This window comes from Ceratotherium simum, chromosome 30 (genome assembly GCF_057802395.1).
Source record: "Ceratotherium simum simum isolate JZ-2026a chromosome 30, ASM5780239v1, whole genome shotgun sequence".
Taxonomy (NCBI): Eukaryota; Metazoa; Chordata; class Mammalia; order Perissodactyla; family Rhinocerotidae; genus Ceratotherium; species Ceratotherium simum.
The window spans coordinates 796,392-902,200 of NC_141929.1; the positions used below are offsets into that span (position 1 = coordinate 796,392).

The 105,809-nt window shown below is 51.4% G+C and overlaps 4 protein-coding genes across 9 annotated transcripts; all 4 read right to left on the minus strand.

Moving 5' to 3' along the window:
• Positions 1-6,463: 6,463 nt before the first annotated feature.
• Positions 6,464-15,634, minus strand: TUBB3 (tubulin beta 3 class III). The gene is made up of 4 exons (XM_014792595.2): positions 15,529-15,634; positions 9,271-9,379; positions 8,669-8,779; positions 6,464-7,861 (listed from the first exon to the last, which is right to left on the minus strand). The coding sequence occupies exons 1-4, from the start codon at positions 15,583-15,585 to the stop codon at positions 6,786-6,788; spliced, it is 1,353 nt and encodes a 450-aa protein (XP_014648081.2). The 5' UTR covers positions 15,586-15,634; the 3' UTR covers positions 6,464-6,785.
• Positions 15,635-16,853: 1,219 nt separating this feature from the next.
• MC1R (melanocortin 1 receptor) lies at positions 16,854-24,164 on the minus strand. Its single transcript, XM_087419702.1, has one exon. It carries the CDS (start codon positions 19,837-19,839, stop codon positions 18,889-18,891), a length of 951 nt encoding a protein of 316 aa, XP_087275828.1. The 5' UTR covers positions 19,840-24,164; the 3' UTR covers positions 16,854-18,888.
• Positions 24,165-24,663: 499 nt separating this feature from the next.
• On the minus strand, positions 24,664-67,872 carry TCF25 (TCF25 ribosome quality control complex subunit). Of its 3 annotated transcripts, none has more exons than XM_087419699.1 (18): positions 67,598-67,872; positions 42,813-42,959; positions 41,945-42,019; positions 41,077-41,195; positions 40,420-40,485; positions 36,745-36,827; positions 35,434-35,564; positions 34,869-34,968; positions 33,974-34,067; positions 32,532-32,624; positions 32,302-32,407; positions 30,723-30,882; positions 28,988-29,075; positions 28,056-28,214; positions 27,838-27,928; positions 27,197-27,276; positions 25,301-25,373; positions 24,664-24,973 (listed from the first exon to the last, which is right to left on the minus strand). In XM_087419699.1, exons 1-18 carry the CDS (start codon positions 67,787-67,789, stop codon positions 24,815-24,817), a joined length of 2,016 nt encoding a protein of 671 aa, XP_087275825.1. In that variant the 5' UTR covers positions 67,790-67,872; the 3' UTR covers positions 24,664-24,814. The 3 variants fall into 3 exon arrangements, with proteins under 3 accessions (XP_087275825.1, XP_087275826.1, XP_087275827.1); XM_087419700.1 differs by having other exon boundaries at positions 24,832-24,973; positions 27,151-27,276; XM_087419701.1 differs by lacking the exon at positions 27,197-27,276 and having other exon boundaries at positions 24,832-24,973; positions 67,598-67,871.
• Positions 67,873-70,895: 3,023 nt separating this feature from the next.
• Positions 70,896-105,408, minus strand: SPIRE2 (spire type actin nucleation factor 2). Of its 4 annotated transcripts, XM_087419695.1 has the most exons (15): positions 105,123-105,408; positions 93,226-93,269; positions 88,134-88,490; positions 85,132-85,212; positions 84,859-85,023; positions 84,299-84,385; positions 83,966-84,068; positions 83,679-83,848; positions 82,822-83,011; positions 81,217-81,356; positions 78,548-78,682; positions 78,359-78,426; positions 73,628-73,655; positions 72,268-72,383; positions 70,896-71,952 (listed from the first exon to the last, which is right to left on the minus strand). In XM_087419695.1, exons 1-15 carry the CDS (start codon positions 105,391-105,393, stop codon positions 71,730-71,732), a joined length of 2,178 nt encoding a protein of 725 aa, XP_087275821.1. In that variant the 5' UTR covers positions 105,394-105,408; the 3' UTR covers positions 70,896-71,729. The 4 variants fall into 4 exon arrangements, with proteins under 4 accessions (XP_087275821.1, XP_087275822.1, XP_087275824.1 ...); XM_087419696.1 differs by lacking the exons at positions 72,268-72,383; positions 73,628-73,655; XM_087419698.1 differs by lacking the exons at positions 70,896-71,952; positions 73,628-73,655 and having other exon boundaries at positions 72,335-72,383.
• Between the last annotated feature and the right edge of the window lie 401 nt (positions 105,409-105,809).

Genomic DNA, 105,809 nt, shown 5'->3' on the forward strand with positions numbered 1-105,809 from the left:
ATAATCATTTGTGTACAAGTCTGTGTGGAGACACGCTTTTATTTCTCCTGGGTAAATACTTAGGAGTGGAATGGCCAGGTTATATGGTAGGTGTGTATTTAACTTTATAGGACTGTCAAACTTTTCTCATTGTCGTTGTGCCCTTGCACATTCCCATTGGTGTGAGCATTCCAGTCCCCCCGGGTCCTCACCAACATTTGATGTCATCAGTCAATCTCTCCGTGGAGGACTTTGAGCAGGGAAGTGGCATGATTTTTTTTTATTTTAAATTTTATTTTAGTGTGTTAAGAACATTTAACATGAGATCTACCCTCTTAACAGATTTTTTAAGTGGACAATACAACATTGTTAACCGTAAGCCCAGTTTTGTACAGCAGATCTCTAGAACTCACTCCTCTTGCATTACTAAAACTTTATACCCTTAGACTAGCAACTCTCCCCTCCCTCCATCCCTGGCAATCACTGTTCTGCTCTCTGCTTCTATGAGTTTGGCTATTTTAGGTATCTTATATGAGTGGAATCATGCACTATTTGTCTTCCTGGGTCTGACTTACTTCACTTAGCATAATGTCCTTAAGGTTCATCAATGTTGTTGCATATTGTGGGATTTTCTTCTTTTTTAAGGCTGAATAGTATTCCATTGTATGTATATGCCAAATTTTCTTTATCCATTCATCTGTCAATGAAGATTTAGTTTGTTTCCATATCTTGGCTATTGTGAATAATGCTGCAATGACCATGGCTGTGCTAATATCTCTTCGAGATCCCGATGTCAATTCTTTTGGATAAATACCCAGAAGTGGGATTACTGGATCATATGATAGCTCTTTTTTTAAATTTTTTGAGTAATCTCCGTAATGTTTTCCATGGTGGCTCACCATTTTGCATTCTCACCAATGGTGTGTAAGGGTTCTAATTTCTCCAAGTGCTTGCCAACACTTGTCTTTTGTCTTTTTGATAATAGCCATCCTAACAGACGTGAGGTGACATCTCATTGTGATTTTTTTTTTTTTTTTGGTGAGGAAGATCAGCCCTGAGCTAACATCCATGCCAATCCTCCTCTTTTTGCTGAGGAAGACCAGCCCTGAGCTAACATCTATTGCCAATCCTCCTCCTTTTTTCCCCCCTTTTCTCCCCAAAGCCCCAGTAGATAGCTGTATGTCATAGTTGCACATCCTTCTAGTTGCTGTATGTGGGACGCCGCCTCAGCATGGCTGGACAAGCGGTGCACTGGTGCGTGCCCAGGATCCGAACCCAGGCCGCCAGTAGCGGAGCGAGCGCACTTAACCGCTAAGCCACAGGGCAGGCCCCTCGTTGTGGTTTTGATTTGCATTTCCTGATGATTAGTGATGTTGAGCACATTTTCATGTACCCATTGGCCATCTGTATGTCTCCTTTGGAGAAATGTCTGTTCAAGTCCTTTGCCCATTCTGCAATCAAGTTGTTTTTTGCTATTGAGTTGTAGGAGTTTCTTATATATTTTGGAAATTAGCCTCTTATCTGATAGATGGTTTGCAGATATTTTCTTTCATTCCACAGGTAGACTTTCCACTCTGTTGATTACTTCCTTTGCTGTGCAAAAGCTTTTTAGTCTGATGAACACTTGTGTCACTTTTTGCTTTTGTTGCCTGTGCTTTTGGTGTCATATCCATGAAATCATTGCTAAGGCCAATGTCATGAGGCTTTCCTGCTGTATTTTCTTCTAGGAGTCTTATAGTTTCAGGTCTTATTTTAAGTGTTTAATCCATTTTGTGTTGATTTTTTGAGTATGGTGTAAGATAAGGGTCCAATTTTAATCTTTTGCATATGGATATCCAGTTTTCCCAGTACCATTAGTTGAAGGATGAAAATCACAGGATCCTCTCAATAGATGCAGAAAAAGTGTTTGATAAGATTCAACACCCCAGCATGTTAAAAACTCTCAATAAACTAGGAATAGGTGGAAATTAGCTCAACATAATAAAGGCAATACATGAAAAGCCCCTACCCCTCACCCCACCCCCCACAGTCAGGGCAGAGCTGGAAGCCAGGGACACTCCCCTCTGGGGCACGCTGCCCAGTTTCCAGTGTTTGCACAACCATGAGCAACTCCGGTGTTTCCTCTTTTTGTTAGTCTTTGTTCTCTGATTTTCCTATGACAACCATGCCGTCCTGGAAAACTGAAGTGTCCCCAGGGCCACTGGAAGGGTGTCAGATGTGTGACCAGTGCTGGAAAGTGGAGGAATTCTGGAGACAGGCTTTAAGGCTGACCTTACAAATGGTTTCTGCTGGATGAGAATCCAATCCTCCTCCAAACACCCCCAGAGAAGGAGATAGAAAAACACACAGAAGCATTCCATATTGGCTCCAGGGCCAGGAATCCCTGTACCCTGTCTGACCACTCATGTTTGGCCTCAGTGGGGCAGCAGCAGCCTTGTCATGTTGGAATCTTCTAATGCAGGGCCTCAAATGCTGCTGGCAGAGCCCTGCTGTGTGATGCTCACCACCCTTGGGGCCCTGTGACGAGCTTGCTGGCTGGTGAACTCTGAGAGCTTCAGTTTGCTCAGATGGAGAGTGGGTATGAATCAGATGCTTCTGAATGTGCTGCTGGGAGCAGTAAATGGCGTCGTCTCAGTTGAGAGCTAATCACAGACCAAGTGGGTGAACCTGTCAAGACGGCCTTTGTAAATGAGCACTGAGGATGCTCTCCTAGTCCACTTGGGCTGCTGTAACAAAGGGTCGTAGACTGCAGGACTTATAAACAACAGAAACTTATTTGTCACAGTTCTGGAGGCTGGAAGCGTGAGATCAGGGTGCCAGCCTGGTCAGGTGCTGGTGTGGGCCCTCTTCTGGGTCACAGACAGCCATCTTCTCCTTGTGTCCTCACGTGGTAGAGAGAGGGTGAGGGAGTTCTCTGGGGTCTCTTTCATAAGGGCACTAATCCCATGCATGAGTCTCCACCCTCATGCCCTAATCACCTCATCTCCTAACGCCATCACATTAGGGGTTAGGATTAATTTTGGGGAGAAACACAAACATTTAGTGCATGGTAGGTACATGTGGAGAAACCCTAATTGTGAAACTTGCAGCCTGTGAGGAGTGTTGTTTGCAGTCACACCAGCGGCAGTGGGTGTCGGCTCCTGCCCGAGTATGTGAGTCATGTGGTCACTCGACCCAGTGGAGCCCAGCGGTGAGCTCTGTGGGATTTCCACACTGACATCCCACATCTGCTTTCACTTGTAGTTCCCCGGGAAATGGAGTCCTGGTTGGCTTCCAAGTCCTAGTCTGAGGTGAACATCTTTCCCCTAGCCCACAGTGACTGACCACTTCAGTGCTGCCTGACTCCATGGTTCCTCCACAGCCCACGTGGCCCTGGCTCATCCTCTGTCTGGGAGGACCCCCACCCCACTCCACACTTCTGGTGGCAGTGACAGCTGCATCTGGTGGTCTCTAAAGCCTGGGCTTCATCGGCATCCAATTTGTGTCCACTCTCATTTGCTATTATCTAAGCAAGTAATTTTCAAAGAATTTTAGGAGCAGAAGTCTTTTCTTTCAAATGAACCTGTACGAAATTCCAACTCCTAAAATACAAGTGGGGACTTGTTCTTTGCAGCTGGGGAAAGTGTCTTAGAGAGGAGAATTGACCTGGCCACATGGAGAGGGGCAGAGTTGAAAGTCATCTCCACTCAACCCTCTCACCATCCCCCTTCTCAGGCTGCCACTGTCCCCAGGGGTGGTGGGAGCAGTGATGCTTCGGCCCTCAATCTCCTGCATTCAAACTGTGGCCCTCCCACTTGCAGCTGGGCATCCTTGGGCAGTTTCTCCTGTCTCCATGCCTCGGTTTCTTCATCTGTAAGCATCTTCCTCACAGAGTTGTTGTGAGGAGCAAAGGAGAGGATGGAGTGAGAAGGTCAAGACTGCCTGGCCCCCAGGACAGGCCCAGCTTCGTAGGATTACTGGATTTAGCTACTAGGAAATAATTGCTTGTATAAACATGCCCCCAAGTAGAATGTTATTGTTTATCTGAAATCCCACTTTAACTGGGCATCCTGTATTTGCTCTAGTGGCCCTACCCCTGGTGTGAGATCACCTCCTAGCCCCTGAGCACCTCTGCACACCAGCCAGGCAGAGGGCGCAGGGAGGGTTAGGGCTCCTCCCCCATCAGGACTGGGAGGGTGCCCAGGTCTGGATGCCCCATCCCTTCACCCAGGCTGAAATCGACAAGTGGACCTGAGGGCAAAACACCCGATGAGGTGGCTGGCCCAGAACGCCATCCGGGAGGGTCATGCACACTGGATGGCACCAGGCCAGAGTCCTTCTAGGAGGTTCTGCAAGACTGAGCAGCCATTGAGCTGGTTTCTCCCGCACCCTCATGCCTATGTCCCTGCAAAAAGACCCCCTCACTAATAATAACAGGTACCTATAAGAGCCAACACTTACAGCCCTTATTATGGGCCACATACTGTTCTAGCCACTTTCCACGTGTGTTCCTGTTTGCTGCGTAACAAAACACTGTGGAGCTCTGTGTCACACGGCAGCAGCCACTCCATGGTGCTCAGGGATGCTGTGGGCCAGGGATGCACGTAGGACCCGGGCTGGCTTGTCTCCGCTCCACAGTTTCCGTGATGGCGGGGCGAGGAGAACAGGAGAGAACTCAATTACTCCCCATAAGAAAGGGGAACTGGAGGCTCCGGGAGGAGCAGCTGAAGGAGGGGAGAGGGCAGGAGAAAGGAGTGAGGCCCCCCCACGGCAGAGGCGTCCCAGGGGCTGGAAGTGCCCGTTCTGTTCTTGCGCCCCACCCCCACCGCTACCAGCAGTCTATGCTGCACATTAGTGCTGGACTTGGGTTGTGGGTCTGGGGGGAGAAGGAATGACACCAGCTCCACAAAGGTAGGGTGGCCCAAGGAGGCCAGACTCCTCTGAGCGAAGTGACGAAGATGTAGTTCTCATGGGTGCAGGTGCTGAGGAGGAAAGTGTGATTTTTGGCCATTTTAAGCAAAGTGGAGAGGAACACAGCCTTGGGCCGGACACCTGGCTCTGCCACTTGCCAGCTGGCAAATACCCTCACTTCTCCGTTTCTTTGCCTGTGAGACATGGATAATAATGATGCACCTTGTAGCATCATTGTGGAGGTTAAATGAGGTCTATGCGTTGAGCCCCCAGGAGACGGCCTGGGAAGACAGTGGACCTGGGGCCCAGCATGAGCTTCTGTGGATGTCAGGAGCCGGGAGGACCTTTGTCAACACTAGGCAGGGGTCTCAACTCTTTTGGGTCAAGAAACCCTTTGAGAACGTGAGCTGTGGACACCCCTGACCCCCAACTGTGTGGAGGCCGGCAGCCCAATGAAGCCCCAGTGGATGTGGGGCAGGAGACTCTGCCGTCCAGCCTCCTTCACCACACAGTGGTGAGGACCCAGTGGCCGGGGCCCAAGGCGGGGCTCAAATGCCCACTTGCCATGTGGCCTGGACAGTCACACCTGTAGCTTGGCCGCCTGGTATGTGGGGTGGAGCAGGCACTCACAAGGTGGTGAGCAGCTGTGAAATGTTTAGAGCCAGCCTGGCAAAGAGCAGGCCCCCAGGAGCATCTGCTCATAGAAGGCGCTTCCCTGCTGCTCAGAGCCGGCCTGCATCAGGGCTGAGCCTGGGTTGGGGCCCTTTCGGTGCTTAGGTTCCCTAGCCCAGAGAGGGGCCAGCAGTCCCCTTGGTCTCCCACCTACACAGTATCCACATAGAAGGGTGCTGCCTGCAATGAAGACACTTTTATGTCCCTGGGGGAGCGAGACTTGAGGAGACCCCTGGCTTTGAGGAGCAGGGCATGGGGAGGCTGAGTGGACGGGGGTCTGGGCCCAGTCAGGCTCTGCGCACACTCACCGTGGACCCCTGGGCAGGCAGCGCCTCTCTGGGCTTCCACTTCTTTCCCTGTAGGAGATGGGTGCTAATGCAGCTGGACACCAGGCACTCTGTGGCCACAGGAAGTAGCCACCAGGGGGCGCATGGGGCCAGCACGTGGCTCCCCGTATGGACTGTGCCTGGGTGCTGTGGTCACTACTCTCTGACACTGACCAGCCCCTTCCCCAGGCCCAAGCTGCAAGCCTCCAACACACTTCATTTTTCCAGGGAGCACTAAGTTACCCCCTTCCTACTTCCCATTTGGGTCTCAGGCTGCCTGCCTCGAACATCCAGCACACAGATCAGAGAACAGCTCTGGAGCCGGTCACCCAGTAGGGGACGAGGGATTATTCCCAAGTCAGGTGAGAGCTCGCCTGGGGTTCTGGGACAAGGCTTCATCTGTGTGTGGCCCATTCCTTCTCCAGGCTCCACCTCCGGGAGCCCCTCACCCCACCTCCGGGAGCCTGTCTCGGCTCCCAGCCTGGGAGACAGCGACCCTTTGCCCTGCCCCCACTTGGGCCTCCCTGTCTGCCCTTCCTCACCTCTCTGGACCCAGCTTTTCAGAATATAAGGAAATCTCCAGCACCAAGCAAAGGTATCTGACAGCAATAAATTTATTAAGTATCCCCACAAAATATAAACACAAATAGTAAAAAAACAAAACAAACCGTAAAACATCAGGCCTGGAGTTGACAATAAAGCAGAGAGACAAATGAGAGACACAAAAACAGAGATGATGGGACGACAGAGCCAGGTGGACTCCCGTGGGGTGGGGATGCCGTGAACACCAGAGGACAACACTCGGGAGCCCAGGGTGATGTGACTGGACCTGGTGGGGGCAAGGCAGGGGGCGGTGTCAGTGGCTCCATGGCTCTGGGGGACAGACCTCTTGGCCCTGGCCACACCCCTCCAGCTGCTTCACTTGGGGCCCTGGGCCTCGGATTCCTCCTCATCGTCTTCGTACATCTCGCCCTCCTCCTCGGCCGTGGCGTCCTGGTACTGCTGGTACTCGGACACCAGGTCGTTCATGTTGCTCTCGGCCTCGGTGAACTCCATCTCGTCCATGCCCTCGCCCGTGTACCAGTGCAGGAAGGCCTTGCGCCGGAACATGGCCGTGAACTGCTCCGAGATGCGCTTGAACAGCTCCTGGATGGCCGTGCTGTTGCCGATGAAGGTGGAGGACATCTTGAGCCCGCGGGGTGGGATGTCGCACACGGCCACCTTCACATTGTTGGGGATCCACTCCACGAAGTAGCTGCTGTTCTTGCTCTGGATGGCCAGCATCTGCTCGTCCACCTCCTTCATGGACATGCGCCCGCGGAAGACAGTGGCCACGGTCAGGTAGCGGCCGTGGCGGGGGTCGCAGGCAGCCATCATGTTCTTGGCATCAAACATCTGTTGGGTGAGCTCGGGCACCGTCAGGGCCCGGTACTGCTGGCTGCCACGGGCGGTGAGTGGGGCGAAGCCGGGCATGAAGAAGTGCAGGCGGGGGAAGGGCACCATGTTCACGGCCAGCTTGCGGAGGTCAGCATTGAGCTGGCCAGGGAAGCGGAGGGAAGTGGTGACCCCGCTCATGGTGGCCGACACCAGGTGGTTGAGGTCCCCGTAGGTGGGCGTGGCCAGCTTGAGGGTGCGGAAGCAGATGTCGTAGAGGGCCTCGTTGTCAATGCAGTAGGTCTCGTCCGTGTTCTCCACCAGCTGGTGGATGGACAGCGTGGCGTTGTAGGGCTCGACCACTGTGTCCGACACCTTGGGTGAGGGTACCACGCTGAAGGTGTTCATGATGCGGTCGGGGTACTCCTCACGCACCTTGCTGATGAGCAGTGTGCCCATCCCGGATCCCGTGCCCCCGCCCAGTGAGTGGGTCAGCTGGAAGCCCTGCAGACAGTCGCAATTCTCACACTCCTTCCGCACCACGTCCAGGACCGAGTCCACCAGCTCGGCGCCCTCCGTGTAGTGGCCCTTGGCCCAGTTGTTGCCGGCCCCACTCTGACCTGTGTAGGGGGAGAGGATGGGGACAGAGATGAGGTCAGACCTCCAGCGCCCACCTGAACATCCCATCCCAGAGGACAACTGTGGAAGCCCTGTGCCTGTTTCTCCTCTATGAAATGGGCATGCCCACAGCTCACTCCCTCCACGGCTCTCCACACCAGCCACACTGCGTGTTGGGGACCCCGCTGCCCAGCACTCAGTGTTAAGGGCTCTGAACAGGAATTGAGAACCTGGAGTTACAGCTCCTTCTCTGCCTCCCAAGGGGGTCCTGGGGGAGTCTGTTGGCCCTCCCCTCGTGCCCACCCACCCTCTGGCCGGTTGTGCTGGAAGTGGAAACTACAACCCCCAGAATCCCTTGCAGCTTGCGGTCTGGATGTGGGTTGGTGCCCATCAGTTGGGTGCTGAGCTCTGGAAGGCAGAACTTGGGTGAGACCCTCTTCCTGTTGCTGTGCAAGCACCCAGGGCCCTGCCACCAGAGTCACAGGCAGAAGGACCACCGGACCTCTTGATTAGGTGTGTCTGTGCTGTGTCTCGTCCATTGGAGGCCCCGACTTCTGTCCCACCAGCTCTCTAATGATCCTGTAAGCTTAATTCTCTGTTTTACACATTGTTCTGCTTGAAATACACGAGTGGTTTCTGTTCCTTGTACAGAGCCCTTTCTCTGGGCCTCCACTGCCAACTGCAAGCAGGGGAGACCAGCCCCGCCCTGCGAGATCACAGGGAGGGGTGACTGTGCCCTTTTGTATCCGTTGACCTGGGTTTGCTTATGGTGGGGTCCACCATCCATGTGTAGGACAAGGGAAACTCACCAAAGATGAAGTTGTCAGGCCTGAAGAGGTGCCCGAAGGCCCCAGACCGGACGCTGTCCATGGTTCCGGGCTCCAGGTCCACCAGGATGGCCCGAGGCACATACTTGTGAGCTGAGGGCAGAGGGGTGGGTTATGTGGGTCACAGAGGCTCAGGGGCTCCTCTTGCCCTCCAAATCCTGTCCCATACTGCCAGCCGTGTGCTCTCACTCTAAGAGCTTGGACCCTGGGGTCAGAAAGGCTGGAACCATGAGTGAAATGGGGACCATGGTGGACACCATGGACAGCCAAGGTCAAATCCCATGTCCATGTGGGCAGGTTAATATTTTGCCAGTTTGCTAAGGACATCATTTTACACCAGTTGCTAAATAGCCCCTGCCCGAGCCTCCCAGGTAACCCCACTCTGGACCCTCCCATGGGCCTCCTGAGGGGCCTCCAGGACCCTGCCCAGCCCTGTCCATTCCCCTGGACTGTGCATGTGTCTCGTGGCCATCTGAATCTCACTGGGATTCCTGTCTTTATTCTGAGTCTCAGGTGACACCTGCAGCCTGGGCCCCAGCACCTCTGCCCGCCCCCCCAGGTGGAGCAGGGTGGGTGGGGCTCACAAGAGGCCTCATTGTAGTAGACGCTGATGCGCTCCAGCTGCAGGTCCGAGTCCCCCACATAGTTGCCACTGGGGTCTATGCCGTGCTCATCGCTGATGACCTCCCAGAACTGCAGGGGGAAAGAGGAGTCAGCAGGCGGCCATGACCCCCACCAGACCATTTCCCTCCCGTGGCCTCATAGCCCTGGGTGTAAAATTAGGGGCTTGGGCCCAAAGCCTGCACCAGCCTCTTTGAGTGACTTTGGAAAAAAGCTCCAAGCTCTGTCATCTGTCAGAAAATTGTCATAATAAATATGCACATCCACGGACCCCTCAGGGTGGTTCAGGGCTCAACTGGCACAGACCCAGGCCCCAGACCCAGCTCTGCCCTTGCTGACCGGGGGCCTTGGACAGTCCACTCCTCCATGAGGGGATTAGTAATAAACACCCTCTGGGGGTGGTTTTGATTATTCCCTCTTTTTAGACGAGGAAACTGAGGCACAGACAAGTTAAAGAGCTGCCCACAGTGACAGAGACAGGATGTCCAGTGACAGGGTCCAGCAGCATCCAGCACACCATCAGCCTCAGCCAATCGGAACCTCAGGGTCACCTAGCCTGTCCACGCAGATGCCCAGGCTCATACTCCCACTGTCTGCTGCCCCCTGCCCTGCTCCTCCGTGGCCAGGAGCCCCCAGCACTTCTCAAACTTTCCCCCATGACTGCCACTGGGCAGGACAGCCAGAACAGGGCCTGGACTCAGGAGCCGGACCATCCCTTCCCAGCTATGTGACCTTGGGCAGGTCCCAAAGATTCTTTGTGCCGCGTCTGCTCAATGGGCCTGATGACAACAGGTCATTGTGGGGATAAAGCAAGTTAATCTGTGCAAAACGTGTGAATGGGTGTGAAGGATGCTGAGTGTGGTGTGGAATTATTAGCATATACCCTGGGTGACAGGAAAGCTGCGCAGAGCCTGCCCTCGCCTCAGGGGCACTTCCAGACTGTTGTGGGGCACAGTTGGTCCACATAGGCAGGAGATCATTGATCACACACTGTGTGACTTCCCAGGGCCCCTCCTCTTTGCTCCTCAAAGTTGGGGTGACTTTCAGAAGATGAATGGGGGGCCGGCCCCATGGCTTAGCAGTTAAGTGCGTGCGCTCCGCTACTGGCGGCCCGGGTTTGGATCCCGGGCGCGCACCGACACACCGCTTCTCCAGCCATGCTGAGGCCACGTCCCACATGCAACAACTGGAAGGACGTGCAACTATGACATACAACTGTCTACCGGGGCTTTGGAGAGAAAAAGGAGGAGGATTGGCAATAGATGTTAGCTCAGAGCCGGTCTTCCTCAGCAAAAAGAGGAGGATTAGCATGGATGTTAGCTCAGGGCTGATCTTCCTCACACACAAAAAAAGAAGATGAATGGGTATGGAGGCCTCGAGAAATAATGGGCCTCTACATGTGAGTCCTGTGCTGGCAAAAAGACTGCTCAGTGAGAAAAGCATTTAGAAGAGAGTTTGCACATGCTTTTCTATATACAGACGTCTCTGACACTAAACTCTGCCCCAGGCATCTGTGCCTGGGAATGTGGTCCAGGGTTGAGGGAGAGACTTCTTTTCACTGTATACCTTTGGTTCTTTTGGAATTCTTTGTCACATACACATTTTATTTTATTTTGTTTTATTTTATTATTTTTGTGTGTGTGTGAGGAAGATCAGCCCTGAGCTAACATCCATGCTAATCCACCTCTTTTTTTGCTGAGGAAGACCGGCTCTGAGCTAACATCTATTGCCAGTCCTCCTCCTTTTTTCCTTTCCCAAAGCCCCAGTAGATAGTTGTATGTCATAGTTGCACATCCTTCTAGTTGCTGTATGTGGGACACAGCCTCAGCATGGCCGGAGAAGCGGTGTGTTGGTGTGCGCCCGGGATCCGAACCCAGGCCGCCAGCAGTGGAGCACGCACACTTAACCGCTAAGCCACGGGGCCGGCCCCACATACACATTTTAACTTCTCCCAAAAAATTAGTTAAAAATATTTTTTGAAAGATGAAAAGTATGGACGGTGTCATTATTATAAAATACACAGAAGAGTGTCGGCAGTTCATCCAGAGAGACTGTTATCAGAGGTCATCTCTCAGGGAGGGTGCAGGCTGGACTGCTTCCCTCTCTTGTGTATCTTTGTCTTTGCTAGGTTTTTTTTTTCTTTTTGCATTAATGTTTGTTTATTTTGTAATTAGAAAAAATAAACACACAGGAATGTCACTGAGGCATTTGGGGCTCCCTCTGCTTCCTCCACCCTGACGCTGTCTTGGTCCCCACAGCCTAGGACACCCCAAATCTCTGGCTTCAGAAACACCCACAGCCCCGTAGAGGAGGAATGAGCTCGAGACAGCAAGTGTGGGGCCAGGAGAGACTGAGTCAGTCACAGTGCCATCAACACATCTATGGAAAGTTCTTTGGAATGCATCTATGGAAAGTGTGGTCTTCCAGGAGGTGACGGACCAGAGTGGGTGCAGATCCTAGCCAGTGTGCACCAGTGACTCCACCTCTCCAACCTCAGTGTTCTCATCTGTAAAGTGGACACGATAAAGGTACCCACATCAAGTGGTTAGCACGAGGCCTGACACATAAAAGCATCAGCAAATTAGTTAAAAGGCCTTAAATGTTATTTAAATTTGTAAAGCCATATGCATGGATAACAAATAAAAATAAAAGATAACTTTTTGTTGTTGTTGAGGAAGATTGGCCCTGAGCTAACATCTGTGCCAGTCTTCCTCTAGTTTGTATGTGGGTCACTGCCACAGCATGGTTAATGAGAGGTGTAGGTCTGCACCAGGGATCCAGGCCCATGAACCCTGGGCCACCGAAGCAGAGCACATGAACTTAACCACTAGGCCACCGGGCTGGCCCCAAAAGATAACTTTCAAAAATCAATATACTTTGGAATACTGTGGCGCAGTAAAAGATCACCACTGATCTGAGCAGATCTTCAAGACATCTCCTGGAGGGGAAGGCACAGGGCGCCCACATACGTGCATAGAAAGCAGCTGAAAGAATGGAAAACAAAGCTCTCTGGCTGGGGGGTGGGGGGGGTGGGGCCCTGGGGGGGTGGGGCCCTAAGTGGTGAGGTGGTTAAATGAGCACTTTAGTCTTATCGGCAATGTTCCAATTTTTTAGAAAGAGAATATATTAATAATTGCTTTTGTAGTTAAAACTAATAAAAATTGCAATTTAAAGTAATAAATGTTATTAGTAAAATATATTATGTAACATTTAATAAATAATAAAATACACTTTTGCAAATTAAATAAATAATTATGATCGTCACTACAGATGAGGACCCTGCCAGATGGGGGGCCCCAGAGTTCAGCCCGCGTCTCCCATCTCGGAGCCCACGGTTTCGTCTAGCGTTTGTGGGGGCAGGTCAGGCCCTGCGCCCACGGTGCTGTCCGTGGTACTGACCCTTTGCCGGGCCGCGCTCAGGGCCAGGGAAGCGGCGGGCGGGCAGCGGGCAGGCACAGGTACCCAAGGCAAGTGGGGTGCGGAGGCCCCGGAAGGAGGGCTCTCCGACCCAGGGGCGTTAGGCCCCTCTAGGACCCCAGGCCTTCCCCGCTTGGCACGACGCCCACCTGACCCATTTAGGAGGCGCTGGGGGGGAAGGGGCGGTGCTAGGAAACCAGGAAACCTCCCTCCCATTGGCTGTGGGGCCAGCGCCCCGCCCTTCGAGGCCACGCCCAGCGGCCGAGCGAAGGGGGCGCAGACAAAGGCTCCAGGACGGCCCTGCCCCCTAGGGGAGGAGGATGGAGTCCCTGGACTCATCCGCCCCATTGTTGGAGATGGGCCGGAAGTCCCCGGTCCATCCCGATGTATCCATAAACTCCTTCCCTGTCCCTCCCAGGCAGGGGCCTCAATTTCCAGGAGCTGTTGAGTTTTCTCATCCTTGGGGGAAGAGTGATACCCGTCTCACTGCATCCCTGCGGGGTGCACCTGGCACAGAGCCCATACGGAGTGGTCGTTGTCATGAGTCGTTAATGCCGTCATGCTACCTCTCAGGAGAGCCCCGGATCGCCCTGACCTCCCTCCTTCCCCCCAGCCAGGCCCCTCCCCAGGGCGGCAGCCGCTGCTCATGCTGAGCCAGGCACCACGCCAGGACCCGTAGGCAGGAGAGCACCCCCTGCCCACCCCAGTCAGCTGAGCTGTGATGAGGAGGAGAAGTTTGCTCTCCTCCCACCAGGGAGCCCACAACCAGAATGGGAGCGGGGAACGAAGATGGCCAAGGAACTGCCCATCCACAGGGCCGATGCCGAGCTCCTGGGCAGCCAGATCCCCCACACCCCACACCCCACACCGGGCCTGGCCCCGGGGCCTTGAGCACTTTCTTCCAGTTTGGTCGCTGGAGACTTTCCAGGGCAGGGAGGCCCTAAGGAAACTGCCCAACCCTTCCATTGGTCATCGCAGAGGGCAGCTGTGGGAAAGGAAGAAACGATTCCCCTCCCCTCCGCAACCCACCTCTCTTTTGTTTGAATTGTTAAAAAGGATCAGATATTAATTTTAAAAACAAACGCAAATTAAGAAAATCAACTCAAAAGGAATAATAACTAATGAGCAAACCCAAGGGCCAGAGGGCTGAGAAGCAGGAAAAAAATCTCTGCGGAGGACACTGTCCAGCACTCAGGCCGCTGCCTCCGCCCTGTCGCCGCCCACCGAGCCGGGTGTGGAGCCGCCTTTGCCTGGTGTGTGCTAGGCCCAGCCATAGGAGGGGGCACAATCGGATCATCACTCCCCCAGGCCCAGGAGGGACTCAGGGGTGTGCCCCTCCGCACAGCGATCCCTGACCCTCCAAGGAGCAGATGTTCAGGGCAGGCCTGGCCCCTGTGACCACATTAATGAGCCCTGGGCCCCTCCCACCTGGCCAGGGCAGCTGTCAGCGACTGCCCCACGAGCCCTGATTTAATTTGAGACCATCGTCCCCCAGGCCTCCCCCTCCCCCAGCCCCCGACGTCGGGCGGGCACAGCTGTCTCCTCCGGTGATTAGGGAGTCTCCCCGCTACCGCCTCCCCCCATCCGAGGCGCCTCCACCCTACAGAGAAGATGCAATTTACATGTCAGCCACTTGGCTGCCCCAGTCCCGTTGTAATTAGCTTTTTGTTCTTGCCTGGTTTCCACGGCAACAGCCTCCAGAGGAAGCCTTTCCTCGGCCCCTTCCCCTCCAGGACCCGTCTCCTCCCACCGCCTCCTTCCGGGAACCAGCCCGACATCATCCCGCGCTGGGTCCCTGGCCTTGGTCCTGACAAAGCCACCCCTCCCTGCATTGTTCTGGGCAGCAGACCCCACCTAGCCTGAGCCCCGCGCTGGGCGACCGCAGAGACTGAGCGCCGGAGGGCAGCGCGGCTCGGATTCGCATTTATTTGTGACCTTGGGCAAAGGACAGCCACCCGGACTTGAGGACGTGACACTCGCCTCCTGGGTTCGGGTGGGGATTACGCCACCTCCCCTTCCTGCCTCAGTCCCAACATCTGTGAGTTGGGCTAACAATGGATGGGAGAGGCCGCGCGGCGGTGCAGCGAACCACCCCCGGAGCCCGGCTTTGTTGCCACGCCCAACCCCCAGACTCTGCCGTTCCAGGTGGGCACGGTCCAACCCCGCGGGGGGTTTGCCTAGGCGGGGCTGTGCTAAGGGAGGTTCCAGTCCTGGACCAAGGTCACCCTGAGTCCGGACCCAACTCCTCCCCCAACAAAGGAACAGGGTGGGGCCAGCAAGCCGAGGGTTGCTAGAACGAGGTTGGGGGCATGGGGATGGCTCTGCGGCATTGGAGGGCGTCCTTTTCCGGGGTTGGGGGAGGCGGGGCAGAGGGAATCATTATGGCTTTGACGGAGGAGCCCCACCCAAACCAGCCCACCCCTCCCATCTCGCTCAGGGCTGAGTTGCGACCCCAGAAAAGAGGGCCACACCCAGACAGCGCCCCCAGCTGCACCTGCTTCGGCCGGTGGAGGAGGGCGCAGCTGCGGAGGGAGCTAAGCCCTGACCTGCGCTGCGCTCCGCAGGCCCGAGGGAACACCGGCAGGGCAGAGGAAAGGCGGGGCGGGAGGGGCAGGGAGGGGACCCCGGCGTCCCGGCCGCCCGGCGCGGGGCCGGCTCGTTCCTTTGTTCTCGGCTTCTCAGCGGCGAGTGCGGCTCAGGGGGCACGGCGCCTCCCTGCTTCCCTCCCTCCGGGGCCGGCTCGGGGTGGGGACGCAGGGTGCGGGGCGCGGGGCCCGGCGCTTGGGGGCGGCGCGCGGCCTCACCTTGGCCCCGATCTGGTTGCCGCACTGGCCGGCCTGGATGTGCACGATCTCCCTCATGCTCGGTGCGGGTGGCGGGCGGCTGCGGGACTCGCGCGGACTGGCCGGGGCTCGCTGCGGAGGGTCGGCAGCCCCCGCCGCCCGCTCTTATAGGCGGGGCCCCGCCCGCCGCCGGCCTGGCGTCACCGCGCGCGGCCAATCGCTAGTCGCCGCCGCAGAATGCGCCACCGGCCCTGCAGCATCAGCACCGCGCATCGCCGCCCGGCCGCGCGATGCGGGGCTTCCTCCCGCCGCCACCGGGGTCTGAGGGCCCCGCGGGCGGAGTCCGGGGTCCCCGCGCACCCGAAAGGAGGGGCTGGCGGACTCCAGGGAGGACAATAGTAGTCCCCTTGGCCCTCCGACCACGCCCCGGCTGCCCTCTCGGGTCCCACACCACCTGCAGCCCCACCCCAAGGCTTTTCAAGGAGCGTCTTTCTTCCCCACACCGGTTTAGGGACCAACCCCATCTCCCAACCGGAAAGGCCAAGATGGACGCCTCCCAGCTCCCTGTCTGTGGCATGAAGGGACAGATAAGGTACTCTGAGCTCTGCTGGCTCCCTTAGGGGTGGGGGAGGCAGGAGAAGGCTGCAGCAGCCAGTGAGCCCCCAGAAGAAAGCAAGCATGAGGCAGGGCTCAGAAACATCTGAGTCAGAAGGGCTGTGGGCATAGGAGAGCAGCGGGCATTACTGTGGCAGCTCTGGTTTCACTGTCCTCTGCAGAGGGATGCCACCTGCCCCTCCTCCCCTAGGGGGCTGCCGTAAGACTCCACATGGACCTTGCATGTGGGGATGCTGGCAGCCACTACTCAATGCATATTGTATCAGGAATTGTCATAAGGACACAACGAGGCCGGGGATTGACTGGTGGGGGATGATGACCCGTGGTTTCTATCTGACTCACTCCCTGATGTCACCTGTACTCCTGGACTCTTGGTCCAGGTGAGGCCAATGCAATGCAGTGTCTGTGTGTGTGGGGCTATGTAGGGAGATGGCATGTGCCTAAGGTGGGGGTTCTAGGGTGAAAAACTGGGAAAGAGAGAAGGGAGTGAGTGAGATGGACATGCAGTACGGACATAGTGCCACACACACATACACCACTGGCTTAATAATCTCCTAGGGTCAGACGTTAAAGTGAAACCACCTTATAATGAGGTCCTTCTGATAATTCAGCAACAAAATCCTCCGGGAAGTGTCTCAGCCACAGTGTATGGACGTTCCACAAGCAGTCGGCTGAACAAGCCCGTGGGCGTGCCTGTGTCCAGTCTGTGTGCTCAGGAGCGTGGTGGCGTGGTGTGGCTGTGTATGTGCCCCTTTTCCCCCCGAAGCTCCCCAGTTCAGCAAGTCTAGAAGTGGGTCTTTTGTTCTCAAGAGATGCCCCTCCCCCACAATGTGTCCATGATGTGGCTTTCTGTGGTTGGCTTCTGGCCACCTGGGGCCCCTCCCTGTCCCCGTTCAGGGGGTCCTTGGTGAGCATTCGGCTCTTCTCTGGATCTGGCTGCACCTCCCTGTCTGAGCAAAGAAGCTTTGCAGCATCTTGTAGGCCAGGACCCATCACCCGCCCTGCCTCCCTGTGGGATGGCACCAGGCCAGGCCCCCTCCATCCCCAGAGGGCTCTGGTGCCGGGCTCAAGGCTGACTCACCGTCCTGTCTCCCAGCAAAGTCTGGCCCTGCCGGGAACCGGCTCCCAGCCCGGAGGCCAGCAGTCAGGGCTGGAGCTGCCAGTGTGCGTGGAGTGGGGACTGGCTGGAGCAGAGCTGGGGGGGACTGCTAGGGGACTACAGGGAGCTGCAGGCATTACTAGACCTGCCTTGGAGTCGGCTGATACAATCACTTTCACCTCCACTGAGCCTGTACCAAGAAAGAAGTCGACTGTGTGCTCAGTGACTGTGGAAGAAACCAGGTGGCTCCCCAGCGAGAGCCCAGGGCTCCCGGCACCCTCCCAGACAGCATGGTCCACCCCAGCTACCCACTCCCCCAGGACTTGGGTCTGGACACCCCCTGTGGCCCCTGGACAGCCTCACCCCATTCGGGGGGGTCTTGCCTCAAATACCTCCCAGGGCTGGCTGAGCACTGACCCCCTCCCAGGAGGGCAGTGCTGGGGGAGAGCAGACTCCAGCCCCCGGCACCCCTTGCACTGTAGACCCCTCAGGGCACCTCAAAGCAGACGCAGAGGCGGCGCATGCTCTGGCCAAGGTCACACAGGGGTCACAGGGGTCCTGCTTCTGCTGCAGCTAGGGCAGCCTGGACAGTGCCTGAGTCTTGCCACCATGGAGGTGACTGGGGCAGGGCAGCTGCTGCTCCTCACATAGTTGCTCTGGGCTGGGGTTTGTACCACAGAGAGAAAGCAAAGACTCATGGTCAGAGTAGGTGCCACTGAGGTCTCCAGGCTCTCTCCTGGGTGGTCCTCACCTACACAGGCCAGCCATGCTTTCTGGCTGGTTTGTGGGTCTTACTTCTCCCCCCTCATCACTCCCATCCCTGCTCTTGCCCTGCCCCTGCTCCTCCACCTTCAAGCTTCAAGCAACTTCTGGAAGGAGCTGAGGCAGATCAAGATGAGGCTGCACTAAGCACAGCATTTATTACCAGACTGCTTCCGGGCCCAGAGACCCTGGCTGCCGGTCAATGATTTGGACTGATGGCCTCTGCCTCAGCCTGAGCAGGCGTTGGCCAGCGCTGTCTGCTGGCCATGTGTGGTACAAACAGATGGGCTGAGCCCTACCTCTCCAGTTACCACTGAGTCAGAAGAGATGAGCACCCCCGCCTGCCCCCCACCCCCGCTGTGGTGCTGGCTAATACTGTCCCTCTGCCCTAGGCAGGAGCTCACTTCTTCCTGAAGCAGCCTTTCGAGGTGGGGTCTTGCTGGTCACACAGTCCCTTCTCCTGAGGCCTGCGTCGGGAGCCAGAGTTCTGATCGGCTCTTGTTGCCCTGCCAACACAGACACTTCACATCCCAGTGGGTGGGCAGGGGCATAAGTCCCTGAGCTGGCAGCAAAGGTGGGTGCTGGTGGGTTCTTGCCTGGCCTCTGGGTGGAGGTGAAGCTCTCCAGGAGTGGGCCAAGTGTCTGTCCAGGAGCCCGGGATCTGCCCCTGGTGCCCATGGCCCCACCGTCTCCCCAGCCTCCTCCATTCCCCACAATTGCTCCTGGAGATTCATGCTATTCCTCCCTCTGCCCCAGAGGCTCCACGCGTCCACACCTTCAGAGATCGTCTAGGCCACCCTCTTTGGCAAGTGACTGCCCCGGTCACACGGGAATCGAGCCCCACGATGTCACCACCCTCCTCTGCCCAGCCCTCTGGCCTTGGCCCGCAGGCTACCTTCCCCTCATCAGGAGCAGAGTAGCACCTCTTGGAGTGTCTTTCGAAGCTCCTGGCTGCGGAAGGCGTAGATGAGGGGGTCAACGATGGCATTGCAGATGATGAGGGTGAGGAAGAGGTTGAAGTTCTTGAAGACGCAGCCACAGGTGGGGTGTTGAGGGCAGAGGATGATGAGTGAGAGGTGCAGGAAGAAGGGGCCCCAGCAGAGGAAGAAAATGCCCAGCAGGATGGTGAGGGTGGCAGCGCCCTTGAGGCCAAAGCCCTGGTGCAGGGGGTGCTGCCTCTTGTGGAGCCGAGCGATTCCCTGGGCATGCTGGCACGCCCGGGTGAGCATGTGCACGTACAGCACTGCCATGAGCGCCAGCATGGCCACAAAGAAGCTGACAAGACAGAGCAGAACGGCTGTGTGGTTGTGGTAAGCGATGAAGAGGGTGCTGGAGAGGACACTAGCCACCCAGATGGCCGTGATGACATGCCACGCCCGGGGCAGTGTCACGATGCTGTGGTACCGCAGCGCATAGAAGATGGAGATGTAGCGGTCCACGGCGATGGCGCCCAGGAAGCAGAGGCTGGACACCATGGAGCCGCAGGTGAGCGCGTCAATGACATTGTCCAGCTGCTGCACCACCGAGGCCCGGGTGGCCAGGGTGCCGGCCTCCAGCAGCAGCAGGACAGCTGTCTCCAGCACGTTGCTCATGCTCACCAGCAGGTCGGACACGGCCAGGCAGCAGATGAAGCAGTACATGGGAGAGTGCAGGTTGCGGTTCTTGGCGATGGCGGCCACCACCAGCACATTCTCCACCAGGCTCACCAGCCCCAGGCTGAGGAAAAGCCCGTCAGGAATGGACACCTCCAGGCACCTGGGCCCCGTCTGGTTGGTGGCCAGCCTGAGGAGGGGGGTGGCTGCGGGGGTGGAGTTGAGGGAGCCCAGCAGCCTCCTCGGGGGGCCCTGCACAGACATAGTCCCTCTGGGAGCAGGAAGGGTCCTCACTCTGCAGGCGTCCTACTCAGCTCATGGTGCCACCCCCAGGGCCAACCTCAGGCTCACCCTCTCCGTGGCTGGACATAGGTTGGCCCAAGCATGGCCTAGCCAGAGAGCTCGGCCTCTCCACCAGTCTGGTCACTTCCCAGTGAGGACCCCAAGCTCTGTGGCACCACCCCTCTGGGCTCTGGCATCTCCCTCTGGGTCCTCAGCCCACCTCACCACCTCTTCCCTGGAGGTGCTGTTGCTCAGGTCACACATCTGTATGCTCTTGCTGCCTCCTGGTCTGTGGGGCCTCCTGCCTCCCCAGACCCGAAGTGGGCTGGGGTCCTGGAAAGAATGGAGCCTTTCTCCGCATCTTTAAAGTCTTCCGTGGAGTCCCTCCTCCTGAGGGCGGCCACATGATGCGCGTGTGCCTGGGAAGGCATCGTCAGAAAGTGCCCACGGCACCCCGCCTGCCGCCAGGTGGCGCAAATGGTACCCAGGGCTGTCCCGGCTCCCAGGGCCTCCAGACTCCTGGGCACAGCGGGACTCTCCCCTTCGTGCTCCCAGCTTCGCCTGTGCTCAGCCAACCAGCATTCCCAGCCAGGCCTCCACTCCAGGTGTCTGTGCCTGTGGGGCCACCTCTGGACCTGCCCCCAGACTTCTAAGCCTCCTCCAGGCCTGTGGCAAGCACAATGTCCTCCTTGAAGCCGCCCCTGATCCCCTAGCCTGCCTGAAGCTGCTCTGCCTCAGGAACAGTCACTGGCTGTTGACTGTCTGCCCTCAGCCCTCAGCCCTCACCCCCCATCCAATGTTAGATGCTCACTGAGGGCAACGCTGCCCCCAAAGACCCCCACCCCCTTCGCTGAGCACTGCCGGAGGGCACCCTGGCACAGCGGCTGAAGGAGACCTCGCTCACGCTCCTCCTGGGGGAGGGGCAGGGACAGAGCTGCAGTCCTTCCCTGACGGCCCCATGTCCTCTGCAGAAAGACACCACTGGCCAAGCCAGGAACCACTTCAAGGGCAGACCTCTGTCTCCAGCCACGTGGGGCACTGTGCGAGCCAAGCAGCGTGGGGAATGTCCCCGGGCACCAGGCTGGCCTCACTCCCAGCACTTTCTCACTTGAGACTGAGGACAAACCCTCCTTTGAAGGCGGAGGTGGGGGGAAGGAACTGTTCTTCCCATTGACAGGTGGGGAAAACGAGGCAGCAAGAAAGGCAAGTGGCTTGTTCAAAGTCAGACACAAGCCCTTGGTGGAGGCGGAGCTGGGAGTTCCGAAGGAGGTCTCAGTGTCTGGAAATCGTGTGTATCTGTGATCTGCCTGTTAAAATCTGGCCCACATCCACCTGACTACCAGATGGCCTCCGACGGGCAGTGCCCGCACGCCCACGTTACACGCACTTGCGTGAGTCATTCCTCGTGTCTGCACAACTTACAAAGCTCTTCCTCCCTTTGCCTGGTTTGTGCTTTTTATTGAAGTACGTCAGTACATAAGAGAGCACAGATTGTAAGTATGCAGGTTGGTGATGCCCCAACCTAAACACAGCCTGGAAAGCAGCGCCCAGATCAATCAGTGAATAAAACATGAATCGCACCAGAACCCCTCTTCCTGCCCCAGGGAGCCCACGACCGTCGGTTAATTTGCCTCTTTTGGAACTTCATACACGGGGGCTCAGCACTGAGATGTCCTTGCAGCTGCGTGTAGTGCGAACCCTCTCCTTCCCAGACTGTGCCGCAGCTGGTAACGGATGGACACACTGGGTGTTCGGGTGCTGTGTCTCCCCTTACCAACAGTGCTGCTGGGCATTCTCGTCCCGTATTTTGGTGGTGGGCATGTCCGCTGGGTGACACTAGGATTGGGAGGGGGTGGTCAGAGCCATATCTTCCGCTTTGGCAGATTCAACCAAACCACTTTCCAAACTGGTAGACCCGTCTGCCTGCTCCCGGCAGTGCACGAGCCCCCCACTCCCCACCTAGAGGAGGGTGGAAGGATGGCCTTGCCCAAGCTCCCCAGGAACCAGGCCCAGGATGGGCCCACAGAGCACACACTCCCTCCCAGCTTTTTGCCGCCCATGGACTTTGCCCCCTCACTTGCTCCTCCTGGTGGAGAGCCCCACAGGAAGCAGAGGGTCCCAGGCCATGATCATGGGGCAGAGCAGTGGCAGGCCCAGGTGGCTGCCCTGAAGCCCCAGCGTCCCTGCCACATGAGTCTGGACTCCCCCTGCAGCTGTCCACTGCCTGGGACCACCTTCCACCTCTGGGGCACTGACCAAGAGTCTGCTGGGTGAGCAGTGCCCTGCCCCCAGCTTCTGTGTCATCACATTTCAGGGATGTTAGTATTCCTAGCTCCATAAATGAAGCCTTTGAGACGGACATGCCTGACCCCAGCCCCCCTGCCCAGCCTGAGACTTCAAAGGGCGTGAGAACCGGGTAGCCTTTGGCAGGCGACCGCAGCCCTCTTCCTGGTGAGGCCTCACGACTCTTCATCCGGAGGTGCCTGCTGGGGACTCCATGGGAGTGAGACAGCAGACATGGCTGAGCTGGAAAAAGTCAACTTTGTGAGGAGTTATGGTTATGGGGAAAGGGTCTAAATGAAATCACAGATTCCATAGGCCAATTATGTCAACTCCATCTCCAGTACACCTGGGAGAAACTGAAGTGAGGAACAGCCAGGAGACAGGCGGTGGACACAATCGTCCCCTCAGAGCAGATGCCACCATGAGACCATGTGCTGGACCCACACGTGGGGAGGCTGAGACAGGAACCCACTTGGTCTTGTGCACTCGTGTCCCCAGCACCAAGAACAGTGCAGGCACACCGTAGGCCCACAATACATGAGCGTTCAATGCGTGAGCAAGCTCTGTGGGGGAGGTGGGGTGTGAAAAGCCTCTCACTGCAGAGCAGGCGGGGGGGGGGGGTGCCTACATCCAGCCATGGCCACACCAGGGAGGTGGGGGTGACTGCCTGACCAGAGGGCCCAGGCCAGCCCCTGCTTCCTTCACAGAGGTCTCCCAGAGCCAGCCAGAAGGCACACAGCCCCATGAGCAGCCATGCGAGGGTGCAGCCTGCCCCTCCTGGCTCTCGTCGAGTGGGATCTCAGGAAGGTCCAGCCCAAAGCTGGGTCACGCTGTCTTGCAAGGGCCGTCTAGCTTCCTTTGAACTCGGGGAGGGGGGTGGTTTGTGTGCCCACCTTGTGGTGTCTGCACTGAAGACCCTGAGGTGGGGCCTGACTCGGTGGGGAAGGGCACAACCCATTAGCCATCCTGCCCATGGGCAGCACGGGCCTGGAGGAGCTGGTTCACCCTTGCCTGGACACTGAGTGGCAAGCCAAGCCTTTACAGCCAGTGTTCCGCTGGGAGGGACCTGGTTGTACTCATCTCCACTAAAAACATGACCTGATGTGACCAGCATGGCTGAGCACTGACGATTTAATGACCTTTTGGGACAGCAGGGCCGGAGGTGAGCAGTTTCATCACAGGCTGGGCCCAGCCTCTTTCTGCTGCACTATCCCAAGGACACTGGCTCTTCATTTTAAAGTTCATTGACTCCTGCCTGGTTGGATGGCTGCTGCAGCTCCAGACATCACATCCCTACCTGGATGCACTTAAGGCTGGAAGACGCAAGATGCCACACTCTGCTCACTTACCTATTGTTTTCAGAGAACAAACCCCTTCCCAGAAGACCTCCAGCAGACTCCTGTTTTCCTGGCTGAAGCTGATCACAGGCCACCCCAGTGGGGGACAGTAGACCCAAGACAGGCTTGGATTATCTCAGTCATACTTGACCCCTGGAGCTGGGTGTGGATCCTCCCACCAATTTACTGTGGTGGCACGGAATGAGGTGTGGGTGAGAAAGACAGACAGACTTCACCGTGTCTGCAGGGGCACCCTTGCCATGGGTATTTGAAACACAGGGTCTGTTGATCCCCAAACACCGGAAGCCCCTCAGTTGAGATCTGCTGAAAGGATGACTTCACAGGTCTCCCCAGTAGGTGACTCCACATCAATGACCAGGACGCCGTTGGGGACTTCTGGGAGACAGGCCGATGGACCAGGACTCGGGTAGACATCAACAGATGACCGCTCTGGGGCCCAGATTCTACCCCAAAGCACATATACAGCGTCTCCTCCCAACCCATGTCTGCTGCCTCCCGGGGTGGAGGTCAGGGCCAGGAGGGTGCCTGCTGGACAGGACACCTCGGGCAGCTCACAACCTTGGTATCCTGGATCTTTCCAGAATCAAACAGGCTCCTGAGTCATAGGCAGCCCCGAGGGGTTCTGAGCTGTCAACCAAGTGTGCCAGGACCCACCCCAGCCGACGAGCCTTGCCCCCATGCTCCATTCACCCCCGGATCAAATGCCCCCTAATCTCTGCCATGTGCATCCCCCAGAACTGCCAGGACATCCTTTCCAAAGCCCACCTCTCCGGCCTCCCCTCTGCCTCGGCACTGCCCTGGAGTTTTCCACTGAAACAACTGTGTCAGACTGGACGGATTCTGTGTCTTTGGTGCCCAGCGTGAGGACCCGGTGTCAGCCCCTCCAGCCCTGGGCCAGCCTGTTCCAGGTTCCGACTGCAAGCACACCCCATGGCGTTCAGCAGAGATGTTGCACTAGAGACCTGTGGGACCCCTTCTCTAACCCTGTGCCCCAAATTCTGGAGGGAAGGGTGGCTGGAGGGAGGACTTGGCTAGGGCTTGGGCTCGGTGTGTGATTGTGGGTCACGTTCTCGTCTGGGAAACCTCGGGGAGCTGTGCAGATCTGGGACCTGCCTGCCTTGCACTGGGCACAGACCCCAGCCCCGGGAAAGGAGAGCTCACGTCGCACAGGACATAACCTATCATGTTTATGGGAGAAACAGAAGAGGCAGGCGGACAACACATCAGTATTTCTACTTCAGGGAACTGGCCAATTCAGACCAGAACAGAAATCAGGAACATAATTGTACAGCGTTGGGGCGGGCATCTGTGCCGACTCAGTCCCACTCCCCATCTCCCTCGGGGTTGTCCTCGCGAGGTGCCTCCAGGTCGTGGAAGTGGAAGTTGGCCATCATGTCTCGCACAGCCAGCATCAGCCTGTTCAAGCCCTGGTTATGGTTCAGACCCCCGGCCCCTCCATCCTCTGGCCTCTCCCCCTGCAGCAACGAGATGCATCTGAGCAAGGGCTGTCCTGGGCCCCGGGGCCCAGAGCTCCCACCCCACCTTGCCCAGGACCCTGTCAAGGAGAGGAAGCTCCTAAAAACCAAACACACGCGTCTAACAAGGCCAGGCCCAGAGTGGATCAAGCAGCCGTGCTGACTCGAGGGGCTTTAGCTCAAGTTGCAGCTACAGGCTCGGGCAGGCACGCCCCTGGGTGCCCCTGGGCTGCTGCAGTGCTGGCCCCAGTAGGCTCTGGACGTTCACACCAAAACGGACTTGCCTGAACCCATTCAACAGGGAGAGCCAAGATATGCTCAACATACCTCCATGGTGTAATTTGGCAATAACGACCTAAAGAAGAGGGCGATCGTGTTTCCGTGGCTGACAGGACTTAGCCTGAAAAAGAAAATCAAGAAAGGTCAGAAAATGAAGCTGAACCGATACTTCTGCGTCCCCTCCCCATCTTGGCAGGGTTCCAGGAAGGCAGCCCCAAGCAGCAGCTGGGGAGATGGGGAAGAGCTGAGCTGCGGCCCTGGGCTCCCACAGACAGGTGGGCAGCCAGGACTCTGATCAGCTTGGGGTGGGCTGTGGGCACCCAAAGGCAACTGAGGAGACTGCTCAGGCCTTAACAGAGTGGGGGCCTGGCCTTTCAGGTCCTGGCCCACCACAGCCAAGCTGAATATCTGCCACTGGGCAGGTGCCTTGCTTTTAAGAAAAGGTGTAGTTTCCAAGTGTTCTTCAGCACTTAGGAGTGGTGGGAAGATGAACTGGTCCTATACAGAGAGAAGATTCTAGGGCCTGTGAAGCGGAGCCCCTCCTCGTCACTAGACAGTCAAGGAGGCCTGGAAGCTGATGGCCTACAGAGCGCACAGCAGACAAAGCTCAGAGTCAGCAGTCCTGCAACCAGCCCTCAGCACCACAATGTCTAGCATGTCAGCTTTTTGTGAACCCACTGACAATAATAATTAATAATTTTCCTCTTAATCTATTGGAGAATTTAACTGGGAACTACTTCCCTGTGAACACGCAATCCAACTTCTATAATACAACTTAGTGAGAAAAAAATGCAGAAAAAGACAAACACTGTAAGATTTCACTTATATGTGGAATCTAAAAAACAAACGAACAAAACAGAAACAAACTCATAGATACAAAGGACAAACTGGTGGTCACCAGAGGGAGGGGGTGGGGGCTGGGGGGAAGAGGCAAAGGGGATTAAGAAGTACAAACTCCAGTTATAAAATAAATAAGTCACAGGGATGTAATGTACAGCACAGGGAATACAGTCAACAATGTAACAAATTTGCACAGTGACAGACGGTTACTAGACTTGTTGTGGTGATCATTTCATAACGCAAAGAAATGTTGAATCACTATGTCATACACCTGAAACTAATGTAATATTGTACGTCAACTACACTTCAATGAAAATGAATGAATAAATGCTTGAAAACGGGGGGTGGGGATGGGGAGGAAAGAACTTCATTCTACAAAATGTGTTCTCCTGATGTCTAGAAAGCACGTGCTCCCTTAAATGGGAAAGGGTCTGGGACTCTTCCAGATCTATGGCTTTGTGGTGATGTGTTCTAGGTAAGGCAGTTACTCAGCATTAAAGACCAGAAACAAAGGAAAAAAGAAGCCTTTTCATGATCTAACTATGAAAGCCATCCACACCTCCACTGGCAGCCTGCAGACTCAGGCTTTGCTGTGCTCCCACTGCCCTATTCTCTTGGCCAGCCACATGGGCATTCCTTCAGTTCTCTGACTGTACCTTGTGCTCTGTGCCTTGCACAGGGCCTTTGCACATGCTGATTCTTCTGCTGGAATGCCAGCAACCGTTCCACCCTCTTTATGTGGTTAAGGCACATTCTTCCGTCATGTTTCAGTGTAACCATCTCTTCTTCTCAGAGTCTTATCCACCACTCTTTCCCAGCAGTTTCTTACTGCAGTTTTCCTTTCTACGTTTACTTCTAGATTCTATAATCAATGTCTATTTTCCCCACTGCACTTTGCACTCCACAAGGGCAGAGGTGGTATCTTACATCTCCAACACCTGCTACAGAACCTGACAGAAATGCTCCTACCTTAGACAAATAAGTGAAAGAACACAGCCCCAGATCACACTGCTCTCTGAGGCCTGTGTCTGAGTCCCAGGGAGCCCCGGAGCACTGACCTCAGCGCCGTATAAGCAAAGGAGCAGAGCGGGGGCGGAGAGGTACCTCTCTGGTCTGACGTAGGAGTAGATGGTGTCCAAAGGAGGCAGAGGGTCAAAGCCCATCACAGACTGTGTGGTCACATCCTTCAGAAAGGGACACAGAACGGAGATGCCACAGAGCACTGCTGGTGAGCCTCTGCCCTCCTCCCAGCAGTCTCGAGCTGATTCCCATCTGGACTGGACCTTTCTGGAGTTGGTAAGTCTGACAGAAATGGTCCTTGGCTGCAAGGCTGTGTTCACTCTACTAAGACATGTTGGGTGAGGGGGTGGAACAGCCTTTCTTCCACCAGGACACTCACTCTGCCCACTCAGAGGGTTACGACACCCGTAGATAGAGTGGGCATGTGGTGGGGGCATGATAGAACCACGGATCGCCGCCCACACACCGTGACCTTCGCCAGAACGCCAGGCTCTCCCCTTCGGTGCTGCGGGGCCTGAGCTGCTGGTCACCGCTCGGAGCCTCTGTAAGTCCACAGACAGCATGGGCACGGCTCCGCCTCTCAACATGCCAAGTACTGAACCCAGGCTGCAAGGGGAAGAGCCTCTGCACATGACCCCAACCCCCCGGGGCGCTGAGTGGCTAGCAGGATGGCCGCGCATGTGACCAGCTCACACAAAGCTCCCACTTTCATCCCCTTTCCTTACCGGGGGCAGGGCCGCCACAGCTTCCTTGATCTCAGAGAGGACCACGTGGCGGTGGATATTTCTGGGTGCACGCTGGTAGAGCACCTTCCGCCTAGGGCCGGGGAAAACAAGGGACAGTGTGGAGAGGGAGCCCACCCTGGCCCTGCTCCCGTGTTGGGGACGGCGATCCCGAGCAGACGGCCTTGTTCTCTTCACAGGCCCCTGGCTCCCAGGCTCACCTGCTCTCACACGCTTCCACGGCAGGGTCCCCAGCGTCCACTGCCTGCAGAACCTCGCGGACGTTCTCCTCTAGCCAGCTCATGGTGGCGGGCTCCTTCCAGAGGAAGTGTGACCTCCCGAGGTACAGGCTCACCAGCTGTCTCAGGGCGGGAGGCTGGCTGTAGGAAAGCGCAGCGTGTCAGCAGACCCTCATGGGTCCCGGCCTCCATGCCCCCACTGGCACCCATGGGGTCGTCCAGGGCGCCCCCAGCAGCCTTGAGCGAGAGGAGGCTGCCGACCTGAAATGTGTGATCGGTGGGGTGGGGGCACAGAGGTGTTTGTTCCAGCTGTTGTATGTATTCTCTAGTGAGTACAAGTTCCTTAACGGAAACGTAAAATAGAAAAAGAACACACATATCTGTGCATGCACAGACAGCTGAGGACCCACCCTGGTCTACTGACAGGGTCTCAGGTGGCTGGCTCTCGCATCTTGTGTTTTTCTTTATTTTTTATGAGAAATCTGAAAAAGGCAGTACGTGCCAATACAGTTGTTTGGACCACAATGATGACTGTAGCAATAATAAACTTGCCTGCAGATCCTGGCACAGGGGCCCACGCCCCAGCCTACTACTCATCAGGAAGCCTTGTGCTTTAGGCTGCAGGCCGTGCACACACCCGCCAGCTCTGTGCCTACCAGGCGAGGCTGATGCCCCACACAGACTGGGATCTAGCCCTCCCACAGTGGGGGAACAGTCCCGCCACTGAGGTCTCACGCAGAAAGCACCTGCCAGGACCCTCCTAGCAGCAGGAGACAGCGGTGACGGCCAGCCTCCTGGACTTCAGGTCTGAGTGAAAGTGGCTCCCAGCCTCTGCCCCACAGGGCACCCCCACGGGGCACCCCCACGATGCACCTGTGGGCATTTGTCCCCTCAGGGCGTCTTCCAGTCTTTACCTTATCTCGGCGTCGGGTCCAAAGAAGCGGTGATTGGCGACGGCTGCATCAGGCCGCACACTGCAGTACTCGAGCAAGGGCATGAGGACTGCAGAAGAAGCAGAGGTCCCGACACACGGGGTGAGCCCGCGTCACTTCCACAATCACTGACAGGCTGACACCGAGGGAGGAGGCTAGACACCCAGGTGAGGCTGGGTCTGCCCACTCCAGCCCCTGAGGGCATCTGCCATCCTGGAGTGGTCCTTTGTGCTGCTGCCTCCCAGTGGCCCCCTCTGCATCAGAGGGAACTCCTCCAGGACACCCCCAAGCACATGCCCTGGACGTTCTAGTCATCAAGACCACACACCCCACCCACAGGCTGATATGAACCCGGCTCGTGGGGTGCAGGCAGAGTCTGTCCCAGCCCCCTGCTGCAGCTCCCTCTCTGAGCAGCTATGGCTTCCCCACACAGCTGTGTCTGCCAGGAGAACCCAGTCCTCCAAGTGACTTCCCAGGGATGGGCTACAGCTGTGGCAGCGCTCCCATGAGATGCGGCACAGGGCCCCCAGCGCTGTGCCCCTCATAGAGGCGGCTTCTTAGATAAAGCAGACGGACTCCTCTGGGTCAACAGGCAGGCCCCACTAGTGGGCACGGTTCTGCTGTGCAAGGAGTGCCCCCGACCCACACCCCAGAACCCTAGAACTAAGGAAGTGATGCTGAGTCCAGGACTAACACACCAGCTGTGTGCAGATACCTGAGGCAGGCAACACGCAGCTGCAAATAAGCCCTCCCCGCATAGACGGCCAGTGCCTGTCAGGGCCTCGTCTCATAACTTCCTGCACCTTCTGGGGGAAGGTCCTGAGACCTCCAGGCAGCCCTGTGTGTGCAGACGGAGATGGGCCAAGACATGCAAGTAGTGCTTGGGGTCCTCCAGGAACCCCAAGCAACACGGACCTTGGCCCCAAGCCAGGGGCTGCTCCCTTCTGTCTAGCACCCAGCACCATCTAACACTCCACTCCTTTAGGCTAATTCCACTGTCTTCCCATTCCAGGATGTCAATTCCCAGAGGAGAGAACTGTGGCTGCCTCCCCCTGCCCGGCTTGGCAGGCAGGGGCTCAGGAGGTGGCGGGAGTACTTTGCAGGCCCGAGCTGCTCCTCCACACGGCCTCTCCCCGGAACACAGCTGCCGTGAAGCTGCACATGGTGGCAGGACCCCAACTCCACCAGGACCCTGACGGGGGTGGTGGGCTCTGTTGTCAGGTCACAGACACCTTTGAGAACGTGCTTCAAGTCGCCAACTGTCACCCAGGAGATGAGTCCGCAGGCCTGTCTCCACATCGACACCCACCCGCAACTTTAAGGAGCCCCTCAGTGAGGCCCAGGACGATGCTGTCTCTAAGTTCTTCAAACCAATGAGAAACGGGATTTTAGTCAAGAATATAAAGACTAGTTTGCTGACTCGGGCCCTCCTGCCCCCGTTTCCTCTAACATCCAGCTGACTCACTGCCCTCTCCTCTAGAAAATGCCACATCTTCTTCAGACAGCAAGTTTTTCTCAAACAAATTGTCAACATCAAAAGACTTATCCTAAAATCCCAAGCTGCTTTGAGACATAAGTCTCACTTTCAGCTTTCAAACTGTAACTAGAGCACATTTAAAGGCCCTGTGGGAGAGTGCAACTTTCTGTAAGTGAAGGGCAAGTGCTGGGGCACGCGCACATGTGTGTGTGTTGGGGGAGGCTGGCGGGAGGCACCCACCTCCAGGGAACATGGTGAGCGCCTGTCGGATCAGGAGAGAGGCCTTTTCCCTCGCAGAGCTGAGCTCCTGCTCGGGAAGGTCTGCTTGCTGACTCAGCAGGAAATATGCCAACGGCACGGAGAAGGCAAAATTTGGGAGCTGGGACAGGTTCCGATGAGCCTACAAGGGGTGAAGAAACAAAGTCTGGGGCTTCAAGGTGGTAGAGAAAATGATGCAAAGTTCAGATGCTCTGATGTCACTTGATGAACCCCTGTGACGAGCACAGTGTCTTGTGGGCATCTCTGTATGTAGTTTAAAGACAGCTTAATCTTACATCCGTGGGGGTTTTCTCTGTGCATAAGAAACAAACAGCAAGACCTGAGGGTGGGGGGATCAGCCAAGTAGGACAAGTGAAGCTACAGCGGCGAGAGAGGACATGGGAGGCGGCGTAAGCGGAAACAGGCAGCGGCTGTGAAAGGTGTGGTGACAGACTGGGCCCCTGTTCTGATGGGCTCGGCTTTAGAAGCAGGCAGTCAGTGCTCTCTCAGTACAGAAAGTTTAGAAAGGATGAATCAGCACGGAGGAGCATGGCCTCAACTCCACCACCCAGTCACGTCTGCTAATGCTGCCCAAAGTTCTCGCCTTTCTCTACGTGTGCACACACACATGTACACGTAGACACAGGATGAATCACATTTTGCCTAGTAAAACAGATCCCGGTCTCCAGAGAGTTCTGTGCCTTTATAACCCACCACAAACATCCCTCTGCAGTCCTGTGGGGCTGTGGGGTTCCCTGCAGCTGCGCTTTTGTGAGCTCGGGAACTTCTGTAAACTAGACCCCAGAGGCGGGACTCCTCGGACAACTACGCCAAAAGATACAGAACTCAAAATGATTTACGCAGTTATTTTTCAATTATTCATGAACATGCACTGTGAAAAAATTCAAGCATAAAAATAAAGAAAATAAAAAGCTGTCATCTCCTTGTCCGCCACCTGTCCCCCCACGAGTGACCCCCGAGCAGGCTTTCTGTGTCCTCCGAGATGGCACCGTCCAACAGCAACACACTGTCAGTTTACAGTTTTAACAGCCACACTAGAAACAGGTGAAATGGATGCTAATACATTATATTTAACCAACTGTACCTAAAATAGCATCACTTCTACATGTAATCACTATCAAAGTCATCAACGAGACTGCTTATGTTCTTTCTCATGCCCAGTCTCTGCCCCAGTGAGCACCTGGAGCAGGGGGACAACGCGTCCAGGTGTCAGGCCCTGGCGGGGCACGGCTCTGGGACTCCACCCACACATTTATACATGAGCCCAACACGGCACACGTGTTCTCTGGCCTCATCGCCCTTCCCATGCAATAGTCTGTGCCAAGCCCTGCACGGCCCACCCCCACCTCACACGTCTTTGCACACAGGCTTGTGTGCATATGTACACAGGCGGGGAGGAAGACAAAAACGGTGGGCACTTGGGGTCTGCCCTGGACCCTCACCATGGTATCACAGAGCTGTCCCTGGAGCGCACAGGACTCTAGACTAATGAAGGCAGGGGAGACAGGGCCCCCATGTGACGGCACATGCTCACACCTACCTCCCACTCCTGGAAGAGGCGGACCAAGTACTCGTAGTTCCGTGCCCGTAAGGCCAGGTGGTCGATGAGCAGCAGCATGCACAAGGGGTCCTCGTCTGGCTCAAGGCTTCCAGAGGCAGCATGGAGAGCAGGGGAGGGCAGAGGGAGACAAAACCCAGAGTGGGCCGGGGCAGATGTCCGTGGGCCCCGGCCTCTGAGAGCGAGCCAGTGGCAGCGGCCGGGACACTTACCTCAGGATGAGCTTGCAGTACTCCAGCGCCGTGCGGGGGCAGCCGCGCTTCTCCAGGAAGCTCATCTGCTTGTAGAGGGCCAGATAGAAGCTCCTAGATCCAAGACAGTTCCTTGTGAATTAGAGCGACAGCAAGGTGGCAAAGCCACGCTGCCTGGGAGCTCCTCCAGCTTGGCGTCCACCTCTGCATGCTGGTCTCGCTGGCAGTGCCTGTGTGGCCTAATCACCGTGAATGTTCCTGTGTCTGCAGAGAAGGTGGTGCTCTGCTAGTTTGCCATTTCGTGTGTATCCATGTATAGAAAACCAAGTTTGTTAGCTGAAACCCTTACGTTCTTGTTTTTTGTTTACTAGTTATCCTTTAAGCAAAAGGAGTTAAAATCACGTACTATAACCACGATATCTCTTTATCTTCAAATTTCAACAGGTGCCAGCAGCACTGTTGCTGGATACATGAAGTCTTGTGACTTAAATCGTCCTGGTGGACCATTATTTTTATCAACAGCCAACTGCACTATTAATGCCTGGAAATAGTAATATTTTATAACCTGTCTCAAAGAACTAAGAATTTAATTAAAGAGACAAAACTAACACAAACAAAACCAGCAGAGAAAATCCAGACCCCGGACGGCCTCCAGGGCAGAGCAAATATCCCACAGTGGAGACGACCCAGGACGGCAGGAGACCACAGGAAGATGCGGAGAACAGCTGGGACAGAGGGCATGCCCACGCCACTAGGGCCCTGAAGACCAGGCCAAGGGTGAGAGGCCAGCGGGTGAGGTCAGTAGGGAGGCTGCTGCAGCCGTGCAGGCCTGAGCTCGTGGGGGCTGAGGCCAGGGCAGGGGCTTCAAGGTGGAAGAACATCTGCAAGAAGAGAGTGTCATACAGGGCCGGCCCCGTGGCTTAGCGGTTAAGTGCGCGCGCTCCGCTGCTGGCGGCCCGGGTTCGGAGCCCGGGCGCCCACCGACACACCGCTTCTCCGGCCATGCTGAGGCCGCGTCCCACATACAGCAACTAGAAGGATGTGCAGCTATGACATACAACTATCTACTGGGACTTTGGGGGAAAAAAAATAAATTAAAAAAAAACAAAAGAGAGAGTGTCATACATGTGTGCTTGCTCAGTGCAAGGGAAGAGGGTCAGGAAACACAATTACAGACCCCATCAAGCTGATGTGGCTTATCGGGTTCCCTTCTAACATGGATACGCTAACCCCAAGCCAGACTGATGCATCCGTCCATCCTTGAGCCCAGCACTCCTGCATTCAAGCTTTCAACACAGCAAGATGCCCTGGTCGGAGCTGCAGGTGGGACTCCAGTCCCACGCCACTTGCCGCCACTGCACCCACACTAGTACTCGTGTCACCTGTGATGGCTCTGACACACTTACAAGAGAAAGAGCAGTGAGCACTAATGTCTGTGAAACCCCTTGGGGCTGCCAGCTCACCTGTTCTCAGGTCTGCGGTAATCCAGTCGGCAGGTTCCACTGGTGAGGCTGAACAAGGGGTGGAAGGCACACTCCATGCTGTACAGCGCTCTCTCTGTGGGCCACAGACACCAGGGAAGGGCGTCACCCACTGCGAGGTGACTGCAGCCCCGTCCCCCATGGCTCGAAACAAGGAAAGCTCTGGAAGGAAGGAGGTTATATAACTAGGACTTTGGAAAGTGACAGGGCACGGACGTGACCTTGGGACCACTGATGCCACTCTGAGTTTACTTCAACCACAGAGGTATGACCTGGCAACACCCAGGTTTGTGCCAGAGGAATGCAAACACACGTCCACAGCAGTTAATTCACAAGAGCCAAAAAGTGGAATCAACCCTAGTGTCCCTCCATGCTGGCTGAGGAACAAAAACGTGGTCCATTCACACAGCCATAAAATGAATGAAGTGCTGACACACTTGTCACACAGGGGCCCTTGAAGACTTTACGGCAAATCAAAGCCAGATAGAGACCTGTCTACGATTCCATTTACAGGAAACGTCCAGAACAGGGGACTCCAGAGACAGGAGCAGACTGGTGGTTGCCAGGGGCTAGGGGTGGGGCGGTGACAGCTGACGGGTCAGGGTTTCTTTTGTAAGTGATGAAGGTGATCTAGAATCACTGGTGATGAGGCTGTACATCTCTAGCATATGCTAAAACCCAATGAACTGTACACTTTCAATGGGTCAATTTTATGGTATATGAATTATATCTCAATAAAGCTGTTATTTAAAAAGTCTCCTGGCAAACCCATCTGTATCCCCTGTTACCTTACACAGCGGCATCTATGACGTCAGCTTCTGAGATGCTCCTCAAGTGCAGGCAAGAGTGGGTTTTGCGTGCCTATGCAGGCTCTTACCTACAAGGTCTCGAGCCATCTCCTGATCCTCCTGAAACCGGCAGGCGTCACTGAGCTGCAGGAGTGAGTCGACGTGATAGGGGCTCGCCTGGAGCAGAACCTACGAGGCAAGGAAGAAAGCTGACGGGATGCGGGCAGGGCTCTCCCTGCGACAAGACCCAGGAGGGCACAGGTCCCTGGGCACGCCTTCAGGCACTGAAACCTCGGGCAGGGAGAATATCCCCAGAGCTAATATTCACAATACCCCCAGCTCAAACGGCGCTGACCTGATTTGAAGTGGGAGCTCGGGACACCGTGTGCCCAGCCGTCCCCACCTCAACTCTCCCCGACACTGGAAACAAGCCCCATTTCCCACACCAGAAGACAATGGGGAGCCCTCAGAAGCACCCTGCCCTGGACCACAGCCCCCGTGACCTGAGTGTACACCAGGGGTCAGAGGAGAGAAGAGGATAAACTGCTGTTGGCTGGAGTGACCACAGGTTGGGACCCAGGCCTGGGCAGCCTGGCTAGTTGAGAAGAGGATGTAGGCTGGGTGAGGCCCCCCCTCCCATGGGGACACACGCACCACAATGTTGTTGGGCTCCATGGACTCCACAGCAGCCAGGAACTTGTGCTGCGTCTGCTGGTACTCCTCGCTGTGCTCAAACGCAAAGGAGGAGAGGCCTTTCCTGGACTCCAGCAGCCGCATCGACAGACCTACGGGGAGTGCCTATCAGGCCCCTCGCTCGCAATGTTCTTGACAAGGAACCTCTGTGCGCCCTTAACTCGACTCACCACATCAGAGCCTTCGCTCCAGCCCTCCAGCTCTCCCAGGACACCCAGGGCTGACTGCCCATGGCTTGGTCCACACCAGCACTGCATCCTGTCTACTCTTTTCCTCTATAGATGTTTCTCCCCCCAGGGGTGTGGACAGAGCACTGTCACCCCAGGACAACAGAGACGAGGACATGCACAGCCCTTCCTGCTATCTTATCCAGGCAGACACAGGAGACAGCACAGGGGCTGTGGGCAAGCCTCTGAGGCGACAGTGATTTATAAGCCATGACCAGGCACCCTCTCTCTGCTCCTCATGCCTGACTTTGGGTACATGGAGTTGTTTTTTCTGATGAACCCGAAAACTTGCCTCCCTGCGGTACCCTCATGAAATAGATGAGTGTTCCAGGCGGCCCTGGCTCACACCCTCCTGACGGTCCCGCCGAGGCCGAGCCCTGCAGAACCACACGGCCAGTGAGCCCCCATCTCTGCCTGTGCTCAGGGGCTTCTGTTAGGAAGGTGGGTGAAGGAGAAACGGAACAAAAGACACCTACCAGGAACCAGGGCTCACCCTCTGTGTCCTCCCTGAGTACATGAGGCCCCTGCAGAACCCACAGGCACAGGGGCAGGCAGCGTCTGTGGGCTCATGGCTCCCTTCACGGTGGGTGTCCCTGCACCCACCCTCTGCCTCCCAAGACCCCTGGGACCCCAGATCCAAGGGCTCTCAGGTGCTCCTCCATTCCATGCAGCCAAGTGCCCTGACAGGGCATTAATCCACATCCCAAGCCTTTTTGCCCTGTTACTGTTTTTCTTTAAATTATGTGTATTTACTGGTTTGCAACAAAGTATAAAATATCACACTTTAAATATGAACTTGATTACATCCAACGGTCCAGTAACCACAGCATTAAAACACAGTCAGTTGGAAATATGCAGCTGGTGTTAGGGGTCTGTGTCCAGACCTGGTGTCTCCTGCCTCTGGCACCACGCCAGGACGCCCAATCACACACCTGCACACTGGCTTTGCACAGACAGAGAAGTGGCCAGGCCCAATGGGCACGGACCCCAACAGTGCCCGGCATCGGCCACCACACAAAGCCCTGCAGCCTCAGCAGCCCCTCACCTGGCTTGGTGTACCGGGGCCAGGTGCTCTTAGGGGTCGTCAGCCACGTACACTTGGGGTAGATGCGTTGTCTCTGCCGTGGCCTGGGGAGAATGGGACATGGACACAACTGACCTCTGCAGGGACTGTGGAAGCAAAACCCTGGGCAGGAAAGGGTGGGGGTTGAGCAGCGGTGCTTCCACAGGCGTGACAAGGACAGAATGCAGTGTTAACAATGGAAAGTAGCCGTTGACAGACGAAACTGGAAACTGTGATCTAAATAACCAAACAACCAGAGAAAGAGAAAAAAACCAGGAAAGTCACAGTCCAGCAAAACAGCAGGAAAGGTAAAAAGAAACAAAAGTTGAAAACCTAAAATAAAGACAAGAATGAGAGCAAACAAACTAGCTTCCCGTGGGGACCAGGCTGGACAAGCAACACTGGCTGAGCACAGAGGACAAAGGGCCGGCCTCTGTCTCGAGGCAGGTTCTCATCTCCCCCCCTCCCCCGAGGCCCCACCAAGGCAACAGGTTGTGAAAAGGGAAAAATGGTGACAGCGAAGAGAACTGGGGGAAGGGTGTCAGTACACTAACATCAACATGTTTCTGGAAGAAGGCAAGCCAGACAGAAGAGCAGGAGTGGGCAGGCAGGGAGGCCTAGCTCCCCGCAGACAGCGTTGCGGATGCCCCCCCCATCCCTGCCCCAGGCCTAGTGCTGGTCTCTGCTGCAGGAGCCAGGCTTGGCCCAAGGCTGTGGTCACAGGGAGGGGTCCTGCTCTATCAGTGATGCTTTGCTTCCTAAGCTGAGTGATGGGCATGTGGACGTGTATATGGTATTCTCTATACTTTTTTGATAACGTGAACTATTTCACTAAGGAAAAAAAATGAAGGCCGGCCCCATGGCTTAGCAGTTAAGTGCGCGCGCTCCACTACTGGCGGCCTGGGCTCGGATCCCGGGCGCCCACCGACGCACCGCTTCTCCCGCCATGCTGAGGCCGCATCCCACATACAGCAACTAGAAAGATGTGCAACTATGACATACAACTATCTACTGGGGCTTTAGGGAAAAAAAAGGAGGAGGATTGGCAATAGATGTTAGCTCAGAGCCAGTCTTCCCCAGCAAAAAGAGAAGGATTAGCACGGATGTTAGCCCAGAGCTAATCTTCCTCACAAAAAAAAAAGAAAAGAAAAAAAGAAAAAAAAATGAGGGCCGGCCCAGTGGCGCAGCGGTTATGTGCGCGCGCTCCGCTTTGGCAGCCTGGGGTTCGCGGGTTTGGATCCCAGGCGTGCACCAGCACACCGCTTGTTGAGCCATGCTGTGGCAGCATCCCATATAATGTAGAGGAAGATGGGCACAGATGTTAGCCCACGGCAAATCTTCCTCAGCAAAAAAACAGGAGGATTGGCATGGATGTTAGCTCAGGGCTGATCTTCCTCACAAAAAAAAAAGAAAAGAAAAAAAAAGGAGTAAGAATCTAGACTGTGTTAGGAACAGGATAAAAAAGCATGTTTCTTCTCCCAACAAGAAAGCCAGAACTGTAGGGGAAAAAATAAGGTACAAGAAAAGCATAGTCAAAATCTGAAGGAAAGTAAAATCGGGGGTGATTCTGGGTAATTGGTAGAGTGAAAAAGGAGAAGGAATTGGATGCCTGGAACCGTCCCTGTCTATGGCATACCCTGGCCCAGGCTTGCAGTGAGCTGTCCGTACAGAATAGGCTGGACCGAGGTGCCAGGGCTGCTGCTGGGGGAGCTGGGTGGGATTGGGGGAGCAGGCACTGAGGGCCAAGCAGACACCAGCAGAGCAGTGGAAACGGGACGGGGGAGGGAGAGCGAGCCAGGCCCCCAACACAGAGGATGTCAACAGAGAAGGTCCAGATGTGAGAACCCCAGAGAGAGCAGTGCGTGCGTGATCTGGAGATTCTGAGACAACAGAAGACGATGCAACGAAACAGGCTGAGTCTTAGTCTCTGAGGAGCAGAATGTGGAGGCAGGGGAATATGGAGGGAACCATGGCCACTCAAGGAAGCCCTTTAAGACTTAAATTTTTAAAGAAATACATAAGAAGTATAATAACACTATAAAGACAATAAATGTAATTACTGTTAACTAATTATTATTAATAACCATAATTTGCACAGAAATAAGAACAGGCTAAAATGTAAAGAAATGGCAAAACACAAAAATGAAAGCACAACAGGAGCAAACACCATTAGAAATAAAAGGGAAGTGAGCCAATAACATGCAACATCCACAGCCTTCCTCAAATCAGAGAAGAGTTAAATATCAGGACTACTTCCCGTCTACACAGCAAGATAGACGTGCAAACCTCCTATACCTCCTGTAGCTCAGACGAGGAAGAAACACCAAGACGGTGGGTAAACATAAGGTAGTGACACACCGCTAACTCAAATTGGGAACACCCGTTCCCGGGCAACGTCACAAGAAGTGCCCGCGCAGATGCAGGGGACTGCAGTCCACACATAGCTACACCTGTCCCTAGGAGAGTGCACTCCAGGCTGTGGAAAGCACTGCTTAGAACTCAGCTGTACAAAACCAGGGTGTGTGCGAGACCACACTCCACGGTCCCAGCATACAGGACGTTATTTGTGCAGAGAGGCCCGGGAGATGCAGGAAACTGTCTGTAATGTCATCCTTGGGTGGGGCAGGCAGGGGGTGCCAAATGAGACAGTTCTGAATTGCTTGAATTTTTTAATAAGCATTTAGTTCTATAATCAGAAAGAATATGTACTTGAAAAGACAAATCTTCTGCTGGTGTGAAAGCTCCCAGTTCTGGAAGTGGAACACCCACATTTCCCACAGAAAGTCCCAGAAACACACCCTCATGCTCTGAGCGTTTCTCATCGTGTGTACTGCATGATGCTGACCACTAAGAACTGTTAAATTAACAGAGATCGAACTTATCTCAGAACCTAAACTTCACGTTAGTTTTGCTGCTCCCTGAGAAGCAAAAATGAACCCGACTAAGATTTCAGGGCTAGAAACTCAAAATTTAAGGGCTTTCAGAATCTTTGTAAAACTATGACGTACATACTAGGGAAGGCAGTGTGAGGGACAGAGCCTGACATCCACAGACAAGGTTAATCACCAACTTCTCCCCGGACCGCCTTCCAGAACCCTCAGAATCAGGAATCCTAAGTGTTTCATTTTTCCTCTAGACTTTCACGATCCTCCCAGGGCTCTGAACTGCCTTGGAGAAGACCCCCTCCTCCCTCCTCTAACTGAGAACACCCCCTCCTCCCTCCTCTGAGAACACCTCCTCCTCCCTCCTCTAACTGAGAACACCCCCTCCTCCTCCCTCCTCTAACTGAGAACATCCCTTCCTCCCTCCTCTGAGAACACCCCCACCTCCCTCCTCCAACTGAGAACACCACCCCCCCCGAGAACACCTCCTCCTCCCTCCCCTGAGAACACCCCTCCTCCCTCCCCTGAGAACACCCCCTCCTCCCTCCTCTGAGAACACCCCCTCCTCCCTTCTCTGAGAACACCCCTCTCCTCCTCTGAGAACACGCCCCTTCTCCTCTGAGAACATGTCCCTCCTCCTCTGAGAACACCCCCTCCTCCCTCCTCTGAGAACACACCCCCTCCCCTCCTCTGAGAACACCCCCTCCTCCCTCCTCTAACTGAGAACACCCCCTCCCTCCCTCCTTCAACTGAGAACAGCCAGAGTTGACCTTACCTCTGTTCCCCCAGGACAGCTCGAGCACCAAAATACCTTTTCAGTTCTGTGTCTGGATTCAAGTGTCTGGAGAAGTGAAAGTTTTACAAAGAAAAGTGAAATTGAGTTCTTTTCCAATGATTCTGGGAATTTTAGAAAGTGACATAAAAATCCAGCAGAGAGAATAGCTATTTTGACCTGAAAGACAACTTGCAGGCCTGCTTTCTTTAAAACCACCCCAACCCAAGGCTGAGGCTGACCGAAACTCTTCAGGCCAAGTCAGAGCAGCCTAAGACCCAGAGACTAGATCAAGATGTCTTCACTGGCTTAGAAAAAAGATGGCTTTTTTTTTTTTAATGCTGGCAACAATCTCTGTGGTAGGGACAGGGTTTCAATAAGCATGTACAAGAATAAGAGATGGATAATTTATCCTAGGATGACATCTTTAACACAGGCAAGAAAGAATGTTCCCAGATATGTAAAGCTCAGCTTAAGGCCCTAGAAGTAGGGAGGGATTTCCCTGTCCTTGCTCTTCTTTTCTATTTCCTAAATGTTTGATGATAAACTCCTATCACTTTTAAATAAAGAAAGTGAATCTTCTTTGTCTTAATAACATTCTTCCACGCTACAGCATCTCTGTGGTAACAGCCAGGAGGGGACAGAGGGGACAGAGGGTACCTGTGCTCCACATATAGGACGTGCTTCTTTGAGCTCAGGGGAGGTGGGCCTGGGCGGTTTAAGCCACTGCTGTCCTCAATCCTCTCTAAGATACGGTCAATATCTTCCAGCCCGTTTTCCTAAAAGCCCCAAAACAACATATTAATCATCACACTGACTTTATTTTAAACGTTCTAACAATCAATAACAAAATGATCTATTTTTACAAAGAACCAGTATTATGTTTACTTCCTGAAAGGCAATATAATCCAAACAATGTGTACTGCACATACAGTTAGGAAAAAGGAGAGATGCTTCATAGAGGAAGCCCAGAACAGACAGGACCACAGAGCCAGAAGGGCCCTGAAAATAAGGGAACCATAAGCCCATGTTTCTCGTCTCACAGCTGTGCTCACCTCCTCGGGTAACTGAGCTGGGCCTTGCGATTCTGACTGAACAGCAACAGAGCTACAACCTCTCTTCAGGACAAGAGGACACACAGAGGATCAGAGGCAATAATGGAAACAGGTTTCCTGATGACAGGCTGCACCTGGGGGGTATTTACACCTCACCATCAAATTAGTCCATGAGCACTAAAAAAAGGTCAGCACACAGGGGCAGCAGAAGGAGGAGGGACTCTGCTGTCCAAAGAGCATCATTTCCGACGGCTGCCGGGAAACGGAAAGGAAAGAGGGGGCTCTAACCCTCCAGGAAGAAGGGAACAAACACAGATACAAAACTTGGTTAAGTAATTTTCCCTTTTTGTTCTCTCTGCCCTCTGAGTTAGTTATACTCCTAATGGGAAGGAATCAAGAAATCAAATAAAAATGATCTGCCTTCGAGAAACAGCCAGAAGAGAACTGAGAGGAAATCAGCCACACACACATACCGAAGTTTCTCCCGTAGCATTTTTCTTATTTTTCTGTTTCTTTTTCTTCTTTCGGAGTTTGCCACTTACGTTAGACTAACAAAAGAAGCACACTTTAATCAACGGGAAGAGATAATACACTTTGAGGAGAGCGACAAGCTGCAGGGGTACACGAGGCCGTGGCCTGGCACACCCCCTTCCCTTTCTGAATGTCCTGTGAACTCATCCTCTTCCCTCCAACAACAAACCCCCACCACCGGCCTCCTCCACTCTGCTCCTGCCCCATCCTTCTCAGGTCTGCCATCCATGTGGCCTCTCTCAAATCCCTTCCTGTCACCCTCAGGGCTCCCATGACCTCGTGATGGCTCACGGGGTGCTGAACCACCCACCCACCTGCCCTCTGCTTTCATCTTCCACCCTATCAACCACTCTCCCTGCCTGCCAGGAGGCTCGCAATAAGGACTTGTTGAATAAATGAGTCCTGAGGGGCCCTCTCCTGCGCCGTGGTGCACTGCAGCCACGCCCAAACACCAACATGACCCACATGTTTTCTCGAGGATCGTCCACCCAGGGCCTCAGTCCAAACGACCTGAGGTCAGACACACAGTCATGAAGAACATACATCCTACTAAACTGGAGCAGACTCTCCTAAAACTCAGGAGGCAGGTCTCATGTCAGGGAAACGTGTCTAGGGGACCCTGTATATGGCTCCCTTGATGGCCACCATTAGTCTTGAGAATTTCATGCAAATCCAATCAGGGCTTCCAAAAAAAACTTGGGGGCAACTAGGTAATTAACAAAATGGAACCCAGAAAATGACAGCAGAGAGTGTGTGTGACTGGGCCCCTCCTCGTCACCACACGCCCCATGCCTGCTCGGGGAGCGATACCCTGTCAGCCGCTTCTCCATCTCTCTTGGTCTCTGCACTTCCACTCGGGGACCTCCTTTTGTTCCTTGACACCACAGCCTCCGTGAGCAGACAGTCGGACCTCTCCCCATTTACCACAGGTCCCTCCTCAAGGTCCTCGATGTTTATCTGGAAGAACAGACGGAAGAGCACACCCATGTTCCGTGCGCATCCTAGTCACCAACTAACTGGTGACAGTGAGATACGTGTTAGAATGGAGAGCAGAACGGAGGTGGCAGGTGGGCACGTTCAAGGTCACTCTGAGGTCGCACAGGGAAGCAACACAAAGGTCTGTTACACCCAGCAGTGCCACAGTGCATACCTTGTGAACAAGCTCTGGTTCAGGGTGACTTCAGTCAAGGTACCCCAGAGAATGATGGGGCACTGTGTGGCTATACGGTGTCTCTGTCTTCAAGCTGACATAATGAAGAATCCCCAAACATTATAACTTATCCCCCTTTACTGAGCACCACCCTAGGGCAAAGATTTATAAGTACATATGTTCAGCCAGTGCATTAATGTTCCTTCTTCCTACTGTGGGCTCCAGCTTGGCTCATCTACAGTAGCAGACAGGACAAGAACCTGGAGAAAGAGGAGGCACCTAAGGACCGACCTATCTACAAACTTGTTCCTGATAATAAAAGTAACACATGATAATAAAAAATAATAACCCACAAAATGAAATCTTATATAGTAGTGAAAAAGAATGAACCACACTCACACACACAAAACAGATGAATCTTAGGAACACAATGCTAAAGGGAAAAAGCCCCAGAAGACTCACACACTAAACTCACACTAAACCCTCACAGACTTGTACATTCTCACGCACACACTAAACACGCTCACACACTAAAAACACAGACTCACACAGGCTAACACTCTGGAGGAGAGATGGGGGCAGGGGGTAGGGAGGAGTAGAGGTGGGTACCAGTTACTGGAAAAGTTCTGGCCCTCCAGCTAGTAAATGAATAAACAAATAAAAGATGCCAACATGGAACAATAACAACTGTGCTTCATAAACGAGATTTGATGGACCCAATCTGAGGCCCAAAAATAAATAAATAAAACTACATGTTTGGACGTCAGCATCACGGCAGAGTCAGTTGTTCCCTTTGTCTCTCCCTCTAAGTTACAGCTAAATAGACATTCATTAACCAGCAGAAGACTCCCTGCACAGTACAAAAGGACATCTGAGAGATCCAGGCAGCCACACATCTGAAGGTGGAGGTACTGGATCCCTGGGAGGCAGTGGAACTAAGTGAGTGCACCCCTCCCCATCCCCAGCGGCAGTGATCTAGGTCATGGGTCCTCATACCGCAGCCAGTGTGACTGTAAGAGGAGGCAGGGGCAGCCTAGCCTGTGTGAATGCTTTCAGAGTTGTAGCCCGCCCCACAGGAGCACCCACTGAGCTGCAGTGGCCCTGCCCATGGGAACGCTCCCCACCAAGTGGCATGGCTCAGCCCCCATGAAGGAGCCCCCACTAAGTGCAGCAGCTCAGCCGAGCTGCCCTCGAGTGCAGAGCCAGCCCGTGCGTGAAAGAAAGCGCCCCTCCCCTCCTGCCTAGCACACCAGCTCAGCCGGTTCCCACACCAGAGTGACCCACCAGTGGAGCACAGATCCCCACCTGCACATGCAAGTATGACCTGCCAAGCAGCTGCAGCCAGCGTGCAATTGCAGAGAAGTCCTACTGGCACAACTTCCAACAGATGGGGCAGGATGAGAAAACACCGCTCCTGCCCCAGACTCCAGCAGTGGCAGGTGGAATCTGCAACCTGATACTACCACTATGTGCCAGCAAAGGATAAGTTCATCAAACACCATGAAGAACTACATTAACACTCCAGAACAGAAGGAAAATGACAAGTCTCCAGAATCCAGTCCTGAACTCACAGAAATCTACAATCTAAATGACAGAGAATTCAAAACAGTTATCATCAAGAAACTCAACAAGCTACAAGAAAATACAGAAAGACAGTTCAATGAGCTCAGGAATAAAATTAATGAGAAGGAATACTTCACCAAAGAGATTGAAACTCTAAAAAAAAAAACCAAACAAATTCTGGATATGAAGAACACAATTAATGAGATAACAAAACAATCTAAAATCCATAAAAAATAGAGCAGACATTATGGAGAAGAGAATTAGTGATTTAGAAGATAGAAATATAGAAATGCTTCAGGCGGAAGGGAGAAAACTAAGATTTTAAAAAAATAAAGAAATTCTTCGAGAAATATCTGACTCAATTAGGGAAAGCACCACAAGGATTATAGGTTTTCCAGAGGGAGTAGAGAGGGAGAAAGGAGCAGAGAGCTTGTTCAAAGAAATAATAGCTGAGTACTTCCCAAACCTGGAAAAGGAGCTGGAATTACAAGTACATGAAGCCAACAGAATGCCTAATTACATGAATGCAAAAAGACCTTCTCCAAGGCATATAATATTAAAACTGGCAAAAGTCATGACAAAGAAAAAATATTAAGGACAGCAAGAAGAAAATTACCTACAAAGGAAGCTCTATCAGGCTTTCAGTGGATTTCTCAGCAGAAACCTTACAAGTTAGGAGAAAATGAAATGATATATTTAAAACACTGAAAGACAAAAACTTTCAGCCAAGAATAGTCTATCCAGCGAAACCATCCTTCAGATACGATGGAGAAATAAAAGCTTTCCCAGATAAACAAAAGCTGACGGAGTTCATTGCCACTAGGCCTGCCTTACAAGAAATGTTGAAAGAAGCCCTCCCATCTGAAACTAAAAAGCAAAGGTTTACAACACCTGGAGCAAGGAGATAAATAGACAGACTCAGAAAATTGCAGCTCTATATCAGAACAGGTCAGTAAACACTTAATTACAACATAAAAGACAAAGGGAAGGAAAGCATCAAAAATAACTATAAACACTTCAATTTAGTCGCAAACTCACAACACAGAAAAGAACAATTTGTGACAGCAATAACTCAGAAGGGGAAGAGGAACAGGATGGGACCTGCTTAGGCTAATGGAGATAAGAGGCCATCAGAAAATGGACTATCTCATCTATGAGATCTTTCATATAAGCCTCATGGTAACCACCAAACAAAAAAATCAGAGCAGAGTCATAAATCATAAATAAAGAGAAAACTGAGAAAGCATCACAGAAAACAACCAAACTGAAATGGCAGTCACAAATACAAGGGAAAATAAACAATGGAAATACAGAACAACCGGAAAACAAGAGATAAAATGACAATGTTAAGCCCTCATTTATCAATAATCACTCTAAATGTAAGTGGATTGAATTCTCCAAACAAAAGACACAGAGTAGGTAGATGGATTAAAAAACAAGACCCAACAGTATGCTGCCTCCAGGAAACACATCTCAGCTCTAAAGACAAACACAGGCTCAGAGTGAAGGGATGGAAGACAATACTCCAAGCAAACAGCAAACAAAAGAAAGCAGGTGTTGCCATACTTATATCAGACAAAGCAGACTTCAACATAAGGCAATGAGACACAAAGAGGGGCAGAGTATAATGATAAAAGGTACATTCCACCAAGAGGACATAACACTTATGAATATATATGCACCTAACACAGGAACACCAAAAAATATAAAGCAACTATTAACAGACCTAAAGGGAGGAACTGACAGCAACACCATAATAGCAGGGGACCTCAACACCCGACTTCCATCAATGGATAGATCATCCAGACAGAAAATCAACAAGGAAACGTTGGCCATAAATGAAATACTAGACCAGATGTACTTAATAGATATATATAGAACATTGCATCCAAAAACAGCAGAATACACATTCTTCTCAAGTACACATCAAACATTCTCAAAGACTGACCGTATGCTGGGAACAAGGCAAGCCTCGATAAACTTAAGAAAATTGAAATCATAGCAAACATCTTTTCTGACTACGATGCTATGAAACTAGAAATCAACTACAAGAAAAAACCTGGGAAAGTCACAAATATGTGGAGACTAAACAACATGCTACTGGACAACCATTGGAACAATGAAGACATCAAAGGAGAAATCAAAAACTACCTGGAGATAAATGGAAATGAAAACACAACATACCATTATGGGATGCAGCAAAAGTGGTGCTAAGAAGGAAATTTATAGCAATAGCACCTCAACAAAGAAAAATCTCAAATAAGTAACCTTAAACTACACCTAACAAAATTAGAAAAAGAAGAACAAAGAAAGCCCAAAGTCAGCAGAAGGAGGAAAATAATAAAAATTAGAGCAGAAATAAATGAAATAGAGACTTAAAAAACAATAGAAAACATCAACGAAACTAAGAGCTGGTTCTTTGAGAAGATAAACAAAATTGACAAACCCTTAGCCAGACTCACTAAGGAAAAAAGTGAGAAGGCTCAAATAAATAAAATTAAAAAGAAAAGAAAAGGGCCGGCCCGCTGGCGCAAGAGGTTAAGTGCGCGCGCTCCGCTGCAGCAGCCTGGGGTTCGCCGGTTCGGATCCCGGGCACACACTGACGCACTGCTTGGCAAGCCATGCTGTGGCGGCGTCCCATATAAAGTGGAGGAAGATGGGCATGGATGTTAGCCCAGGGCCGGTCTTCCTCAGCAAAAAAAGAGGAGGATTGGCAGATGTTAGCACAGGGCTGATCTTCCTCACACACACACACACACACACACACACACACACACAATAAATAAATAAATAAATAAGAGAAATTACGATGGATATCACAGAAATACAAAGGATTGTAAGAGAATACTATACCACAAATTGGACAACCAAGAAGTAACGGATAAATTCTTAGATTCATATGACCTCCCAAAACTCAATCAAGAAGAAATAGAGAATATGAATAGATCAATCACAAGAAAAGAGATTGAAACAGTAATCAAAACCTCCCCCAAAACAAAAGTCCAGGAACAGACAGCTTCTCTGGAGAATTCTACCAAACATTCAAAGAAGATTTAACACCTATCCTTCTCAAACTATTCCAAAAAGCTGAAGAAGACAGAACGCTTCCTAATTCATTCTATGAGGCCAACATCACCCTAATAGCAAAACCAGACAAGGACAATACAAAGGAAGAAAACTACAGGCCAATATCGCTGATGAACATTTCCTTCAACAAAATATTGGCAAATTGAATACAACAATACATTCAAAGGATCATACATCATGATCAAGTGGGATTTATACCAGGGACACAGGGATGGTTCAGCATCCACAAACCAATCAATGTGATGCACCACATTAACAGAATGAGGACTAAAAACCATATGATCAACTCAATAGATGCAGAGAAAGCATCTGACAAGATCCAACATCCATTTATGATAAAAACTCTCAACAAAATGGGTATAGAAGGAAAGTACCTCAACATAATAAAGGCCATATATGACAAACCCACAGCCAACAGCATACTTAACGGTGAAAAACTGAAAGCCATCCCTCTGAGAACAGGAACAAGACAAGGGTGCCCACTCTCCTCACTCCTATCCAACATAGTACTGGAGGGTTTGGCCACAGCAATTACGCAAGAAAAAGAAATAAAAGGTATCCAAACTGGAAAAGAAGAAGTAAAACTCTTGCTGTTGGCAGACAACATGATTCTATATATAGAAAACCCTAAAGAATCCATCAGAATGCTATTAGAAATAATCAACAACTACAGCAAAGTTGCAGGGTACAAAATCAACTCACAAAAACCAGTAGCATTTCTATGCACTAACAATGAACTAGCAGAAAAAGAAGTCAAGAATACAATCCCATTTTCAATCACAACAAAAAGAATAATATATCTAGGAATAAATTTAACCAAGGAGGTGAAAGGCCTAAACACTGAAAACTATAAGACGTTATTTAAAGAAATTGAATAAGACATAAAGAAATGGAAACATATTCCACGCTCATGGATTGAAAGAATCAACACAGTTAAAACGTCCATATTACTTAAAACAATCTACAGATTCAATGCAATCCCAACCAGAATCCCAATGACATTTTTTTCACGGAAATAGAAGAAATAACCCTAAAATTTATACAAACAACAAAAGACCCCCAAAAGCCAAAGCAATCCCGAGAAGAAAGAAGAAAGCTGGAAGTGTCACAATCCCTGACTTCAAAGTATACTACAGGAGAGGAAGTCAAGATGGCGGCATAGGCAGACTCTGAACTCACCTCCTCCCGCAGACACAGCCGATTTACAACTACTCGTGGAAAAATTACCCCTGAGACAGAACTGAAAACTGGATAAGAGGAACTCCTGCAACAAAGGACAATCCTAACTGAGGTAGAAGAGGCAGAAACTCCCTTCTGGAGAGGAAAAACGCCGCCTTCACAAGCCGCCAGCTTCACGGCCCCCGGGGAGCATCCCACAGGTACGCAGCCCTCCCTGGAGGCGTGGGGCCCTGAGCCGGGGAGCGCCCCCACTGTGGGCATTTTGTGGACCCAGCACAATCGAGACGAGTGGCATAATATCTGACTTTGCCTGCTACTAAAACATTGGGGAGTACCCCCAGAAAAGCTGGTTCACAAAGAAATTAAAACCGCCTCTTAAAGGGCTCACGCGCAAACTCATCCGTTTCAGAAAGCAACCTAAAATCACCAAAAAGAAAGGTGCACAGTGCTTTGGGGAAAAGAGACACCTAATAGGCCCTGAGTGCATCTCGGTGAGAGGTGAGACCTCTCCAGGGACTGGGACAGTGGCTGCGGCCACGGTTGTGGCCTGGTGTGGGTGTGCTGACACAGATGCCATTGCAGTTCTCCCTGGGGCCTGCTAGCCCAGGGTCTGCCCCACCCACTAGAGCACCGATTGAATCCAGCTCAGCCAGGGCAGGCAGCCCACCCTAGAGACTGGCCCCACCCAACAACAAGCCCTCAGGCAACTTGTGGGCCTGCATAGATTGGTGACTGGATTCTCTGCAGCCTGGCAACTGAGCCAACTTCAGTGGGGCAGGGCGTGCACAAGGAGCGGGTGAAGAGTGTGGGGCGGTGGTGGAGTGTGTGGGGCTCCCGCCATGGAGAGACTGGGTCCACTTCGGGAGGTCGGGGCACGCACACGGGGCAGGATTGTGTTGACTGTGTGTGTGGACCTGTGGGCGCCAGAGCTTGTCAACTGCAGAAGACTTGTGCTTCTCAAAGACCCACATAGGGGGTTTGCCCCACCTTCCAAAGCCTGAAACAATTGGGTGCTCCCATGCCCGAGGCCAGCCCCACCCAGCTGCAATCCTCAGAGAGCTGACAAGAGACCTAAAGGCTAGAGGCTTAGAGCAATTGTAAGGCCCTGAGCCTAACAACCTGCCACGCTGGGGGCCTACTCACTTAAAAGAAATACTGCAACACAAATGTGGTATTAGAACTTGCAGCCAACTGTGCTGGGGCTCCACACACCTGATAAAGAGACTGAAGGGCCCACAACAACTACAAGCAGCTGAGCATTACAACAGCTGGCCAGGAGCATAACTCGGCCTCCCTGGGCGCCTACAGGGAGAGCAAACAGGCCACAACAGAAGGACACATGTAGCCCACATAGGGGTCACCCCTGGAACATTGAAAACTGAGGGAAGCACACTGAAGGCCTCCTAAGCCATCACTTACATAAGCTCACCTATCCAAGTGCAGGAGACGTCACTGACCTACCTAATACATAGACACAAGCACAGGGAAAGAGGCAAAATGAGGAGGCAAAGGAATACATTCCAAGCAAGAGAACAGGACAAAACCCCAGACAAAGAACTAAGTGAAACAGAAATGAGCAACCTACCTGACAGAGAGTTCAAACAAAGAGTGTTAAGGATGCTCACTGATGTGGGGAGAAGAATAGATGAACTCAGTGAGAATGTCAACAAAGAAATGGAAGATATAAAAAAGAACCAATCAGAAATGAAGAATACAATACTGGAAATGAAAAACTCACTAGAAGGACTCAAAAGCAGAGTAGAGGATACAGAAGAACGGATCTGCGAGCTGGACAAAAGACTAGAAGAAATTACCCAAGCTGAACAGGTAAAAGAGAAAAGAATTAAAAAGAGTGAGGACAGTCTAAGGGACCTCTGGGACAACATCAAGCGCACTAACATCCGTGTTACAGGTGTCCCGGAAGGAGAAGAGTGAGACAAAGAGGCAGAGAATCTATTTCAAGAAATAATAGATGAAAACTTCCCTAACCTAAGGAAGGAAACAGACATGCAAATACAGGAAGCACAGAGAGCCCCAAACAAGATAAACCCAAAGAGGCCCACACCAAGACACATCATAATCAAAATGTCCAGAATTAAAGATAAAGAGAGAATCCTAAAAGCCGCAAGAGAAAGTCAAGTTACATACAAAGGAAACCTCATAAGGCTACCAGCTGACTTCTCAGCAGAAACCTTACAGGCTAGAAGAGAGTGGCACAATATATTTAAAGTGCTAAAAGGAAAAAACTTACAGCCAAGAATACTCTACCCAGCAAGGTTATCATTCAAAATGGAAGGAGAGATCAAAAATTTCCCAGACAAGCAAAAATTAAAGGAGTTTGTCACCAAGAAACCAGTGCTACAAGAAATGTTAAAGGGACTGATTTAAGGGGAAAAGAGAAGATCACAAATAGGAAAAATTATCTATTTCCATGATAAAAGGGTAATGGATACAAATGCACAAAAAAGAGATTAGATATGATATCAAAAACATAAAAGGAGGGAGGAGGGGAGTTAAAGAGTAGAGCTTTCAGACAGAGGTCAAACTAAAGAGACCATCAATTCTGTATAGAAGAAAAAAGGAACAGAGAAGGGCTAATAAAACACTGAGGAAAAAAAAAAGTTAAAAAATGGCAGTAAGTACATACTTATCAATAGCTACTATAAACGTCAATGGACTAAATGCTCCAATTAAAAGGCACAGGGTGGCTGATTGGATAAAAAAACAAGACCCATATATATGCTTCATACAAGAGACACACTTCAGACCTAAAGACACTCACAAACTGAAAGTGAAGGGATGGAAAAGATACTCCATGCAAATGGCAATGAAAAGAAAGCTGGGGTAGCAGTACTCATATCAGACAAAATAGACTTTAAAACAAAAACTGTAAAAAGAGACAAAGAAGGGCATTACATAACGATCAAGGGAACAATCCAACAAGAGGATATAACACTTGTAAATATCTATGCACCCAATGTAGGTGCACCTAAATATATAAAGCAATTATTAACAGACATATAAACAGAAATAGACAGTAACACAATAATAGTAGGGGACCTGAACACTCCACTTACACCAACGGATAGATCATGCAAACAGAAAATCAACAAGGAAACATTGGCCTTAAATGATACACTAGAAAAGATGGACCTAGTAGATATATACAGAGCGTTCCATCCAAAAAACCGAAGAATACACGTTCTTTTCAAATGCACATGGAACATTCTCCAGGACTGATCACATATTAGGCCACAAAACAAGTCTCCATAAATTTAAGAAGACTGAAATAACATAGTTTCTGACCACAACGGTATGAAACTAGAAATCAACTATAGGAAGAAAATCAGAAAAGCTACAAATACGTGCAGATTAAACAAAATGCTACTGAACAACGACTGGGTCAACAAAGAAATCAAAGAAGAAATAAAAAAATACCTGGAGACAAATGAAAATGAAAATATGACATGCCAGAATTTATGGGATACAGCAAAAGCGGTTCTAAGAGGGAAGTTTATAGCAATACAGGCCTATCTCAACAAACAAGAAAAATCTCAAATAAACAATCTAACAATGCACCTAAAGGAACTGGAAAAAGAAGAAGAAACAAAGCCCAAAATCAGTAGAAGAAGGGAAATGATAAAAATCAGAGCAGAAATAAATGAAATGGAGACCAAAAAAAAAAAATAGAAAAAATTAATAAAACCAAAGCTGGTTCTTTGAAAAGATAAACAAAATTGACAAACCTTTAGCTAGACTCACCAAGAAAAAAAGAGAGAAGGCACAAATAAGTAAAATCAGAAATGAAAGAGGAGGACCGGCCCCGTGGCTTAGCGGTTAAGTGCGCGCGCTCCACTGCTAGTGGCCCAGGTTCGGATCCTGGGCGCACACCGACGCACCGCTTCTCCGGCCATGCTGGGCCCGCGTTCCACATACAGCAACTAGAAAGCTGTGCAACTATGACATACAACTATCTACTGGGGCTTTGGGGGAAAAAATAAACAAATAAAATTAAAAAAAATAAAAAAGAAATGAAAGAGGAGAAATTACAACAGACACCTCAGAAATACAAAAGATTATAAGAGAATACTATGAAAAGCTATATGCCAACCAATTCGACCATCTGGAAGAAATGGATAAATCCTTAGAATCATACAACCTTCCAATACTGGATCAAGAAGAAGTAGAGAATTTGAATAGACCAATCACCAGTAAGGAGATCGAAACAGTAATCAAAAACCTCCCCAAAAATAAAAGTCCAGGACCAGACGGCTTCCCTGGTGACTTCTGCCAAACATTCAAAGAAGACTTAATATCTATCCTTCTCAAACTCTACCAAAAAATTGAGGAGCGGGGGAAGCTCCGTAACTCAATCTGTGCAGCCAACCTTACCCTGATACCAAAACCAGACAAGGACAACACAAAAAAGAAAATTATAGGCCAATATCACTGATGAACATCGATGCAAAAATCCTCAACAAAATACTAGCAAATCGCATACAACAATACGTTAAAAAGATTATACACCATGATCAAGTTGGATTTATTCCAGGTATGCAGGGATGGTTTAACATTCGCAAATCAATTAACATGATAACACCACATTAACAAAATGAAGAATAAAAATCACATGATCATCTCAATAGATGCAGAGAAAGCATCTGACAAGATACAGCATCCATTTATGATAAAAACTCTGAATAAAATGGGTATAGAAGGAAAGTACCTCAACACAATAAAGACCATATATGAGAAACCCACAGCTAATATCATCCTCAATGGTGAAAAACTGAAAGCTATCCCTCTAAGAACAGGAACCAGACAAGGATGCCAACTGTCATCACTCCTATTTAACATAGTACTGGAAGTCCTAGCCAGAGCAATCAGGCAAGAGAAAGAAATAAAAGGGATCCAAATTGGAAAGGAAGAAGTGAAACTGTCACTATTTGCAGATGACATGATTTTATATATAGAAAACCCTAACGAATCCACCAGAAAACTTTTAGAAGTAATAAACAAATATGGTAAAGTTGCAGGATACAAAATCAACATACAAAAATCAGTTGCATTTCTATACACTAACAACGAAGTAGCAGAAAGAGAAATTAAGAATACCATCCCATTTACAATTGCAACAAAAAGAATAAAATACCTAGGAATAAACTTAACCAAAGAAGTGAAAGAGCTGTACACGGAAAACTATAAAACATTGCTGAAAGAAATTGAAGAAGACACAAAGAAATGGAAAGATATTCTGTGCTCTTGGATTGGAAGAATTAACATAGTTAAGATGTCCATACTTCCTAAAGCCATCTATAGATTCAATGCAATCCCTATCAAAGTTCCAACAACATTTTTCACAGAAATAGAACAAAGAATCCTAAAATTTATATGGAACAACAAAAGATCCCAAATAGCTAAAGGAATCCTGAGAAAAAAGAACAAAGCTGGAGGTATCACACTCCCTGATTTCAAAATATACTACAAAGCTATAGTAACCAAAACAGCATGGTACTGGCACAAAAACAGACACACAGATCAATGGAATAGAATTGAAAGCCCAGAAATAAACCCAGACATCTATGGACAGCTAATCTTTGACAAAGGAGCCAAGAACATACAATGGAGAAAAGAAAGTCTCTTCAACAAATGGTGTTGGGAAAACTGGACAGTCACATGCAAAAAAAAATGAAAGTAGACCCTTACCTTACACCATACACAACAATTAACTCCAAGTGGATTAAAGACTTGAATGTATGACCTGAAACTATGAAACTTCTAGAAGAAAACATAGGCAGTACACTCTTCGACATCGGTCTTAGCAACATATTTTCAAGCACCATGTCTGACCGGGCAAGAGAAACAATAGAAAAAATAAACAAATGGGACTACATCAAACTAAAAAGCTTCTGCACAGCAAAGGAAACCACCAACAAAATGAAAAGACAACCTAACAATTGGGAGAAGATATTTGCAAACCATACAACTGATAAGGGCTTAATCTCCAAAATATATGAAGAACTCATGCATCTCAACAACAAAAAAACTAACAACCCAATCAAAAAATGGGCAAAAGACCTGAACAGACAAGACCTGAACAGACATTTCTCCAAAGGAGATATATAGATGGCCAACAGGCACATGAAAAGATGTTCAACATCATTAACTATCAGGGAAATGCAAATCAAAACTACAATGAGATATCACCTCACGCCCGTCAGAATGGCTATAATTAACAAGACAGGAAACAACATGTGTTGGAGAGGATGTAGAGAGAAGGGAACTCTCATACACTGCTGGTGGGAGTGCAAACTGGTGCAGCCACTATGGAAAACAGTATGGAGATTCCTCAAAAAATCAAGGATAGAACTACCATATGATCCAGCTATTCCACTGCTGGGTATTTATCCAAAGAACTTGAAAACACCAATGCATAAAGATACATGCACCCCTGTGTTCACTGCAGCGTTATTCACAATAGCCAAGACTTGGAAGCAACCTAAGTGCCCATCAAGGGATGAATGGATAAAGAAGATGTGGTATATATACACAATGGAATACTACTCAGCCATAAGAAACGACGAAATCCAGCCATTTGTGACAACATGGATGGACATTGAGGGTATTATGCAAAGTGAAATAAGTCAGAGGGAGAAGGTCAAATACCGTATGATTTCCTTCATTAAGTAGTAGATAATAACAACAATAAACAAACACATAAGGACAGAGATTGGATTGGTGGTTACCAGAGGGGAAGGGGGGAGGGAGGAGGGCGAAAGGGATAATTCGGCACATGTGTGTGGTGATGGGTTGTAATTAGTATTCGGGTGGTGAACATGATGTAATCTATGCAGAAATAGAAGTATAATGATGTACACCTGAAATTTATACAATGTCATAAACCAATGTTACTGCAATAAACAAAAAATTAAAAAATATATATACTACAAAGCTATAGTAATCAGAACAGCATGGTACTGGCGCAAAAACAGACACACAGATCAATGGAACAGAACTGAAAGCCCAGAAATAAAACCACACATCTGTGGACAGCTAAGCTTTGACAAAGGAGCCAAGAACATACAATGGAGAAAGGAAAGTCTTCAATAAACAGTGCTGGGAAAACTGGACAGCCACATGCAAAAGAACGGAAGTAGACCATTATCTTGCACCATACACAAAAATTAACTCAAAATGGATTAAAGACTTGAACGTAAGTCCTGAAACCATAAAACTCCTAGAAGAAAATATAGGCAGTACATTCTTTGACATCGGTCTTCGCAACATCTTTTCGAATACCAAATCTACTCAGGCAAGGGAAACAAAAGAAAAAATAAACAAATAGGACTACACCAGACTAAAAAGCTTCTGCAAGGCAAAGGAAGTCATGAACAAAACGAAAAGACAACCCACCAGCTGAGAGAAAATATTTGCAAATCATAAACCCGACAAGGAGTTAATCTCCAAAATATATAAAAGAAGTGTACAACTCAACAACAAAAAGACAAACAACCCAATCAAAAGATGGGCAGAGGATAAGAATAGATATTTTTCCAAAGAAGATACGCAGGTGGCCAACAGGCACATGAAAAGATGTTCAACGTCGCTAATTATTAGGGAAACGCATCTCAAAACTACAATGAGGTATGACCTCACTCCTGTCAGAATGGCTATAATTAACAAGATGAGAAACAATAAGTATTGGAGAGGATGTGGAGAAAAGGGAACCCTCATACACTGCTGGTGGGAACGCAAACTGGTGCAGCCACTATGGAAAACAATATGGACATATCTCAAAAAATTAAAAACAGAAATACCACACAATCCAGCAATCCCACTACTGGGTATTTTTTCCAAAGAACTGAAAATCAACAATACAAAGAGATCTATGCACCCCTATGTTCACTGCATCATTATTCACAACAGCCAAGACGCGGAAGCAACTCAAGCGCCCATCAACTGATAACCGGATAAACAAGATGTAGCAAATATATATGCAATGGAATACTACTTAGTCATAAAAAAAGAGAAAATCGTCCCACTTGCAACAACATAGATGGATCTTTTTTTTTCTTTTTTTGGTGAGGAAGATCAGCCCTGAGCCAACATCCATGCCAATCTTCCTCTTTTTGCTGAGGCAGATTGGCCCTGAGCTAACATCTATTGCCAATCCTCCTCCTTCTTTTTCCCTTTTTCTCCCCAAAGCCCCAGTAGATAGTTGTACGTTGTAGTTGCACATCCTGCTAGTTGCTGTATGTGGGACGCCGCCTCAGGATGGCCAGACAAACGGTGCGTCAATGTGTGCCCAGGAACCGAAGCCAGGCTGCCAGTAGTGGAGCGCACGCACTCAACCGCTAAGCCACGGGGCTGGCCCCATGGATGGATCTTGAGGGTATTATGTTAAGCAAAATAAGCCAGACACAGAAAGACAAACATCATATGATCTCACTCATATGTGGAAGATAAACAAACATATGGAATAAAGAGAACAGATTAGTGGTTACCAGAGGGGAGGGGGGTTGGGTGGTGGGCGAAAGGGGTAAAGGGTCATATATGTATGGTGACAGATAAAAACTAGACTATTGGTGGTGAGCACGATGCAGTCTATACAGAAACTAATACATAATAACGTACACCTGAAATCACAAAATGTTATAAACCAATATGACCTCAATAACGACAACAAAAAACTACATGTTCAGGGCCGGCCCCGTGGTGTAGCGGTTGAGTGCCCGCGCTCCGCTGCTGCTGGCCCGGGTTCGGATCCCGGGCGCACACTGACGCACCGCTTGTCAGGCCATGCTGTGGCGGCGTCCCATATAAAGTGGAGGAAGATGGGCATGGACGTTAGCCCAGGGCCGGTCTTCCTCAGCAGAAAGAGGAGGATTGGCATGGATGTTAGTTCAGGGCTGACCTTCCTCACACACACACACAAAAAAACTACGTGTTCAATTTAGAACATATGAAAAATATAAAGCTCAAAAAATAAATATAACATCTACTCTAATCCCCACAACCTTGAAATAATTTTAAAAGTAAAATTGGGATCATGCTGTACTTGGTGATTTTTCATTAACTGTCCCCACTGGGCCTGTGGTCTCAGCCGGAGAGTATCAAAGAAGAGACCAGGAACAAGTTTTTGTATTCTTTGATTTTGTTTCTTCATCAGTGGAGATTTCCATGTGGCAAAGATAAAACTCAGGAGTATATTATGCTTGTCTGTCTAGCAAATCCTACATCTTGTGTGTGTGTGTGTGTGTGTGTGAGGAAGACTGGTCCTGAGCTAACACCTGTTGCCAACCCTCTTTTACTTCATATGGGACGCCGCCACAGCATGGCTTGACAAGCGGTGCGTAGGTCTGCGGCAGGGATCCAAACCTGCCAACCCCGGGCCACTGAAGCGGAGCACACGAACTTAACTGCTACACCACCAGGCCGGCCCCTCCATACATACAAAGAGCATCTGATTTGCAGATGCTGGAATTCTACCAACACAGAGTCTGTCCCAACACCACTAATTACATCACAGTGGTTCCTATCACGGATGCCTTCTTCTGCGTGGCAGCACTGGTGAAGCCAGGGGCCCAGATGTGGTCTGGTGGTTTAGATATTGGAGCAAAGCAAGAAAATGGAACAGGCCTCCTGGGTACACTTCCTCTAGACTATGGGGGGTCATGGAGGAACTGGCACCAACAGCTTCTCCAGCATTCGACCAAATGGTGCTACCAGTGCTTCACAGTGCAGCTGGGGGCTGGTTTACCTTTATTAGGTCACGCTGACTTCCTTAAAAAAATATATCTTATTTTGCCTCTTTTGGAAACTTTGAGAAATTCAAATTGATAACAAGCTCTATGCCAAGCTCAATTTCAACGGAAAGAAAAGTTCTGACTCTATGCACACTTGTGGAGATTCTGATGACATAGCCCGTTTTGTTTCTTTAGTGGAGAGTTTTGCTGATGGTGCATGATTCATTGCTATCTATATTGGCATGCCCCAGCATGGAAAGATTTGGTCCACTATCCTGAGATAAATCTTAGATGCTATCCAAAAGCTGTTACCTTCATCAGTTTCAAGGTCTCAAACGGGTAACAATTTTAAAAGGTTCTTGTCTACTACACATATGCTCTCAAGAATTCTCTAGGACAAGGCTTGATGAACATTTTTCTGAACACTCCACAGGAGTTTTATATTTTTGGGAAGGAGGGGAAGGAGGAAGCTGAATTTTTTTTAAAAAACTGAGGTATAATTTACATATCTTGAAATGAATGTATAGTACAAGAGTTTGGCAATTGCATACATGTAACCCACACTCTTATCAAGATATAAAACACTCCGATTACCACAGAAATACATGCCACATACCATTCCTCAGTGAGGCCTCCCGCTGACCCTGGCACACACTAAAATTTTTTTCACCCTAGATGATTTTTGCCTATCCTAGAACTTCAGGCAAACAGAATCACAGGGTACGTCTTCTTTTGTGTCTAGCTACACTCACACACTGTAATGTTTCTGGGGTTCATCTCGTTGTTGCCTGTTAATGGTTAGTTCCTTGTTACTAGTTACTAGTATTCCTTTGTATGGATACACCACGCCAGATGAAGTCATTTAGTTGTTCCCTGTTTGGGGCTATTATGAATAAAGCTGCTGTGAACATTTATGTAGAAGTCTTTTGGGTAAGTATACAGAAGTGGAATTATTGGGTTATAAGGTATATATTTCCAAAGTGGCTGTATGACTTCACACTCTCTGCTCACTCCACACTCGCATTATTTGGTATTGTCAGTATTTCTAATTTTGGTCATTCTAGTGGGTGTACAGTAGTATTGTATTACAATTTTAACTGACATTTACCGTTTGACTAATAATGTTGAGTACTTTTTTGTGTGTGTATTGGCCATTCCTCCGTGAAATGCCTATTCAAACCTTCGGCACATTTTAAAATCGGGCTGACATTACTGACTTGTAAGAGTTGTTCACGTACTCCAGATACAAGACCTTTGTCATGTAGGTTTTGTGATCTCTTTCTTCCAGTCTGTGGCTTGTCTATTCATTTTCTTAACTACATCTTTTTGTGTGTGTGTATGAGGAAGATCGGCCTAAGCTAACATCTGCCAATCCTCCTCTTTTTGCCGAGGAAGACTGGCCCTGGGCTAACATCCGTGCCCATCTTCCTCCACTTTATATGGGACGCCACCACAGCATGGCTCAACAAGCAGTGCATCGGTGCGCGTGTCAGCGCGCGTCGGTGCGCGCCCAGGATCAGAACTGGGGAACCCCGGGCTGCCGCAGCATAGCGCGAGCACTTAACCGCTGGCGCCACCAGGACGGCCCGCTAACTACATCTTTTGATGAGCAGAGAAGTTTTAAATTTTGACAAAGTCCACTTTATCGAACCTTTTTTACGATTAGTTAGTGCTTTCTGGACCCATCCTAAGAAATCTTGGCCTACCCCACGGTCACAAAGATATTCTCCCACATTTTCTTCTAAAGGCATTAATAGTTTCAATGTGTGGATCTATGGTTCATCTTGAATACATTATTCTGTGTGTGTGGGTTAATGGGGGGAAGTTCATTTTTTCCACACAGACATCCTGTTATTCCTGCATCATTTGTTACAGAGATATCTTCCCCACTGAACTGCCTTTGAAAAGAAATTCAATTGACTATAAGCATCAATCCATTTCTGAATTATCAATTCTCCTGTGTTGATCTATTTGTATACATTTATGCCAATACCACACTATGTCTTTCTGTTTTATAGGGTTTACAATGAGCATCTTTTATGAAATATTGCATCAGTTCACATAAAACAGCAAAACCCTACAACAGCATATTTCCACATTCCTCTTCCTCCTCAGTACCACTGTTGTCACATATTTTACTTCTATATATTACAAACCCAACAATAAACTCTTTTTTGCTTTAAACAGCCAACTATCTTTTAAAGAAATTTAAAAACTAGGGTCATTGTTTATTTACCCTAATATTTACCATTTCCAGCACTCTGCATTCCTTCACATACATCCACATTTCTATCTGGCATTATTTTCCTTCAGAATAAAAAATTTCCTTTAATATTTCTTTTATTGTAGGGCTTCTGTCCTACACAATGAATTTTCTCAGCTTTCGTCTATATAAAAATATCTTTATTTCACGTTCACTTTTGGAAAATACTTCACTGGGTACAGAACCTCAGGTTAAGTTTTTCTTCCAGCGCTTTAAAGATGCTCCACTGTCTTCTGCCTTGCTTTGTATCTGATGACAAATCAGCGATTATTCTTACCGTTTCCCTGTAGATAACATGACTCTTTTTCTTCACCACTGGTTTTCAGCAATTTATGATTCACCTTGCTGTGGTTTTCTTTATGTTTATCCTGCTGGGGGTTTGTTAAACTTTTTGGACCTGTGGGGTTTTTTTTATGTCAAATTTGGGGATTTTTCTACCATTTCATCAATTACTTCTTCTGCCCAATGTCTCTCTTCTTGTATTCTGCTACAACAATTACAGACACATCAGACTGCCTCATACTGTCCTACAGAGTACGGAGACTCTATTTTTTCCCAGCATTCTTTCCCATTTCTGGATAGTTTCTTTGCTCTAACTTCAAGATCACTGATCTTTTCTTCTCTAGTGTCTAATCTGCTATTAAGAAAATCAAGTGCATTATTCATTTCAGATATTCTATTTTCCATTTCTAGAATTTGCCCTAGACAATCAAGTGCATTATTCATTTCAGATATTATATTTTTCATTTCTAGAATTTGCCCTGTTTATAGTTTCTACTTCTCTATTGAGATTCTCTGTTTTCCCTCATTATGTTCATGATTTTCTTTAAATCCTAAATACATTTACGTGCTATCTTAGGCTTGCATCTAATTTAGCATCTGTCATTTCCAGGTGGTTATGAGTCACATTCTCTTGCTCCTCTGCACGCGTGGTGGTTTCCCCTAGTGTGCTCCATGTCGTGATGCTACACTGCTGAATGACTGGATTGTTGTCCTTTTCCTTAAGAGAGTGCTGACATTTGTTTAGCCAGGCAGTTAATTTACTTATATGTTAGGACAATCCCTTCAAAACTTATTTTTAAGTTTTTTTTTTTTTTTTTTTGCTGAGGAAGATTCCCCTGAGCTAACATCTGTTGCCAAGCCTCTTTTTTTTTTTAATGATTTTATTTATTTTCTTCCCCCCAAAGCCCCAGTAGATAGTTGTATGTCATAGCTGCACATCCTTCTAGTTTCTGTATGTGGGACGCGGCCTCAGCACGGCCGGAGAAGCAGCGCGTCGGTACACGCCCGGGATCCGAACCCGGGCCGCCAGCAGCAGAGCGCGAGCACTTAACCGCTAAGCCACGGGGCCGGATCTAGCCTCCTCTTTTTTTGGTGAGGAAGATTGGCCCTAAGCTAACATCTGTGCCAATCTTCCTCTATTTTGTATGTGGGTCACTGCCACAGCATGGCTGATGAGCAGTGTAGCTCCACACCGGGATCTAAACCTGTGAACCCAGTCCATCGAGGCAGAGCGCACCGAACTTAACCACTAGACCACATGGCCGGCACCAATTTTTAAGCTCTCTTAAGACAGGTCTAGAGCATTCTTCATTGCAGGGTTACTTTCGCCCTTCTCCTAAGGAGCGGCCTTTCTGAAGCCTCTACTGGACACTCAGGCTCTTCAGTGAGGTCCCTCCATTATGGCTGGTCAGAAGTGAACGTCTCTCAGACCCTGTGAGCTCTAGTCCTAGTTAATCTCATAGGTCTTAGGAGCTGTCCTTTCCCCTGTGGTGGTTCTTTGCTCAACATAGCTTAGTACGGCGCTCAAAACTCAAAGCAGACTTCTGGAACTCCTTCTCTCCAGCACCCTGGCCCATGAACTCCGGCCCCTCAGTGGACCCAAGGTCGAATCTGTCTCCTCAGTTCAGTGCCACGACCACGTTCTCTTGAGCTCTCCTCCCAGTGCTGCTCTCTGAAAAGTGCCTCCAGGCAGAAAGGCTGGTCAGTGGGCTCCTGCTGTTCCTCTTCTCTCAGGATCACAGACCTGCAGTGCTTCTTGTCTAATATCTGAAAACAGTTACTTCATATCTTTTGCCCAGTTTTATAGTCGTTCACGGCAAGAAGGCTATTCTAGTACTAATTATTCTACCATGGCTGGAAGTAGAAATCTTACTTTTGTTTTTATTCATTCACTGCTTGGTTTATTTAGAGATTGTTTTTGGCTCTATAAAAATAAGCCTTTCAATTTAGGGGCCCATGGGCATCACTAAAGGTGCTGCTGGAAAAAAAGGAAAAAAAAGGAGTTCTTTGTCTCTTTAAAAGAGGGAAGCCGTTAACACTTTACATTACTGGAGGAAGTGCTTCTACAGTCTGCAGTCAAGAATGACAAAACCTCATCTATTTGTCTGTCAGTAGAAACTGGCAGAAGTCTGGAAACACAGCAGACATTTCTTTTTTCACTGTTCATTTAACTTCACAACTGGAATATGGATTCATAATTCTTTCCTTGCTCAAAGTAGCATTAATGATGCCAACTTTGCTGAAGATAGTCTCACAGACTCGAGGACAAAAGATATGATGTAAGGTGATTTTAACCTGAAGAATCTTAGAAAATTATGGTAATCCTTGACCAAATTTGCCCTTGACCAGCGAAAAAAGCTATAGTTCCAATACCATCTATTATTAAATGCTTCCGTGAATGTGAATCTGGGGTTTTTGCTCTTGCTATCACTAAAATAAAGGATCAAAATCAATTGGATATTAAAGATATAGACGACACCTGTGTTGGCAAGTCAAAGATCACTGAACAATTTCAAGTCCTTATTTCAGCCAAACAATAGCAGCTTGATCACTGAAACTTATTTTGGAAGAAGTCTGTTTCTTATTTAATTGCATAATTTGGATTTATTTTGTTTTTGAGGAAGATTGGCCCTGAGGTAGCATCTGTTGCCAATCTTCTTTTTTTTTCCTCCCCAAAGCCCCAGTACAGAGTTGTAGGTCCTTCTAGCTCTTCTATGTGGGATGCCGCCTCAGCATGGCTTGACGAGTGGTGAGTAGGTCCACACTCAGGATCCGAACCGGCAAACCCCAGGCTGCCAAAGCAGAACGCTCAAACTTAACCGCTGCACCACCGGCCAGTCCCTAGATTTATTTCAATTACTTTCAGGGAATGGCCACATATGGTATGTGAAAACAGAGAGACAGACATAATTCTTTGTAAAAGATGGATCTTCCTTACTTAGAGGGAAAACTTTTCAATGCTATAGAACAAATTCTGACAGTTTTTAAAAGTCTGCTTATGTGATTTTTATCAAGTTGTCAAAGTGATCCTTGGCCCAAAAAATACTAGGACGTTCTATTCCGCAACATCACTTTTAATGGCTGCACAGTATGTTAAGCTGCAAAACTCAAACTAGACACTTAGAACAGATGCATTTATTATATGTAAATTATACTTCAATAAAGTTGATTTTGAAAACCACTCTGAATGAAGTAGGAAAGATGATTTCTAATCTAAGGCCAAAGAAATTCACCCAAGAGCCAGCAACAAGGACAGTCAAAGCCATAAAGTAACAAAGGAGGGTGTCTTCCTGCTCTGCTTCCCTCTCCCCAGGAGAGCATCACTGGCCCCTAGAAATGTTTCTAAGTAAACCACTTAGGGTGACGTGTCCCTACTTAAGTTCTGCTGCACCCTTCTCTTGCTTTTCAACACTGTTAATATCTACATTCGCTGGGTGCTGTGCACGTGCCCAGCATGGGCTAAAGGCTGCACATGTTAGTTCTTTCATTCCTCATGACAACCCCGTGAGGTAAATAAGATCATCCTCAAGAAACAGGGAAAACGAAGCTTACATTAGGTATCTCCTCCAAGTGTTCACAGCTATGAAGAAGTGGAGCCAGGATTCAAACCCAGGTCGTTCTGACCCCAAAGCTTGTGTGCATACACTCGGGCTGGAGACAGTAACTGCTGGTCTTCTTAGAGGAAACGCTGACTCATGCAGCCACTTTTCTGCCTACCTACTGGGTGTCAGACTCAGTGAGAACATGTTAGGGAACAGCAAAGTCTCTGTTCTCACAAAACTTACACTCCAGTAGTGGGAGACAAGCAACACAAAATAAAAAGAACACACAGGTAATTCGTATGGTATATTTTGTGATAATTGCCAGGGAAAAAGCAGAAAGACCAGAAGAAAGGGGATGGGAGTACAGGAGTGACTGTAGTCTTAAATCAAGTGAGAAGGGTAGGCAAGACTGAGAAGGCGACGTGTGAGCAAAGCCTGAGGGAGGAGAAGGAGGGAGCCACGTGACATCTGAAGACAAGACGTTCCAGACAGAGGGGACAGCACAGGGAGGCCAGTGTGGCTGAAGCAGGGGGAGCAAGATCAGAAAGACATGAGGTGGGTGAGCTCACGGGGCCGACTGGTGAGCCTGGGGCCACTGGGGGTTGTGAGGCAATCAGAGCTGAGATCAGATGTGTGCCTAATGGGACCACTGTGGCCGCTGCATTCAGACAGACTGCGCAGGAACAGGAGCAGAAGTGGGACAGGGTAGGAGGATGGCGATGATCCAGGCCAGAGGCAATGGTCACGCTTAAGGGGCTGTACCTGGAGCCACCACAGGCCTTCCCAATAGTGTGCATGTAGCGTGTGAGAGAAAGAAAATCAGGGATGCCTTCCGGGCTGCTGACCTTGGCAACAGGAAGAATGGAGACGCCTTCAGCAGAGACAAGGAAGGCTGAGGGAGGCAGAAGGACAGTTAACGTTTGGACACACTGAGTTTGAGACGTCTATGAGACACCTAAGAGGAGACAGATGCTGAGTTGGAGGTACAAATCCAGAGAGCAGGGAGGATGTCTGAGCTGGCAATATCAATATCCCGTCGGAGAGCAGAGGGGACACACTGGTAAAGCCCTGAGCACTACAGCCCTTGGGGCCCTCTGAACTGACTGACGTCACAGGGAGGTCCACAGCAGCATCCTTTTTCTCCACTCACATATGTAATCACCTGCCATTTTTTTCATTTCTCTCAAACACCCTGCCCCCCTGTCCATTTATCCTCCTTTCTTCTTCAGCAGGAACCTGAAGTTTGCCTCAGAGACAAATATCATGGCATAGCTAAGAGTACAAGTTTTAAGTCAGAAAGCCTAGATTTACATTGCAGGTGTCACTTACTACCTCATTTGTACAATGGGGACAATAGGACCTCCTTCTCAGACTGTGAGAACCACATGACACAGCAGCAGTACCTAGAACATGTAAATGTCCTCGAAACAACAGTTTCCTGCTGTTAAAGACTAAACCTGGAAGGTATGGGAAGAGGGAGAAAGCACCACCCAATAAAAAGTCCGTGAAAATGGCTGACTTCAGCACAAACTGATTTCAGCCTGTTAACAAGGAAGACGGGAAAGAAGACTGGGGTGTTTTGAGAGAGGCAAGAAAAATAACTGGCAAATCTAAGGACAAACCACGTGATGGAAGAATTGGGGAGACAAGACTGGCTATGGGTCAGTAATTGTGGGAGTTGGGTGATGGGCACATCCCCCACAATACTCTATTTTTGTATATGTTTGACATTTTCCTTAAAAAAAGTTAAAAAGAAAGAAATAACAAGAAACAGAACAGAGGAAAGGGAGTTACTTTCCATCTGAGAATCAGAAGAGACAGCAGAGAGTATGGAAAATTCCAAGGAACGTCACTGACACCTCCACCAGAGACCACAGGTGAGGCCGGCTGTCTCTTACCTCACCAGGGAAAGTCAACAGTCTCTACACAAACTCCCAAGCTGGCGGCCCTCACTCCCCACCGTCTTATGACGGGCTGCTTCACCTGTCAACTTCATATAAAGCTGGGAGCAACTGTGAGACCAAGAGAAGGCTTACAAAGGGTCGCTGCTTTCTCCACGATCTTCAGACCTACTGCTATTCATTCGACCATTCGGCACAGAGGCACTGAGTCCCTACTATGCGTTGGGTACATGGTGCTGGGGACACAAGGTGAGCAAAACAGACAGGTTACCTGCCTGCACAGGGAGGTCAGAGAGGCGAGAATAAGACGAGGCACGCACATGCAAAATTGCAGATGGAGTCCCCAGTGGGCATTCATTCCTTCAATTCGCATCTACCGTGTTATGTCTCTGTACCACACACCTGGTTGAGGGGACACTAAGTTCTGGCTCGTGAGGAGTAAACGAGAATGTGTGCCAAGGCCTCGCAACGCTCTGAAATCAAGGGAAACGACCCTCAGACGCTGGGAGTGAAGCTCCGCCCACCGCGCTGCGGTCGCGCCCCCTCGACGTCACGACCACGCCCACTCCGCTGCAGCCCGGACCCCTCACCCCGCCCCGCCCACTGTGCCCTCCTCGAAGGCACGCCCCCCCATCCCGCCCCTGGACGTACGGCCCCGCCCCCCACACCGCAGCCCGAACCCAACGTAACCCCACCCACTGCCTCGCTCTGCCCCATGACTTCATGCCACCGCCCACTCCGCGCGCCCCGCCCTCCCCGGGGCACCCCAGACCCGTGTCGCCCCGCCCCATGACGTAACGGCCCCGCCCCGGGCAGGCCCGCCTCGCACACCGCCCCCCCATCCCCCCGCCGCCCCCCACCCCAGGCAGCCCCACTTCTCACCAGCTCGAACCGGTTGTTGACTCGGACGCCCTCCTTTCCCGAGCCCCGGGGGCGCCGGCCACCTGGCCCCCGCTTTGGGCCTTCTTCTTCCGCATCATCATCATCACCGAGGACAAACTGCAGGGCGCCGGGCCCGAGGGGCTCCTGGCCGCGCTGTTCCCCCCGCAGCCTCCGGAGGGCCCGGCGCGACATAGAGCCCAACGGCCCCTGACGTCTGGAGAGAGGAGCAGAGAAGAGAGCGATCGGCGCGCCTGCGCACTTACGGCGCGCTGGCGCGAGGCTGGCGTGTCGCGTCTGCGCGCTGCGGCTCTCCGGAACTTCCTCTCCGTCACCGCTAGCATCGGAGAAGGTGCTGGCAGGTCCGGGAGAGTTCTCGCGCGAGTTGGGTGCCCTCGCGCGGCGGGTGTCTGCGGGTCTTCGGGAGGCGTGCTGGCCGCAGAGGACCGGCTGGGATGGGGCGGGAAGTGCGCGGGCTCCGAGCCACCCACACTGGGTCCTAGACCCTGTTCTCCAAGTGCGCGCCGGCGGGGCGGGAGGGACACACAGGTGGGGCCGGGTGAGGAGGGTTGCGCGCAGGTGGGTGCGCTGCCGCGAGGCGTCCCCGGTGGCAGTGAGCAGGTGACCGCTGAGACTTGGAGGACCCCAGTGCCCGCTCTGCACGCCCTGCCTGGACTCCTCTCAGCCTGCCTCCGCGGATGCAGGCGGCACAGTTCCTCCTTATTATAAGTGAGCGCACCCAAACCGAGGAGCTTCCCAGAGCTGCGGATTTCTGGAGGACCCCCTCCCCGGGATAGACTGGAACTGAATCTTAAGGGCCGTCCTGTGGGTTTGCTTTTTATTGTCATTAATGCGCCCCAGGTGATTCTCCTGTGCATCTAGTATGGGAATCCGTGGTCTAAGGTGGAGGCTCGCCACCCTTATTTACTGTGCGTCATAACCTCCTGGGGAGATGTTTGCAATCAACATCAAGGACTCACTCCTAGAAGTTCCGGGTTGGGTCCGGCATTGATATTTTTTAAAACCTCTCCAGGGGCGGGGTGCCTCAGGGGTTAGAGCATGCCCTCTGCTGAGGCAGCCTGGGGTTCTCAGGTTCAGATCCCTGGCACGCACTGATGCACTGCTTGTCAAGCCATGCTGTGGTGGCATCCCATATAAAGTAGAGGAAGATGGGCACAGATGTTAGCTCAAGGCCCGTCTTCCTCAGCAAAAAGAGGAGGATTGGCATCGGATGTTAGCTCAGGGTTAATCTTCCTCACACACACACACACAAAAAGTCAAAAAAAAAAAAAAAAACCTCTCTAGGGGATTAAAATGTGCAGGCAGCATTGAGAACCCCTGCACTGCAGAGGTCCGAATGCAAGAGCAAGATGATCTGGTGTAATGTGAAGTTCCCTCCCACGGTGACAAAAGAGGAGAGGGCAGCCTTGAGTGTGGGAATGGCTCTCACTGTGGAGGCAGGCCAGGTACTCTACTGGGAGTACTATGGGTGATCCCCTTTACAGGTCAAGAAACTGGAACTCAGAGAATACGTAACTGCACTCTGGTCTGTGGTTCTAGAGTTCAGATGAGGAAGGCCACTGGTAAGGACCCAGAGGAGATTGCAGGGACAGGGTGGCTCATAACCTTTGGGATCCCTCTCCTCTGACCTCCACCCCACCTCCTCTCCCCCATAAGTCTGTGTTCCTTACTTAGGTTGGGAGTTGAGTCTCCAGAGAGAGAAAGAGAGAGTGTCTATGTGTGTGCATGGCTGGTCTGTCAGCCTGTACTGGTCACTAGGATCTTTAAGTACTTCACACTGGCTGGCACATACCGGCTGCCTCAGGCCCCCAATATGTCCCACCTGCTCCAGCCACCGCCCCCCCCCCAGAGTCCCCTAGAACACCCCTTCCGCAATCCAGCTACTAAAGGGTTTTGCTCAGCATAGGCAGGACCTTGAGGACACCACAGTCCTGTCCATTCTGATTGTTCAGGGGCAGGCTAGTTGTTAGATTTTGTGTCACCCCTGGTCAAGTGGTGTGACTAATTTATGCAGGCTTCTTGTCTCACCTGTAAATGGAAACTTGGGGAGAATCAGCCTGGAGCTGCTTCCTGCTTTGCACTCTGCAAGACAGCAGCCGTGTGACACAGTGAGGGATGTGGTGGCATCAGGCACATCAGGCACTTACTCCACAGTTCTGGAGTAAGTGACCTCCATGTGTTAAGAGCTAAATCAGGTGAGGTGGAGGCAGGCTTCGTTCAGTGGGCTGACCCTACAGCTTTCTGTACCTGGGGTCAGTGGGCGGCAAGGCCAGCAGCAAGAAGGAAGCACCAGTAACGCCCCCTCTTGACTTCACCTTCAAGCTTGTATGGGCCCCTTTCGGCTCAGCCCAGCTGTCTCAGGATGGGCTTTCATGTCCAAGTGCTCCTGTGTGGATTAGAACCCTGGTCTCCCTCTACTGGGAGTGTGGGCCTGCACATTTCCCCACCTGTGGAATTAGGAGACTGATGACAATGGTGCTCACCTCCCAGGAGTATCTGCTCCAAGAGAGGACTGCACTGATGCTAGCCTTCTCACTGCCAGCCACATGCCCAGGCGGTTCCTTCCCCTCTCTGCCTGTTATCTCATTTTAAATGGGAATAATAAAACTCCCTACTCATGACATGCTCAGAACAAGTGCTGGAAGCTGCTTGTTTTTACTGGCTGCTCTAAATTTGTGTAATTGAATGTCCTGGACCCCAGCTGAAGAAAGTATCCTCTCCCTCGGGGCCTCCTCCAGGCCTGTGTCTGTGTGGCAGGCTTTAGAGCCTGGCGTCTGATAGGCCTGGGTTGAGATCCCAGGCAAGCTGTGTATCTTTGGCTGAATTCCTTCGCCTCTTTGACCCTCACTTTCCTCATCTGTAAGGTGGGATGACAGCAGAAGCCACCTCCCAGGTGCATGTGGACAGGCAGAGCATGTAGGTGCTCCTCTAACCATTCTCCTGAAGAGTAGGCTGGAGCTACCCGCCCCGCCAACCCTGAGGGAATCATCTGCCCAGAGAACAGGAATAGAGATCTGGGGGATGAGGCCAAAGGGTCCCCCAGGCAGCAGGCTGAGCTGCTGTCCCACATTGCAGCCCTGCTGGCCGTAGGACCAAGATGGCCAGATTATGAAGTGGGGCATCAAGGAAGAGAGTCGCCTCAGTGCCCCTGTCTTGCGATGGGCATCCTGACTATGCACTGGAGGGCAGGTGGCTCCTCAGAGCCCAGCTTCTGCCCTTGGAGAATGCGCCCACTGCTGCGGCTGCTAGTTCTCAGTCCACACCTGAGACGGGAGACTATGAGACCATCTTTATTAGGCCAAGAGTGGCCGTGAGTACAGATTTACAGAGCTCCTCCCTGTAGCAGGACCACCAGCATTGCTAGGGCCCTCAGGCCAGCACCACCCCTGGACCTCTGAGTGTGTGAGGATGGCAGCACCAGCTGTGTGGCAGATGGCTGGGGCATGGATGCCCGGCAGGGGTCAGGCAGCGAGCTCTGCCTCCAACCTTCCAAATGGAAGGGTAGGATGCCTGGGACGCCCGCCAGGAGAATCTCAGCCTACTCCGAAGCTTCCCAGGGGCCTCTGCAGCCCATGTCCCTGCTAAGAGAGCGCAGATGCAGGCAGGTACTCCAGTCCACCTGGGGACCAGGCCACCCTGGCCCAGCCTGGATGTCCACCCAGGGAGGGGAAGCTGCTGTGTTCCCATCCCTGGGATGGGGAAGAGAACAACACAGGGCAGGGGTCTTCCCCACAGCCTCAACATCTGAAATCCTGTGCTCTACCTCCAACCTGCCCTCCTTCCTATCTGACTGAGAAAACCCATTCCATTCCCTGCCCCGCCCAAGGAATCCTGAGAGGAAACAGCCTCCCCCGGAGAGGGTCCTGGAGTGAGCCTGGCCCCAAAGGAACTCTGGGGTCAGAAACATATATATAAATATATAGGCTGTGGGTATATATATTATATAAATGTATCTACTATGTATATATGTACATGCACACTTAGGAGGGCAGGCTGGCGGCTGTGCCCCGGGATGGGAGTTTCTCAGCCTGGTCCAGGACTAGCCTGGCTCCTCCCTGGAGGCCTGCCCTCCTTGAAAAGCCTCCAGCAGGGGGCCCAGGGTGGCCAAGGGCTCTCACTTAAAGTCGAGAGTCCAGGTGCTAGGGACGTAGAGGGACTGGGTCTGCCGGACTCGGCGAGGCGTGGTGTTGAGAGCGTCCACACTCTTGCGGCTGGAGCGTACCACATCTGCCACGAAGCTGGTGCAGTCGCTGCAAACGTCCTTCAAGATGCAGCCATGCGTATAGATGTGTGGGAACTCCTCCTCCACGCTCCGCCACTGAGGCCCCTGCAGGGATCTGGGGTGGGAGAGGGCTGTCAGGGAGGTCCCCCCATCAGGCAAACAGTTTTGGAATGAACATGCTGGGCGAAGTTCATCCCGGCAAAAGCTCCTCCTTGAGAGGAACCTGAGTCCTGGGCGCTGACCAGCTGGATCATTTCCATCTCACACTACTCAGCCCCCAGGGCCCTCCAAGATACCTGTGTCTCAGAACAACTGCCTCGCATCTCCGTTTCCTCCTGGTGTCCCAGCAAACCCCACCCCCATCCCAGCTCCAAGTTCCTGCCAGTGCCTGACTACCATAGCGACATCAGCAAAGCGCAAGGGAACGCACTGGAAGACGTCTCTCCTCTGCGTTGGCGTGGTTTTGGCAGTTGACACCCTCTGAGGACTCTCAAAGCCCAGCGTGTAAACGGGGATGTGTGCAAACTTCTTAGAAGGCATCTTCATCTACAACACACGGAGATGTGGACAAAGGCATCCCTCAGAGACAGTTCAGGCACACTCGCCACCCCTCTGAACGGCCACCTGCTCTGGTCTGGCGTGGCAGCAGGGGGATGCCTTGTGGTTAGTGCCATGGAGTCGATTCTGACTCCTAGTGCCCCTGTGGAGAGCAGAGCAGAACCTTGCCCGGTCTTTGTGTGCTGTCCTGTCACCTTCTGGTGCTCTATCAGACAATGCTCCATTGCTATTCATAGGGTTTTCATGGCCAATTTTTTTGGAAGTGGGTGGCCGGGTCCTCCTTCCTAAGGGGTGAGTCTAGAGGTCACCATTTGCCCTAGAGGTCACTCCACACACTGCCTTATGTCTGAAGCATGTGCCTCCTGGCTCATTGCACACCCCACTGCATCTTCTGCTCATCTACACAGGCACTTCTCAGAGCAGGAACTGAGCCTTTTTGGACCATACAGAATCTAGCATCATGCCCCGTGTGCAGTAAATACTTAACACTGATGAGATGGGAGTTCTTCCACGACCAAGTGGCATGGTTTGAAAGCAGTGGTGGTAAAAATCCCTCTTAAGCAGATTCTTGTTTCTGGGCTGAGCCGTAATGGGGTGACATACTTCTAAATGTGACAGTTTTTTTAATCTCTGTACACACCTGCATGTACACACACCCCAAACTGCTCAAGAGCCTCTCCAAAAACACTCAAGGAAGCTGTAGTGTCAGAAGTTAGGACTTGCAGAGGGGAAGTGAAGGGTTTCTTGGCACCGGCCGACTAACATGGAATGTTTAAAAAAAAAAAAGGCCACCCACAAGGGTCTTTAAAAACTGCACAAAATGGGCCGGCCCCGTGGCGTAGTGGTTAAGTGCGTGTGCTCCGCTGCTGGCGGCCCGGGTTTGGATCCCGGGCGCGCACCGATGCACTGCTTCTCTGGCCATGCTGAGGCCGTGTCCCACATACAGCAACTAGAAGGATGTGCAGCCAAGACATACAACTATCTACTGGGGCTTTGGGGGAAAAAAATAAAATAAATTAAAAAAATAAATAAATAAAAACTGCACAGTCTTGGAAAGTGTAGGAATGGATTTTGCCCTGAGGAAGGAGATGGAAGAGGTGGCTCTGCAGGTGGGATCATCTAACAGGAGACAGCACAGCCTCTGTACCCCTTGCCCCACCCCCAGAGAAGCCAAGTCAGGCTGCAGGACACCTCAGACACTGAGGCCTGCTCAGACTCCACAGGATCCTCACCTTCACGCTGCAGGACATGCAGACAGCTCTGGAAGGGAGAGAAGAGGGGCAGGAGCATCAGCTCTGAGGACACCCATGAGGAAAGAGCTGCTTCCCAGCCCCCACGTCCCACCAGCACACTGCCAGGCCCAGCTGTCCTCGCCGTCTGCTTACCCTCTGGGAGTTCAGTGTGTTTCTTTCATTTTACTCCCAAATTTTGCTTTTCTTTTTATTTAGCTCTACACACAAAATACTGCTGCCTCTCACAGCTCTTTCTTCGGAATACCTGGTCCCGGTTTTCTCACACCCTCCACACTTGGGTGCCTGACCCGTCTCACCACAGAGGCTCCATCTGAGCCAGAGGAGCCTTGACTGAGATGCTCAGTTTTAAGCAGAGATTAACAGTTTTTTATTCCCCATACCTGACTGCAAAAGTAAATACCTTCTTGTTTTAAAAATTCAAACGTTAGAGAGAACTGTAATTTAGACAGAGGAGTCCTCTCCTGTAAAGCACATCCTCTGAGTTGGGGCCTGTTAGCAATGCAGTTTCCATTCTCTACATCTGTCTAAGCACATATTGACAAAAATATACATTAAAAATAAAAATAAATGAAGTAGGGTATTATGCATACTATTCTATAAGGATACATCAGGGACTCTTCTCCACATTAGGACAAATTGTCCAAATTCATTTTTTGTCTTTGTGTGTGTGTGAGAGGAAGATTAGCCCTGAGCTAACATCTGTCACCAATTCTCCTCTTTTTGCTGAGGAAGACTGGCTCTGGGCTAACATCCATGCCCATCTTCCTCCACTTTATATGGGACGCTGCCACAGCATGGCTTGACAAGCAGTGTGTCGGTGCACGCCCAGGATCCAAACCCCGGACTGCTGCAGTAGAGCGTACGCACTTAACCGCTATGCACCGGGCCAGCCCCCAAATTCATTTTTTAAAACAAGGGACCATAATCTCTTGCATGGATGTCCCATAATTAATTTTCCATCAACAAACCTCTGGGTTAATTTAATTTTATTTCACTGTGGTGTGGGAACATATTTTGTATAACTTGAATTCTTTTACATTTTTGAGACTTGTTTTATGACCCATAATATAGTCTATTTTGGTAAATGTTCCGTGTGTACTTGAGAAGAATGTAGATTCTGCTGTTGTTGGGGGTAGTGTTAAATATCAATTAGATCAAGATGGTTGATAGTGTTGTTCAAATCTTCTATATTCTTAGTTTTTTCTGTCTACAAGTTTTATCAATTGTTGAGAGAAGGGTACTGAAATCTCTAGTTATAATTGTGGATTTAAAGGTTTTTCCTTGCAGTTCTATCAGTTTTTTTGTTCCATGTATTCTGAATCTCTGTTGTTAGGTGTAGAAAATGTTTAGGATTATTGTTTCCTTCCTTTATCATTATGAAATGAACTCCTTTATCTCTGGTAATATTCTTTGCTCTACAATCTATTTTGTATGATATTAATATATCAACCCTAGCTTTCTTTAGACTGGTGTTGGCATTATATATATTTCTCCATCCTTCTTTTTTTTTTTTTTTTTTTAAAGATTTTATTTATTTTATTTTTCCCCCAAAAGCCCCAGTGGATAGTTGTGTGTTGTAGCTGCACATCCTTCTAGTTGCTGTATGTGGGACTCGGTCTCAGGATGAACGGAGAAGTGGTGCCTCGATGCGCACCCGGGATCCGAACCCGGGCCACCAGCATCGCAGCGCGTGCACTTAACCACCAAGCCACAGGGCCGGCCCCATCCTTCTCCTTCTAACCAATTTGTGTCTTTTTATTTAAAGTACATGTCTTGGGCCAGCCCCGGTAGCCTAGTGGTTAAGTTCAGTGCGCTCTGCTTTGGCAACCCAGGTTCGGTCCCCAGGCACAGACCTACACCACTTGTCTGTCAGTGGCCATGCTGTGGCAGTGACCCACACAAAAAGAGGAAGACTGGCAGCGGATGTTAGCTCAGGGCAAACCTTCCTCAGCAAAATAAATAAATAAATAAAGTACATGTCTTGTAGGCAGCAGTCTGTCTTGCTTTCTTTACTCAATCTGGGAAACTCTGCCTTTTAATTGGGTTGTTTGGACCATTTACTGTTAATGCAATTACTGATATTGTTGGGTGTAAGTCTGTCATCTTGCTATTTGTTTTGTTTTGTCCTATTTGTTATTTGTTCCCTTTTCCTTTTTGTGCCTCCTGTATTAATCAAGTATTTTTTATGATTCCATTTTATCTTCTTTGTTGACTTATAAGCTATTCCTCTGTTTTGTTATTTTAGCGGTTGCTTTCAGTCTTATAGTATATGTCTTTAACTTATCACAGTTTACCTTCAAGTAATATTTTACCACTTCATCTACAGTATAAGAAACTTAAAATAGCATATTTCCAATTTCCCCCCATTCCCTGGCCTTAATGCTATTGTTATGATACTTTTTACTTATAGATATGTTATAAACCCCACAATACATTGTTATTTATGTTTTTTTGGCATGCCTGGTAATCTGTGATTGGATGCCAGACACTGAATTTTACCTTGTTGGGTCCTGGATATTGGTTTACCTTTTAAAAAGTTTTAAGAAAATAATCTTATATATTTGTCTTAGTAGTTGCTACTTCTGGTGTTCTTCATTCCTTTGTATAGATTCAGATTTCCATCTGGGGGGCCGGCCCAGTGGCGTAGCAGTTAAGTGTGTGTGCTCTGCTGTGGCGGAATCCCATATAAAGTGGAGGAAGATGGGCATGGATGTTAGCCCAGGGCCAGTCTTCCTCAGCAAAAAGAGGAGGACTGGCAACAGATGTTAGCTCAGGGCTAATCTTCCTCACACAAAAAAACAAAAAAACAAAATAACAATTTCCATCTGGTATCATTTTCCTTCTATGTGAAGGACCTCGTGTAACATTTGTTTTAGTGTGGCTTTGCTGGTGAAGAATTCTTTTGGCTTTTGTATTTCTGGAAATGTCTTTACTTTTGCCTTTGTTTTTGAACATATTCTTGCTGGGTATAGAATTCCAGACTGACAGCTTTTTTCTTCTTTCAGTACTTTAAAGATGTTGCTTGCATTGTTTCAACGAGAAATCTGCAGTCATCTTTGTCTTTCCTCTGTACATAACATACATAACATGTCTTTGAGGGCTGATTTTAAGAATTTCTCTTTATCACTTGTTTTGATCAAATTGATTACTATGTGCCTTGGTGGGATTTTATTCCTGTTTCTTGTGCTTGGGGTTCACTGAGTTTCTTGTGGGTTTATATTTTTTATCAAATTTGGAAAATTTTTTTAGCCATTATTTCTTCAGATACTTTTTCTGTCCCCCACTTCTCCTTTGGGAACTCTACTTACACCTATATTAGAGTTTTTAACATTATCCCACAACTCATTGATGCCTTTTTCATTTTTTATATTCTTTTTTCTCTCAGTGTTTTCATTTTGGATAGTTTCTATTGCTGTGTCTTCAACTTGACTAATCTTTTCTTCTGCACATTCTTCTGAATGTCTTATCTGCCATTAACCTCATCCAGCATAATTTTCATCCCATACATTCTAGTTTTCATGTGTAGAGGTTTGATTTGTGTCTTCTTTATATCTTCCATGTCTCTAACTTTTTAAACATATGAAATGCATTTCAAAACTATTAATGTCCTTATCTGCTAATTCTAACATCTGCATCAGTTCTGGGTGATTTTGATTGATTTTTCTCATCAGGGGTCATGTTTTCCTACGTGGTGACATGTCTGATAATCTTTGATTGGATGCTAGATGTTTTATCTTGCTGGGTGCTGGATACTTTTTTATTCCTATTCTTGAGCTTTGTTCTGGGAAGCAGTTAAGATACTTGGGAATAGTTTGGTCCTTCCAGGTCTTGCTTTTGTGATTGGTTAGGTCTGGAGCAATGCTCAGCTAGGAGTACCTACTCCCACTAGTGAGGCAAGGCCTTCTGTGTATCCCACGCAGTGGCCTACAGATTACAACATTTCCACAATGGCCGGTGGGAAGACACCATTCCTGATGCTGTTCCTTTAAGCCTTTAGCACGAGGTCAGTAAACTCTTTCTGTAAAGGGTCAGATTTAAACATTTTAGCTGTGACTAAATGAATGATAAATAAACAAATGGGTGTGGCTGTGTTCCAGTCCAGATTTGGCCCATGCTTCAGGCTGATTCTTTCCCAGCCTTCAGTAATTTCCTTGCATGTACATGCTGATCAGTACTCTGCTGAATACTCAAGGGGGACCTTCTGCAGGTCTGAGGCTTGCTCTATGGACACCTCTCTCCCCTCTGGAAATCTGTACTGAGAACACTATCTGCTGTGGTCTCCCTGGGTTCTCAGCTTTACCTCCTCCTGCTTAAGGAGCCGAGCGGGCTCTAATTCATGACCTAGAAACCCCAGGCAGCTGGGGCGGCCACAGGGCTCACCTGTCTGCTTCCCATTTGTTGCCTGATATACAATGTCTTGAAAACTATTTTCACATTCCTTGGCTTATTTGTTTATTTATTTGGTTGTTTCAGGTGGAAGGTGCCTGTTCTGGTGCCTGTTACCCCACCTGGGCTGAAAGTGGGAGACCCTTAGCTATTAAAATTAAAATTACATTAAATTAAAAATTCTGTTCCTTCGTTGCCTAGCCATGGTGCATGATAGAACATCCCCACAATCACAGAAAGTTCTATTAGACAGTGCTGGCCTAGAGGCTCTTACCTCCTCCTTCCCATGCTAATTCACAGCCAAGGTGCTTACAGAAGGCTCACCTCTTGCAAAAGAGACAGGTGGGTGGCCAGGAGAACAGTGAGAACTTGGTTCGGCAGCAGCAGCAAATCTGTAAGGAAAAGTTATAGCCCAATTCTGTCCAAAACACGTTGGGTCCAGGCCCATCCTCGCCTGCTCTGCACCCAGGGCTCCTGCCTGGTAAGGGAGCAGTCCAGGGCTGGCCACCTTACCTTCCCCTTCTTCAGGCTGCTGAAGAGCTCCTTGTCCTGCAGGAACTTCTCCATCTCGGCCTTCACCAGCACTCGGCGCACATCCATCACCTCCTCCACGGTCAGAGCGAGGCTCTCCACGGGGTGGCTGAACTCCTGGGTGGCAGGGTCATTCCGGCCCTCAGGGATGAGGCCTCTTCCGGAGGTCTCCACAACTTCCTCTCCTCCCTGAGGACCCTGGAATCTTCCTGGCCTCAGTCTACCCAAGCCCAGAAACTTCTTAAAATGCCCTGTTCTTCAGTTCATCTACGCCTGGGAGCTGAATGTGTTCCCTGCAACTTCTCTGATGGGGCCCTGCTGCTATAGGCAAGGTTTCCTATGACCTGGCCTCGCCCGCCATCTGGCCTGCCCCAGCCCCCTCAATGACCACTCTCCTCCTGCTCCCCTTCAAAACCAACCAGGCTCCCCAGGCCCACCTCCCCTCTTCCTGGAATCCTTCATGGAGCTGTCTCCCCCGTGGGAGCCTCTTGCATGCAGCCTCACGCATGGTGCTCACCATCCAGTGGGACTCTGAGTCTGTCCGTCTGTCCTACTCATCACAACTGCCTGCCCTTCGGGTTGCCGTGGTGAGCACACCCTGTTCTCCCCCCCAGGCTTAGCATAGTCCCGACCTCTCAGAGCCTCAGTTCCTGTTCTGTAAAGTGGGGTTGTACTTCAGCTCCCCTGACATCACACATAAAGCCCTGGCATGATGCCTGGCACCCAGTGTTAAAAATGTTAGCTACTGAGATGAGGTGTCATGGAGGGCACTAGCCTGTGGGGTGCCACAAAGACAGGAGCTGGATAGTGTTTTCTGTTTCAGGTTTTCAGTGAATTATCCTCTTTAGGGTTGCTGAACACCTGCTAGTGTCTGGCACTCGAGGAGAATCTGGGACCCCTGTGCTCTTCTCCACTGACCTGAAGCATCAGGTCCTCTGGCTTCTGATTTCTGTTTCCAGTAGCCTGACGGTGCTGTTTATATTTGACCAATCCCACTCTCAACCTTACATGTGTTACACTAACTGCACACATGGCCAACAGGTCTCATGTTGGGTGCAGAGACCAGCAGGCCACCCCTCAGATGGGGCTATGAGTACGTGCTCAGGGCAGAGAGGAGATCACTGAGGTCATCCCATGTTTGATAGCAAAATCTCTCAGAAAGCACTTGCAAGATCTCCGTTGAACAAACACTTACGGGACTTGTCATTTAAAATGTGTCCCCCAGTTCCTTGACATCCCTTCCTTCAAGAAGTGGGCCTTTCCATTCCCCTGAGAATGGGCTTAGTTACTCACTTGTAATGAACACATTAAGGTGGAAATGACCATGTGTCCTGTCTAAGATGGGGTCATAAAGACACTGGCTTCTGCCTGGCTCTCTCAGAGACCACGTGCTCTGGGGGAAGCCAGCCGCCATGTTGTGAGGACATTCAAGCAGCCTGTGGAGAGGTCTACGTGGGGAGGAACTGAGGCCTCCCACCCACAGCTGGGTGGGGAGCCACCTTGGAAGCGGCTCTTCCAGCCCCAGTTGAGCCTTTAGATGAGACTGCTGCCCCTGTTGACATTCCAGCTCTAACCACTTGAGAGGCCCTGAGCCAGAACCACCCAACTGAGTCACTCCTGGACTCCTGACCCTAGAAACTGTGTAAGATAAGAAATGTTTGTTGTTTTAAGCTGCTAAGTTTTAGGGTAATTTTTTTTTTCCCTGAGGAAAATTTGCCCTGAGCTAACATCTGTTGCCAATCTTCCTCTTTTTGTATGTGAGCTGCCCCCATAGCCTGGCCACTGACGAGTGGTGTAGGTCTGTGCCTGGGAACCAAACCCAGGCCGCCGAAGCGGAACGTGCCGAACTTAAACACTAGGTCACCAGGGCTGGCCCTTAGGGTACTTTTTTATGCAGCAATAGATAACTAATACAGGACACAAAGCAGAAAACCTCACCTTCAGGTGGGGAATATCAACATTAATGCTGCTTTACGTTTACGTAGCACTTATACCTTTCTGAACATTTTAACATCTGTCCTCATCTGATCCCCTTGATAAGACTTCAAAGAACCGGTGAGGACTATACACCACTGACACCCTCCATGCACCCCACTGATGCCCTCCATGTGCCCCAGGGCCCCTGTGGCCCCCAGCATTTCCACTACCTTATCCTTTTGATAAAATCAGACACCAAGGCTCACGTCCAAAATGGGGGCCTCAAAGCATCAGCAAGTGTCAGCTCTTCACAGTTACAAGTCAGACAAAATTTACAGCTAGGAAACGGAGGTGCAGAGAGGGCAAGAGCACAGTGGCAGAGTGGAGGCCGGGGTCAAGGTCTCAACCCAATGAAACACTTTCCTGTCACATCATGCTGCCTACCCTGACGCCTAAAAGGCACAGGCGTCCACGTTTCTTATCTGTCCTAACCCCACAGAGATGGGACTATGAATCTGTCCCCTTAGCTTGGAGGCCACAGTGCCCGGAAGCCCAGAAGGTGGCAGCAAAGACCAACCTCTCCAGATACAGCCACAGACGCAGCCACACCTACCAAGGGAGCCACCACCACTCCTGCACAGGTGCTGGGGCCTTGTCCTGGGGAGGATGAAGACGAGAGTCCAAGAGGCACCCCCACCCCAGCCACCCCAGATGACAGTGCCTCCCTCACTCACCAGCCACAGGTGATTGGCGTCTGAGACCTCGGAGGCTTCCTGCCTGTCCTCCTTCGGCCTATCCTCCTCTGTTGATCCCAGGTCACTGTGTGGGAGGGAGCTGGAGTCAGGCTGGGACTGGATGCTCACAGGGAAGGAACCTGGAGGAAGAACATGGAGGCCCTGTCAGGACAACCTGGCAGAAATTCTGGTCTGGGAGGGCTGTGCCCTGGGGACAATGGAGGCGGCCTGCCAGGCAGGAGACGGGTGGGGTGGTTTCATGGGGGTGGGGAGGTAATCAAGCAAAAGGTCAAGTAGAGAGCATGTCATGCAAGTCAGGGGCCTGTGCAGTATGGCAGGCCTGAAGGGGCCCCACATCTGAGCCCCATGCATAGCCATGGCAGCCAGCAGTGATGCAAAGCACAGACAGCACTGGCCACGTACTAAGTCCTTCCTCCTCCATTAGTCCCACATGCTGCACTTTACACCGGAGACCCAGAAGGACAGAGAGGGACGGAGGAGGAGGGGGCAGGCTCGCCTCAACCACGGGGTCTCTGAGTCTTGAGGACAGTTTGGGGGAGACGGTGAGGTATGGAACTGGCCTGGCCTGGACCTCATCACACCAGAAATTGAATCATAACTACCAAATGGGACTATCCTGAGAGTGGCCAGAAAGCAACAGGGTGACTCAAGGTGACCTTGAGGGCAGAGAAGGGTGCCTGGACATGTCTGCTGGGAAGCAGTGGGTGGGGTGACAACCCCATGTCCTGTCGGCACTTCGTGGAGCACAGCCGTTATACCAGTGGGACTAATTCTGCATGGCCAGTAGAATTGTTCTGTCCTCTGTGCTGCCCGAGAGGGAAAGGAGCAGGCTCATGAGAAATCCCAAGTGACAGGTCAGGTTCCAGAGTGGTGTGTACTGCATGACCCATCTGGTTCACTGTAGCCATGTTTCCATTGACAGAAAAAGAAGACTAGAAGAATCTGTCAATCACTCATCCATCTTTCCATCCATCTATCCATCTACCATCTGTCTATCCATCTGTCCATCCATCTATCCATCTGTCTAGCCATCCATCATCTGTCCTTCATCCATCACCCATCCATCCATCCATCTATCCATCATCCATCCGTCTACCTACCTGTCCATCCATCTGTCCATGTGTCTGTCCATCCATCATCTGTCCTTCATCCATCCATCCATCCACCCATCATCCATCCATCAAGCATCCATCCATCCATCTATCCATCATCCATCCATCTATCCATCCGTCATCCTTATTCCATCCATCATCCTTCCTCCATCCATCTATCTAGCTTTTTTCTGTATACCACTATATTAATAGTAATTATCTCTAGGTAATAGAATCATAGGAATTTTTTTAAAGTTTTTTCTTATGTTTTACAATGAATATGGATTACTAAGAAAGTTTTCAAGTTAAAAAAGTGGGATGCCTGCCTGAGGTGATGAGGTAAGGCTGGGCTTGAACTTGAACACCCTTCTTGCAGGCATGAGCTCCTGTACCCTCTGGGTGCTGCCTGCTCAGAAGATGATGGGACACAGGCCAAGGGACACGCACCCACGGGATAGAGTCAAGGGAGAAGGGGATGAGAGGCAGCACTTGCCCTGCTCCTGGATGCTTGGCCTCCAGGCATGCACGCTGCCCACGCGGGGCTGGGATGGCTCCAACCCTCCTGGGGGCTGAGTGGCTGGCTGCAGGCCAGAGGCCACTTCGCTCCGGAGCTGGACCAGGTCGTGCTCCGAGAAAGAGCGGTCCCGCTTCAGTGTCACCTCCCCACACGGAGACTCTTCCTCCTGTGGACATACCAGACCCAGCCCTGCCCTAACCACTCTGCCCACCAGTGCCTCCTGTCCATCCCTGGACTGAGACATAGGACACAGAGGGTGGTGCTGGGTCCACTGAGGCCATGGGGCCATCCTCTACTCACTGCCCAGCCCGACTGTCCTCTGGGCAGTGGAAGCCAAGTGTCTCAAAACCAAAACCTTGCCTGAGGCCTCCAGAAAGTCCTTGGGGGGACAGGTCTGGCGTCGGGTGGAGCCCACCGAGATGGCCACTGCCCCTGGTCTTCCTGGGCTCAGAGGGCAGTGAGTGCAGGACGGGGAGCCATGCCAGGACATCAACCGGGGGGCTGCTCAGCTCCTCAGCCTCAAGGTGATGAAGCACTTCCACTTCAGCCCTTTTTGTGCTGTGGGAACGGGTGGCCCAATGCCACTGTCCCAGTCACCCTTCTGAGCCACCAAGATGGGAAAGGGACCCTGAGCCCTGCCATGCCTGCTTCCAGGGCAGACCCAGCCCCAGAGCAGGAGACCACCATCAGAGGAGGGTGCTGCCCACAGCCCTGAGCAGTGGACACCCCACACAGCTGGATGCCAGCCCTAGCTTTGCTTGGCCTCTTCTCACTTCTTGCCCACCGCCCCCTCCTCCTCCTGGGTCTCTTTTTAGGAATCTGTGGGCTCTGACCTCAGACGTGTTCATCTCCTCCATCTCAGCCAAGGTGGGCGCCTTGAGCAGGACCCGGGGCCGCGAGCGCTGAGCACTGCTCCCAGCATCCGTGATGGACAGGTTGATGCAGGAAGTGGACTTGATATCCCCGGAGCAGGCGTTGAGGATGCATGGCAGAGAACCAAACCCTGGGGGAGGCAGGGAGGTGGGACAGGGCAGGACGGTAGCGGGGAGAGGGAAGGAAGTAAGGGAAGGGGGGGGGAGGAGGAGTCTCCCATGTTCACCCCAGCCACCCCAGCACTTGCCCCCAACTGGGCGCAGCCTCCGCTCCTGCTTGATTTCCTCCAGGATCTTCTCGTGCAGGGTCCTCTGCTTCTGGGGTAAGGGGCGAAGCCTTCTCTCCGAGACCTGCAAGGAGTGTGGCAGCTCCAGGTAGGAGGGGCAGTGGGGCCATGACACGGACACACTCTGGAGCTGGGGAGGAACCCTGTCTGAGGAGTCCTGGTGACCCAGCCAGGAGGTCCTGTGTGCTCCTGTGGAGTCCCTCCCAGAACCAACCTTTGGCTACCTCCCTCAGTGGAGACTCCAGGCTGCCCTTGTTGGGGAGGCCAAGAGGGGAGGAGGCGCAGAGCTGGTACCTGCTTCAGCGGAGGCCGAGAGCGGATGAAGTCGAGGATGAGTTCGTGGGCATCCTTCTTCACCCTGGGAGGGATGTCCCCATCGACCTGTGGGGGAGGATGGGGAGGCAGCCAAGGCTAAGGTCTTGCTGGGGCCAGGGCCACGGGAGGGGCTCACTCAGCCCTGAGCAAGGCCTGGTCCTCATACCAAACTCCCTCTCAGGCTGTGACTGTGGCCTTCAAAGCCTAACACTATCACCAGCTTCCCTGCATCTCAGACTCTTCATGTGGAAATGGAGGTCAAGGGCACCAGCCTCACAGCGGCATCAGAATGACATGAACTCGCACATTTAAAATTCTCAGAGCGATGCTGGCATTGAACGGTACAATCCTGCAGCCTCTGGTCCTCCAGAATCCTCCACATCCCCTCTCCCTGCCCTTGTCACACTGTGTCCCCAATGCAACCGTGAGCCATCTGCTTTATTCACGTTCGAATACCCAGCTGAGCGGCACGCAGAGCAGGGACTCCAGAGTCTCTGGTGGGAGGGAGGCTCCGGACAGGTCCTCTCCCCTCAGCTCACCATGACCTTGCGCAGCTTGTAGTTCCTAGCACGGATGTCCTGCATCAGCATCTCGAAGGGCGTGAGCTGGAACTCGGTGGGCAGGGGGTTGAACTCATGCTCCTGCACCTTCTTGAGCTTCACCCCATGGCGGAGTTCCCGCATGAGCTGGACCCACAGTCGGGCCTGGGCCCCCAGGAGATGAAAACACCCTTAGTCCCAGGCAGGGCTCCCACAGGCCCTCCAGGCACAGACCCCAGTCTGTGTCCCGGGGAGAGGGAACCCATGTCTTACCCAGTCCGTGCGCCCTAGGTTGTCAAGCTCCACCAGGGGCTTCTCTGCCTGCGGCTCATCCTCCCGAAGCTTCTGCAGCATCTGTTAGTCCAGGGAAGGTGGGAGAATGGCAGCCATGGGGATGTGGGTCCCCTACTGGTCTGTCCATCTGGGGACATTTCCATACCACACAGGCTATTATTCCACCAGCTAAAAAAGGACAAGGGGGCATTTTGGCCAAGGCTTTGGGGCTTAGAGAGAGATCAGGGGAAATCAAGCCATCAGCCTTGGAGCCACACGGGACACTTGGTGCCCCATCAGCTCTCTGGCAGCTTCTCCCTGGCAAGGGCAGGGTGAGGGCGTAACACACTCCAAGCCCCTACACAGAATCTTCTAGTTTGCAAAGAACCCACACCCTTCTCTCACCTGATCCACATGCCCCAGTGAGGCGCTGTGTCCTCCACAGACAGCAGATGCAGGCAGGGAAGCCTCGCTCTCTCTCATCTGTGAAGAGCTCCCCATTTTCCTTTAGATCTCAGCCCACAGGGCGCTTCCTCAGGAACGCCTTTCTTAGCCTCTTCGCCCAGGCCACACGCACACCCCCCTCTTAGAACACCCACAGCCACTTCTCTGCACATGATCCCAGCTGGAGTTTTATGTTTATCTGCTTCTTTGATTGCTGTCTGGACTATTGGCTCCATGAGGCCAGAACCATGTTTTGTTTCTGTTTTTTCTCATCTTAATAGTCCTGGCTCCTAGTACAGTGTGGCATATGCTAGGTTTTAAACATCGGTTGAATGAATGAATAAATGGATGGATAGATGAGTGGGTAGATGGATGGGTGGATGGATGAGTGGTGGATGGGTGGGTGGGTGGATAGATGGTGGATAGGTGGGTGGGGTAGATGGATGGGTGGATGGGTGGGTGGATGAGTGGTGGGTGCATGGGTGGACGGGTGCGTGGACGGGTGGATGGATGAGTTACACAGCAAGTCCCAGGAAACAGAGGTATGTATTTTGTGAAGTGGGGAAAAATGCCGCCATCCTGGTGAGAGCCCATGAAGGATGTCAGGGATTGTGAGGTAACTGTTCTATGCTGAGAATTTGGGAAGAAGCTGCTAGATTCACTGCCTTCGTTTCTCTGGATCTCTGTTCTCACCAACTCCCCCTCCCTGGAGAAGCATCTGCCGTTTAGCACCAGCCCCACTCCCACAATAAGACAGAACCAGTTAGCCTGGCTTTTGCCCCAAGCCACTTGCCAAACTGCTTTGGGATGCTCTAGAAAACTCTGCCAAGTCTCTGAGCAGCACAAGGTGTGTGATTCTAAAAATAGACCTGTGTGTGACCTGGTCCCTGTGGGCAAAGTGCATGAAGGGTGGGTCTTCCATCCTTCCTGGAGTATCTATACCTGTCCCTGAGCAGGCTCTTTATGCCCAAAATGCCAGGACAGCTGTGCCCCGTTGACAGACCCTCCTCTCACCCCCTCCCACCACCAATTCCCTGAACTCCTCTTGGATCAACTGCTTGAAGCCCAGAGCTGTCTGCTCCTGCTAAAGAAAGCTTCCATTGTCTGGGTAAGGAATCGACCTCAGCAATAGAGCAGATGACTTCAGATCAAGAAAGACGACAACATTAAGACCATCCGCTAATTAGAGCATTGGAAGAACATCTCCAAGAAGACAAGGAGGAGGGGGGAAGGAACACGGATTGGCCATGGGAGACTGGGAGTGGGCCAAGGAACCCCCAACCTTGGGCTATCGACTGGGCCGCAGATGAGGGCCAAGTGGCTCAAGCAGCATCTCGGACTTGTCCTGTACTGGGTCCCAGGCCCCATCAGTCAGAACAATCCTGAGAGCCTGCTCAGGCCCAGAGGGTCAGGGAAGCCAGTCGGGAGAATCAGGAACCAGACAGTTAATTCCAAAAATACTCTCTGCCACTGAAGCAAGAGAGAGTGGAACAAATTCCCCGAGCTCTCCAAAGCCTCCATTTTCTTATCTGTGAAATGCTAACGTGAGACAGGGGTCTCTGTGCGCCAAGACCCGTTTCAAGGAAACACCTTAGTTCCCTCCAAGGGAGAGGCTAGAAGAGTTGAGAGGAAGACTGTCAGCTCCTGACTCTGGGACCAAAAGAGGCAGGACAGCCCTGGGGGAGAAGGCCAGCTCGGGAGCCAGGTTAGACCCCAGCTGTGCCCTGTACTAGTTCTGTGACTTGGGGTAGAGCCTGCATTGGCTCATCTGTAAAATGGGTGATACCCACAGGGAGGGTCTGTCTTCTTGGAGATGGGTGGTGGAAAGCACTGTCGGACTGTCACAGGCAGGGCAAACACCTGGGCAAGTGTTCTCTCCCTCAGCTGCCCACCTCCCCAAAGCTCCAAGCACACAGCACTGTGCTTGGTCCTGAGCTGCAGGAACGGGCTGCCTTTAGCATTCTGTTTTCAGAAGGAACCAGCACCTAGAGGGGTGAGCCAGGAGGCAGAAGGCATAGCCCCCTTTGCAGATGATAACATGGGGTCAGGGAGGTCAATAACTTAGAGGCAAGAGGAGCGATGTCATGGGGCCAATAGGCTGGCAGCCAGGTACTTAAGGCCTCTGAGCCTCGATGCCCTGTGCAAACCTGGATAAGAAGGTGTGAGGGTTAAATTAAAACCTATAAAGTGTTTAGGACAGTGACTGCCCAGAGCACAGACAGTAAACTATGGCTATTCCAAGTCCTGCCCTGAGAATGTCCACTCCCTGCTGGACCAACCCACGAAAGGGAACAGACCGGCCACGCCCTGCCACCCAACTGCGCCCGACCCTGCACACAAAGGCACCTCATTGGCCTCTCCTCTTCCTCCTGCAACCCCTCCCACTTGCTCACCACCTGGGCACCCAGCCCCCTCTTGCCCCTTTTCCCCTCCCCACCCCCTACCCCTTGCCTCCTTGGCCTCCTGGAAGCACCCCATGGCCTCCTGCCCCCCACATTCTTGGCCCCTCCCGCCTGCATCCACCGCACCCCTCCTTGGCACACCCTTTCTCTGCTCACCTCCTTGGCCTCCCGGACCCTTGTGAGGAAGGCCCGCAGCTCCAGTGTCTCCACAAAGAGTGCGCGGCACACGGCCTGGTAGTGGGCTTGTGCACCCCGGGGGTTGGTCAGACGTGCGGCGCACAGCCGCATGGCCTGGGCGAAGGTGCGCACGGCGCGGGGCCCACCCTCGGCCTCCTCCTCCTCCTCGGGGCCCCCATAGCCCTCGTCTGCCGCCCCGCAGCCGCCATCGTCGCTGTCATTGTTGGCCATGAGGTCGATGAGCCGCTCCAGCTGCGGGCTGAGCTCGCGCTCCTCGCTCTCGTCCAGCCCCCAGTCCAGCGCGCGGTAGATGGCAAAGCCCAACGACTGCACCATCTGCAGGACAGGGTTCCAGACAGTCACCAGGGGCTGGGCACCCACGAAGCAGGGGGCTCGGGAGAGGGCAGCGGGCCGGGCCTGAATTACAGGCTTCTAACAGTGAAATGGAAATAGCCAGCTGTCCGTGCAGAGGAATATACCATGGGACAACCAAACGTGGCACAGAGTGAACAGGATGCTCCCCAAATAGCACAGCCACTGTGGAAAACAGTCTGGCAAGTTCTCATAATCAAACATGCAGCTCCCCTCCCAGGTATTTAGCTAAGAGAAAGGAAGAACCTGCATCCCTCCAGCAAGACTTGTACTGGAATGCCCATAGTGCCCACACCTGGACTGTCCAAATGTCTTCAGCTGGTGGATGATAAACGGGGCCCATCTTTACAGAGGAGCACCAGGCAGCAGTACAAGGGATCAAGCCACACGGATGCGTCTCTCACACACTAAACTCGGAGTGACAGAAGCCAGACAGTCTCGATGCTACATGGTTCTGTTTATATGAAACTCTAGGTGACCCAAATCTAATCTATGGTCACAAAAAGCAGGTCAGTGGTTCCAAGCCAGGGGTGGGGGAGGGATTGGAAAGGGCACAGGAACTTTTGGGGTGATGGAAAGGTCTATATTCTTTTTTTTTTCTTTTTTGTGAGGAAGATCATGCCTGAGCTAACATCCATGCTAATCTTCCTCTTTTTGCTGAGGAAGACCAGCTCTGAGCTAACATCTATTGCCAATCCTCCTCCTTTTTCCCCCCAAAGCCCCAGTAGATAGTTGTATGTCATAGCTGCACATCCTTCTAGTTGCTGTATGTGGGACGCAGCCTCAGCATGGCCGGAGCAGCGGTGTGTCAGTGCGCGCCCGGGATCTGAACCCGGGCCGCCAGTAGCGGAGCGCGTGCACTTAACCGCTAAGCCACGGGGCCGGCCCAAAAGGTCTATATTCTTGATGATGGTGATACATTTGTTAGAACTCATCGAACTCATTGAATGTAAAGTATACCCCAATAAATTTGATTTAAAAAGACAGACAACCTAATTAAATATTAGCTTTTAATGTAATATAACAGTATACTTTAAATCAGAGGAGAAAGACTAGCTTATTCAATAAACGGGGCTAGAATAATTGCTTAACTATACACAATAAAGTTTGACACTTGAACTTACAAAAAATGACATCCCCTCGCTTATATGTCTTAAACTGCACGTAAATTTCAATGTATACAAATTTAACTTGAAAAAGAAAAACCCAAAAAATAATTGTACCTGAATGGGGGAGGGCAGAGGGTGGGGCTCCGCAGGAACAAGCGTCTTAACGTAACTATGGGATCCAAGCTACACGCAGGGGCCCACAATGCTATTCTGTGTGCTTTGGATATGTTTGAAATTCTCCATAGTAAGTTTTTTAAAAAGCACATTAGCACATTAAAAATCTGTGAGTCTGGAGTAGTCAGACCTCTTAACTTAGCATTTCTCAGTTTACTTGGCAGGGAACTCTATTTTCATGGATTACCATTAACATCTGGGGAACCAGTGTTGTGTGGAGGATCTTCGTCTGCTGGAATGCCACCTGCACTCTGACATTCCCTGCTCACAAGCATGCCACCCTGAGATGGTTGGATCTGCTTGGACTGGGAAGCACCGTGTCGGATGCAGCTGAACACATGGTGACGATAATATTTCCCTTTGTGATGACAACACCAGAGATACCCACGCACAAAAATGACAACAGCTCTCCTTATGGCGGGTGCTCCCTTAGCCCTTTGCCACTTCACCTTGCTGCAAGCCATGAGATAACCTCTCGACTCATAGGCAGTGGACAGAGACACAGAATATCAGGTCACTTGACTGCAGCTAGCAACTGGCCGAGCTGGACCTGGGACTGAAACCCGGGGCCAACTTGCCTTAACTAGCACTAGTTAGTTGTCTGTTTGCAAAAGTAGTTAGATAATGCATTACTAAAGCCCACTCTATAGATAACATCTCTGACTCATGGGTCACCGTGGTAACAGGTGCTTAAGTTATTTTTCAGGAACTGAGAGTCAACTCCTTGTCCAGTTCAGGCTGGCTAACACCACCGACTCATCAACTGGGCCTATGCGAATACCCAATAGGCGACCTTTTAACGTCAAGGGGCTGAAAACTCCACCCTCAGATCACGCTAGCACCAGCATTTTGTGAACCTGGTCCTATGAAGAGGCACGAAGCATGACTATGTTTGGAGGGATAACCAATTACCTCACTTCTCTTCACCTCCAATCATGTATTCCCACACTCCGCCCCCCTATCCCACAAATATCCCTAATCCCCATTTTCAGGGAGGCAGATTTGAGACTTATTCTCCTATCTCCTTGCTTGGCTGCCTCGTGAATAAACCCTCTCTCTGCTGCAAACTCATCATCTTGATGATGGGCATGCTGCGCAGGGGCACAATGAGACTGGTTCAGTAACAGGGCTTGGTCTGTTCTTGGCCTGTGTCCTAAGCCTTGTGCCATGAAGCAGATGGAGCCATGCCCTCACTAGGGCTCCTTCCACTCTCCGGTCCACCTGGCCTCAGTGGCCCCCTGCCTCTCCTCTCATTTCCTGCATTCCCACCACCTAGAGCCCAGGGAAACCAGCCTGAGCAGAGCCAGCAGCAGCAAGGGACGGGGTGAAGAACAGGCCTTCTCTGTCCTTTGGAAACACCTTAAAAAACACCAAGAGCCTGCAGCGTACCTGGAAGGGTCAGCCCAGGCTCAGGGGACCAGTGGGAAGAGCAAGGCTCCAATGGGAGCAAAGCTCCAGCCTAAAGTCAACACAACCTCAGCGCATCCTTGGAGGCTGTCTTATCTCTGCTTTAGACAGGCGAGGGTCGCAGATCCAGCTCCGAGTCACACCCTAGACTCATGAGTCAGAGGGTATCAGGCCAAGGCCTAAAGGTTGGTCACACCTGACAGGTGACCACAGGACCCTAGCCAGGGCTAGGTGTAGTTCCCTGGGGCAGTGGGCTCTCTAGAGAGTGCCCCAGTGCCCCTCAGGACTACTGGGCTGGCAAGAGCCACAACTCACACAAATTTCCATCAGTTGTTTTTTGGACCAGAGGTAGGTGCCAGGAAGGAGATGATGGTGGAAGTGAAATTCACACCCACTCTGGCTCTGCCCCAAAGCCCCTGCTGACCCTACTGGTGGCTCTGACCTGGTCTCTCCAATGGAGACCCCTCTAGTGCACGGGCGGTACAGACAGACGGGCAAAGTAGGACAGCTCCCCCAGTTCCCATGCAGTGCAGGGCAGCATTCCAATCATGCCGCTCCCTCCTTCTGGTCACCGGCCTAAGCTAGCACCACAAGAGTGAAAGGGTTAACTCCAATTCCAGCCTCTTATCTGATACCTGCTCCATTAAAGGCTTCTCTGTGCCCCAGCCCAAGACATTGGAAACTTCCCCTGGAAGACAAAGAGTGCTTGCTTTCCCATAAGGCAAAATCTGGGCAGCCAGCCAGTCTCAGAACCTCCAGCCCTGCCTATCCACAGACTAGGGAACCCAACAGCCCGCAGGCATGGCGGGCCAGCCTGGGGGACCAGCCCAAGGAACTGAAGGGGCTCCAGAGAGCAGGAACTGAAGCTGCAGGCCAGCGTCACCTAGGTGCCAAGCCCCACTTCCCAGGGCAGGGCTATCGGGTTAATTTATGGGCCTCTGGGCAGAAGGTCCAGACTGGACCCCCAATACAAAGTTCCTTGTAAATATTTTCAAAATTGATAATGACAGGGCTCCTTTGGAGGAGTAGGTGGTGAATGCACGTCTCCTGGGGGCACCCGGTAGCGCTGCCTAAGAGCCAGGGGAACGTCCCTGGGCTTCGGATAAATAAATTATCCAGAATGTGGTGCAGTGAAAGCAATGAAGATGAGTCCTGAAAACACATTATTGTTTTTTCCCCACTCAAATTCCAGAAAGCTATATATCGCACCATCCTGCGTCCACAGAGCTCGCAGCCATCCCAAGCAGTGTGCTGCTTAAACAGCAGAGCATCCGCCCCAGACAGGAGGGGCATCTCATCACTGATGTGATCAACAATCGCCAGCATGTAGTGACAAGAAAAAGCAGGAAAACTTGGGAATGGTTTTATGATTGTGTTTAAATTCTCCACAACAGACCATACAGCCTCTTTGGGCCTATGCCCACCCTCGTTGGTATAACACTGGGTTTAATATATAAATATGTCCTTGCATAAAACCATTTTCAAAGGCAGTGGAATGATAAACATCAAATTCAGGACAAATTACCTGGGGGCAGGCAGCTGGGGCAGAGAGACACAGCAAGAAGACCTATTGGGGAGGCCTGAGCTCTGGGTGGGGTGAGGGTCCTGGGCATTGGTTATTGGGCTGGTTTTCCTGTTTGCCTCCCAGACCCACACCCTGCCCGACACTCTACCCCTCCAAAGGAGACCACTCTTTGCAGACAACATCACCTTTGCTCCCTTCCTCTGGTCAGTGGGAGGCACCACCAGGAGCTTGCGGGTGGAAGGAGAGAGGGAGGTTGGGTATCTTCTCTTCCCCTCCCCTCCAGGCCCACTGAGGCTCACAGGGGTCCATACCAGCCTGGTGGGCCCTCTCTCCCCACCTGCCTGCCCACTGGGAATAATCTCTTCATCAAGCCCCTTAGATTAAGTCCTTTGAGCATTTTATCTGTATCCCGCCTCACAGAAACAACTGTATATATGCTTTCTAAGCTTTACTATGTATCAGATAAAATTTTTCTTAAAAGTACCTGGGCTTCTGAGCTGGCGGGTGAAACCACCATCGTTGTGGGCTCTGCAAGAGGAGAGAGCAGGAGGTCAAGACATTGCCTTGGGATCCCAGGACCTGCGCAACAGGGTGCCCACCCACCTTCCCCCCAGGAACATACAGCGCATCCCCTGGTCTCCATCAGAAAACCAGAAAGCTTACAACAGGCTGAGCCACCAGTCATTTGGACCGACGCCTACAAGACCCAGCTCTGGACTGGATGCCCAGGTGCAGGGGCCAGGAGAGCCCCTGCCCACAGAGGGCTGATGGTCAGCTGGTGAAGACAGGCCCCCGGTTCGTCCCACGTAGCAGTCACCCCCAGGTGACCACTCAGAGGGTAGCAGCCAAGAGGGCCATCAGCCAGTCCCGCCCCCTGGGGAAGCACGGTTGGAGGCAAGAGTGAAGAGGAGGCGTGAGGTGGAAGAAGGGGCTCGGTCAGGTCTACAGGAAAGACCTCATGGTCTGAAGCTCATGGTGAGGCCATGCCTCCGAATCACAGCAGTCAGATGGGAAACCCAGGCTCACGGGAGACTACAGACTCTGCTCTGGAATCCCCAACAGCTGAGCTGGATAAGTGAGCATCTGGCCACCACCTCTGGATTTGGGGATTTCCCCCCAGAGAGAATCAGAGTCCCCCGTTGAAGCCCAGGTCCTAAATTGGGCTCTATGTATTTTATCATGTTTATCATTAAACGTGGCACTGAGTTAGCATGTTCACAAGTACTCACTCATGTAACCCATATACAACCTGGGGGGAAATGGTTCTGGTACCTATTTCACAGAGGAGGAAACAGAGGCCCAGAGGGGTGACCTCGTTTGCCCCACCATGTCAGAGCTAGTAAGTGGTGGTGCTGGGTGAGGCCAGGGCGGGGAACCCCAAAATCTGTGCTCCGGCCACTCCACAGCTGCCCTCTGGGACCTCCCAAGATGCCAGGCTGGATAACAGGCAAAACCCACCCCTTCTCCAAGCTTCCTTGAATTAAGAATGCAGGTAGAAGTGTCTCGGGATATGAACTCCAGCTGCCTTAAATTCTTTCTGGAATGATGTGGGGTATGAAAAAACATAAACCACGAAATTCTCTGCTAAGTGAACCTGCTAACTGCGCAAATATTTTCAAAATGCCATCAAGAGCCAGGAAGATTGCCAAAGATAAAGGGAACCTGTTTAGGGCTGAGCCATTAAAATAATGAAAACAATCCACTCTCAGCATCAGTGGAACTAATAAAAAAAAAAGTGAGCAGCAAGCAGTATACTGTGGCCTGTGTTGGGCGTTCAATAAAAGTTTATACCGTGATTGGATCAAGGCAATGGAAGGGGGAGGAAATCAGACCCAAACAAAGGAGCTTCCTGTAAGGGACCAGAGCCCTGCGTTGTCCTGATGGTCAAGAAGGGGGCGGGGGGTCAGCCAGCCCTTCAGTGCTCTTTACAAACTGAGCACAGGCCTGTTTGCAGTGCTCCAGCCAATGGAAAGATTTCTGGTTGGAATAATTTTGATGCTTTCATCCCTGGCTTAAGTAGTCCATATGTTAACAAAAGTAAGTGTTCATGAAGCTAATTGTACTTTAAGTTGCAAGGACCTGGGGAGTCTTTGGGTTTTGGTAAGTGAGCTGCCCCTCAGTGAGGTTCAGAGAGGACTGAGGCTGTGCCCGGCTCTCTGCACAGAGCTCTTTGCTACAAAACCAACCAATGACTTATTACAGCTTCAATCCACACGGCCACCTCATGGAGGTGGTTCCATGACTCTCTTACAGATGCGGAAACTGAGGCTCAGGCAGGTTGAAACATTCACCCAAGACCACATAGCAAATAAATGTTGGAGCTGGGCCCCACCAAGCACTGCCAGACCCTACAGTCACCACCTCACCCACCACCTGGAACACCCAGGTGTAACACCTGGAGCCACCATGACTTTGTTACCTACGTAGTCACATAGCATTGAGCAAACGACCTTTTCTTATTCAACAAATTCTCTCGAGGAGAGAGCAGAGAGACCCAGACAGAAGCAAACAGAGACAGCTGGGCCTGATAGGTCCTCACTAGGTCTGCCGATGCCCGGTTGAGGTGGCAGCCAGAACCACAGCGTCACCCCCACTTCTCTCTCCCTGCAGGGAAGTACATCCCCGCCAAGATGTACTAGAAAAGGAAAGCCACTCCCCATCCTTTTTTTGTTTTTTTGTTTTTTTTTTTTGTGAGGAAGATTGGCCCTGAGCTACCATCTGTTACCAATCTTCCTGCTTTTTTTCCTTTTTTCTCCCCGAAGCCCCAGGAGATAGTTGTATATCATAGTTGTACATCCTTCTAGTTGCTCTATGTGGGAGGCCGCCTCAGCATGGCTTGATGAGCAGTGTGTAGGTCCTTGTCCAGGATCCAAACCAGGGAACCCCAGGCCACTGAAGCGGAAAGTGCAAACTTAACCACTATGCCACCAGGCCAGCCCCTCCCGTTTTTTTTGTATAAAATAACAAATGATGGGCCGGCCCCGTGGCTTAGCGGTTAAGTGCGCGCGCTCCGCTGCTGGCGGCCCGGGTTCGGATCCCGGGCGTGCACCGACGCACCGCTTCTCCGGCCATGCTGAGGCCGCGTCCCACATACAGCAACTAGAAGGATGTGCAGCTATGACGTACAACAATCTACTGGGGCTTTGGAGGGAAAAAAATAAATAAATAAAATCTTTAAAAAAAAAAAATAACAAATGAGGAAAAATCAAGAAGTTAGGGAGTTTTCTTTGAAATGACCCTGTGTCACGGTAGTAAAAGATGAAAGATTTTATTTGGAGGAGAGAAGTCTGTGGGGACTTGGCAGCCTGGAGTCCCCCAGCAGCTTCAAGAGGAAGTGCTCCCACCTGCCCAGCAGGTGGGTGGTGGGAGGAGGGTTACCTGGCAGCCTCAGTCCCTGGCTGTCTAGGGGTAGGGTGGGAATGAGGAGCATCGTTGAGGCCAGATTCCTACCCACCTATGGTTATGACTTGGGGTCTTGCCTCTCTGACCTCATTTCTTCACCTGCAGACAGAGACGACACCTACCCAACCTAACTCACTCCCAGAGCGTGAAGCCCGCAAGGATGCAGAGAGCAGGGTCACTGGATGATGATAACAGCAGAGGGACCACCAGAGCCTCCTGGTCAGGCTGGCCCGAGGGCATCCTGCTCGACTCTCTTTAGGCTCGGAGTCAGGACGGAATGACCGTGGAGGAGCCCATGATTCCTCTCTTCAATCCCTCAGAAGGAGACCTCTGCCCTCTGGGGGAGGCCAGCCACAGCATCGGCTACACCAGGCTCCCCCAGGCTGGACTCCCAGGGTTCTTAAATATTGACAGTGAGCGAGGACCACAAGGTGCATAGTCCATCTCTCCAGCCCGGAAGGTTCCTGCCTTTCCCCGTCTCAGGCTCAGAGCTCTCCGGAGCACCCCTGCTGTCAGACAGCAGGGGGCAGGCCAAGGCCCCACTCAGTGCTGGTGGGCAATGGCCACAACCCCAAGGCAGGCACCTGGAAACCTCTCTCAAAACTAGACCCCCGCTTGCCTCCTAACTGAGCAGGTCTGCTTAGAAGGCATGCTCAGGTGGCTCAGCACCGTCAAGACCACTCACTGTCGGCGTCCTTCCTAACAGTGCAACACTGGAAACACATAATGTCCCCTGAAGACATGAGGAAACACCCACACAATGGGCACTGGACGGCCAGTAAGAAGAAGGCATCCTTTTCATAATGAGACGATCTGAGCCCCTGTTAAGGGAAATGGCAGAGGGCAGCACCCATGTGTAGAACCGGCTACACTCCCCCACACACCGGTGTACACACGAAACACATGCACTAGGCTTCCACTACCGTGAGGAAGCTAGCAGGAGACTCTCCAGCCACACTCCCTCCGCACTTTCTGAATCTGGAGCACGTGATGTGCTGTGGAGTCAAGAGATGAATTTGTGTGCATGTGTGTGAAAGCACAGCATCCATCTTGCTCACTCAATCCAGGGCAGGAGCTCGTGGTCTGGAGCAAACACAGACTTGAGAATCAGACAACCTGTGCGGCTCAGAGCAACACACCAGCTTCTCTGAGCCTCCTAGAGCCCTCTTATAAACAGGGAAATCACCTACCATACAGGTTGTTGCAAAGATTAAAGAAAAGCACACACAGTGTCTGGCACCTAGTAAGCTATCAATAAATGCTTGTTCCATCATCGAGAAACAAATTTTAAAACTTAAATTAAGTAATGTCCTAGACCAAGCATTGGTCTCTAGAAACGAGCTGTTGAAAGCACAGAGGCAACCTGCAGCCACAAGGGAAAAGGCCTGCTCGAAACCACAGAAGCCGTGTGTTTGCTTAGCAAACAGAGAGCTCTCTGGGTCAAAGGCATCCATGTGTTTGTGGCGTGTCCTTCCTCCATCTCACTTCCTCCACTGACCACGTCGACAGGCTGTGCTGAGAACAACCTGCTTTTCCATAAACTCACATGTCACTCACAGGGCGTGGTGTCCTCCTGCAGGCAGGAAGCCAGGACCACGGCGAATCGGATCACTGCCAGTGGAGACCCAGGTCAGGCAGTGTGTTTTGGCCAGAGAACTGCCACCCCCTAGCAATAAATCCTGTTGATCCTCTGCTTTTTCACAAAGTTCTGGGGAGGGAACTTTTTTCACACATTTCCTGCAGAACTTCCACACCCAGCCCCTGCCAGCGTGTCTTGGGGACAACCCCAGAGAGACCCCGCCAATGGTGAGCAGTGATGCATTACATTCTAACTGAGGTGTTCCTCCCCACTTGGCTAATGACAGCTCACGTAGGCCTCCTGGGTGCTTTCCAGGGACTATCACGTTCAGTCCTTGCTGTTGCCCACAATGTAGCCCAGAGACGGCGAGGAATTTACCCAAGGTCACCTGCCTGAGATTCACCCTTGGATAGCCTGGCTCTGAAACTGACATCACACCATGACTTGTCCCCCTCACTGACCATTCAAGTTACCTGAAGACGGAATGAGTATCCTGGCATTGGAGGTGTTCCAGCAAGAGCTGGGGGACCCCTTCTGAGGGTGTGGCCTCAGGAATGCACGCACACAGTAGACCAGTGGTCCCAGACTGAGTCCTGGGACAGCAGCATTAGCATCATTTGGAACTTGTCAGAAATGCAGATTCTCAGGCCCATCCCAGACCTGGGCGGAATCAGACACTTCAGGGTGGGATCCAGTGACCTGTGGATCTATCTTTAAGTGATGCTGATCCCGTGTCTGCTGATGCTGCTAAGGTGGAATCCTGGTGGTAGGAACAGTGTCCATTCCATCCATGATTTTCCCCTCCACGGTCGGCAGAATCATGGCTCCCACCTGTCCATGCTCCAATCCCCAGGACCTGTGGACCCACTGTGTTACACTGCAAGTGGAACTTGGGGTGGCAGATAGAGTAAGGTTGCTAATCAGCTGACCATAATGCAAAGAGATTATCCTGGATTTCTGACCTCTCCGATGGTAGGAGAATAAATTTATGGTTTTAAGTAGTAAGTTTGTGCAATTTGTCACTGTAGCCAAAGGAAACTCTTACATCTGCCTTCAAACTGTTCCACCCTCTCTCACTCTCAAATCGCTAGGGAGAAGCTACATAGCAAATGCCCTTGAGTGGACACAGATGTGCTTGACACTGACCAAACAGGATTCCAAGCGGAGCTGAAGACAGTGACAGGCACCTCCTCCAGGTGCCCTGGACTCAGCACGTGCTGATTTGCCTGATTACCAGGATGCCATTTCCAGGCAGCCTTCCTCCTTGACTGGGGCCTTACTAGAGGCCAAATTCCCTCTGAGGAGTCTAACAGTATTAGAGCGAAACCCTAGCGTTTTCCTGTGGCCAATACTCACTGGCAAATTTGCTTAAATGGCCACAACCCAGGACTGGAACGACCAGTGTGCACTGCTCCCTTTGCGGGAGCCACTCAAATAACCCCAGCCCCCAGCTCACCCACTGGTGCTTAACTGAAAGGCACAGTCGATTCGGTCACAGGGGACAGAGAACCCATCTTCCTAAAGACCTGGGCTAGGGAGTGGGGAAGATGTTGGCAGAGAAGGTGGGGCTGTAACCCCATGAGCCACAGAGACCCCTTCTTAAGAGTTGAAGCCTGTCCGAAAAACACAGGGCAGAATTTGCAAACAGCCCGTGGGCTGGTGGGCCACGTGAACAGCCACACAGGCTAAGCTTATCCTGGTCATCTGTGATGGCCAACCCCAGGCACGGGCAGTTTCACAGATGACTCCACAGAGAACATGGTTTGTCAAGTGACTGCCTTCCTGTGAGGTAATCCTCTCTCAGAGGTGAGACTAAATGAGGAATGCCACCTGCAGATACACCCAGCTCACACAGTCACACCCAGACAGCTGCCCTTCCCAGTGCCCACACTGGCCAGGCCCCTCGCCACACCTTCAGCCCTCACGCCCTGTTTCCGGGAGGGGAGTGCTCGCTGTTCTCTGGGATGGAGGACGTTTTACATCATCGAGAAATGTGCACGGAAGCAAGCGCGCAGGACCCTCAGTCGGGTGTACTTTGTAGTCCCTCCCCCTCCAGGGGCTGCAACCTGCAATTCTGGTCAGGGCTCATTCCCATGAACCTGAAGGTGCTGCTTCCTAAGCTGGGTCAGGGTGAGGTGCACATAGGAGCAGGATGAGGATACCTTCGCTGCCACCCCAGCAGCCAGTGCTTCCCCATGCCAGGCATGTCCCACGGCTTCACAGACATTAACACAACCCCTGAGGTAGCTGCTACTGTCCCTCCCATTTCACAGAGAATGGAACTGAGGCCCCAGAGGCGAAAGTACCTTCCCAAGGCCAGGCAGAGAGTGGGGAGCAGGGCTTGAGCCAGCTGAGTCCACCCCCTGGTGACCGGATGGCTGCTTTACCCTTGTGACCCTCAGTTTTCTCTCTGTATGATGGGGATCGTCACAGTGCCTCTGTCATCGGAGGCGTGAACAAGAGTGGCCCAAGGCCACGCAGCTCCTCTCCCACAAGCACCCTGTGAGTGGTGGCTGCCTTCACCCCGACGGTAAGGCAAAGTGCCCGCCTGTCCCTGGTGGCTTAGCTTCGTGTTCACACCACATCCTCAGAGGGTGACCCTCACAGGGCACCAAGAACCCCTGTGTGACTGGCAGCTCTGGTGGGGAGTCAGGAAGCAGGAGATGACAGCCACGTGGGAAGGACCTGCCAGAAGGAGATTCGTGGGGAGAGAAATACTCTCTCCTCTGGGAGCAGGATTTCATCTTTCCAACCAGCTCTCATTCTCCCCAGCGAGACGGGGACACCTCTGCTGGAAAGGCCACTCTGCCCTCACCACATGCTCATCGTGTGGAGAGCCATTTAGAAAAATAAAGACAAGCTACAGAGACAGTGCTTGGTCTCAGGAAACTCAGGAGGGGGCCTGCCACTGACCCGGGCTTGAGTGTCCGGAGCCCACAGGATACACAGGCTTCCAGAACACCCATGACATCCTCTAGCGACATTCCTCAGTGGCCCTGAATTCCACTTCAGCCCTGGGAGGGGACATAATGGGCCAGAAGATAAACAAATCAGCATGTACAGTGGGGACGACGGCCCCATTGACAAGCACAGTAATAGCAGCACAGAAACAACAAGAATGGTGGTGGTGGTGGTGGCCACACCCATGTGTGTGTGCGTGTGTGTGTGCGTGTCTGTGTGTGTGCGAGTCTGTGTATGCATGTCTTGCGTGTGCGTGTCTATGAGTCTGTGCATGCATGTGTCTATGTGTCTGTGCGTGCGTGTGTGCACGTGCACGTGTGCTCCCTGGGCCCAGTGTGGATGTGGGCTCCGTACTGATGTTCCCTCATTAGTCCTCACTCCTCCCCCTGCACGTGCCACCATCACCCATTTACACAGGATGAATGGGGGCACAGGTAGGACACTGCTGTGTTTCTCTAGCTACTGGGCTGGCGGCAAGGAGGTGGAAAAAGAATTCCAGGCCCCATGGAGCTCATGACACAGAGACGTCACAGTCCAACGCAGGACAGACTAGTCATCGTTCCTGTGTCTGGAACTCAGGTCTGCACAATGAGGCGAGCCAGGAAGGCCATGCATTCACGCGGCAGTGCGCTGCAATGGGGGGACCGCCCACAGGAGCTTCACACTGGAGACGTGTGCCAGTGTTTCGGGGTGCCTGGAGGGGAAGCTGGCCTCAGAACTACAGATGCAGAGGAAACAGGAGGAGGCAGGCTGGAGAGGCAGGTGTGACCTGGTGGACAGGTCACATGAGGCACCCGAGTGTGAAGAATGGGGCCTGTGGAAAGTTTTAGCATCAAAACTGACAAGAAAAAGAAAAATCAGAGAAGTAGAGCAGTGTGTAAATTAGCCCAAGTAGCATGGATAAAGTGGGAGGTAAGGCGAGAAAGACAGATGGGCTCCTTCTACCTTGGGATGGATGAGGACGGCACATCCTCTACTCCACACCCAGCCTTCTCCTGCTCAAGGGGGTTTTCTTGGTGGACAGCTGATGCCTGGAGGAAAGGATGTTTCACCAGCAGTAAGCCAGGAAGGGGGAAGCTTGCTCCACCGAGGTGACAGCCAAGTGCTGCGTTGGGGAGCAGATGTTCTCCTGGGGTGAACCGCCCTGGAGGCCATTCCAGGGTGACCTGGTCACTGACCACGTTGCATTTAAGGAATTAGTTCTGCCTCAGGGAACACTCAACACATACGTGGCATAGCACAGTGACCGCGTTTCTTGCCGCAATTTAAAAAAAAGGAATCCTTTCCCTATCAGGAGGTTTTAAGAATGGTCTCTGAAAAATAACTTGACATGTTAACACATTTTCCATTTTCCCACTTTAAAAAAAAAGTGGGGAGGGCGTCAAGCAGTTATGAAAAAGTCTTTCAGTCTAAGATCAGGAAGTTTATTCTAGTCAGTTCTCCCCCATTAGCTGGTAAAAGGGGAGACGTATTCCCACTCGGATGCTAAGATAATATTATTCATCCTCCAAGCGTGGTTTAGTTTTGTTGTTGATTTCTTTAAAGTCACTTTAAACATTTACTTAACACCTGGATTTACCAGAGCTTTGTAAGGGATGAGGAGGACTGAGGGCCCATGTGAACATTTTCCTGATCAAGGTTTACAAGCATCTCTCAGTGATTTCACTATCACTAGAGTCCTAGAGAAATGTGGGGTTAGCCACCCGGGGAGACAGCTGGTCTACAGTTTCAGCTGATTCACAAAAGCTCACCACGGACAGAAAAGCAAGTTCAGCATAATCTATTTTTCTTAATCTTTAAGGGGGCATCAGGTCATAAACCTCATCCACTTTTACAAGACGTTTATGAACAGAAACTGAAGATCATATTGAATGGAAAATGAAATTGGGCTCCTTGATGTCATGGGCTGCCACCTCCCCATAAAGATCAACGTCAAATGGCTACACGTGAGCTGTGAACCCAGCCTGGCTTTCCATCGAGTGGTCAGCATGGAGGCAGCAGGAAGTGCTGCTGGGTCTGCAATGAGCAGGAAGAAGGGGCCATACAACCCTGTGGGCTGGAGAGGTGGACAGAACCAGATGACCACTGCCCCTGAGGATAACCCTCTTGGTACATTTTGGAGGGCACCAATAAGAAACACAGTCTGACTCCCCCACAGTTAGATGCAGGGACCCCTCAGTTCTAACCAGCTGCTTATGATTGGCAGCAAACCACCTACCACCCTGTGCCTCAGTTTCCCCATCTTTAAAACCAGAGAGTCCGACCAGGCAGGCCCCTACAGTCCTGTCCCGCTCTGCGGTGCCAAGAGCCAGACCCTGGGTTATATTGTTTGTCTCTAGGGTTGATCTTTTAAGGAGGAAAATACAGCTACAGAAGAAAAGCTCCTTGTGACTATGCACACTCCAGGGCCCCATATCGTGCACAGTGCTCTCAGCCCAACCTTTGAAGACAGAGAACACAGGCGATAAGAGCATGAGTGCTGATTCCAAATCCTGCCACTTTTTGTGTGACTTTGAGCAAGCCTCAGCTTACCCCAATGTAAAATGGGACTAATACCGTTTGCGTGCCAACTCTCATTGTTTTCACCTGTCAAATATATTCGTGCCTTTCGTGCAAAATACGGCAACTTCTAAACGTCACATGGCAGAGGTGTAGAGGGAGGGGGGAGCAGGGCACAGGGATGAGAAGGAACTTGTGGAGAAATACAGTGATGGTTCCAGGGGTTCAGCTATACTCCTCCTGGTACCAAAGCTGCTGTCACTTCTGTCTAGTTTTGCCAGGGTCTTCCCCAGCCCTCCGGGAAGCCTGCCCCTGAGGCTCTCTGCAAACCCACCACTCCTAGGACTGGAGAGTCCAGCCCTCCTCCAGCACACACAACGGCCTTGGAGCCTCCCCACAGGACATCAGCTTCTGGGCTAACATCATCAAATGCTCCATACCACTACTCTGGTTCTCCAGGAAAGAAAATAACTTTTTTTTTATTTGAGGAAGATTGGCCCTGAGCTAACATCTGTTACCAATCTTCCTCCTTTTTTTCCTCCCCAAAGTCCCAGGAGATAGTTGTATGTCATAGTTATACATCCTTCTAGTTGCTCTGTGTGGGACGCCGCCTCAGCATGGCTTGATGAGCGGTGTGTAAGTGCACGCCCAGGATCTGAACCGGGGAACCCCGGGATGCAGAAACAGAATGCGTGGACTTAACCGCTATACCACTTGGCTGGCCCAGAAAATAACTTTTTTTTTAAAGAAAGAAGCTAAAAATCACGTAAACTCACAATTTTGAATAGACTTCAAATATCTTTCAAGGGCTTAATTGTTGGTTCTTGTTGATGATTAAGAGCAGAAAAACTAAGCAAGTTGTCCCCAAATTTTAAACGTCCTCCTTGCTCTCTATTAAACGCAGGAAACTGGTGGCAGTTCAACAGGGATTCCCAGCGAAGCACAGCCCTTCCTCCTCTCTCCCTCATACTCATCAGGACTTTGGCTGCCTAAGGCACAGGTCTGCAGTCACCATTGCAACAAGGATTCCACGCCACGAACCACTGGGTTGAAAAGACTACAGTCTGAGGGCTGCAGACCCACGAAGCAAAAGGAGCTAGCCCCAGGTGGGGAGAATTGGGGCTAGGAAAGGCAGAATCTAGTCTCTCCACTGAAGGTACTGCTCAGCTATCAAGCCCAAGTCCCGAGGAAAACAGGCCCAACCTCCAGCAGCCAACAGACAGCAGCAGGCCCTGATGTTAGAGTCGGGCTCCAGATCGGGGGTCCAGGACAGGAAGGGGGTATCCCAGACTGGGGAGAGGGGGCTGTCAGGTGAGAAAGAGGAGGATGGGCAGGAGCAGGACTTCCAGGTCCAGCAGAGGGAGACAAGGAGAGGAGGAGCAAGGGACGCGGTCTGGGTCCCAGCAGAGAGGTGGGTAGGTGAGGTTCCCAATCCAGAAAAGGTAGAGCGTGGATAAGGGCCTTCTGGTCTCGCAGACAGAGAAGGCTGAGGAGGGGGCCCTCTTGTCCAGCAGAGGGAGGGTGCGGAGGGCGGGTGCCAGGTGCAGCAGAGGGAGCGAGCAGAGGAGAGGTGCCGGGTCCAGCAGAGGGAGGGTACGGCGGGGCGGGGGGGGGAGGGTCGCCGGGTCCAGCAGAGGGATGGTGCGAAGGGGCGGTCGTCGGGTCCAGCAGAGGGAGGGTACGGAGGGAGGTCGCCGGGTCCAGCAGAGGGAGGATGCGGAGTGGGGGTCGCCGGGTCCAGCAGAGGGAGGGTGCGGAGGGGGGAGGCTCCCATCCCGAAGGGGAGGGGAAAGGGGGAGGACAGGAGGGGGAGGTGGGAGGAGGGGAGGGCAGAGAGGGTCGCAGTCCCTTCCCCGGGACCGACGGGCCTGGCCCCAGCCCCCGGCGCTCCCCGACGAGCCGCCCCGGACGCCCGGCCACACCCCCGCCCGCGGCCTCACCCGCGGCGCCGGGCTCCCGCCGCGCGCCCACGGAGCCGTCCCTGCGCAGGAGAATGTCCGCCGTGTCCCGGATGCGCCGCCGACCCGCCGGCGCACCCCGCAGCCCGCGGCAGCCCTGGAAGCACACGGCCCACGCCTGCTCTTCGTTGATGGGTTGCTCGTAGGCCTTCAGCACTTCCTCCAGGGACAGCTCCCACGGCTCCGGCCGCCCCGCGCCCCCCACCCGCGCCGCCGCGGCCGCCGTGCCGCTGGAGCAGCCCGCCCGGGCCATGGCCGCCCATCATCGCCGCAGGCGCGCCCCGCCCGTCTCCATAACAGCTGGGCCGGGCGGCCGACGCACCCGCCGAGCGCAGGGGGCGGGTCCCGCGCCGAGGCCGCTGCTTTGTCATTGTCGGGCGGCCCCGCCCCGCGCGAGCCCGCAGGTGAGGGCGGGACCCGCGGGGGGAGGGGCTGGGGCGGAGCCAGGGTGGAGGGAGGAAGGGTGAGAGGGAGAAGGGGGCGGAGCCTGGCTGGCGAGGAGGAAGGGAGGGGGCAGAGGAAGGGTCGGGGGCTGGGGGCGGAGCCGGGATGGTGGGGAGGGATGGGGGTTGCAGAGCTAGGCTGGATAGTGGGGCAGAACCGGGCGGAGGGGGCGCAAAGGCGGGCGGAGTGGGGAGAGGAAGGGTGGGAGGGCTTTGAGGAGCGCAG

What these genes read in the sequence shown, in the direction of transcription:
- SPIRE2 (XM_087419695.1), bottom strand. Translation starts at nt 105,393, where the DNA reads ATGGCCCGGGCGGGCTGCTCCAGCGGCACGGCGGCCGCGGCGGCGCGG. An exon ending in GCGGGAGCCCGGCGCCGCGG is followed by an intron (nt 93,270 to 105,122) that starts GTGAGGCCGCGG and finishes CTCCTCTTGCAG; the next exon opens with AGCCCACAACGATGGTGGTT. An exon ending in ACAAGCTGCGCAAGGTCATG is followed by an intron (nt 84,386 to 84,858) that starts GTGAGCTGAGGG and finishes CCTCCCCCACAG; the next exon opens with GTCGATGGGGACATCCCTCC.
- TCF25 (XM_087419699.1), bottom strand. Translation starts at nt 67,789, where the DNA reads ATGTCGCGCCGGGCCCTCCGGAGGCTGCGGGGGGAACAGCGCGGCCAG. An exon ending in TCAACAACCGGTTCGAGCTG is followed by an intron (nt 42,960 to 67,597) that starts GTGAGAAGTGGG and finishes CTGTTCTTCCAG; the next exon opens with ATAAACATCGAGGACCTTGA. An exon ending in GTGGAAGCGTGTGAGAGCAG is followed by an intron (nt 27,929 to 28,055) that starts GTGAGCCTGGGA and finishes CCCCGGCCCTAG; the next exon opens with GCGGAAGGTGCTCTACCAGC.
- MC1R (XM_087419702.1), bottom strand. Translation starts at nt 19,839, where the DNA reads ATGTCTGTGCAGGGCCCCCCGAGGAGGCTGCTGGGCTCCCTCAACTCC.
- TUBB3 (XM_014792595.2), bottom strand. Translation starts at nt 15,585, where the DNA reads ATGAGGGAGATCGTGCACATCCAGGCCGGCCAGTGCGGCAACCAGATC. An exon ending in GCAACCAGATCGGGGCCAAG is followed by an intron (nt 9,380 to 15,528) that starts GTGAGGCCGCGC and finishes TTCCCCCTGCAG; the next exon opens with TTCTGGGAGGTCATCAGCGA. An exon ending in GCCTGACAACTTCATCTTTG is followed by an intron (nt 7,862 to 8,668) that starts GTGAGTTTCCCT and finishes CCCCCTACACAG; the next exon opens with GTCAGAGTGGGGCCGGCAAC.